The sequence below is a fragment of the Cricetulus griseus genome, chromosome 7 (assembly GCF_003668045.3).
Source record: "Cricetulus griseus strain 17A/GY chromosome 7, alternate assembly CriGri-PICRH-1.0, whole genome shotgun sequence".
NCBI lineage: Eukaryota > Metazoa > Chordata > Mammalia > Rodentia > Cricetidae > Cricetulus > Cricetulus griseus.
The window spans coordinates 118,330,991-118,451,374 of NC_048600.1; the positions used below are offsets into that span (position 1 = coordinate 118,330,991).

At 45.8% G+C, this 120,384-nt stretch overlaps 1 protein-coding gene across 1 annotated transcript; it reads right to left on the reverse strand.

Moving 5' to 3' along the window:
* Nucleotides 1-6,155: 6,155 nt before the first annotated feature.
* Nucleotides 6,156-98,642, reverse strand: Marchf10 (membrane associated ring-CH-type finger 10). Its single transcript, XM_035448276.1, is given in 15 exon segments — nt 6,156-6,552; nt 9,723-9,765; nt 16,191-16,304; nt 26,954-27,063; nt 30,134-30,300; nt 35,196-36,540; nt 43,123-43,269; nt 45,049-45,052; nt 45,346-45,423; nt 45,426-45,444; nt 53,833-54,005; nt 75,904-76,020; nt 90,569-90,675; nt 96,202-96,278; nt 98,391-98,642. Coding segments are annotated over 13 exon segments (2,463 nt in total). The 5' UTR covers nt 90,659-90,675; nt 96,202-96,278; nt 98,391-98,642; the 3' UTR covers nt 6,156-6,496.
* Between the last annotated feature and the right edge of the window lie 21,742 nt (nt 98,643-120,384).

A 120,384-nucleotide genomic window follows, 5' to 3' on the forward strand; every position in this document is an offset into this window, starting at 1 on the left:
AGCCAAACTCAGGCCTCTATGCTTGCACAGCAAGCACTTCCTGACGAGACCCCGCCCCCCCAACATGTTAGTTTTTCTCTTTTTTCCTCTGGTGACTGGGGTCTTGCCACAGCCCACACTGACAGCGTCTTAGGCCCTCAGGCTCCTGAGCAAGCAGGTTCTCAGCCTCCATGCTGGTGGCCCTGTCTGCCCAGTGGCGAGTTAGGCAATGTCCTATAGTTCTCCGAAAGGTCAGGAAGAAGGCTCTGGGCCTGGCCACTTGCCCTCTGGCTCCTGGACAGGTCTGGTTTTGGAGCATGTGACAGAGCCTCCTATCACCTGGCGGGGTTCAGTTCAATAAACTCGAAGCACCTCATCTATGTGCCAGGCTCTTTGCTAAGCCTGCTGAGTGGCAGATGTCCCGAGACCTGTCCTAGGCTTGGGTGAAGGGCATTGTCTACCAGGCACAGAGCCCAGCCTTCACTTGAAGGCCTGAACTGGCCCAGCTTTGGCCACCTGCACATTCAGTGACAGCTCAATGAATCCATGAATGAACAGGAAGGCGGGGCAGCTCTCCAGAGAACAACATTCCTCCAACCTCCTATCACGTCAGAGATGGCCTCCTCCCAGGTACCCTGGCAGAGCTGGACTGGCCCAGTGGGCAGCTCTCTGAGGCCGCAGGGGTGAGGAGCCAGCCAGGCTCACCACATGGCTATCCTGGATCAGAGCTGCCCAAACCTGGCCAAGCTGCCTAGAGCAGTAGGGCAGCAGTCTCTGGCAGACACAAGGTAAAGAACCAGCATTGTGGAGGAGACCAGTAAGGAAGACATTCAGGTAGGAAGGGAGAGGGTCAAGGAATTGCTGGGCGGTCCAGCATGAGGTGGTGCCCAGACATCCCTGCAGGCCTGAGTTTCCTCAGAGGGTGCTGCCAAGGGGCAGTCTTTTGCTCTGTCCCATCAGAAGCAGTTCCATCGAGAGGGAGGGGGCTGATCTTAACCCTTCCCAGTGTGGAAAGCAAGCAGTTACCAGCACAAGAAAGAGGAGTGAGTAACTGGCAGGCTGTTTATGTTCCAAGTGGCACCAGGGTTCAACGCCATGTATTCAGAGGAGCCAAATACTGGTGGAAGATTTCAAATTTAGCCTTTTCTGGGGATCCCAGTCAGTGACACTGCTCTAGTCCCATCCATGTTGTCTTGTCACTTCCAGACCCCTGTGAGGTCTGTGGGGGTGTCTAGGGGTGCACCTGGCCTTCTGCTACTGTGGGGTGTCTAGGGGTGCAGTGGGGGTGCACCTGGCCTTCTGCTACTGTGGGGTGTCTAGGGGTGCAGTGGGGGTGCACCTGGCCTTCTGCTACTGTGGGGTGTCTAGGGGTGCAGTGGGGGTGCTCCTGGCCTTCTGCTACTGTGGGGTGTCTAGGGGTGCAGTGGGGGTGCACCTGGCCTTCTGCTACTGTGGGGTGTCTAGGGGTGCAGTGGGGGTGCACCTGGCCTTCTGCTACTGTGGGGTGTCTAGGGGTGCAGTGGGGGTGCACCTGGCCTTCTGCTACTGTGGGGTGTCTAGGGGTGCAGTGGGGGTGCTCCTGGCCTTCTGTTACTGTGGGGTGTCTAGGGGTGCAGTGGGGGTGCACCTGGCCTTCTGCTACTGTGCTTCCCTGTTCATTTCTGCAGATTTGCACTGACTGTCCTTCCCTCCCTGGCATCTGGGGAACATGCATGGTGCCCTCCATGGTTAGGACAACAAAATATTAAGCACAACCTTCTCTTGCTATTCCAGGCCTTGCTGCTGCTATCTACCTCCAAGGATGTCCAAGTCCCTTGTAGAAGACATGTTACATAAATAGTATTCCATATAGTGTTCCATAGTTTCCATTCCCTCATATGCACTAAATAAGTGCTAGTATATGTGCTCCCCTGATCAACAGCCTCCTCCTCCATCTTGGTTCCCTCTCCTGGACTCCACATCCACCAAACGTTCTTTCTGATCCCTCTCCACTCTTCCAGGACCTTTCTTCTTCTTTCTAATGTTTATGGGTATTTTGCCTGTACATATGTTGTCTACCACATGCATGCTTGATGCCCATGGAGGCCAGAAGAGAACATTGGATCCCCTGGAACTGAGTTACAGACAGTTGTGAGCCACCATGTGGTTGATGGGAATTGAACCCTGGGTCCACTGGAAGAGCAGCCAGTGTTCTTCATTGCTGAGCCGTCTCTTCAGCCTTTCTTCCAGGGGCTTTTTCCTGCATCCTTTGCCTCTGGAGCTCTGCATTCCCTGACTGGAGCTGCTTAAGGATGCTACCTTTTCTGTTTGCAGCAGATCACAGGCATCAGACATTATGAACTTCAGAGCGGTACTTGAGCTCCTGAAGGTAAGTTTCCTCCAGGCAACATGGGGTTAATAATACAGGCTGACTGAGGATTACAGAGAGACCTCAAGGGTTTATTTATCCCCAGGTCAGTTCACAAGAAGTGTTCTATAAGTGGAACCCACAGGCTCACATTGCCTTGATGTGACTTTTTGTATGTGAACTTTTGTCCCAGCAAGTCTGGGCTCCATGCCTCTCCAGCCCCTCCCCTGGGCTCTGTTGCCACCATATCCAGCTTATGCAACTGAGTTTTATAAAATTATTTATTTATTTATTTATTTATTTAAGTTTTTCGAGACAGGATTTCTCTGTGTAGTTTTGGAGCCTGGCCTGGAACTTACTCTGTAGACCAGGCTGGCCTCGATCCGCCTGCCTCTGCCTCCTGAGTGTTGGGATTAAAGGCATGCGCCACTGTTATGGTGTTCCCGCCCGGTTCCACAGCCGCCTCAGAGCCTCCAAATAACACACGAGACACTATATTAATTATAATGCCATTGGCCAATGTCTAGGGCTTCTTATTGGCTAGCTCTAACCCATTTCTATCAATGTAAGTATTTCCATGTGGTCCTATCTTAACAGAAAAAAAAGTCAGGGTCTCTTACTCCATTGCGGTCACATCTCCTTCTGCCTACGTTTCCCAGAATCATCCTCTCCTAGACCCGCCTACCATGCTGCCTTATTGGCCACAGTATTTTATTCATCAACCAATAAGATAAACATATACAGAAGACCATTCCCCATCACGTCACTACTACCTGGCTAGCTTTATAATTTTAAAAATGTGTGTTTATTAAATATGATGGGTAGTTTGTCTGTATATACGCCAGTGTACCACATGCATGCCGGGTTCCCACAGAGGCCAGCAGAATCTGGAAGAGAATAGCAGATGCCTGGGACTGGAGTCACAGATGGTTGTAAGACACCATGTTGGTGCTGGGAATTGAATTTGGGTCCTCTGGGCAAGCAGTTAGCACTCTTAATCACTGAGCCATCTCTCTAGGCCCTATATAACTTATTTTTAGGCATCTTGTCCCCTCCTCCATGATTTTCAGTACCAGTTCTTGGACAAATCTTCACTCAATTTTAAAATGCAGTTACAAAACAAAGGCCCATTTTTCCATGTTTGAACCTAAGCACTTGCAGCTTTGAGTTTTATTTAGACCATGGAGCTACAGTCCACTTCGGTTGTCTAAGATCTACTAACGAGCAAAGATGTTCACCTTTATCTCTGGTCTTGGGTCTTGGCAGCTTGGCTGAACCCATTATTTCCAGGAGTTGTATCACTTTGTTTAAATGGAACATGTCAGAGGAATGGGTCAAGATTTAGGTAGCCCAGACTAGTTTCATTCCCAGGCTCAAGTGTCTTATCCTGAGCCTGCAGGAAAGAGCCAGGCTGGGAACCAGGGGCTGTCGTGGGGTCTTGAAGGCAAGAAGGAATTTGTTTGGTCTAAATTTTGTTTATATATGATAACACCACAATGAACCCATTGTTAGCTAGTGTCCTCGTGCTGTGAAGAGACACCATGACCATGGCAACTCTTATAAAGGAAAACATGTAATTGGGGCTGGCTTACAGTTCGGAGGTTTAGTCCATTATTGTCATGGAGGAACATGGCAGCATGCAGGCAGACATGGTGCTGGAGAAGACGCTGAGAGTTCTACATCTTGATCCGCAGGCAGCAGGAGACTGTGTACCACACTGGGCATAGTTTAAGCATATGAGACCTCAATGCCTCCACAGTGACACACTTCCTTTAACAAGGCCACATCCACTCCAAGAAGGCCACACCTCCTAATAGTGCTACTCCCTATGGGCCAAACATTCAAACACATGGGGGCCACACCTATTCAAATTACCACACTGATCATTCAAATAAATATTTTTCTAAATATTATTTATTTAGAGCTGGAGAATTGGCTCAGCAGTTAAAAGAGCAATTGTTGCTTTTGCAGAGGACCAGGGTTTGAATCTCAGCATCGACATGGAGGCCCACAACCATCTGTCATTCCAGTCCCAAGGGTTTGGATGCCTTGTTCTGACCTCAGCAGGCACCAGACACTTGTGGTGCATAATAAATGAATGCAGGTGAAACACTAGTAGTGTATGTGTGTGTATGTATATATATTTATGTGTGTATGTGTATGTATATATATGTGTGTATGTATATATATGTGTTTGTGTATGTATATATATTTATGTGTGTATGTATGTGTATGTGTGTATATGTGTATATATATATTTGTGTGTGTATGTATATATATGTGTGTGTGTATGTATGTGTATATGTGTGTATGTGTGTGTATGTGTGTATATGTATATATATATATGTGTGTGTATGTATATATATATGTGTGTGTGTATATATATGTATGTGTGTGTATATGTATGTATGTGTGTATGTATATATATGTGTATGTGTGTGTATGTATATATATATGTGTGCATATATGTATATATATTTAAAATAAATCTAAATAATTAAAAATAAATGGGCCAGGAGGTGGTGGTGCCTTTAAACCCAGAACTTGGGAGGCAGAGGCAGGTGTATCTCTGTGAGTTCAAGGCCGGCCTGGTCTGTTTACAAAGCAAGTTCCAGGACAGTCTCCAAAGTGACACAGAGAAACCCTGTCTTGAAAAAACAAAATGAATAAATTAATAAATGATGGGTTCATTATGGTGCTATCACACACATGCACATATATGTATTTATACTTTTTGTTCGTATTTCCAGACTGTCTGCTCCTGTCTGTCCCTGGTTTTTGACAGGGTCTTACATAGCCCAGGCTGACCTCAAACTATGTAACTAAGGATGACTTTGGCCTTCTGGTCCTCCTGCCCCGCCTCTTGACTGTTGGGATCACAGACAAGCATAAGCACACATCATTTATGTGGTGCAGACAATGAACCCAGTGGTTTATGCATGCAAGGCAAGTGCTCTACCAACTGAGCTATATCCCCAATTCTTGTCTCTCCATTTTACCTTTCTCTTTTTCCTCCTTCTTTTTGTACCCTGTCTCCTATTATTTAGGGATGTGTAAGTACCATCCCTAAATATGGGATGGCAGGGCTATGCAGGCTGTCATACTCCCATACTGCAATCATACAGTTCAATGAATTTGATCAAATCTGTCATTCTGTGACTGGCGTCACGTAACCATCTATGACACCTTCCTCACCTCCAGTCCTGCTTCTTTTTTTGTTTCCCAGAGTTCACAGGTCTGCTTTCTGCCTTTTCCTGAAATTCCATACAAATGTTATCACAGACTATCAAGTCTTTAGAATGTGGTTTCTTTCACTTAGCCCACATCTTTGGATGCTATTTTCTCCTTTTCACCATCTTTTGAAAGCCTATTCTTGTCTCTGTTTTTCTCTCTAGATTTCTGAGACTAGGTCTTGCTATATAGCCCAAGCTGGCCTCCGATTTATAATCCTTCTGCCCCAGTGCTGAGGCTGCAAGAGTCTACCACAGGCTGGTGATCTCTTCTCTTCCTTCATGCCCTCCACCACCATACACAATTTCCCCACCACCCATCTCTCATTTTTTTTTTAATCACCCTAAGTCTCAGCGGTCTTTGATTCCTTAGATGCAATGAGGAGAAAAATCACGGAGTACACGCCCACAACTGATCCTAAATGGCACCCAGCTCGCCCCAGCCCATGGGAACCTGAGATGTGTCAGACTCTGGGGGTGGGCAGCAATTAGACATGAAATGGGGTGGGAGTGGGGCTGTAGCTCAAGACTGGCAGCCTGGAAGGGAAATAAACACAAAACAAAATGGGAGAATAAAGTCAGTTTACTGAATGCATGGCTCCACTCCACTCAGGGTGGGCTGAGGCCTGAACAAAGGCCCTCAGCAGTGGGAGCCCAGGCTGCTGGGCTGCCAGAGTTGCTGGGTCCACTTGGGCTGCTGGGCTGAGGGGCTGCAGCAGGAAAGCCCACCCGGGACTCGGCTGTGTTGGCTGGGATGAGGTTGGTCCCCGTGGCTGCCCATGGATGCTCAAGCCAGACCCCTGAACGGAGTGGCACAGGTGAGAATGGTAACTGTGAACACATTGGCTTCAGTTTCAGTAAAGAGGAGGGAAGAAGGGAAGCACGGGGGCGGAGGAAGGCCATCTGGGTGGAGAGGGCTCTGCTGCACTCCTCGACCTCACTAGATGACCCGGCCCGGGTAGACACTGCTTTCATTACCATCTCCCGACTCGGAACCTAGAAAGCAAGACAACCTCTCAGGCTCTGGGGCCATAGCAGACTTCAGGATCTGCCACACGGAGCCTGGCACCTTTTTTCTCCCACCCTGGCCCCAGTGGCCAGACACACACACACACACACACACACACACACACACACACACACACACGGAAATGGACTCTGGGACAGTATGGGGGAACAGACACTTTTTTCTGGGGCTGGAGAATAGTTTATAGCTGGTAGAGCCTTTGCCTTCTCTCAGGATGAGGTTCCCAAGTTAACTATTGCCTAACATGATTGGGGGTGTGGGGGTGTGATGGCAAGGAGCAGGGCAGGTTGGCATTGGAAACCTGAAAGCAAATGGAACAGAAGAAGCGTTCCCTTATTCTTAAGGAGACTCTTCTTCTAGATGCTTCTTTTTGTCTTGGTTTGAGGAAATAATCCCAGGTTAAGTAGAAACACTTGAAGATATGCAAGGAACAGGAACAATGATACCTTGCCATTCATACCCGACTCGCTTGTCACTGCTTCTGGTCTCAAGGAAGCCCCAGCTACCCTGAGTGTCCCAGCTTCCTCAGCCACGCTGTCTGAGTTGGCTTGTCTGTGTTCTTTCTGCGCATCACCTGCCTGTGCATCAGCAGGTGATCCGATCTCTTCCTGGCCTTAGTCTTGGCTACAGTCATGGTCATTTGTGCCAGCTGGGAAGCAGCTGGCGGAGAAGCTGTGTCAGGAGCCCTGTCTGTAACAGGTTGGCTCACACGTCTAAGAATCCACCCGAGATGCCCTCACCTCGGGTGGGGTCTTTGGTTCAGGGAAAGGTACCCAGTAAGAAGGCTGGCGTGGGTACCACAGGGCCACAAGGCAGCTGGCACCCTTTGTGCCCTGATGTTTTGTCTTTTCCCTCTGTGTTTACCTGGACTTAACTGGGGTGGCAGGTCACAGCTGTTACTCGGTGCTGGCAGGCCATATTAACCAAATGCTGCCAACCAGGTGAGTCATACCAGGCTGTGGGGGCCAAAGAAGAAGAGTATGGCCAAGGGGGAGGGCTGGCCTCCTCTGGCTCTGCTTCTGTGCCTGACTTTTGTCTTGATAGCGGCTTTGGCACAGAGACAGGGTAATAAGGGCTGCCAGTGGTCAATCATTGAGGAGAGTGTGTTGGTCCCTTTGTCCTGGGCTCTGCACAGCCTGTTGACTCTCCCACCCTCACCCCACCCCCAACCCCCCACCCCAGTATCTGGGGAGTGTACAGGGCTAGGGGCAGGTAGAAGGAACCTGGCCTGTATTTCCAGGAAAGAACCGCCAGCCCTACAGCCTGCCTGTGAAAGGTCGATTCTGGAGATAGGCCAGCTCCCAACTGAGAGAGCAAATGAATGGCAGACAATCAGAGGGACCATCTGCATGGGAGCACGGGAGAGAGAAGCAAATCCCTTTCCTTCTGGGTCGAGACTTATTTTTGTTGGTGGTGGTTGAGACAAACGCCCAGGACCTCGCTATACAATGTAGGCTGGCTTAGAACTCGCAGCAGTCTGCATGGGCCACCACGCCGGACGATATTCCTTTCCAAACATCCCCTAGGGAGAGCAGCCTCCTATGATGCAGGTTTAGAAGCCAAGGCTGTTGCTCTTCCGGTCCTGATGCAGTGCACCGACCCTGGGTCTGGGGGAACCCTCCCCGGCTGCAGGACTCAGCGGTCGCAAGAGGCACTAGGGGGCGCCCCTGCCCAGCTCAACCCTCACGGACGCGCCCGGCCTCGCAGGTTCCGAACGCGGTAGCGCTGCGGGCGCCTCCGAGGCGGGGCGGGGCCCCGGACCACAGGACCCTCTGCAGGTCTCCCAGCTGGGGACCGAGCCCTGCTGCTTGTCTCGTCCCTGTAGGAGCGAGGTCCTCGCCGAGGCCACGCTGATAACCCGTGCGTAGAAGCCTGGCCGAGGTGCGGTCCCCGGGAGGCGGTGTGCGCGGGCGGCGACACAAAGGTCTTTTAGACACCGCACCGCCGCCTTCCCTGCTGCACCCAGGCGGCAAGCCGGAGACTGGGAACGACTGCGCCAGCAGTCCTGGGGCTTCGCTCTAGGGGGCTCCAGGCCGTCGGGCAGGCTGGCTTGGACCCCACAATCGCGCGGGGAACGGGGCTCCAGGAGCTCCTTCCTTTTGTATAGAGAAGAAAGGGCCTTTCCCATCCCTGAGCACGGAGAGCCTGGCTCCCTAGGACTGCGTGCCCTGAATAGCAAGCTGGCTTCTCAGGGGTTGCAGTCCGGGCCCCACCCTGGGGAGCTCTGGACTGGTGCACTGTCTCTTCTGGCCAGGTATTTATTTGTCGGGGGCTGGGCAAGGGGCCCACAAAGCATCCCCGCAATGGGCTGCATCAACCCTGTCTGTGGGTTGTGCGTGAAAGACACATTCCAGAGCCCCACCTCATCGCTGGAGTGGAGTCCGTGGGAGGGCCCAGGAATCTGTATTTAGGGTAAATTATTGATGCCAGCGTGGGAGTCACTCTCCTAAGCTTTCAGGGCAGGGCAGGCTGTTGCAAAATTTCTCCTCCAAGAACCCAGGGGGACCCAGTTGTCACATCCCTCTATTTCCTGCGACACTTATTCTCTCTGTGGATAGAGTCTGCCTCAGCGCCTGTCTGCTTGAATTAGGCTCATTTTCTCCAGGGCCAATTTCTATAGAATGAGGAACCTGACTGAAGGAGGTTGGAGACCTGTTGGCTTTGTTCAGCCTCCAAATCCAACACTTGATGGTGTTCAATGGAATCAAAATCCATTCAAAACACTTGCTTGTCAAAGGAACGTCCTCTCTGGTAATGGCTAACCAGCTGCTTTTAGGATCTGGGAAGGAAAATCCCAGACAGGATCCTCAGGATCCTGGCAGGAAACAAAAACAAAAACAAAACAACAAAACCTCATCAAGTGCTGAAAGCCAGAGGATGCTATGGAGGAACACACAGCTTCCTCCTAGCTGACCCTTTCCCTTGGTTTCAGGATGAATTAAAATTCTTATCTGCTCCACATCCAGCCTTCCTGATTGATTGTTAGCAAAGGCTACAGTTTCCCAAGCTTTGTGGGGTTATTTTTGCCTCTGGGTGGGGATCATGACTTCCTTCCACAGTATTAGGTTCTACACAGGGACAGAAATGACTTAGCAGACACCCTTAAAGGGGGCAGGATAGGATGGACCCCCAAACCTACTTTCATTTTCTTCCGGTCTGGGTTGTGGGTAATTTCTTGACAACTATGAGAGAGAAGACAATGAGACATGAATTGTTTACAAATGCAATTGTGAACAGATGTATAACTCCCTGGCCTCAGAATGTCCTAGGACTGACTCCCTGCATCTCACCAAGGTGCTCATCAGGGCTGGTGGATCTCATTGGTGGATCTCAGCTTGTCCCAAGGACAGCACAGTGATAACCCGGGTCACCTTTGCTGTTTCGGGGCTTCTATATTTGGCAGTGTGAACAGACTGGCTTCCTTTTAGCAATTGATCTGAATAGCAGAATCCCTTTCTGATGGGCCTGGCACAATTTACAGGCTATGGGGAGGAGGGCTGTGCTAATGGGCCACTTGCCTCAACACTGGCTTTTAAGCAGTATTTTATACAGTAAACTTGTATTCTCTGCCTGGCAGGAAGCTGCCGACCCATCCAGGCCCTGGGCTCTCTTTGTTCTGACTTTATGGCATTTTTTGCCACAATAAGAAACACTGTGTACTCCATGGGGGCCCATTGTGCCAGGCTGCAAGGATGTGGGCCCTGTTGTATTAGGTCTGGTGCTACCCCCCCCCCCCCCCGCCCCAGAAGAACAGGGACTTTGTGACAGGCTGGGGACAAAACAAGGGTTGCTGGACACTGTTACTGGGCAACTCCCTGGCCTGGGTGGTGGCAGTGCTTGTCTGCAGGCTCTTTTCTATGCCCAAGGGAGGGCCAAGGGAGAGATGGGATTTTATCTAGAGTAGCAGTCCTGGTTACCTGTGAATTACACATTAGGACTGTGCTAACCTCTGCTGCCACATGCTCTGGGCCACTGAGGCAACCTCACCCTGCCACGAGATTCTGGGTCAAGTGCTGATGTCTATCAGCCCTCACACTAAGAATCCCTGTCCTGGTGAGCAGAGATCAACGGCTCAAACCTGGGCTTCCCATGTTTTGGGTAGATTTGACCCCTTGTGTCAAGAGCTTCTGGTTTTATAGGAATAGTATAAATGGGGATGGTCCATTGAGACAGGAAGAGACCTGTGGTGCCCTACCTGCCACCTAAGCCGGCCACTGTGCTCCCTGACTTCTGCCACTAGCCTGGCATTTTGCCTATTAACAGCACACCTGGGGCAGAGGATGAAGAAGGGCATTCTCTCCTGAAGACACCAATAATCAGAGACAAGAATCAGACCAGGAGGCAGGTCATGAAGAGGGTTCTGGGGGAGCTGATGATAGAGCATCCCATGTGGGTGTGAAAGGGAAATGTGTGAAAAGGGGGATCCATTTAATGTCTCCACCCAGGCTAGATTGTGCCCATCAGACTAGAGGGTGAGCTAGGCAGCATCAGCCAGTGGGCCCAGGAGATGCTCCCCCCGTAAGCACCTGATGTGAGGGAAGGAAGCTTGCTGCTGGGCACCTTCATAGAATAACTTCAGTGCTTCCTTCAACTGGACCACTACACCACACACACACACACACACACACACACACACACACACACACACACACACACACACACGGGTGATTTATCATCCATGCTCCATGCTGGACTCTTATCTCTTTATGCCGCTGTAACAGCCATCCATCTGTTTTCTTCCAACCTACTCTCCAGGTGTCTACTGCACTTATTACTCAGAATGTCCTTGTTTGTCATCCCCAGGCTGGAAACTATCCAGTAGCATTCAGAGCCACACCCCAGCGCCCCGCTTTTACCTCAGACTCATTTCCTGCCAGGCCCTGCCATGAACCTTCTTGACAGTCTGAGTGTGCAGGGTTTTACACATCTCCATGATGCTATGTCTTCTTCTGTGTGGAATATACTTACCCACCCACCCACCCACCCCAGTCCATCTGCCACACTCTTCAAGATTCCGTCTAAGCATCATCTTCTTTTCTGATCAGCTGAGAAAAGCCATAATGATACTAACATTGTTAAAGCACCAAGGACTGAGGGCAAAGTGCAAACCCCCTGCTGGATCAGAGGCCAGGCTTCTCCAGCAGCACCGCTGGAGCTCTGCCCTGGAGAAGTGTGTAGAAGGAAAGAACGACAGCCCTCATTTCATCTCCCCATTCTGCTCTTCCTCCAGCTCAGTTTTCTATCACAACACAAATAGGGTTGGGATCCCCTTGGTCACACGTGTGTTCTCAATTTATTTAAAGATTTGTTTTATTTTTTAATAGTGTGTGTGTGTGTGTGTGTGTGTGTGTGCGCGCGCACACACACACACACACACACACACAAATGCAGGTGCCCTTGGAAACTAGAAGAGGGTTCAGAAGTTACAGGGGGCCGTGAGCCACCCAAAGTGGATACTGGTAACCAAACATAGTTCTCTTCAAGAGTAGTACTCTGTCTTGATGGCTGAGCCATCTCTTGAGCCCCACAAGTTCTCTCAGTAGATACTGAGCCCATTATAGGCAGCAGTTGTCTTCATCATCTCTGTGTTCCCAGGATATTACTTAAAACCCAGCACATAGTAGGTACGCAGGATAAATGAGTATACCTTGAATTCTCTCTACAAATTTGCACTGTCCCTTTCTCTAAAACAACACTCAAGATTTGCTAACTGAAAGAAAAAGATTGTGATTCAGGAATTCCTTGGACATCGAAGCCTGACTGAGCATCATTTTTTATGTACCAGACATTTTCCAGGCACTGGAGAACTGTGGGTCCATGCCCAAGTTAATAAAGAATGACCACAGTTACTCAACCCCCTCACATGCATGGACACGCACACCACCGTTTTCATTTGATAACCACTGTCCCTGGAATCCATAGTGCCCAGTGCCTGGTCTGCAGTCAAACATGACAACCCTGTGTCTAAATGAGAGACAGGTCCAGAAGGCCCTGTTTTATCTTCAAACAACATAGAAACTCAATGAGTCTGTCAATGGTCTGTTGCTGGGACCATTGGAAATCCAGCAAGCCCCAACTAGGGAAGATGTGGTATTTATTTCATGGCCTCTGTGTGCTCTCTGGACCTGGGGCTCTCCTCCTCATATACTGTTCTCCAGTTATTACTAGTATAATTTTGGTTTTATAAATATGTGAATCTTGTCTCTCAACTTAACCCTAAGTTCCTCACAGAAAGGGGACATCATGGTGTCACATCAAGTCATATAGTCACGTTCTTGGACGGCGTCTCCTCTGTGAAAGGTAACTTCCATTGTCAGCTTGATTGCATTAAGAAGCCCATAGGGAGTTAAGGAGGACACACCGTGGGTGTGTCTGTGAGGATAAGTGAGGGAGGAAGACCCGCCCTGAATGGGAGTGGAGCCATCCATGGGCTGTTGTCGAGGACTAGATAAGGAAGAATAAAAGGAGAAGCCAGGCATTGTGACACACACCTTTACTCCCAGAACTTGGGGAAGGAGAGGCAGACAAATCTGTGAGGTCAAAAGCCAGCCGGGTAGGGCTACATACTAGGTCCCAGGCCAGCTGGGGTACACAGAAAGTTCTGGTCTAGTAAAAAAAAAAAAAAAAAAAAAAAAAAAAAAAAAAAAAAGTCAACTGAGGAAGCCAGTTGAGTGCCAGCCTCCATCTGCATGCTTTCCGGTCTGCTGAGCTGTGAGCGGGCTTCCTCATGATCCTGCCATCACAGATAAGCTGGTCTCACCACCACACTTTCCCTGCTATGGTGATGTATGTTCCCTCAAACTGTGAGCCAAAATAAATCCTTCCTTCAGTCATTGAATTTTTTTTTATGTGTTTTATCGCAACAGCAAGAAAGTAATCACCTGACCACCTCAGCCCCTGGTACAGCACAGTGCATGCTGGAGTGAGGGAATGACAGCTGCCACCACGCAGAGTGTTTATCCCAATGTCTCTTTCTGAGACATAAGCAAGAAGTCTGATGTGAATGGTTTCTCACATGCTTCTGGCAAAGGATTGAGGACTCTGTTCCAAGTCAAGTGCTACCCTCGGGTTCTGGGAATCCTGAGACAAAATTGGGAAGAGGTGGATTTGAGACTATCTACCGGCCTCCAGCTTTCATGTAGATGTTTCTTTTTTTTTAAAAAAAAACATAAAAAAAAAACCTTTTGAATTATGTATATGTGTGTGTCTGGGTGTGGGTATGTGCATGTGAGTGCAGTAACTACCAAGGCCAGGAGAGGGCGCAGATATCCTAGATAATGGAGTTACAGGCTGTTGTGAGCCCCCTGATGATAGTGTTGGGAATGGAGTTCAGGTCATCTGCAAGAGCAGGAGGAACTCTTAACCGCTGAGCCATCTCTGCAGCCCACGTGGGAGCCTCTTTACTGGCTATTTATAGCCTGTTACTGCTGTGAGCTTGGAGTGGGTGAGGTGTGCTTCAGGGTTTCCCGAGTTATATGTGAGCTGGTGGTGGGAAGAGGGTGTTGCTTGTCCCTTCTATCCTTCTGCTCTGGTTCCCAGCATGCCTCTGGCACAGCTCATTCCTTTTCCAGAACAGACCTGCCAGGAGGCCAGGAGTTTCCTGAGAGGCAATGCTGTAGGGCCTTGGTTCCCATCCATGGGACTGTCCGGTCTGTCTTCTCTCTTGAGTTTGCTTTGTAGCCCCGCTGGCTGAGGAGGCTGCTTGTGTTTGCTGGATGACAACACCAGGGCCATCTGTAACCCACATCAACCCTGATGCTTTGAAGTTCAATGTGTAATAAAAAGTTCATTAGAAGATGCAGGGTCATGAAAATGACGTTACAGAAATATTAACAAAGGACCATTTCCTGCTTCTGGTATGCTTCCCTTTTTTTTTTTTTATTTCTGTGAAGAATTTATGTCACCATTTAAACCATGGGGAAATTAAGGAAAGGGCCTCCTGGGCCACAGAGAGGTTGACATTCCTCAGGAGATAGGTTGGCAGAAACCCAGCCTGTTGTCTTCATTGAACACTCAGGGAATAGGGGAAGAATTTAGCCAGAAAAAAAATGAGTAGAAATAGTCTATAATTCCTGTGATCAGAGGTTTGAATTCCTCACTTTCTCTTTTTGAGACAGGGCCCCACATCCGAGGCCAGCCTTGAATTTGCTATGTTCCTGAGGGTGACCTTGAATTTCTGATCCTCCTGCCTCTGTCTCCCAAATGCTGGCATGTGTCACTAGTCCTAGCTCGTGTGGTGCTGGAGATCAAACTCATTGCTTCATGCATGCTACACAAGCACTCGGTCAACGGAACTGTTTCCCCAGCCTTCAAATCCAGCGTGGGTTTTTGCTGTTTGGTTGTTTTTGTTTTTTTGTTTTTTTTGAAATAGGGCTTTACCATGTAGACCAGGCTAGCCTCAAACTCAGAGTTCCATCTGCCTCTGCCTCCTGAGCGTGGGGACTAAGGGCGTGTACCGTCTCACCTGGCCCCACGTGCATCCAGCGCTTAGAATAGAAGTTGTAGTGTAATGAGTGTTGTGACTGACTATCCTCCAGCCTCCAGGCAGTGATGGTGTTGGAGATGTCTGCAGTCCACTTGAGAGGAGGAAAGCCGAGAAGGGAGAGGAAGAGAAGGAGAAAGAAGGAAGCAAAGAGAAGGAGGGGTTCAGGGCTGGGATGGCAGATCTCTGACATTGCCTCTAGCGCTACCAGTGGCTTGTCCACTGCCGCACTGGCTCACCCTCCGGTCATGCCCCGACAGGAGCAGGGGGCAAGAGCAAGGCCTCCAGGGGTGTCCTGCAAGTCCCAACGCTAGAGGTACGATCAGCCCCTGGCATGACTGGGCAACTTCCCTTTCCTCACAGACTTCTTGTCTCATGTGGCCATAGGAAGCCATTAGATGAAGTCGGAAGTTCCCTAGGGCTCAAGGCGCTGAGACTTCAGAGACCCGCTAATTGTTGACCTTGCTAAGTGGCAGGGCCAAGCTTCTCACTTCATCCATGTTATTCTTGCTGGCCCCACCTCCTTATTAAAGAACAGCCATACCGTATATACATGGTCATTTGCCAAACGGAACCACTATCAACACCTTTGCTTCCTGGCAGCCTTAGGAACACACACACACACACACACACACACACACACACACACACACACACACACACACAGAGGCATACTGTACCCAGGTCCAAAACACAACAGGCAGAGCTGACATCTCAGACTGTGGCTCCTCACTAGCTCTCAGGTGTGGAGTGCCCTGTTTTTGCACAGATTCTCTTTGCTTGAGCAGACTGCACATCCTCACAGAACATACCCAACAACAGCATTCTTGTACACCTCCGTGTTGCAGGGTAGGTCTCCCTAGAGGCTCCTTCACTTACATGGCCACTGTCGACCACTTAATTACTATTTGTATTTGACAGTAAGCAATTATGTGATTATACCTGCCTTCAGCCAGAGGTCACTGCACAGACACTTAGCAGCTACTAAATCTTAGACCTAACCATGACAGTCCTGGACATTGTCAAGTGACCCTGAGGACTTCAGGAGATTGCATGGCTAAGAAATGGCATCACATGGTGTTCCGGGCTGTGCTGCCCTGGGGCTCCTCCTGGAGCTGCACTTACCCTCTCTCTGGAAGCCCGCCTGTAGTTGAGTGTCATGAGTTCTGCGAACCTCTGTTCATACAGGTGAAGCAGCAACACCAGATACAAGCCGGAGTTCATCAGCTCACTCTGTGCCTGCATGTGGAAGAGAAAGCCCGGAAGTTCATTCCACAAAATATTCATAGACTCAGCCACAGCATGGAAGTGAGAAAGGAGAGGGAGCCCAAGTCCAGGGAAAGGCCTGCTTGGGGACAAAACAGGAGGGGGTAGGGGTGAAGGAGGCAGCCCAGGGCAGGCGAAGGAGCACAGCCACCCTCCTGCAGTTCTCTGCTACCCAGGGGAGGAGGCTCTGAGAAAGTTCCATTTGCCAGGCTGAATCCCATCCCTCAGACATTTGAGAGGGTTCACTGAAGCCAGTGCTGTGGGGTGCACAGGGCAGAATGGCTCAGAGCTCGCTGGTGGGATCACCTCCTGTCAGGAGAGAGCTCACAGACACAAGTCTGTTGAGGGCAAGAGAGGCTGGCTGAATGCCACAGGGGAGGAAGATGGTTATGACCCCTTCCAGGGTCATAACCTGGCATGGCAGGTTGGGGGAGGGTGTTAATTACAGAAGTGGGAGAGAGAGAGAGAGAGAGAGAGAGAGAGAGAGAGAGAGAGAGAGAGAGAGAGAGAGAGAGAGCGCCGAGGGCAAATTTTCTCCTGGCTGATTTTGGCAGGTGTTTGTTTTGCATTTTGAAAGACGGATACATGTATACAATGTATTTTGCTCATGTCCATTCCCCACTCTCCTCCTCCCAGACCCTTCCCAGACCCTTCCCAATACCCATTTCCCAACTTTTATGTCCTTTTCTTATTTCTTATTTATCTTTTATAACCCACCGAGTCTTTAGTTTCTTGGTTGTGCTACGCAGCCCTTCTCGAGTCATCCCTCCCAAGAGCACTAGTAAGGACTCCCCTCTGCAAGGGGAGAGGGAGACACCCATCTATCTCCCACCAAATCCCATGGGTGGTGGTGTTCCAGGATGGGTCAGCCTGTGCTCAGGGAGCCACCCAGACCCTGGGTACTAAAACCCGTCAGGGGTCAGGACCCTTCACAGCATCCTTGGGAGGGAGGGGTCAGAACTGTTGACAAGTGTCCAGGTTAACCCATCAAGGTGACAGGACGGCCACCTGGGGCAGTTCATCTTCTTCCTGCAGCCGCAGATGCGCTCTCTCCCCGGCCATCCCCCTGTTCCCAGTTGATCAAGGGCAGCTCAGGAAGTTGGCACAGAACCCAAGTCTCCAGGGACCCAGTGGCCTCCAGGAAAGGCTGGCTCAGAAGCTGAGCAAGGATCGGCATGCCCTTCCTTGTGTATTTGGCCATCTCCGGTTCTCGGTGTGACAAATGGCCTCAAGGTCACTGTGCAAGGCCTCTGTACTGTACTGTCTTTCAAGACTGAAACTCATTGTCCAAAGCACTTAAGACTCCTATTTTTAGCCTGAGAGAGAGAGAGAGAGAGAGAGAGAGAGAGAGAGAGAGAGAGAGAGAGAGCGCTCTTCTGACCTTGACCCAAAGCAGGTATCTCCCCCTCCCTATATTTTCTGTTTTATACATCTTCCATTCCATGTCTGCAACCCCACTGACTCTTTTCAGGACTATCTCCAGAGCCACCTCCTCCAGGAAGCCTTTCTAGTGTGTGCTCCTCCACCCCAGCCAAGTCACCTTACCCCTCTGTCTGCTAGAGGTTTTTCTCTCTTTGCTGGGGGAGTGGGGGAGACGGCTTTCAGGGCAGACGCTCTGGCAAGATATGGCAAAGCAACCAGCTAGAAAATGGCCTGGAGCGATTGGGTTTGTCAAAGCATTTGGGGGAAAATCATTTACTTTTTATGGCTCAATGAGGCCTGGAGGCATGCAGATGGGAAAACACCCACTAATGTTTTCTGCAGATAATTTGAAAAGTCACTTGTAGTAGATCATGCCTCTTCTCTGTTCCGTGGGAGGGAACCTGGCATGTGAGCCATAAATATCCTTCACATAATGAGCCGCTGACCAATCAAAGAGGCACGTTGGCAGGTGACTGGGAGCCAGCCTTTCTGTCCACTGCAAGATTTGCTCACCGAGTCCCAGGGAACTACATTTTGGAGAGTTATTTACTGGTGCCATTCTTGACCCACTCCTCTCTTGACCCAATGACATCTCACTCTGCCTCTCACGTGGAGTTTCCCTTGTCACCAGTCTGAAAGGACTGGGGGCTGCAAGATGGGGCTTCGACACTAGCAGGTGAGGGCGTGGGGCGCTATGGACAGGAGCTCTGAGAGCTTCTCTGCCTACTAGCCATTTCCCTTTTCCCCCTAGCTCCTATCTATTGATGTCTTTAAAATGAACTAATGAACTAATGAAACAGAATAATAATAAATAATAAAATGAAATAATGTACACATGTGTATGCATGTGTGTGCATTATGTGTCTGTCTGTGTGCGCCTGAGCGCATGTCATGGCACACATATGGAGGTCAGAGAAAAACCGTGGAATCAGTTCTCTCTTCTCACCTTTGTGTGTTTCCGGAGGCGGAACTGGGTAGCTTGGCTCGAGAGACAAACACCTTTACTAGGTGAGGCACGCAGGCTGCCCTTCCTTTGCTTTACAGCCCTCGTGGTCAAGAGATTCGCTCCGATGGCGAGTGTGGGCATCTATATAACGCAGCGCAGAAGCTGGCGCCCGGCTGGTGTTTCATGAAACCTTCAGCGTGTTCCAGAGAAGCCAGCCCCTGGGTCTAAAGGCGATTAGGTGTGTGCACGTGTCCAAGGACATCTGTCCTTGGCTGAGATGAAGCAAGGTCAAGCCTGAGCTACAGAGAAATGACCGCCAGAGGCCACGGAGACCCTACTGTGTGCCAGAGCAAACATGGGCAGGGGCACATCTCCGGGAGGCCGTGGGTGGGGTTCTGAAAGTACTGCAGACAAGATGGGCAGCCCTGGGCCATCTGACACTGTGACTTTAGGTAAACAATTTTAACTGTGCGGTGCCAGGGCGACTCCAATTCATAAAAGGGGACAGGTAACCTCTGTTCTGCCTGTTTCCTGCAGGCGTTATGTAAATTGAGCTAACACAGGTGGCCTTGATATTTTGCAAAACAAATACATCCCGCAGGAGGCAGGAACTAAAAGTGGGGTTTCATGAATACTGTGCCTGAGGTCTGTGGACAGCCCTTTTGCACCTGGACTCCTGGTGTCTGGCCCAGTGCCTCCCGCCCAGTGTGTATTCAGTAAACATGTACACAGGTGAAATAAGAATAAAACCTGGGCTTTTCCATGGCCCTTGTTCTGAGCCTCCAATGTCATGCTCTTGCTCACTTAAGTCCCTCATTGGAAGGCAGTTGTGTTGGTCTTGGGTACTCTTCATATATCCCAGCACTGTGTGGGGCATACAGTAGATGCTCAATAAAAGCACTGAAAGTTAACTCTTTTTATTATGGAGACTTCCCCACAATTGAAAACAAATGACACCTGTCTCCATCCCAGGCCAATGAAACTTCTGGAATGGCACCCGGGAATCAGTATTTGAACAAGAAGAAAGACTTGCAACTAAAGATTACAGGCTGTCATCTGGGGTGGTAAACCATGGGAGCTTTTTGCATGATTTTGCTGTTGTTTATGTGAGACAGAGTCTGTGTAGCCCATGCTGGTTTCAAACCTGCTATGTAGCTATCAAAATGTTTGCAGAAAAAGGTCTGGATACAGGCTAATGACATAAGAGTCAAACTGAGTCCCTTCTAAGGGAGACATTTGGGTTAACAATGGTGTTATAGTTTTAAAATTATGTGTTTTGCAATTGTGGTTATTAGTTTGTTTTGGATCATGTTATAAGGGAGGGCAGCTTTAGGTTATAATGGTAATGCTGGGACAATTCATGTAATAAATATTTATTGACTACTTATTTTATAATAATAAACATTATTGACTGCTTCTAGATCAGAACCATGCATTATGATACAAACCAAGGCACAATTACAAACCACATATGCAATTTGAAAAATTTTAGCAGCCTTGTGAAAGTGTTAAGAATCAGTGAAATTAATATGAACAAGGTATTTTCTTAACCTAGTATATCTAAAACATTATTTCAATGTGTAATAATTATAGCTATATGTTGCTTAAGCACAGGGACACATTCTGAGAAGTGTGTTGCTAGGCAATTTCATTGTGTGACCATCAGAGTGCACTTACATAAACCTACATGGCATACCATGCTAAACACGGAGGCCTCATGGAATGCAGCATGCACACATGCAAATCTAGTGTTTGCTGAAAGGGCATTAAGCAGCCTGGGGACTATAATCCAAAATTATCAACGTGCCATTGATTGATTGATTGATTTACTCATTAGAGTATGCATGGGAGAGTGTGTACCATGTCTCACAGCTCACAGGAGGAGGGCAGAGACAACTTTAGGAAGTCAGTTCTCTCCTTCCCCACGTGGCTCCTGGGGATGGAGCTTAGATTGCCAGGCTTGTACTGCAAGCACCTTTACCTAGTGAGACATCTCACTGGCCCCAGAGTTATGATTTTTATTTGTTTGTTTTGTTTTTGTATTAATTCTTTAATAAAGTCTACATTTTGCTCCCAGTTTTGAAGAATTTTACAGGGTATAGATCTCTAGGCTGGCTGGATTTTTAAGTATTTCATTCCACTCTCATGTGGTTCCTGAGGTGTTGGTGTAAGGCTTATCTTTGCTTTTTAAAATTTTAGAAATGATTTATCTATTTTTATTTTACATATTGCTTAATTAGGGCTTCTGTTGTTGTGAAGAGACACCAAGACAACAAGACAACTCTTATAAAGGAAGACATTTAATTGCTCTGTAAGTAAGGCTTTTTCCCTATTAAAATCCCTTGTATTTCTACCTGGCTCCGTATTGGTAATTTCCCACATTATCTGGTGTCAGTGAGCAGGATGACCCCATGCCCCAAGGTTCCCAGAGAAAGAGGGAAACCGGCTGCCACAGCCTGCCCTGTCGGGCCGCTGAGAGGCATCGGAGCAGCTTCCATATGCTCGCGCCGTCCAGGTGCTCTTGGGGTTTAGATTCGGCACTTCTGAGATGATAAAGACAGATCCAAATAAAGAAAAACCTCTAAAGGTTTACACTGCATTTAAAAATGTATGTAGGCTTGTGGGGAAAAAAAAAAGTAACAGGAAGAAATAGAGAAGGCGGGGCATTGGTGGCGCACACCTTTGGTCCCAGCACTCGGGAGGTGGAGGCAGGCAGATCTCTACAGAGAAAACCTATCTCAGAAAAAAAGAAACAAAAGGAAGTAAAAGTAGAATAGTAAAAAAGCCACCTAGAGATGAAAAATACACAGAGAATCTGGATACTATATGCCATGTTGTTGTCTTTAAATTGTTTGATTGCCGAGGAAAGATTTACCGCTGCTAAAATACATTTGATTATAAATGCTGCTAAATTAATCCAACTTATACATTTTAAAAATGCTTTGACTTCAAAATTTAAGTCTAAGGACAGGCTACTTGGAAAAAGAATTTCTGCTTGTGTTTCCACAGAAAGTAAAAAGCTATGGATTCCTTCCAGACTAATATGGTTTGATCAAGCAAGACCCCCTGAAGCTGAGATGATGCAGCCTTACAGACTACAAAAACAAGGACTTGGTCAGGTTTCTATGTTTTCAATCATGATCCTATGACATGAACATCGCCCCCAATCATCAGGAAGCAGTTTAGAAGGAACGACGCCCAAATTCCCAAATATTGTTTATAAATGTTTGTTTTCATTTAAATGGAATTGTTATAAATGATAATGAGCATAGTCAATCTCTTTTTAAAGAAAAAAAGGGAATAGGATATAGGAATGAATACTTTGCATTGGTATGGATTTTCATTTATTGATACAACTTTAAGGTCAATTTTGTGATATGTATATGTCTCCTCTCATTTAGGTATTGTGTTTATACAGATCTTTTAAAATGATATGCATAGTTAAATACAGATTATATAGTCACCTATAATAGTCAGAACTTATAATTAGGTTAGTTAGGTTTTCTAGATATACAGAGATGTATTTGAGATGGTTAGGTATTCTTCAAACCTTTCAAAGACCTACAGAAATATGGCATTTAAATGGTTTAGGGTTTTTCTTGGCAGTGAGACACAACTGCTCCTGGCACACCAGTTACCTCAGAAAGGAGGATGGGCATCGAAGAAAATCGTTATGGAGTTTGCTTTCAACATGGCAAGATTAGCCATTTGGGCAAGAAACTGCTCTTGCCTGGACTGTTTGTTGCTGTATAAACTAGACGTGCAGGACCCACAAGAAAATGACTGCTGAACTTACAAAACAAGACAGTACTAAAGGGTTCCTATGGAGAAGTGTGCCAGACACACTGTGGCCTATGGGCTGAAGATGGATGCCCTAACGTTACAGAGGAACTTGAGTGACTGTCCAGGTAACGAGATGTGTCTGTCAATTCTAGAGTATATTATCCTTCTGTGGTCTTTGACAGAGTTGAAGACAGATAGTTATGGTTATAGTTTTCTTCAGTTATTATAAAAGATAAATTATCCTTTTTATTTAGACAGAAAAGAGGAGATGATGGGGGAAGTGCTTCTGTGTATGTGTTTGTCTTACTGGATGATAAATAAAATACTGTTTGGCCAATGAGACAGCAAGTTAGACAGGACTAAGAGTCAAAGAGGATTCTGGGAAATGTAGTAGAGAAGTGGTGATCCAGGTAGGAAGTGACATAGCAAGGAGACTCATATTTAAGCAAGGAGAAACAGGAAGTGTCCCTTTTCCCCTCTGCTCTTCCTCCAGCAGTGCAATGTGATCCACCAGCAAGAGAGGGTGTCAGCAGAATGCATCCTCTTTAAGATAAGTCTTATAAAATATATAGATTTATGATAATTAAGACTGAGATAACAGATGAGAATCCTAGTCATTGGCCAAGCAGCATTTGTACCTAATACAAGTCTCTCTGTGCATTAATTAGGGCCCTAACTCAGGCGGGCGGCTGGCGTAAAGCGCACAGGTGGCGGTGGGGCTCAACGACTTTTGGCGGAAAGATTTATCGTAACAGGGTGGCTTATAATTTCAGAATTCTAATCCATTATCATCATGGTGGGACATGGCACTGTACAGGCAGACATGGTGCTGGAGCTGAGAGTCCCACATCTTGACTCACTGGCAACAGGAAGTGGTCTGAGACACTGGGTGTGGCTTGAGCATATTGAGATCTCAAAGCCCACCTTCACAGTGACACTTCCTCCAACAAGGCCATACTTACTCCAACAAGGCCACATCTCCTAATAGTGCCACTTCTGTGGGCCATTTTCTTTCAAACCACAACAATGTGCATTGGTATTTTGCCTGCATATATGTCTGGTGTGAGAGTGTTGGATCTCCTGGAGCTGGAGTTACAGACAGTGGTAAACTGCCATGTTGCTGCTGGGAATTGAACCCAGATCCTCTGGAAGAGCAGCCAGTGCTCTTGACCAATGAGCCATCTCTCCAGCCTCTGCTTTAAAAAATTTTAAAGATAGGTTTATGTGTATGAGTGTTTTGCCTACATGTATATATGTATAGTACATACATGAAGTGCCCATGGTAGCCTGAAGAGTGAGTCTGATCCCCTGGAGCCAGAGTTGCAGAAAACTGGGAGCAGTCGTGTGGGTGCTGGGAACCGAGCCTGGGTCCTCTGCCCCAAGGGCTCTTCTGTGAGACCAAATCTCCCTTGTTGTGGCATAGGTGTTAGAGCGCTGGTCCCCAGGGTCACACTGTTGGGAGGTGAAGCCTTCAGGAGGTCCTCAGGCCACTCTGTTCAAGCTCTTGAAGGAGAATACCGAGTTCCAGAGCTGCCTTCTTTCTTCCTCTGCTTCTGGGCTCCAAAGAGAGCAGTTTGCTCTCTCACACTTTTGCAGAATGCTGCTTTCACCCAAAAGTAATGGGACTTGCTCAACCTTAGACCTCAACCTCCAGAGCCAGGAGCCAAAGCAAAGCTCCAGGTATTTCATTATAGGGATGAAACCTGATTAGCACACCCACCATGAAGTAAGAAGGTGGAAGCCTTATCTGGGGAGCGGGCCACAGCATGAGCAAGAGGCGAGGGAGAAAGGATGGGTCAGGGTACACAGGAGTCTCTACTACTTCCATGGCCAGCACAGCGACTCGCCTAGGAGGACAAGAAGGCAGTTTGGTTCACGACAACTCAGTAGTTGGTATTGTTTCAAACTTCTGGAGTCTGACCCCCAGTAGTTTATTTTGTAGGCATATTTAATCACAGCACATGTTGGTGAAACATTTTCTGGTGATGATTAACTCAGTCCAGTATGACTCAAAGTACACATAAATCTCCTTGAGGAACAAAGTAAGCTAAATACAGATCAGCCATGACTATATCGAAACTCTTCGTAAAGTCCATAAAAATGGGCTCTATAGATTAAGAAAACCAAGCTTCCCATAAGGGTCTGGGAAGGGTCTGGTGCAGAAAAAAAAATCTCTAGTCACACAGACAGCATAAAGGTCACCAGGCTAGAAAATATGTCTGCCCCAGCCAGGCATTGCATTCCTTCCCTTAGGGAACAACCCTGTGTGCCAACATTCCAGGTTCCCCTAGTGCTCATCACAAGGACAAAGACCTCTGTGACTCCTACAACAGTATGTGTGAATGTGACCAAAGAGCAGTCATACAAGTATGAAAATGCCATAATAAAGCCCATTGCTTCTGTTTGAATTTTTTAATTTTACGTGTATGAGTGTCTGTGTGCCACACGCACGCCTGGTATCTGCAGGGACCGGAAGAGGAGGTCAGATCTCCTGGGACTGGAAGTTACAGAAGGTTGTGAGTTGCTCTTGGGTGCTGGGAACCAAACCTGGGTTCTCTTCAAGATCAGCCAGTGCTCTAGCTCTTGAGCCGTCTCTCCAGCCTTCAGTTGTTTTTTATGCTAAGTGGAAACACCAATAACTTTAAAACCCACAAAAAAGCTCTTTGGGAGGGAAGAGGGTTAAATAAGGACACCAAGATGAAGACCCGTGATTGCATCCTGGCGGACTTACAAGAAGGAGGGAGATCTGAACACACTCACACACACACAGACACACACACACACAGACACACACAGAGACACACACACAGACAGACACACACGCACGCACGCACACTACCTGTCCCCTCCTTTTCATGTGATGCCATACCCTGCTTCAGGAATCTGCCAGCAAGCATATCATCACCAGATATAAGCCTTTGAACCTAAGAACACGATCTACACAGTAATCTTTCTTTGTGTGTTTGTGTGTGTTCAGTGTAGTCAGCCACTGCTCCTGTAGCTCTAAAGCCTGTTTTCTTAATGAAGCTGTCCAGTCTCACACATTTTGCTATAGTATTGACAAATAGATTAAGTGTCTTAGTTATAGTTTCTATTACTGTGATGAAACACTGTGACCAAAAAAGCAAGTTGGGAAGAAAAGTGTTTATTTGACTTATATGTTCGTTTTGCTGTTCATCACTGAAGAAAGTCATGACAGGAACTCAAACAGGATAGGAACCTGGAGGCTGAAGCCAATACCGAGGCCATGGATGGGACATGCTCACTGACTTGCTCTGATGGCTTGCTCAGGCTGCTTTCTTCTGGAACTCAGGATCACCACCCTGGGCTGTGCCCTCCCCTATTAATCACTAAATTAAGAAAATGTCCTACAGCTGGATCTTACAGAGGCATTCACTCAATCGAGATTCCCTCCTTTCAGATGACTCTAGCTTGTGTCAAGCTGACATAAAACTAGCCAGGACAAGAAGTACAAATTCAATATAAAATGTGATTATTTTACTTGCTTTTTTGGCACCAAGCATTTGATTTAGTGAGTATTTATCATATACAATATATATTGATTAGAACTAGCCACTTTCTCATTAGTCACAGGTGGCTTGTGGCTTCTCTATTGGAGACTGTAGTTCTAAATAGAAGATTGTTTGCCTGAGAATTAAGTGATTAACTTTGCCTTGGGCATAAATCACCTTCCACCTGAGGTTAATTAACTTTTTCACATTCTCAGCAATGTAATCCGAATGCCCCAGGAGAGTTGTCTCCACTTATCCCACCCCCCAGCTCCCTGTGGGTTGTAATGCACACATAAGCATTTACTTCATGCTTATTAGCAGGTCTTCATTACCCAGAATACTCTATATTTAAGTTGGGGACCATTTCCCCCAAGATCTTGACTTTATTTTCTGTTGTTGTTATTAAATTACTGCAGCAAATTTGGACATGGGGCTTACCCATCCTTTCTTGCTGTTTGCAAGGGTTCAGTTGGCTACCCCAACCTCTCCTTTTTGTCCCTAATAGCATGTGGATGTCAATCCCGATGGCTGAGACTTCTCAGTTTTCCAGTGTTCCAATTTCAATTTAGTGAGCCAAAGGAGTGAGCCAAATAGACTCAAATCCATATCACACTTGGGCTTTTTACAATCTTTAGACCAAGGAGCTTAAGTTGCTTTCTGCTCAAACATCTAATCTATTTTTTTAATTTATTAATGATTGGTTTATTTAATTTTTGTGTATGTGTGTGTGTGTGTGTGTGTGTGTGTGTGTGTGTGTGTGCCTGGTGCCAACACATGCCAGAAGGGAGCATTGGGTCCCCTGGAACCGAAATTACAAATAGTTGTGGACCGCCATATGGGTACTGGGAATCAAACCCAGATCCTCTTGAAGAGCAGCAAGTGCTTTTAATCATCCAGCCATCTCTTTAGATCATATGCCTGCTCTAGAACATGGAGAAGGTGGCAGCAATATGTCTTACCCGGGATTGCTGGTGCTTGTGGTAGAATTCAGTCATGTTGAAGTCATCTAGGTCTATCAGAAGGCCTTGTTTACACATCTCACAGGTCTTCACAGTACCCAGATCTGCTCCTGGAATCAAGAGTAAGAATCATATGTAAGAGAGTATAATTCGGAAGCTCTCTCTTTCTCTTTCTCTCTCTCTCTCTCTCTCTCTCTCTCTCTCTCTCTCTCCACACACACACTTTTTTAAATATTTATACATTTTATGTATATGAGTCTTCATGCACACCAGAAGAAGGAATCAGACCATTACAGATGGTGTGAGCCACCATGTGGTTGCTGGGAATTGAACTCAGGACCTCTGGAAAAGCTGTCAAGTGCTCTTAACCAATGAGTTATCTCTCCATTCCTCCTCCTCCCACTTTTATATTATATGCAACTTTATATGCAACTCTGAGTCTGTGCTGGCACTCTGGACAGGAGATATTTTGAAACTGAACTTGTGTGTGTTAGGAATTCTAAGCTTCAGTGATTTTCCTAGTCAATCATCTTCTGGAGAAAATGACCTTGAATCTGAGCTCTGAAGATCTTTTTCCCTTTGTGGTCATTTATTATTTGAGCTTCAGGCATGTGAAATCTCCATAACTTTTAAATAACATGTCTTGCTTCTATCTAAATATGTAAACATAATGCTTCTTAGAATTGGAATTGCTACCCGGAAAGGAAGCCTCTCTAACACAGGCCTTTGCAGGAGGAGTGACTTTTGGACTTATGGTCTCCCCGATCCCTTGCAGACCAAACAGTTCTGCAATAAATAAATTAGTACCAAGCCCACAGAAGATGTTATCCTCAGCCAATGGCTTTGCTCCCACCCGAGGCAAGGGAGTAAGGACCCAGGTGTGGGTTCTAGGTACAGCAGTATCTGGGTTAGACTCATTTGGGAGAAGGAGTAGAAGACTCCCCGTGCCGCTGTCCTTATGAAAATGTGACCAGCACTTGCTCTGCTTGTGCCCAGTTCGCTCTGTTTCCCCAAGGCCAAAACAAAAGCTGCAGAACCATGGCTGTTCCATGGTAAGCCCCCCCCCCCCCGACCACCACACACATAGCTGCAGCATTTAGTTAACGTTTCTTACTAGGAAACATATCAGTTACCTGCACCTATTTAATGATCAGAATTTTGCAGGCTTATACCCCAATTCTAGCTTTCTACGGTGGATATAAAGAAATAGTAAATCACAGAGAACAGTTCTTTTCCCCTTTCTGCATTTTTGTTTGCTTGCACCTTCTCTCCTCCCTCTCTCTCTCTCTCTCTCTCTCTCTCTCTCTCTCCCTCTTCCTTTCTTCCCTATTTTTGCACCATCAGCAATGCTATTGGTGGCTGGGCATCCATGAGTCCTCCAGTCTAATCCTGTTGAATATATCCAAAAGCATCAAAACAGCATCATGTTTATCTTGGTTTTTTTTTTTTTTTTTTTTTGGCCTGTGCTAAATGTTTAATTGGCTTGAATTTCTAGTAAGAGAAAGCCTTTGCATGACTGTTGTAGAATTTGTTCCTCTAAGCAACACAGCCACATGGTCATCAGATTAACTGTGCCTGCTTGCAAGGGTCCATCACAATAGACAGGGCCTGAGGTCCATTGACAAGGAGGTAGTGGCGAGGAGAGTCACTGGGCTTTCGGGGACTCCTCCCAACCATTTGTGGTTCTGCCCTAACTGCAAGTGGTTTGAGGGTCTAAGAGGTCCTAGAGTATACAGGTTGGGGGAAGTGACTTGAAGAAGGGTTCCACTGATGTGGCTATGGGTGAAGACTTGCCGGTGCAGCTGCTTTGGGGCCACCCACGATTCTGCCAATAACCCCTCATTTACACTCTGTGAGTAAGCACAATGAACCCATTGGTTCTCCAGGTTAAACGGTGGTGGACTCATACTTTGGTTTGTCATCGGGACCTTATGGAGAAGCAGACCTTGTTTACATCTCTCCAGGGAAGGAGTAGCCACAGCGAAGGCAGAGTCATCCATCAGCAGTCAGTCTCCCAAACACCCCCCTCCCCCATTTGTATTGAGTTCTTTGCTTGTAGATACTGATTTAAGGGTTTGGGGATTGATTCTGTATTTCTTTCAGGAGGGAAAAATCCACCCATAGAAACAGAGTGCCGGTTAATATGATTACCCTGATTACATGGTGAGGGCATACGGCCATAACCCGTGGGGGAAGAATGAAGCTCTAGATCTGAAACTTAGCCAGAGACAAGGATGTGGAAGAGGGGAGACCAGGATCTGGTGAGGAGTACCAATTCCAGGGAGGGTAGTCTGCAAGACACGGCGGCCATTTTCTACCTGACCACTGAGATGGAGCCCCTTTCAGGTAACGCCCCCCAGCCTAGGTAGTCTAGCTCCTCCCTCATCTTGTGCAAGGCATCTTTACCTCCCATGGGTCTGTATTTAGGTTGTCACTTCCTGGGAGAATTGAGAGGGGGCTTCACACCCAGCTCTGAGATCAGTCTGACAAAACTGCCACATGCAAGGCCCTTTAGCATAGATCTAGAAAATCAGAATGACACTCTACTGACCCCTCTGGCAAACAGGCAGCTTTGCTTGAGCTCTTTTAAAAAGAGATTTTATTTATGAGGATGTGTATGCACACACGTGTGAGTAACTACAGAGGCCAGAAGGGGGCGCCAGATCCCCCCGGAGCTGGAGTTACAGGTGGTTATTAGCTGCCTGAGGTGGGTGTTAGGAAATGAACTTGGGTTCTCCGGAAGAGTAACAAGTGCTCTTAGCCACCGAGTCACCTCCCCAGCCCCCTCCTCCAAATGAAGTAGACTTCTGTGTGTGTTTGTATGTGTATGGGGGGGGGGTCTTTCGTGCTACTAACTGGACAGGGCTACAGTATGCTTGCTGAGGGTCTACTGGCCACCCACGTCCTCTTCTTTCCTCCTTGGAGGTGAGTTTATCATCTTGTCCACCAGGCCTCAAGTGGGAGGAGAATTTGTTTCCAAGATTCTCTCAGATTTAAACACACACACACACACACACACCATATCCATTTACCCTCCCATCACAGCATTTAGAAACAAGAATCCTGGGCTTGGCCGGATTTCCCTGACAGCAAGCAGCTGACAAGGCTCCCAGGCCCACACTGGCATCTCGGATAAATTATATGCCGCAGCACGCTTGCCTCGCTTCCTTCCCCACCTACCTGATGTTATTTTCACTTTCAGCCACTTTTTCAGGCACTCTTGGTGAACGAACTGCAGGCTTCCCACACAGCCACAAGGCTCCAGGAGCGGGTTGGTTGGGGAACCCCCGGCTATCTGACAGATGCGACACAAGTCTCCCTCCTCCTCGGAGTCCTCCTCCAGGAGACTAAACAGAAAACAAGCCTCGTGACCAGGAGTCCCCACATTTGTTGTTGCTATAAATGCCGTTTCCCAAGGTACTCATGGGAGAAGGGGGAAGGAATATGCCTGTCTGCCGGGGTTCTAACCCAGCGAGGGCTTCTCCAGATGGAGTTACTGATCATTGATGCACACTTTCATATATTAGGCTCCTGTGCAGTCCCTGATAAGTGTGAGCTCTGTGGGAGGGACCAATCAAGAAATGGGTAGCAAGACGGGGCATGTAACTCGGTGGTCAAGTGTCTGTCTAGCACGTGGGAGGTCATGGCTCCAATTCCCATCCGTACAAAATGGTGGTGGTGGGGGTGAGGGATTAGGCCAAGAGAGCCCTTCTCTCTGCCTTAGTCACCCTGAGGAAGCTGGCTATGTAAGCTGGTAAACTCACAGGAGTCATAGTCAGAGCTCCTGGGTTCAAAGTTTGCCTCCAAAGCTTTAGAGTTATGTTTGCAAATGCAAACTAGAAAAAAAGAAAAAGAAAAAGAAAAAGAAAAAGAAAAAAAAAAACAATGTCAATCTCTATGCCAACCTTTCAACCTCCCTAACACTTAGAACCCTAATACAGTTCCTCATGTTGTGTTGACTTCCCAACCATAAAATTATTTCATTGCTACTTCATAACTGTAATTTGCTACTGTTATGAATCTTAATATAAATATCTGATATACAACCCTAAAGGGGTTGTGACCCCCAGGTTGAGAACTGTTGCACTATGCTATATAAAATAAGAATATAAAAATACTAGAAGAAAATAATTATGAACATTTGGGTGGTCTTTGTGTGGTAAGGTAGCAAATGCAAGTCCTGTAGATATCCCAGGGTTTGATTGTGTGTGTGTGTGTGTGTGTGTGTGTGTGTGTGTGTGTGTGTGTGTGTGTGTGCACGTGCCCATGTGTGAGCACATGTGTGCATGTGGAGGCCAGAGGTTGATGTTGGGTGTCTTCTTCTATTGCTCCCCCCGCCCCCCAGACAGGGTCTCACTGTGTATCTTGGCTGGCCTGGAACTTGCTACATAAACCAGTTGGGTGTTAACACACTCACAGAGATTGGCCTGTGTCTACCTCCTGAGTGCTGGGATTAGATACATGTGCTGCCATGCTGTGCTATCCCACTTTAATTTTTAAGGCAGGATCTCTCACTGAACGTGGAGCTCACCGATTGGCTAGACTGGCTGGCCAGCAGGTCCCAGGGAGTCTCCTGTCTCAGCATGGATTTTTACGTGGATGCTAGGCATCCAACCTCAGGCCCTCACAAGACCACAGCAAGCACTCCACCAACTAAGCTGTCTCCCCAGCACCTAGAACTTTCTCAAAAAGTGATTTTATAATGCACATTATAAATCTTAGGCATGTGTGTTCCCTTTGATCAAGAGGTGTGTGTTTCTAGACACTATTATAGGTAAAGCAAGTGGGGTTATGCTCTGAAAGGAGATTCATCAAAAGGCAATAAACATTTAATATAAAACCAGCCACCCTTTAAAAATTGATACAATACTGTAAGATTTAAAACAGCATTAAAAACATAGGGTTTGAAAGGAGAGGAATGAAAATGTTGTTCCTAGTCTAAATTATTTTCTATACAGAAAACCAAAACAATCTACAAAGTACTGGACACAGTAAGAGAGTTTAACAAAACACTGAGAAAATAAAAATTATAGTCAATTGCATTTCTATACATGAGGCACAAAGAGTTAGAATTGAAAATATCATTTCAATAGCAAACAATAGCAAACAAAAGAACTAGAGATGAATCGAAGGGCTTTTGTACAGAAAAGGACAGACTGCATAAAGACGCAGAGGAGAGAGATGCCGAGCAAACCAAGAGCCAGTGTTTCAGCACATCAGCATTGCTGAGACAGCACACAGATTCCGTGTATTCCAATCAAAGAGCCCCAGCAAGCAGACCCTCACGTGTGCAGTCAAGGACTCTACAGAACCCGAGGGGTGGCTGTCCACTGTCCTTTATCACAGCCTCCAAATGCTGCAGACATTAGGATGTTATAACACCAGGTTAGGGAAAGACAGACAAGACTAAGAGGACAGAAGAGACCCGTCACACCACTGGGTGTGCTTAGCATCTGTGGAGCTGGGACAATCTGCCAGTCTACACCAGAAGGACAACTACTTAGTGTAGGGAGGAAGATCCCCACAAATGCCCAGCATTTGGGAGGCAGAGGCAAACAGATAGTTTATGAGTTTGCCGTCAGCCTGATCTACAGAATGAGTTTCAGGCCAGCCAGGACTGCGTATCCAGATGCTATCTCAAAATAAAAAACAAACAAATCTTCATTTACAAACATTTCCTAAAATGGACATTTTTGAAAAGATAAATATTAAGATCTTTTATATACAGAAAGAAAGAGCACTTGAGAAAACAAACACTCCGTGATGTCAGCTGTTTAATGCAGAGGTCCATGTCTACAAGCACTTGCATTTAAAAAAAAAAAAAAAAACTGTTTTGAATCTAAAGACATTATGTTGGGATGGTTGGAGTCCAGACATCTGACAAGTAAGTCTGAAGTTGTCAGGGTTGGTAAAGATGGGTGAGTGTGAGGTCTCTTGGCCTTAACCATGGATCATCTTCTTGTAGCTTGTGTTACTATGAAAAGAAAAGAAACCGACAGCTAGAAACTCTTACTTAGCAGAGTAGGTATGGAGCCCCCTGCAATCCCAGCACTTGAGAGGCAGAGATGGGGACTTTGGGGGAAAGTTGTGGTAGCTAGATTAGCAGGAACTGGAGGGCTCTGATTTAGTGAGAGAACCTGCCTCAACAAATAAAGTGGACAACTGAAGAAGACACCTGATGTCAAGTGCAGGCCTTTACATGGTCACACACAGAGGCAGGCACACGAGTGCACACACATATAGGATACGAACACATGGCACACACTGATGAATAAAGGTTGGAGCGTGCGCCAAAAGATGAACTGTAATCCGTGATAGTAAAGTCTCTTTATTTAAGAAAACACCAGGGCAAAACGCAGGCCAGAGCAAGGTTACAAGAACCCAGCAAGGGCGGCCAGAAAGAGATAGGGTCCCCACGTGCCGCCCTTAAGAAGCTCCCTTACGTCACCCCGGCTTTCCTTCACCACACCCTTATGGGCGAGTTCCGGGTCCACCTGGTACCTGTCCCAGGACTATTGGGTGGGGCTAGGGTGTCTCCCTACAACACACATGTTCACACACAGGCATGCATGCACACATGTGTGCATACATACATATGAAACAAAGAAAAGCAAGCTTTTCTTTCTGAAGAGGAGTATATACAATCTGTTTTATTTTCCTCTTCTTTTTCCAATTTTTTTTTTTTTTTTCGAGACGGGGCTTCTCTGTATTGTTTTGGAGGCTATCTTGGAACTCCCTCTGTAGACCGGGCTGGCCTTGAACTCACATAGATCTGCCTGCCTCTGCCTCTTAAATGCTGGGATTAAAGGCATGTGCCACCAAAGCCCAGCACTCTTTTTCCATTCTTAATTCATTGTGGTGAAATTTTCCTGCTTGCAAATAGACATCGATAGGGTAATTAATGGCCTGGAGGAGCCATACCAACGTGTCCAAAGAGGGCTCATGTTCCAGGAATCAATTTCCAGATCCTTAAGCCAAGATTTGGGCCCAGTAAACACCTATCATAAAAGAGATGGCAGAATTCTGACAGTGTTTAATGAAGGCTTTAAAAAGTATGCAGTTTCATAGCTGTGAAATATCCCAAACTTACCTCAGGAGAAACGAAAGATAAAAGAAAAGGGCAACTCAAAAAAAGATCTTTTTTTTTTCTCATGCAATAGAGAGAGAGAAAGAGAGAGAGAGAGAGAGAGAGAGAGAGAGAGAGAGAGCGAACACACTTAAAATGGAGGCAGCCCCACCCTTCAGAGAACTGGGGTAACTATGGTAACTGTTTGGGAACAGTCTTTTGGTTTGGAAGGTTTAAATTCTAGAACTATTGGTTGGATTTGCAGTAGTCTCAGGAGGGAGAGCTGTGAACTTCAAGAGCTGAATGGTTCCTTCTCTGGGGAGTTAGCAACCTTTTCTAAAAAAAAAAAAAAAAAAAAAAAGTCCTAGCTAATTGGCAGGGAGAAGAGAAGCAGAGAGAACCCTGTGTTACCAGGTGTCCTTGTGTCCCTGGAAATTTGCCCTTCTATTTTTTCCCTTATATTTCTTAAAAACACAAAAAACATTTACTCTGTGCCTCTGTGTGTGTGTGTAACAGTGTAAATGTGGAGGTCGGAGGGCAATTTGGCAGAGTAAGTTCTCTCCTTCCACTATGGGGAACTGGGGATGAACTCAGCTCTAGGGCTGTCTATGGTGCCGTGTGGCCTGAACTTGCCCTTCTTCTTTTTTCCTTTCTTTTTCTCTTCTTTTTTTCTTTTTTCCTCTTCTCTCTCTCCTCTGTCTCTCTTCTCTCTCTCCTCCCTCTCCTCTCTCTTCTCTCTCTCCTCTTTCCCCCCTTCTCTCTCTCTGTCTCTTTGAGACAGGGTTTCTGTGTAACAGTCCTGGCTGTCAGACTTTACTCTGGAGACCAGGCTAGCCTTGAACTCACAGAGATCCACCTGCCTCTGCCACCTGGGTGCTAGGATTAATGGCATGAAGTTGCCATCACCCGGGTGTCCTTCTTCTAGAATGCAAGGAAAAAGATACTTTGGAGGATATACGGATAAAACTGAGTAGGATTGCCAAATTCCTCTTTGTACATATACATCTTTTAAGGGTAATCAAATGGGACAATTTTCTCCAAATGAGCCATCTCATTAACATGTCAAGGAAGAACAAGTCTCTGATGTAAAGTTCCCACATTCCTCTAATGAAAGCAAAGGTTATCTCAGCTCAGAGTTGGGGGTGAGATAGGAAGTGTGTGGTTATAAGTCCTTACCTTTCTTGCAATTTCCTCAGTTTCTCAGGGTCTGCCTTTATTTCTGTGGCCCCCTTTTCATCAGTGACACTGTCCTCGTGAACATTTTGATTTGGAAAATCAGACACTGCAAAGAAAGTAAAAGGTATGCTTTCTGGCAGGGACCCAGGCATGTAGAAATGGCCTTGTAAATGTCGCCTTGTAGAAGAGCTGGGAGAATTCCTCAAGGTCTCACTGCTTTGAGGATTTGAACGATCTTCGGCCAACAGTGGAGACTCCCGAGCTTGGCTCGGAGTTGAAGCCATCGTCTCTTCTCCTGGGATGTCATCAGTGTGGTTTTGTGCAGTAGCCAGCGGATTCCTATTTCTGATCGGTGAGAGTGGCCGGCGTACATTGAACCTTAGGTTTTCCTCCATGTCTGAACTAGGGACTAGAATAGATGACATGGACAAGCTTGCTGGAATGTCATCTATCAGAGCAGAATGCAGCAGTGACCCATGAGTGCTAAAAGGCGTACTCATTGATGATCTTGGAGCTAAGGGTCTCCCAGAAAGTAAGCAGTCAAATGAATTCCTAGAACCACGTAGGTAACTTTGCCAGTCTCTCTCATGATGATGAGCTTCAGGCCTGACTTCCATAGGACAGTCACTGGATCCATCTTCGGCACGGTCTCGGATGACATTGTTAGATGTGGCGTCCCCCGAAAGAGCAGTCTTCTCACCTTCTTGGTCTCCACTGGGGTTCTCTTTAGCCAACTCCCCACGTAGCCTGCTATCCTCAAGTGTCCTTTGCTCAGCAGAAGGCTGCTTTGATGCTGGCTCTGTGGCGCTGCTTTTTCCTGGAGATCCAGGGTTGGCCTCACTCCATCTTACAAAACTTCCTCGGAGATTTTCAGCGTTTTCCTCAACATTTCTATTTGGAGTGGCTGGTGTCCCAAGAAATCGGCTTCTCTTATGTCTGGGAGGAGAACGCATTCCAACCAGCAGAAGCTCCTCTTCCATGCGGGTTTCCTCTTCCGTGTCATAGTTTTCTTGTTCACTGTTTAATGACAGCGCAGAGTAAAAATCTTCATCGTGGAACCTAAATGGTGTCCTTCTTGGTCCTACCACAGTGGAGGGTAGGAGTGGAGGCCCCAGAGTCTCACTCAGCACTTGAGGACCGTTCGTTGGCTGGAAGGCCTGCGAGAGGGCAGCGTGGGGCTCATTCTGGGGACGAACACTTGGGTCTCCTTTTCTCTGTCTCTCAAGGGGCTTCCCAGCTGTTCTCATGAGCTCTGAGGATGAGGCTAAGTTTCTCCTCTCCCGAGCTGGCCTCTTCAGCTTAGTCTCATTTGCACACATCAGGCTTTCTGGTTGGGCAATTGGATCTGTGTTGGGAAGAGACAAATTCTATTAAAGGTACCCACAGGAGAAAGCAAGCCCCTCTCTGCCAAGCATGAGAGTCTACTAAAGGCAGTGATACCAGGTAAATCCCCAGAGAGAGCAGCCAAAGGGCAGGAGGCACCAGAAGCCTGGGAGGAAAACCTCATGGTGAGTTTTTCTTTACTGCCTTTGGGTTCTCCTTTCAGAGGCTCACACATTCGGCACTCACACCTGTGACTTCACATGTTTGGGTTCACATCTGTGGCATTCACACCTGTGAGTTTGCCTGTGTGGGGGTTACATTTGTGGCAGTCACACCTGAGATCATGTGCGTGGGTTCACATTTGTGGCACTCAGAATGTGGTTCAGAAGAAAGGGTAACCATGAAGCCACAGATTTTTTTCTGAAGGATCTTCAGGAAGACTGGCCCAGCTTCAGGCCAGCTCAGCCAGGGCAGCTAACCTTCTCTTGTATTTATCAAAAAGGAAAACCAGTAGTGTGGGAGTGACTTACATAAGCCCCACTGGTCCTTTCTCACCCAAACTGATCCCATAAATGACATTCCCATTTCACATACAGCTTTTGAAAAACTCAAAGAAAGTACAGTTTCATTTTGTCTAGGTACATGATGATTGTGACCAAGTTCACTGTTTAGTGTAGAGAAAAGTTATACATCTCCCAAGAAATTATTATCTCTACTTTGCCATTGGCTTCTATAACATCTGGCTGCCACAGAATCCCTGCCTCTGGATTCCAAGGTGTGAGCAGATGGAGAGAGAAGGGACTGGGAAAGTGTCCAGTGAGTCGGTTTCTATAGGTTAGATGACTTAGGCATACTTAACTTTGTGGGGCTGAGGAGGTGGTCCTGTCTGTGGCTAGGGCTTGCGTTCCTTGCCACTATCCTGGGCAATGCCCTAAAAACCTTCCCTGGGCTTTGCAAATTCCTCACAGGAAACAAGGACCAATGAGACCTATTGGGATGCACACATGTGGCTGAGGGTTTTTCACCCCATGGAGGTAAAAAATTGAAAGTGCCTCTATGATTCCACTTCTTCTTACTCCCCGCAGACATGGCTAACCCTGAGCCCACCTCCCTCTCTGCTCTTCTGCAGATCTGATGGTGCTCTACTCTTCTTAACCCTTTGTTTCCCTGTTGAGTTGACAGGATGCCCTGGGGTCCCAAAGGTTCTTGATAGCAGTTCTGCTGGGGGAAATGCAAGTCCGCTGAGCAGCCAGCTTGGCTGAGGCCAAGTCAATACTGCCTTTAATTGAGGTGCCTTGCAGGGGAGCCACAGCTCGCCTCTCAAATGTCCTGATACTCTGTAAGCTTCTTTTATTGTTAGCTGCCTGGGACACTCAGCGACACAGTGAGAATCTTTACTCATCAGCTCTTCCAGAAATCGGTTAAACTGTCCTACTGGGCCCCTCGTGGGGTTTATAAACCCCAGCAAGAGATGTGTCAACAATTCAAGGACACTTTGAGCATTTGGCTATGTTTGAACAGAAGCAGAGCTTGGAGGCCCAATCTGCTGGGCACTGGGCTGATCCATGTTTGGGGAACTAATGCCATCTATGATACAGCCAACTGAATTCTGGCATGTGTGTGTGTGTGTGTGTGTGTGTGTATGTGTGCACACGCACGTGCGTGCCTGCGCATAAACACTCAAATGGAGGCCAGAGGACAACTTTATATGCTGTCCATACTTTCTTTCTTTTCTTTTTTTTGGGGCAGAGTCTCTCACTTGGCCTGAAGTTCACCAGGTAGGTTAGGTGAGCTCTAGGGATCTGTCTATCCCAGCCATGGGATTAAAAGTATGTACTACAACCCCCACCACACCACACATGTTCTTGGGATTGAATTCAGAATAATTGCAAGACACTTTCCAATGGACACACCCCACACCTTTTTCTTTTCTTTTCTTCTTTTCTTTCCTTTCCTTTCTTTCTTTCTCTTCTTTATTTATTTTTTTGGGGGGTTTCAAGACAGGGTTTCTCTATGTAGTGTAGGGAGACACCTAGCCCCGCCCAATAGTCCTGGGACAGGTGCCAGGTGAACCTGGGACTAGCCCATAAGGGTGTGGTGAAGGAAAGCTTCTTAAGGGCTGCACGTGGAGACCCTGGCCCCTTCTTTCTGGCCGCGCTAGCTGGGTTCCTGTGACCTCGCTCTGGCCTGTGTTTTGCCCTGGTGCTTTCTTGAATAAAGAAATCTTACCATCACGGACTAATTAATCTTTGAGCGCACGCTGCACACAATAATCTTCAATGTAGCTTTCGGGACTGTCCTGGAACTAACTCTTGTAGACCAGGCTGGTCTTGAACTCACAGAGACCCGCCTGCCTTTGCCTCCCAAGTGCTGGCACCTGTTTCTTAAAGAAGAAAAGTGATGCAAAGTCGAAGTGTAGGATCTGATTGATCACTTCATATTTTGAATTTGAGAAGGACCTCCAAAATTAGCAAACAATGCTGTCCCCAAGCCGCTGCCTCTCTCTGAACATGCCCATCTTCTGTGAGATGACAAGGAGAGGCCCCGGAGCAAAGAGACGATTTAGCTCAGCCTTCGGAGGGGGGAGATCAGAGAATCAGCTGGGTGGCTGGAAACTCACAGGAATCCTGAGATCATTTCATGGAAGCTGCTGAGCTGTCATGGTGTGACACAGGTCCCTGGGGCAGAAGTCTCAGCTATGTGCTGCGCTGAAGGTTCTGAGGCTTCAACAGACAATTCCTGCTTGTCACCACAATTTCCTTCATCTTTGATATTCAACCAGAGCTGCAGTAAGCGTGTGCATGTGTGTGCATATGTGTGCATTTTCCCTAAAGGTGTGCCATTCTATATTTATGCTATTCTCACCCGTGTGTGTGTGTGTGTGTGTGTGTGTGTGTGTGTGTGTGTGTGTGTATCTGTATACATCAAAGAGGGAGCACACTTCATTAGCTGTGGGCTGAGTATGACAGGGATGTGCGATTCATAGCGGGGGCCTCAGCCTTCTAGCTGCTGGATGCTTCTCTGAGGCCCTGCCTTGGCCCCAGCTGTGGACTGAGTGTCCTGCTGCCTCCAGAAGGTGTAGGCTCATTGAAGTGAGACCGGAGGAAGTGTCTGTCTGGCCTAGGACTCTGCCTTTGCTCTTAAACTTCCCTGTGAGCATCACCAGTGCTGCCCTGAATTCTAGCAATATACTTTTCTCACCCCACCCCCATTTTTGGTTATAAATGTGGTCCATGACCATTGGAGAAAATTCAGGAACTATAGAAGATGAAATGGTCCAAGGCTCCCATAACCAAAAGCCCGGTGGACGTAACTCAGGTGCTGGACTTCAGAGGTGAGCTACAAACTCAAAACCCCCAGGTTATCTCCACCCTGTAGTAGCACTGTGGCTCAGAGTCTGGAAGTTGAGTAAAGTACTTGAGGTAGAAACGTGTGCTGTGGTTTACCACAGACCTCAACACTCATTTTGTATTTCTCTTCCATACCCACACCAGCTTCCTGAAGACGTGAACTTGTAACACTCATCCGGAGGCATTGTAAAAAAAAGCAAAGGTGGCTCATTACAGTACATCAAGTGTCTGTTCTACTTTCCTTAAATATCTTTTTGTTGTCAGTTTTCAAGAATACTATCATAATTACAGTGTAAGGGTACACTGTATGAATACGCCATAAATGTCTTCAACTTTTCTTTTCCTGCTGGGTGTTTATCCATATGCTGATGTGTGTATGTACATATATGTACATATATGTGTATATATAAATTTGTGGTAATATATGCATCTATCTATCTATCTATCTATCTATCTATCTATCTATCTATCTATCTGTGCTTATGTGTGTGTGCACACACACACCTGTGCATGAGTGTGCATGTGTGTGTGGAGGCCAGGCCTGAAATTGGGTGTCTTCCTCAATTGGCTCTCAGCCTTATTTATTAAAAGCAGGGTCTGTGGTGGTTTGAATGAGAATGGCCTCTATTTGAATGTTTGGTTCCCAGTTGGTGGACTGTTTAGCAAGAATTAGGAGGTGTGGCCTTGTTGGAGAAAGTGTATCACTCCAGGCACAGTCCGTCCTGTCCCCCGACCGTGCCCCCCCCCCCCCCCGCTCCCGCCCCTTGAGAGCTTGTGGATAAAACGAAAGCTCTCAGCTACTGCTCCATCCAGCCCCATGCCTGCCTGCCTGTCTGCTGCCATGCTCCTCGACATGATGGTCATGGACTCACCCTCTGAAACGGTAAGCGAGCCCCTGAAGCGAGCCCCTGAGTAAATGCTTTCTTTTATCCATGGAGCCATCTCTTCAGCACCTCAGTGGTTTCTTTTAGAAGTTGTCTTGGTCATGGTGTCTCATCACAGCAAAAGAACAGTACCTGGGACCTCATTGTAGCTGGACTAGGTGGCCAGCGTGCTCCAGGGACCTGCCTATTTTTGCCATCCCCCCACCCCTACCCCGTCCCCGTCCCCAGCACTGAGATCATAGATAGACATCACTACACCTAGATTTTTACATGGGTTGAGGGATAAAACTCAGGTCTTCATGTTTGCAAAACAAGCACTTTACCGCATACCACACACATGTATGCACATATGCACAGACATTTTTTTTCTTGTTTTGAGGTTTTGTAGCACAGATCACACTGTGGTGAAAATAGCCTTGCTCTCTAACCTTGAAAAACATGTCTTCTTTCTATTTAGATTGACGATGGTGGAATTGGCAGTTTGGAAGGTATGAACTTGCCAGAGGCTTTTGACACTTGTTGCCAAGTTCCTTTGCGGACAGTCTGTTCTACACTGCCCCGAAGTTAGGACAGGAAAACATCTCTATCATAGTGGGGCCACCAGTCATCTCTGTTACCAGCATCTGGCACAACGGTGCCCAGGAAGGCTTTAGTATTACTTCCCTGCCAGTATCAACTATTATTCTAGAACCTCAGCCAATCTGGTAGGCTGAATTTAACCCACAGGTGAATTTGCATTTATTGAGGATGCATTTAAAATATGTTTATTAGTGGACTCATGTGAAATTGTCCTTTATGTCTCTCCCCCTTTCCATTATGTGTTCACATGGGAATTTTTTTGTTTTGTTGTTTTTCGAGACAGGGTTTCTCTGTGTAGCTTTGGAGCCTGTCCTGGAACTAGCTCTTACAGACCAGGCTGGTCTCGAATTCACAAAGATCTGCCTGCCTCTTCCTCCCAAATGCTGGGATTAAAGGCATACGCCACCACCACCTGGTCACTTGGGAATTTTTTTAAAACTTGGTTTCTCAGAGCTTCTGTGTATTACCTTGGTCACACTTGTCCAAACCTCTCCCCAAGATGGTTCAAGTCATTGGCTCATACTCTAGTCTATATAAGAACATGAGAAAAGGAACTAAGGGGACACTATAATTGGGGTATGATAAGGAGCCCCACTATAATAGAAAGCTGGGAAAAAAATCCCCTGTGGATCCCCACATAAAAGATGACATACCCTGGGTAGAGATGGAGGCCTATGCAAACTCTATGCCTCATGCATGGAGAACCCCATGTTTCATATCGTATCTTAAGGTTCATTGACATTGGCAATGACCACTGGAGAGAAGGCAGGTAGAGCTAGTGATCATTGTGTGCCTTCTATATGAGCCTACTGTGTGTAACACTTGTCTCTGTTTTATTTCATGTAGTCATTGTAACAATGCAGTAAAATAGGCTTCTTCACCTTTATTTCAAGATGAGAAGGCTGCAGTTTGGAGGGGCTATGTAACCACCCAGGACCCCACTGCTCTGAGGCTTATGCCCTCCCCTTCCCTCCTGGAGGCACTCTGTCAATGGGCCCCTGAGGATGCATCGCCATTGCAGGTTCAGCTGTACCCCAGCTGCCCCTAATAGCAAGCATCCGCAGGTTCCTCTGTAAGTGTTCATCACCATGTTTAAAAACATGTCTCATTTAAGTAGGAAGGTTGCTGTACTCGGTCAATATCAAGGGGTGACGCCCATGGTTTCTCTCACGGAGGCTGGCGCTGCTGCAGGAGAGGGTGGCAGGGTCAGCTGACGGCACCATGTGGGCCTTTGATGCCAGCTCAGGCCTGCACCTCGGAGAGGAAGGCCCCACTAAGTGACTGCTTTGAAATGAAGCCGGCTTTCATTCTGAAGCTATTTCTCTCATATTAAAAGATCGTGCTGGTGTGGGTGCCCTGGATCACAAGTGGAAAGCTCCCCGAGGGCGGTGATCAGTCTGCCACCCATGGATGTCGGTCTTCCTCTTCTGATGGATGTGTGGGCACTATAGCTGGGAGGTGGGGGGAGGGGGACGGACCTCCCCAGAATTGCAGGCTGGGTCTGCACCTCCCCCCAGCCCAGAGCTTACTCAAAATCATGCAGTCATTCTCATGGTGTAATGGGAGAAAGGAGTAAAAGATCAACTCCACCCACTCCTCTTCCCACCAGACTCCTGGAGAAAATAAATGTGTGGTTAAATAGTTTGCTGTTTGAACCTTCCAAGGGCTTCATTGAAAAGACAACTCTCCATTTCCTAAAGTCAAAGATGGTTGAAAAGTCAACAGTAATCCACAAGGAACTAGCACATGTCAATCCTCCCTGAGGACCGAGGTGGCAGCCACCATCCTTACCTGCTCCCAGGAGTGCCTTTGCTGACAGCTGTGGTTTCTGTCTGCTTCTCTCTCCAGATGCTCTTGGGCTGTGCATTTCCGGGCTCACTGTCAGTCTCCCCAGGTTTGGCCTCCTCTTCCTTGATAAAATCTTTGGTGCCTGTGCCACTGAAAGGTGCAAAAGCTTTTCAATAACTATATATATATATTATGAAAACACTTTCTGTATAAAAATATATCATCAAAGAAGGTAGAAGGTGATATGTGTGTGGGGGTTGTGAGGGCAGAGATTTAAAAGCATTGAGCCAATTAGGTCAGGGGAGAGAGGGGCTTGAAATCTAGTTTGATCGCTTTGTAGCCATGAAAGCTTGGGCACATCTCTCCAACCCCAGTCTCCTACCCATAATAAGGAAATAGTATGACTACTTCACAAGGCTGCACAAGCACCTCGATTCCTGCAGCAGGTGTGGGGTGGGATGGGGGTGCAAGGGATCCTTTACCATTAGAAAAAAAAAACAAACAAAAAACTCGTGTGTATGTGTCTTTGTGGCACCGTGGAGGCTAAAGAAGATGTCAGATTCCCTGGCGCTGGTGTTACAGGTGTTTGTGAGCCACTTGGTGTGGCTGCTGGGAATCAAACTTGTGTCCTCTGGGAGATCACCAAGTGTTCTTAAAGCTGAGCCATCTCTCCGGCTCCTCTTTCCTTTTACTCTAGTTATATTTCCCTATCTATAGGAGACACTGTTGCTGCTGCTGCTGCTGAGAAGGCTCTTGGGGCACACTGGGTTATGCCTCCCCCAGAACTCATTACTGTTTGAATCTTGACATATTTTGTACCTGTGTACCTCCAACCACTGGCTATATATTAGCATCAAACATGGCCTGGGAAAGGTCCGAAGCACCTGGGAACGCCTACCTTTTTCCTTGTGTCTGCCCACCCACCTCCCTGGAAGACACTGACCACAGTGCACCAAGTTCCCAGTGAACGTTTTCTCCTAATTCTCATTTGGAATCAGGCTTCTGATTGGCACGAATGGCACCGAGTTTCTTCACAAGTATTCGGTCAGCATCAGCGCAAGCGGATGTGGGGAGAGTTTCTTATTTTCCAAGCATCTCTACAAGTTCTTGGTTTCACACAGCCGTTAAATCAACATCTATGCTACACCCCCAAGAGAATTGTCCTGGCTCATCCCCCTTTTGAAGATTCAGACATTTCACAGCAGTCAGCATAGGGGTGAGGCTGGGATGAACCCCTGCCTGGTGTGTGTGAGCCCAGGCTTTCTTGGCACATGAAGAAAACTGGATTTACGTTCCTGAGTATAGTCTGTGGTTATGTGAATAGTTTCCACCCAGACTCAGGGAGGCACGAAAGTTCTCCCTGGCATCCCGTGTAAGGCAATGTACTCCAGTGAGCAGGCCAACTGATTTCTTTCTGCCTGGCCTCAGGAAGAGGTGACAGTGGGTTCTGGGCTTTGAGACAGAAGCCCGTGCCCCTTGGGGAACTCACTAGAAGAAGAGAGCTGATGGAGGCATAGGTCAGCTTAGGGCAAACAGCTGCTGTGGCTGTAGCCAGAGAAGAGTAGAAGCTCTCTAGAAATGAGAGTGTATCCCTTGAAGAGTGTGGGTTGCAGGGGGAGCTGCTGAGACATGATTTCTCTAAGAGGGAAGCAGGGGAGGATGGCGCAAGGGAGAATCAGCCGCCTGAGGTGGGGTTTCTCAGCACCCAGAGGTGTGCTGGTTGAAGCCAGAGGATTCTCAGTCACCAGAGGCCTCGTCCCTCTTCTCAGCCTTTGGAGACCACCTCCCAGCTAATAGAGGCAGGAGTTGCAGTTTTTAAAAGTTTGTTTAAAACTATTTATTGGTGTGTGTGTGTGTGTGTGTGTGTGTGTGTGTGTGTGTGTGTAGAGGGCACGTAGAGGTCAGAGGATGACTTCATGCAATCAGCACTCTCCTTCCACCTATACCTGGGTTCTGGGTATTGAACTCAGATTGTCAGGCTCCAATGGCAAGTGTTTTACCCACTGAGCCATCTCACCAGACCAGACACTGGCTGTGTTCTTACACACTGAGGAAGAGACAAAACAGAAAGAAGGGGCAGGCCCGGGACTCAGGCCAAGTCCAGTAAGTTAGGACTTGGTCCAAAGGTGCTGGAGAGATTTCATTTTGATTGTCAGCAGAAGAGTCAGCCCAGGAGGCAGAATGTCACACAGCCCTGACAGCCGCTCTGGCTCCACCCACATCGACATGAGGAGAGAGCCTGCCTTCCACAGGGCCTTTCCTCCCCAGCCAGCACCACCCTAATGATCCTTCAAGGTTTGGTTTTATGACCACCAAGTGCTTTGACTCCAGAGCCCTTATACATCCTGGACTTTAATCATCTCTAATATTTAAATATTGCAAACTTTCTTCTTTTTTTTTTCTCTTTCAGTAGACTGTAAATTCCTTAAGGACACCGGTCTCTCAGCTGCGTGTTGCACACCGCTGTCCAAGACCAATGATAATTGCCTGGAATGATTGGCAGGGCTTAAAGGAGATGACTCAGCCCAAACTATGGGGAACTTTAAAATTAGAATTAATTTTTAAATTGGAACACTCATTTGATCTAGAAGTTACTTTTGATGTTCAGAAAGCTGCTTTCTTTATTCAACGCATCAGGTTGCTTAAACGGTTTCCCAAGCTATTACTATTTTTCCTCAGATCCTCAGCAAACTAAAGTAATGAAGCTTAATGTCTGGGGCTGGAGAGATGGCTCAGTGGTTAAGGGCACTGACTGCTCTTCCAGAGGGCCCAGGTCTGGCTTCCAGTACTTCCCCCACCCGGACCGTGTCAAGGAACCTCACAACCTTGTGTAACTCCAGTTCCAGGGAATCAAAACCCTCTTCCAACCCTTGTGGGTCCCTGCACACACATGGTGTGAGTAAGCTCTGACATACATGCACACACACAAGTGCACACATGCACACACACAGACTGAACAGCTAGAGGTTGTTTTCCCAGGCCCAGTGGTGGAAAACCCACCTGTCAGTAGAGCTAGTACCCACCCAACCCCTTTGGCAACTTGAACCTCTTTTGCTGCAGCTGCAAAGTGGGGTTATTCTTCTCTTGTTAGGTCACTGTAACATTTAGCAATGATATACGCATGTGGGATGACTGAGTATCTGGAGCCCATCAGCTATTAACCTGGCAGATGCTTCATTCATAGAGCATATAGTACTGCCAAGAGTGGTAAACTGGAAGTCACTTCCACAACAACACTGAAACTCATTGTTGCGGAGCTTTCACTGATTCAGCCGCTCTCGTTCCTGTGTGACTCTGGTTGATTCTTTCCCACAAGCCTTCTTTTAAAAAAATAAGAATCCAAAAGGCAAATAGCAACTCCTTTTATTATAATTTGCTCAACAAATACCTCTGCGTCTCGGCTACATGATAATTTGAGGGTTCACAAGGATGAGTGAGACGTCTTGGTCATGCCTTTCATGGCTATGCTCTGAAATGGCTACACCTTGGACCTCTGCCTTGCAGTGCCCTTGCGACTCAGAAGAGACCACACTCACGGGAGATGTTTTGTCTGCCACACGTGTACTTACAGTCACAAGGGAGGTGACCTCAGTGACACAGTTTATGTCCAGATGCTATGCAGACTGCATTCTTACGTCTTTCATCTGTTTGAACAGACTTCTGGGACCTTTCTATGATGCTCCTTACTATGGCATGGTGCATATATTAATCATGAATGAAAACTAGTCCACAGCTCTACAGGGAGACAGGCCCTTCACCTGACAGCAAAGAGGAGAGTCTGTTTCCCAGGAAACTCCATATCTTGTCTGCCAGTGAATTTGGGGAAGCACGTAGTTTATTCTGGACAGCATATAGCCCATGCCTTCTTCCAATATCTAAGCATGCAGGAGCCCAGAAACCAAACAGCTCTTTTGATAAAAGGCATCTGCTTCTGTTCTTTTGCCACTGCCAGGGAACTGTCATTGCTAACAGTTCATAATTCTATCAGGAAAGGTTAAAAAAAAGTAGAAGTCTCATAGTTATACAAGATCCTGACAACTGAGAATCAAGCCCACTCAACTGTCAATGTCAAGTCCGTGCATATTATAACTGACCAGTTCCTCATGTCACCTGCTATACACAGACACAGTGCTTGACAGGCACAAAGAAAATGCAAACAGGGAGGAAAATATATCCCTGAACCTCCCTCTCTCCTCAATACCATCCTGACTGCTCTCTCTGGTGCCTGAGAGAGGCCAAGGTTATACCATGAGATGTCTCTTGGGAAAGCTTCTTGTTCCCTTTGGATCACGGGAAGAATTACAGCTTTGCTGCAAGAGCCAATGATGCCTGGGTTTAATAGGCAGCTTTCTATACAGCATAAATAATAGGTCACGTCTATTTGCCTGTTTGAGTGTGCTACGAGTGTATGTTGTCTCACACACCCAGAGGAGATCTTAATTAAAGCCTAATTATGTACCATAAATATGTTTTATTTTGGAGGTGGGATTTTTTTTTTCGATTTTAGGAAATGCAAAGCCTAATAAGTAGGCAGGAAAGGGAACTGTAAATACCAACTGTGCCCTTTAATTTGTCCCTCCTCAGCATGGTCCTGGCTGGATTTCTCCATTTCAGAGTGTATGCTTTCAGAATCACCGGCCTGGTGTCACCCTCTCGGGGTAGCCTTGGCCAAAGGTATCTATCGCCAGACTCAGAAGAGCCGGCTGGGTTTGTGATGGTGATGTCCCAAAGAGTGTCCGACACAAGAGTTCAGAAATCAGAGGCATCTCCAGAGAGGATGGGATTTTATTGGTCATACACTCCTTTATCACTAGTGGATGTTCATCTCAAGGGACGTGTAAGCGCTGTCTCCTCTTCCTGCTCCCTGTACACCACACCTCCTGGTGTTGCTCTGGCCCTGCTCCTGTTCACTTGCTTTCTGCTCTCCCCTTCTCCCTGACTCTTCTGTGCTGTGTGCCTTGCCAGGGGTGACTTACCACACGAGGTAAATTTTACTGGGCCTTCTGGGGCCAGGTAGGCACAGCACAGGGGTCTCAGCTGGAGTCGGTTGGGAGACAGGGAAATAGCAGAGGGATGCTGGAGACCCAGGCAAGGGACGTGGTGGGGATGACGATGGGCTGGTATAGGTGGGAAAGACGACAGGAGGAAGGGAAGGAGAAGGGCTCCGGGCCCTTGGGGAGGCAGGTGGAACTAGTGGCAGGAGGAGGCAGCAGTAATTGGTATTGGGCTGCAGGGTGGGGGAGAAAGCAAAGACGGAGCAGTAAGGGGAATATTCAACACAGAACAGGGGGTGCTCGCTGCTGTCACCTGCACAAAAGAAAAAGAGCAATCAGGAAGCAGCATTCACGGGAAAAGGACATTTAAAAAATCTGTGAATGAATAAAAACTCCAAAAAAGGGTTCTTTGGGGGTGGGAGTGATGTGTCTGGGTGTCATAGGTGCAAGTGGACCTGGCCTCTGCCCAGGAGGCATCTTGCTCAGGTTTGAGTCATACAGGAGTGACCCACTCAAAGTGGCATCACCTTCAAACCATTCTCCAGGCAATCATCTCATGCAGCCCTGGCAGATGTAGGGAAGTGCTTCCCAGGCAAGCTCCTCAGAACGTCCTGAGGCAGCCATGTGGAAGCTACGGCTGTGTTCTTATCTCCCACAGCCAACCTAACGAGCTGTTCTGGCAGCAACAGATGGTGGTCTGCAGGGTCTCCCTTCCAGTGAGTTCTCTCCCCTGGTTCTCCAGCTGCCCCCCTGGTAGGAGGCTATGGTCATGCCCCAACCTGGCCTTTCTGCTGCAGAGGGTTAGCTGGGGAAAGGAGAAAGAAGCAGAGAGACCCTGTGGTGGGCTTACGGGGACAGAGGAGAACCAAGAGCATGGGGGAGGGGGGGTGGGGCGGCAGGTGGACCAGAGAGGTGTTAGAGGGAAATTAATGACTTGTTGATTAACCTTCCACTTTAACTGCCAACCTCCCTGGAGGCAGAGTGTGTATGCCGGATGGAGTCAGCATTCTGAGTGACACCCTCATGCCTGCTACCAGCAGCTAGGTCACCTTCAACTGATGGCTTACATTCTCTGAACATGTTTCCTCATCTACAGTATGAGGCAGGTGATTTCTACTGTCTGTACCCTGGCTCCTCCCTAGGGCAGCTCTGTGAACACTGTGCCACCGAACTGTCTTAGAAATACAGTCTCAGCTCACCCAAATCTGTGGAATCGGAAGCTAAGTTTTAGCATTTGGTAAGCAAGCCTGGGGGAAGGATGCCTAAGCCACTGTCCTGAGTCTCCTCTGTGTACACTGCTCAGGACAGTACTGAGGTCCCCCCCCCATTCAAATGCTTCTAGGGTTTGGATTGGAGCCCCGTAAAGGCCTGGGTGTTGATAGTTTAGGGCTTAGGATGGTGCTACTGGGAGGCAGAGCTTGTGGGAGGTTCCTAGGTCATTGGAAGTATGTTCTCAAAGGGAGATGGTGGGACCTGGGTCCCTTCCTCTTTTGTTTCCTGACCATGTCCCAAAATCTGCTCCTGCTGTGATTTGTGACTTCGTTGAAGGCCCTAGAGCAGGTCCATATAATCTTGGGCTGGAACCTCTATGAGCCAAAAATGAATTTTGTAAACTTAAAAAAAAGAAAACCAAAACTGTTTACTCTGTGCGTGTGTGTGTGTGTGTGTGTGTGTGTGTGTATGTATACGCACGCATGTGCGCTTGTGTGCATAGGTCAGACGACACCTCGGAGGAATCAGTTTTCTCCTCCCACCGTCTGGGTCCTTGGGATTGAACTCAGGTCGTCAGGCTTGGTGCAAGTTCTCTTACCCCACTGAGCTGTCTCACAGCCCCATGAGTAAGTACTGTATAGGTCAGCTACCTCAGGTATTTCTTTATAATGATGTGAAGCTAACAGTGAGGCACCTCCCCAGTGAACAAGAGCCAGACAGCTCTGTGAAGTAAGGCAGCTACAAGCAGTTCTGATTCAAACTGAATGATGCAAACTAACCATCTGATAGGGAACATCACCTGCAGTGGAGCCTCAGTCCGGTGGGGGCTCAAGAGCGCCCTGCTCAGAGGATCCACGTACACACTGTCTAACCCTGAAGGTCTCCTGGAGCAGTTTGGAACTCTCACATTTTCCTCTGTGTGGAGTTGTCATCTAGTCTTCCTTTAACTGTCCTCTGTCACCCCTGTGCTTGCAGCTTCAGTCACCACTTGCTTCCTAAGGTCCTTGGGGTCCTACTAGCACTGGGCAGTGTTCTCATTAGACCTGGACACCCAGAGGCTTCCTGGCCTTTCCACCTAGTCGCCCAACATCTCCCTGAGGTGTAGCTAGCACCCAGGGACTTAACTCTCCTCTCTACTTGCTAAAGTAAGTAGGCAATACTGCAACTCCACCTAACAGATGAGGATGCCGAGTTCCAGCTTAACGTTTGTAAGACTCTCAAGCCAAGCTGGCATTCTGAGCCATGACGTCATATAATCAGCAATAATGGACTGAAAATTATGATGCTCTCTATAAAGCCAGGAGGATTCACTTATATTGTTTTCGTTTTTTTCTGGCTGGGATGGGCAGCTTGGAAAGTCTCCGGGCGTCAGCTGGACTTGCCGAGAAACCCATTAACCATGGCCTTTCTGAGAAAATCTTCAAGAGCATTTACTTGCAAGGCAAATGATGAAGATTTAGAATTTGCCCTGAGATTCCTCTTCCACGCTGCTCTTTAAATAAACATTTCCTAATCCAAAAGCAACCACAGCTATTTCAGACTTTTATCTTTTAAAACCTGAATTCACTGCTTTCGCTGAGTTTTACAAGAACAAGCCTTCGAGATAAGTCCTGATAAGGCCACGGGGACCTCGCTCCTCCTACGAATCCGAGTCTGGTAATGACTACACATCGAACTTAATAAGAAACGAGGAGCATTTGCGAACACTTGGCTTTGTTGTAAAGGGCAAGATTTTGGAAGCGGGCTCCCAGGACTGCATCCAGATCCATTTTCCTGGAACATAACTAGAGGAGGCTCTGCCTAGGCGCCAGGTGAAAACAGAGCAGGCAACGGTTCAGTGGCGGCCTAAGGCCTGGCCCTGGGATAGAGAGTGATACAGGAGTCCAGGCGCCATAACCCCCTTGTCACAGTGACCTTTGGATGCCTTTGTATGTCCTGGGAAGGAGACACAACTCCTTTCCAAGCCAGGCTGGGCTGAGAAAGGTCTTGGGAGCAAACAGGTCTTGGAAGCCCCACAGTGTCCCCATGGTCCCTGCACCCTGTGCTTCCTGGGTCTGCTGATTGCTCTGTGTCTGATGGAGTTCCAAGCTGTTATGCAACCCTGCCAGGCTCATATCCATTCTACACCAGAGTTCACCTTGAAGGACTGTTGACTCTGTTGCATGGCAGACCCAGCTGTCTTGACACACGGCCTAAACTTTCCATGTCTTGTTAGAGAAAATGAGTATCTCTGGCTTGGGGAACAATGTCTGATTAGCTGACTTTTCCTATTGGTGATTTTGCTGTGGAAGTCCAGAATGTGGTAAAAGTGTATGCGAGAGATTAGTGTTTTTCTTTTAGACTTATCTATTTTTATATGTATGAGTGTTTCGCCCATATGCACACCATGCGCAAGCCTGGTGCCTAAAGAGGCCAGTAGAGGGCGTTGGAGCTCCTGGAACCCCACTTATGGATGATTGTGAGCCACAGTGTAGGTGCTGGCTTCGAACCGGGGTCCTCTGCAAGAGTAGCAGGTGCTTTTAACCACTGAGCCACCTCTCCAGCCCCGTGAGAGTGTTTTGAGCATACACCTCTAATTTCTGTGAAGAAAATAAATGTGTACAGGGAGGAGAGGGCAAACTGTAGGGACAGAAAAGGAAGTTTTTGAATCTGTACTCCTTACCATAGACTCTCCTGGGCTAGATAATAGAATGCCACAACCTATTGAGTGGCCTGCGCTGCTTGAGAGATGAGCACATACCTATCACTGAGTCTTTACACTTTTATCCAGCAGACAGATTCCCATTTTATCACCGGTCCCTCCATTTTACAGGTGACAAAATCGAGGAACAGAGAAATTCCTTGCCAAAAGATACATAGTTTCTAAGAAATGGGGCCCGGGTGAGCATCCAAGAGTTTGGTCTCCAAAGCATGGTCCCATAAGTAGCAGTCACCACCATCCGGAGAGTGCTGGCTTGGGCAGCCAGTCCTGTCCTGCTCCTAACTCTATGGGTCTTGAGTGCTGCCTGGAACATAACAGGATGATAAAGATAGTGGCTGGAAAATGTGTTTTGCTCCAAGTCACATCTCCTGTGTGGTGAGAAAGTTATCCTGTTGCCAACATGGGACTCTTGTCTAAACCTTGGTGCTCTTTAGCCTGATAATTCTTCAAGTTTGATGGTTTGTAGACTGGAAAGTGAATTCATTCTCTGTTTGTCAGTGTGTTGTGAGTTGCACATGGAGCTTGCTCAGTCTAAAAAAAATCTGTATTATTAATCGGACAAACCAAATCCAGAGTGGACCTCAAAGGTTCATTTTAATGACTTTTCTCCACAGATGACAAAGCATCAGCTGCCATGTTCCAGTGAGAAGGCTAAATGTTACACTGAATGGAGTTGCATGATTTGAGCTTACCCTCAGAGTATAGAGATCAAAATCCAATCTTAATTCATATTTGTGGAGTGACCTCAGGTGTTCTATTCTGGCCTTAGGATAGTTGAATTAAAAGCCTAATTCCTACTAGAAATCTTTAAAATGAGGAATTTAACTTGGACACACACACACACACACACACACACACACACACACACACACACACACACCTGCCTCCCACCCCCACCACCATTATGAAATAAGGAGCAGAAGTTGGCGCTTTGCCCAAGAGGACAACACTTTAGAAAGTCAATTTGGTCTTGACTTCATTAAAGCAAGAAAATGTGGGTGGTTAATCTGAGTGAAAGATGCCATTTCCCACAAATGTATTGGATTTAAGCAGACCGGTGGTTGCATGACAGCAGCCATTGAGGATTAGGAAGAAACTGCGATGGGATTGTAATGAACCACGTGACATTTGCTATTTCCCAGTTCTTCAGCAGTTAGTTTGGCCCTTTTCCCAGGAGGCAGGCCTTTCTGCCTAGTTACCCCAATGTATGTGTGGTTCCCAGAGGACACAATTTTGTCCCACAGATGTTGGTGTTGATGGGACAGGACGAGCCTGAGGCAGTCTAATCTTTGGGTTGATTTTAGCTTCTATGAGTCTCTCTTGCCCCAAGAAGACTGTCTGAGCTTCAAAGACAGCCTGAGAGTGAGTTATTTACCAAACCACACAAAAAGGGGATTCATCAAGTTTTCTTTCTCCCTGAGAGGGCATCCCCAGGACTGGAGGACTTTATTACTCTCGGGCTGTAAATTATGTCACTCAGATGCTTCTGAAAGCTCCCCTTGGCTTAGTCATAAAACTTGATACCTGGGGCCAAAGCCTTTATCCACCCCCCTACCCCCTTCACCCCCATTCTCCACCACCCTAGAACTGTGACAAAGATGAAAAGGCAGCATTTGTAAGCAGTGGCACAGGAAGTGGAGAAATGGGCCTGAAGATATGGGCACCTATTCTACTGCAAGATTAATTTTGCCATTTGCTCAGGTTCATTGGCCTCCCAAGACCTAAACCACTTAGGATTAGAGAATCCCACCTGCTTGTCGTGATCGTTAAGACTAGGATGTTACATGTGGATTTCAATAAGGAAGCCACTCACCTGAGGAGGGTTTGCTGGGGCTCACTTTATCTGGCTTCTTTGGTGTCATAGTACTTTTGTGTTTCTGCTTGACTGGTGTTTGATCAATGGCTGGAAGTCTGGGCTCACACTTACATATCTTGGTAGATGTTCGTGGTTCACTTAAAGAATCCTCCTCACTGGAACTCTGTGGAAAATGGAAGATGTGTGAATCTCAGAGGCTGGGTCAAGCACCTTTGCTAAGCACAGAAACAGGAGAGGCAGATGCATTGGGCCCTCCAGGACAGCTCAGACAAATCTTGTGTTTGTCGCTCAGCTCCATCTATGGTCGGGGAGATTTTGATGGATTGGGAAGAGCAGCTTCGACATAACAGCAACATATTGAAGAGACTGCATTTCTGAGTCTGTTCTTGGGGCGTATTATGACAAGAATATGTTTCTGACCCTTAAGTAATTTGATGACCCATAAATAGTTTGTGCTTAAAGCTATATATTAAAGGAGGTGCTTTTAAATCCGTGCTTTTAACTTGTTTGCTATTTGAGATTTGAACTGTTTTGAGGATGGATGAAGGAAAATGTTCCTTATGCTAATTCATGTGTTTGACAATGAAAAGAAAATTTAGATCGTGTAGCTTGGATTTATTGAATCAGATTGGAGTTTCAATATTCCAAATTATTGCACAAGACGGATGAATCTAAGAAGTCCCCTCTGTCTTCTAAAAACAAGTCATTATAAACCCACACAAGGACAAGTCATAATTCCTGTAGTGTCAAAACATCTCAGCCTAGGAGTACAGATGCAATAAAAATTATCCAAGCATTCAACAGTTTTACACTTTGCCACACTTATTGCCATCAAAGAAATGATGCAAACACTATAAATGACAGTCAAGACCCTGGCCTCCAAGGGTGATTTAAGTACAGCCTTGTGGCTTCAGGTCCTGGCACCAGCAAGCTTTTCGAGGGCCATCCCTTCTTCTACAAGCACAATCCAAAGGGTTTTTTCTCACCTTTGGGTCTCAGGAGGTTCTCCTGCATGGCGCGTTAGTCCAGCACTAGAAACTCCTGTGAAAATTCGACCCTTCTCAGGATGCAATGCCAAATTAACGCCCCTGGAACTGCCCTAGCTGCTGCACTTCCTGCTCATCTTGCTCCTCGTTCTTGATGACAGTTGTGGCATTTTCACCTCGCCGGCTCCTGACTCAGGAAAATATGCTGAATAGCTTTGAATTATTGGGTGCAATGTAAGACAAATGGAACTCTGAAGAAAAAAAAAATCCCCGCTTGTCAGACTTCCGGGCAGAAGTCTACATATCCACAGGTGGACAGATCATTATTTTCCATGAGAATAAATCTTGTTTTTAAATTTAGGTTTTGTATATAGCTTTCAAACAAATAATTATTGTTACTCCATCCATTTTCCGAAAACAGACCACCCTCAGATAAAGGGACAGGCAGAGGAGACATAGTGAGTCTCTGTTCTCCCATTCAATTCTGTGACTTAATAGAAATCTTGGGAAATGATTCTGAAATGTCAAAGATGGATCATGAGGTCATTTCTGAGCATGAGATGAGCTCTCTATTCTCAGCAAAGTGGGTGTTTGGCAAACTTTAATTCTGATGCTGGAGACTGTCATTATGATTGGGTGATGGAAGCCAGACTCATGGATTTGGATTCCCTAAAGAGTACCAGGCAGCCTGGGACAGACTTTCTTCCCCAAACTGCCTGTGAGCTGACAAGTCCACTCACACAAGGCCTCGTACTTTAGACCATATTTTCCAGCCTGCAGCAAAGGAACAGTGTGGCTCAATCTAAGACTTCTGGATCTGCCCCTGTCACTCCCAGCCAGGCTGGAACTCCTTGCTTGCCCCAGGCAGTTGGGAGGATATGGTAAAGGGCTCTTTATTGGGTAGCTGTTTGTCCCTCCTCTACCCATTTACTATGTGTCTGTTCTTTAGTAGCCCTGAAGCTGAGACAGTTTGACCACGTAACCTGTCAAGCAGGACTGTGCTCCTGGGGGCTAAGTACATCCTTCTCTGGTTTCTGGTCCCATGCCCTTTTACTGCCAGGTGGGCTTTGTTCTTCAGAGTTCAGAAACTGCCCCCTAGAAGGGGGTGTTTCTCGTTGATTGGAAATAGAAGGTACAACATGGGGCCTGAGATACTCACGGTGCACTAACAGACCTTTTCCTCTTGTCTCACTGAGCAATCTCAAACTTGTCCCTTCTGCATTTAAATTTACTTTTTAAATCTTTTGGTCTTTGGTAATGTCCCTTCAGACCCTTAGCCATTCTCACCTGGCTCCTCTCATGAAAACCCACTGGGCATCCATCATGTAGGCCAGAGAGAGTGTGAGAGACTGTAGGGACTCATTCTGGCACTAACGTGTGGCATTTAAAACTCTGGGGCTCCTGGGCAGTGGACCTGGTTCTTAGGGCCAGTAACCGTTTGACTCAGGGCAAGTTTTCCTTAGTTTGTTGGTTAGTATTATTTTCCCATTCCTTGGATTTCCTCATCTGTGAACAACAGTATCTACATTTGGTGGTTTCCTGATGATCAAGTGAGACAAGACAGGCATGCACACTTATCATGACACTGCACTCACATCCCACAGTGTCCTGTGTCAGCTTTCAGGCTTTGTCAATCACTTTCCCACACTTTCGGAATTAGCTAACTCCTGGACATCTGCTACCACAGTGAAACCAAAGCCGAGGGCCCCATGAAAGTAATCCTATTGGACGGATGCCTCCCAATCCAGAGTGTGTGGACAGAGAGGGGCAGGGTCAGTTCCTATGCGGCACTCTGGTATCTTCCACAGACCATAGAATGTATGGCAGTCATATGATAGTCATGCTAGCCAGCTGAGACTTATCCGGTCTTAAGAAATTATGGCCAAAGTTCTAATGGCAAATATTTAACAATATCTGGAGATTATCAAATCAACACTAACGTTTTTTTTAATGTTAGGTGGAGTTCAGATCTGTCTTTTCCTGTTATAATTTTGAAATTCATAGTTTCCATTTCTTCTCCGTATGTTCCTAAGTTGAAATTGTCACATGACAGTGGAGGCAGCAGCCCACTGCTGTATTATTCTGGAAGCAGAAAACCAGCTCTGCCTTTCCAAGTCAAAAGCCCAAAACACTGCAACAAAAACCCAGCCTGTGTGGGTATAAAACAAACAAACAAAGACTATAACAAAACCCCGCCTATGTGACTGTATAACAAACAAACAAAGACTATAACAAAAACCAAGATGTGTTCTCAGAAAAGTTGTGCTAATTCAAATTTATTGCCAAGATTACCTTTTTTTCTGAAGTATTATTAACTGTGGACTTAAGGTTTTCCAAGAACTCCCTAGTTTGCTCTTTTATCGTCACACATAATAAAGTAGATTGTAGAAGATTACAGAGCAGTGATTCTCAACCTGTGAGTTGCAACCCCTTGGAGTCACACATTAGGTATCTTGCATGTCATATATTTACAGTATGATTCAAAGCAGTAGCAAAAATACAGTTATGAAGTAACAATGAAAATAATTTTATGGTTGGGGTCACCACAACATGAGGAACTGTATTAAAGGGTTGCAGCATTAGGAAGTTTGAGAACCACTGGTCCAGAGAAAGGCTCTCAATGGGACTTATTTAATTAGGAAAGGTTAGTGCCAGGCAATGGGGAACAACTTAGTAACTGTTTTTAAAATTTCCCCTAGTTTTCTCTCCTCTCTCCTCTCTCTCTCTCTCTCTCTCCCGCACCAATCTCTACTGTGTCAGAAGATCCACTTAGATCAGCACATGACAAAATCTGGCTTGGTGTGAATCCATCAGCCCTCTTCCCTCCACTACAGGAGGGATGAGGGGGTGGACAAGTGAAAACCAATTTCCTGGGTCTTGGAAAGGAGCCATCAGGCAAGAGTTGGAAAATAACGTCAAGGCTTTTCTGTCCCTGACTACTTGAGTCTATGCATCTTCAAATCACCTGTTTGTTGTCACCTTACTTCACGTCCAATAATACTAGGTACAGGTTTTTAGTCTCTCTTGCATTCTGGGGGAAATGCCTTCCCATTCTTCACCTGTCCTGGTGTCTCCACCTTCCAGGAGCTCTGACTTGAAACCTTCAAAATGTTGCCAAGTTAGAACTAGGGGTGGAGCTCAGTGGTAGAGCTGCTTGGCCAGAACACCCCCAGGCCCAGCATGGGGGAGAGGGAGGAAAGGGAGAGGAAGAGGGAGAGGGAGAGGGAGAGGGAGAGGGAGAGGGAGGAGAGGGAGAGGGAGAGGGAGAGAGGAGGAGGGAGGAGAGAGAGAGAGAGAGAGAGAGAGAGAGAGAGAGAGAGAGAGAGAGAGAGAGAGAGACTGTGTGTCTCTTATGTTGGGAATAAATTCAGTATCAGGAGATTATGAAAAGCTGCCGTCAAGGCAATGAACCTTGACAGTCAACAGGGACAACACATGAAAGTTGACCAGGAGACTGTGTGCACAAATGAGTGTCTTCAGAGAGCTTGTCCCCAAGGTCTGCATAAAATTGTGCCTCATGCATAAAAAGCCATGTCTGGGAATTGAGGGTCGCTTTGTATAAACAGATTTATGGATGGGATGTAGACATTTGCATACAAGTAAATAAAAACATGCTCTATGCTGGATGTTGTTACCATAGGAGGCAGGCTGAACTTTATCTTGTGCAGAGAAAAAAAAAAAGTGTAAGACCACTAAGTATTTCCTGTGCATTCAGGACATTTTGAGGTCATTACTTGAAATGACCACTACTACCATCCTCACCATCCTCACCATCACCACTACCACCACCATCATGACCATCACCACCACCATCACCACCACCATCACCACCATCACCACCATCACCACCATGACCATCACCACCATCACCACCATCACCACCATCACCACCATGACCATCACCACCATCACCACCATGACCATCATCACCACCATCACCACCACCAACACCACCATCACTACCAACACCATTGCCATCGCCATCGCCATCACCATCACCACTACCACTGTCACGTCACCGTCACCGTCACCACCATCACCACCACCACCACTGAGGTGGGTGGTGGGTGTGCTGCCACGGCTTGAAAGTGGAGACAGACTTTGTGGTATCACTTTGTTCCTTCCACTGTAGATTCCAGGAACAGAACTCAGATTTTCCAAGCATTTGTGCAAGTGCTTTTACCCACTGAGCCATCTCCTTATCATTCAATATTCTGGTTTTGAATAGTTTCAAATTGGCCAGACTTCAAGGCACTTTATCCATGAACACTTCAGAGTGCACTTCCTGTTAAAATACATTTTCAACTAAGCCACAACACTACTTCTCTGACCTAAAAAAAAAAATAGTTCCATAATATTATGGAATATACAAAGCATATTCAAACCTACATGTGCCCATGCTGTCTTCTCAGCTACTTGTTGGGACTGATGGTTCAACCTGCATGGCAAGTTATGTGTCTCTAGTCCCTTAGTGTAGAGTATTCTTCGACCTCTTTTGGTTTTTCACAGTTTGACCATTTTGAAGAGATACAGCCAGCTGCCTCACACAGTGTCTTCTGGATGTTTTCTCATAACCAACCACAAGTTCCATCTTTTGAGGTATAAATATTTACAGGTGATGTGATGTCCTTCTTTGTAATGCAAGGCCAGCACTCACATCGTTAGGTTGTCCACACACGGCCAACCCTGCTTGATGTCTAGTGAGAGCTGGACTACGGGAACTCTCCAAGGGAAAGGAAGGCCAATGTTTCCTGCTTTGTAGTTAGTGGTGGACGGTGGAATGATTCTTTGATGCTTGTTGAATAGCCTAGCATGTTTATAAACCTTATCTCTCCAATGATTTTAACCCCTTTTAATGTGCTTTGCCCAAAGTTATACTTACATTAAGGTTGCAAAATGATTTCATAATTTTATATTTCTTTTCCAATTATTAGTTACCTTTCTTTTTCTTAAAAAAAAAAAAAAAGTATTTTCTAGGGGCTGGGGAGACAGATCAGTTGACCAAGAGCTTGCTTGCTATGTAGACATGAAGACTTGAATTCAAATTCAAATTGGATTGAAATCCCAGCACCCACATAAAAAAGCTATGCATGATAGTATGTTGTATAAGAACTGAGGCTGGGGGGCAGAGACAAGTGGCTCTCCAGAGTTTGCTGACTAACCAGCCTATGCAATCAATAATTCCAGGTACAACGAGAAACCTTGACTCTAAAAATAATGGCAGGAAGCTGTTGAAGATACCTGACACTGACTTCTGGTCTCCAACCTCCCCCACATCCCCAAACACACATACAAGGTGCTCTCTTAATCAATCACGTGTGTTAAACAAGCATGAGGACCTGAATTCAGATCCCCTGCACCTTGTAAAAAGCCAGGCATGGCACATGCTGGGGAGCTGGAGATAGGGTGATCCCTGGGGTGTGCTGGCTATCTAGTTTAGCACATCTTTGAACTCCAGGTTCACTGAAAGACTCAAAGATAAGGCGGAGAAACAATTAAGGAAGGCAGTTGCTCTGGCCTCTGGCCTCCACATGCATGGGCATACATGTGCACATGCACACATACTCTTCTTGTTCTCATGTCTGTTTGCTTACTTAAAATGTGGTCTTTATGTTTCATTCAATTGTATCAAAATTTTGGTGCTTACATTTGTATCTAAAATGGGAAGTGAGGCAGCAAGATGACTCTTTGGGTAAGGGCACTAACCCTGATGACCTGAGGCCCACATGGTGGAAGGAGGGAACCAACTCCCCAGAGATCTCCTTTGACCTCCTCATGTGTGCTTTGGCACACCCCCAACCACAAAATAAAAAATAAATAAATAAAATTTAAAATGGTGAGAATCCACTGAAGCTCTGATTTTACAGTCTTTGACATGCTCTGTTGTTTTTCTAGTACAATAAAACATTATAGTTGGACCTTAAATGAAAAAAAAGAAATAAAAGGAAGGACATGATTGCTCCTAGGAATGGTTTACTGTAGATACGGAGAATACAGGAAGAGACAGATATTCTGGGAGAGTCTAGAGTGAGCATGGCCAGACTGGGCTGGGCTATGTGAGGAGAGATGGGGAGGGAAGGCAAGAGAGAGCCGCTGGCCAATAAGAGCGGCCGAGGCCAAGAGACAGGTGTAGCCAAAATGGATGAGTTATAGGGGCTCCAGAGGGGCGGGGGGGAGGGGGGAGGGAAAACCCAGAGAGCTCAGGGTAAGGGGTTGGGGTATGCCAATTACTGGAGGACCCTGTAACAGGTAGGGACTGAGGGATGCTGGGAGAACCTGGTGGCTGGAGTCAGCTTTGATATGTTAATAGACATCTCAGCCTATTTTGTTTTGGGTTTGAGGCCTAACAACAGACTTTCCCTACCTTTGCTATTTCTCAAGAGACACTGATCCTTTTTGTCTGAGAATGCTATTTAAACTTTTGGTGTTTTTGAGACAGGGCTCCATGTATCCCTGGCTGGTCACAACTCCTAATTTTGCCTCTACATCCCAAGTGCCATAATCACGGGCCTCCCCTGTGATACCTGGCTTGAGACAGCTATTAGAAAGAGATAGGTGTTTTCACACTTGGGAGACTGAGGCAGAGGATCAAAAATTCAAAACCAGCCTTGGCAACGTGATGAGCCTGTGTCAAAAGAGGTAAAGGATAAAAGAGAAGAAAAGTGGGAGGGTGAAGGACCATGTGTAATCCATTGCTGCTGGAGTGACATGGTTTGTGAGTCCTTTCTTTGGAAGAAATGTATATCTTTTAAAATCATGAATTCATAGCAATATTAACCCCATAGGTTTTCTTTTATATTTCTATCTTGCCTTTTTAAAATCTTTGCTCTTTAATTATATTACAATGTTGATGCATTTGCTTCACCCTGCAATAAACATGAAATGTTTCAAAGATTATGATACAAATCTGACTCTAAGAATAAATCTGCAAGATAAAACTTATGGATTCTCTTTGGTTCTTTGTCTTGAGAATCTATTGCTCCATGTGTGAATGTCATAAATCCTTTGTTGGCCTCATTGAGCGTGTCCAACTTTTCCTAAGAGAAACAGCGCTGTGATGAGCATTTGAGAAGCTTTTTAGTTATCCTCAAAGTGGGAATTTATCTCACTAGATTAAAAGCAGCACAAAGATTTTAAGAATCTTTTTGTTCCTAAATCATCCTGGAGAAACACTGCAGCAATTTATATTTAAAGATGGATATGAAACTGCACTTTCTGTATAACTTTTATAACCATCTTTAAAAGTAACAAAACTTTTTCATTTGGGGATAAGTTTTTAATTTTAATCTGTGACTTTTATGTAATTTTACTATTGTCACACCGGTTCATTTATCTAATTTATTTCAAATATATACTTGACCCATTTTCTTTTTTAGGTTTTATTTTACATTTCATTTATATATTTATTTTGTTTACATGTGATGGGGGTGAGACCATGGCACTCTTGTGGAAGTCAGAGGTCACCTTACAGGACCGGATTCTGGGGATCAAACTCAGAAAGTGCCTTTGGCCACTGAGCCATCTCAATGAGCAGGCTCATTGTCTATCTATTTCAAAATAGGATCTGAGATGACCAAAAAGATGGAATTCAGAGAAAACAGTAATTTATTGGTTGTGGTAGCACACACTTGTAATCCAAGTATTAGGCTGAGGCAGGAGGATTGAGAGTTACATAGTAAGACCCTTGCTCAAAAAATTCAAAAACAACTCCAAATATAGATTTAAAAGATGGAGGGGCTGGAGAGATGGCTCTGCGATTAGGAACATTGGCTGCTCTTCCAGAGGTCCTGAGTTCAATTCTCAGAAACCACATGGTGGCTCACAGTCATCTATAATGGGATCTGATATTCTCTTCTGGCATGTAGGTTCTATATGTAGGTAGAGCACCATATACATAAAATAAATCTTTTTAAAAGATAGAACAAGCCAAGTGCTCTCTGATGACAACAGAGGGGTGTCCCCTAGGGCAAGGGCTGTCTAGGAAGGAGCCTAAGGGAATGGTTACTGGGTGGCAGAAACTCAGTGGGGGTCTAGGTGACACAGATCTATGAATTTGTCAGGACTCCAAAAATTATATAATTCACTGTAAATGGTTTTCAACCTCTATAAAACTAGAAACAAAACAACAAAAACCCTGAATAAATACAAAACTCAACTCTAGATTTGTTCAAGTTTATGCGTGCAGCTTTCTGACCTTGGAGACAGCTAGAGTTTATCAACATGCTGGATGGACCAGCCGGTGGATGGATGGCAGGAGGCCAATGCTTCTCAGCCTTCCTATTGCTATGACCTTTTCATAAAATTATTTTTGTTGCTACTTCTTAACTATGATTTTTGCAACTGTTATGAATGTAAATACCTGATGGTCCTAGGTGACCCCTGTGAAAGGTCGTTTGACCCCCAAAGAGGTCATGACACACAGGTTGAGACTGCTACACTAGGTGCCTCACTTCCCTTTCCCGTTGCTGTGGTTAAAAAAAACTCTGACGAAAGCCCAGTTGGTGGTGGCGCACACCTTTAATCCCAGCACTCAGGAGGCAGAGGCGGGCGGATCTCTGCGTTCAAGGCCAGCCTGGTCTCCAGAGAAAGTTCCAGGGCAGGAAGGACTACACAGAGAAACCCTGTCTTGAAAAACAAAAGTAGATTGTATGATCAAACTATTGTTAAGGATTTAGGGCATCGATTCTCAACCTGTGGATGGTGACCTCTTTGTGGGTTGCGTATCAGATATCTTGCTTATCAGATATTTATACTGTGATTCATTACAGTTATGAAGTAATAATGCAAATAATTTTAGGGTTGGGGGTCACCACAACATGAGGAATTGTATTAAAGTGTCTCACCATCTTAGGAAGTTGAGAACCACCGGCCTAGAGGGATGATTCAGGGGTGTTCACTTTGGAAACATAAGAAGTTTGAGTTCCATCCCAGAATCCATGTGGGAGGAGCAGTCAGGTTTCAGCTGAGGGCCGGGTAGACGGTGTGACAAGGCAAGAGGGCTGAGGGCATGAGGCCAGTGTGGGCCAGGGCCAGGGCAGCAAATAGCTCCAGGTTTTAGAGGGCTGCGTTGGTTTCATAACAAAGTTTGGTCCCCATTTTAAACAGAATCGGCTTCAGTAGGCATGCAGATACTGTTACTGATTTCCATGCCTTATTAATGTATGGAAAATGGGATTTGGGGGCAGGTGCAAGAGGAGGGTGGGTTAGGAAGCCACCGATGTAACTTTGTCATAGAGCAGCTATACAGATGGATCAGAACAATATCCAGTCCAGGTGCGGTGGCACACATCTGGAATCCCAGTTCTGGGGGGGCGGGGTAGGAGGATAAGAAATTTGAAGATAGTTTGGGCCATAGAAACCAAACCACCTCCACCACCACCAAAACTATACTAGGGCAGTAAGATGTGAGGGACTGACATGAACTGAATTTAGCACAGCGAAGACACTGTCAAACTCTGATTACACTACACTGAAAGGAGAGGAAAGGACCAAGCTGGGGGCTTTAGCTTGGGGCCTGCGATCAGCATTGGGTATCTTGTTCAGGTATCTAAGTAGAGGAAGTGAGAAAGCAGTGGGGTATTAAATCTGGGGCTCAAAAGTGAGGCTTGAGCCAGAAGTGTAGATTTGGGAGTCACCAGTAGTAACCCCTCAATTTGGGCAGTTAAAATGTTCCTGAGATGACTTTAAGTAGCACACAAAGAGGACAAGTCTTGGTGAGGCATAAACTTGGATAGGGACAAGTGGATTTTATCTTTATGATAAAATCCCACTCATCTCCACCTGAAATCCAAGCTGTGTTCATCTAGGGCTGCAGGCACCCAGCCACAGTAGTATTAGCAGGACCTGTGATTCCTGTCACCAACGAAAATCAAAGACACTTTTACATCTCAGGAAATTTGCTGCAGATGTCTCAAAATACCCTTTATGCCTATGGCTTGTTATTTAATGTGTCAATATGGAAGGCGCACACACTACTGAATCACAATTTTCTAAAAATATTTTCACGACTATTTCGATAAAGGTGGTTTCCTTTGAAAGCCTGTATCTTATTTTATCTATGTGAAAGCAATTCTGAGACGGGATCTATGGAGCTCACCATGTGGCCCTAGCGGTTTGTGGTGCAAACACAAGCTAAGAACAACCCCCTTCTTCCCCCAACCCCAGGTAGAGTGAGGTTAGATTCCTCCAGGCCTTAAGGAATCCCAAGACTAAGGAACAGGGTGGAGGAGGATGAGAAAGATAAAGGGCTCCAAAACTGGGGAGGAAGCCAGGCGAGGGTGACTTTGTAGACGTCTGGGAGGCAGTGTGGCCAGCACCACACAAAGCCAGCTGCCACACTGGAAAGACAGAAAGGGATCCGCTCCATGGAGAGATGAGGAAGTCACTTAACAAAGCGCATTTCTGTGTGTGGAACGGTGTGTGTGTGGAAACCAGATTGGAATGGTTGAGGAGTGAGGAGGAGGTGGGGAAGTGGAGTCAGGCTGGGTAAATAATTCTCTGGGGAACTTGGGGTGTGAAGGAGAAGAACTAAGTGGAGGGGAGTGTGGGGTGGGGGGGCTGGTCTCTCCTTTTAGATTATGATTAGATGCTGAGGGGAAAGCCCTCTCAGAGCTGTCTAATGCGAGCAGGGAAGGGGTAGACTGAGGGAGCTGGGGAGGAAGACGGCAGGGGTGCAGGGGTGCAGGGGTGCAGGGTGCAGGGGTGGGAGGGTGGGGGGAAGCATCGTAAACACAGGTGGGAATAAGGTGTGAGGTAGGAGAGAGGGTGGGATGAGACCTGGGGAGATGGTTAGAGGGAAGAGAGAGCTGAGCAGAGACACTGGGGCAGCTTCGAGAAAAGCCTGGAGGTTGCTGGATGGGAGCCCATGCAAAGTGGGGTGACATTTCCTTTAGCAGTATTAGTGGCCTGGGCGTGGCTCAGAGACCACAAATGGACAGGATTTCATGACAGGTGTGAGAAAGACAAAAAGACAAGGACCTTACAAAGAAATCTGGGCTTCTGAGGAAGGGAAGGTCAGTTCAGAGTGTGGTGGCCTGAATTTGAGCAGGGCCCCCAAGAGGTTGAGGAAATGCCACAGCAGAAGTGAGGCCTACAGAGCAATGATCACTTGTGACTTAGGAATATAATCCTTTGGGGTGACAATAACATGTGGGAAGTGTACTTGGGATGGGTGTGGTGTGTGTGTGTGTGTGTGTGTGTGTGTGTGTGTGTGTGTGTGAGAGAGAGAGAGAGAGAGAGAGAGAGAGAGAGAGAGAGAGAATGAAAGGTACTTGAGACACATTAGGGACTGGGAAGCCAGGGTGTAGCTGGGTTATCTAAGTGGATGCTGACGTCATTAGATAATGTGTCTGGAGAGCAGGACGGGAAGGCAGAGGATAGGCTGCCGGCCAGTGCCTCACTGAATAGGGAAGTGTGATCAGGGGACCAATAGGGATGGTGAGGGGAGAAGATGGTGGAATCAAACTGCACAGGCCAACAAAATGCAGGAGCCTTGCTCTGGGAGCAGCAGTGGTGGGGGAGGGAGCCTCTCCTTCCTGGTTCTGAGAGGGTGCTGTTGAAGCGATACAGACAGCGCCCCCTGCAGGACAGTCTTGCAGGTGCAGTGTCAGGTAGGAGGCCATCTTCCTTCCTAAAATGGGTAAGGAAGCTCATGGGATGTCTGTTTCCTGTAACCCGACAGCTAGCGCATCACCTCTGTTTCCACCTCCTCATGGCGAGATCTGACGTAAAACCTGAAATTCTCATTCTCTGAGAAGCTTTCTCCTTGCTTTTGTTTCATCCATTCAAGCATTTATCGTCCCATTATGTAGCTTAGGTTGACCGTGAACTCACAGTCCTCATCTTGCCTGCTGAGCACAGGGACTGCGGGCATGTGCCAGCACAGCCAACTCCCCTTGATTTTTCTGTCAGACAGACACTGTCTCGAACTGCAGATTTTTGCAGGATGTCTTAGTTTAAGCACACTGAGGACGACCTGAGGGAAGAGTGTGGTTTATTCGTTACCCTGAACTCCGGGCACCTAACCTACTGTGCAGTATAGAAGCAGTTTGTAATTTCTGCATTTTAGCTTATTATTCTAAAATTTAAATTTGTTTTATTTTTAATTGACAAATAATTGTATTTTAATTTTTTAATGAATGAAACATTATGGAAGCAAAATGAAAGGCTATTTTGGGATGAAATGCTATGTTATAAAATTTATGTAATGCAGGCACCATCTGAATACTAGTCTCTTGCAACTGAAAAAATTTAAGATTTTGATAGCTTAGTTTTAATTGGTTTCTAACAAGTTTTTTTTGTTATTGTTTCAGGAATGAATTGGAACCATTTTTAAAAAGCGGGTGATTTTAGTGAAACAAAGTACAGTGAGATGCAAGTATTACAAGCAGGGAAGGAAGCCGGGCGTTGGTGGTGCACGCCTTTAATCCCAGCACTCGGGAGGCAGAGGCAGGCGGATCTCTGTGAGTTTGAGGCCAGCCTGGTCTACAGAGTGAGTGCCAGGATAGGCTCCAAAGCTACACAGAGAAACCCTGTCTCGAAAAACCAAAAAACAAACAAACAGGGAAGGAAAGACGTTTTATTGTAATCTCCTCTGCAGTTTCGGAGCTGCTAAGTCCAAACAACACAGAGAACTGTTTGGGTCAGAGGCCACCAGTTGCCGGTACCAACAATTTCCCTGAGCTGGGATCACTATTGGAGTTGGTATTAAGCTGGCCTCATGGAAGGATGAGGCTGGCTTGCTTATCTTCTGAGAGAGGCAGGACAACTTTGTGGAAGCATCACAATTTAAGCTGACAGTTGCCCCATTTTAATGTCATGTTCTATTTTTAAATCACCTGGTGGAACTCCAACAAAACGCACAAGTAAAGATGAACGATGCCCTGCCGGCTTGCCTAGTCATACAGTGTCATCTATTCACTCCCACATGGCTGCTGTAGGAGACCTTCAGCTCTCAGGTTTGCATGAAGAAAGGGACAAGTGTCTAACCTAAGCCCAGAAGGATCATCCAGTTCAGCCTGGTGGGTTTCCAAAGTCCAAATAAACCCTGAGGAGTCACTTGGGGACTTTTCTGAGGTTTCTCCACCCTCTAAGGCCTGCAGCCGGCTGTTCCTGTGGCTGTAGGCTGACCTACTGGTAGCAAGGCAATTTACCCAGTGTTGTAATAAAGCTACATGGTCCTTTGCAAGTGGTATGCCAGGAAAAGAACAGGAGATTGGCAGCCTCACTCTTCTGTCACTCATTTCAAACCAGTCCAAGTGAACTGAGGGTCCATATTCTGGCCGTTATAGCTGCATGCCTCTGACATTAGTATGTGGTTATTTCTAGCATGTCGGCCATCAAATGAGCCCTAGCCATTGAAAATGCATCGTCAACAGTGTCTTCTCTTTCTTGGACTAGATCAGTGGCTCTCAACCTCCTAATGCTGTGACCCTTTAATACAGTTCCCCATGTTGTGGTAACCCCCAATCATAAAATTTTTATTGCTACTTCATAACTAACTTTTGCCTCTGATATGAATCGCAATGTAAATATGTTCCCTGACAGTGTTAGGTGACCCCTATGAAAGGGTTGTTCCACCCCCAAGGGGTCTAAGGGAAGGAGACCTTACCCAATGGGGTGCTCTGAGAATTCATAAGAGTAAGAGCAGTCGCTGGATCTCCTGAAAAACCTAGGGGGCTTTCCCCAGATGGGGGTGCCCCCAAGAGTTGATGAAGAGCTGTCTCTACAGGTCAGGCCAAAAAGCACCTTCCTAAACAATCCCAAAGACAGTGGGGAAAGACAGGAGGATTTTAAATTAATGACTGTTGGAGAGATGGCTCAGAGGATAAGAGCACTGACTGCTCTTCCAGAGGTCCTGAGTTCAGTTCCCAGCAACCACATGGTGGCTCACAACCATTTGTAATGAGATCTGGTGCCCTCTTCTAACCGGCAAGAACAGTTATATATTAAAATTTAAAATAATAATAATAATAATAATAATAATAATAATAATAATAATAAAGATTGTTATCCCATTTGCTTCCAGAGGGGTTACTCTTACGGTAGCCTGTTAGATTGACTGGGAAGGGGGAGGTAAAGATAAGATGACCAGGGAATCCATTACTACAATAATCCAGACAGACAGACAGAAAGATAGGGCCCAGCAAGGGAAAATCCGTGGGCAATTCTAGAGATGAGACAAGACTTTAGTGTCTGTAAGTGTGAGTAGGAGGGACTAGAAGAGGAGGAGGAGTCTAACACAACTTCCAGAATTCTGGCCTGAGTACAAATAGAAACACAGGAAGAGGAACCAGCCTGAGGGGAGATGATGCATTCAGCCTTGTGAGACTGAGGGACTTGAGGGGCACTCGGGTGAACAAATCCATGGCCAAGATGGTAAACAAACTCAGAGGAAAATTCCCACATGATCCATGCTGGTCAGAGTGTGGGATGCACACTAGCTCTCCATGACGCACTCTTTGGGGGAAGTGGGGGCTGGCTGCAGAGGCTATGCTGTGCTCAGAGGCAGAGCCACTGCGTGCCCAGGTGCATTTCCAGGGTGCAGTGATCTGTGCGAGAGTTAAAAGGGAAGCGGAGACAAACACCATACCAGGTGTGAGAGATGACTCACAGCCTCCTTGGGTGGGGCCCTTCGGCAGTGTGTGTGTGTGTGTGTGTGTGTGTGTGTGTGTGTGTGTGTGTGTTTGAGCAAACCAGAGGTCCACATTAGGTACCATGTCCAATTGGCTTTCCACATTAGGTACCATATTCAATTGGCTTTCCATCTTATTCATGTCAATGGAATGTCTCGCCATCTAGCTCCAACTGGGCTGGAACTGCCTATACAGACCAGGCTGACCTGGAACTCACAGAGATCCACCTGCCTCTGCTTCCTGAGTGCTGGGATTAAAGGGGTGTGTCATCATGGGGGGCGGAGCATCCACCTTATACGTAGAGACAGGGTTTCACAGTCTGTACATCACCAATTAGCTATACTGGCTGGTTAGGGAGCAATGGGAGAGCCACTCTTCCCACAGACCTGTGCAATCATGCCCGGTTTTTACTTGGGTGCTTGGGGTCCGAGTGCTGATTGGAGTGTTTGCCTAGCTGGCCCTGAGCCAGCCTCAACAGGTTACTTGAGGAGGCTTTGTTTTTTAATCTCCAGAGTCTGTGTGGATTCTCATAGACAAAACGATTACTGTGTTTATGTTGAGTAACAGCCTTCCTTCGGAGACTTGCTTTGCCTGCCAGGAGGTTTGGGTGACCTCACTGGAGTAAACATCACAGTGGTGAGCAGGCCTGGGCCATGACCAGCTGCTTCTTGGTAGCAGGCAAACTGCCTATGCCATAGTTTTGGGTCTTTGAGACCCGCAATCTGAATATTTAGTTGCTCGGCTGCTGAGAGTTGAAGGATGATAACCCCATTCCTATCAGCAAAGTGAAGGGTGCTCTTGAAAAGCTGGGCTGAATCCTATCTTTCTTCCTTATTTGTGCATGTGTGTGTGAGTGTTGAGTGTGCGCGTGTATATACCATGGATATACAGGTGCCCACAGATCAGGGAGTTGGAATTACAGGTGGTTGTGAGAAACCTAATGCAGATGCTGGGAACAGAATACTGGTGCTCTGGAAGAGACTTAATCACAGAGCTATCTCTCCAGCCTCTCCATCTTCCTTCTTAGTGTAGGATACACACAGACTGCTTGTCTTCAGTCCTAGAGGCTAGTACCTTTAGAACAGTGTCCCTTCCAGCATCCAGAAGATGAGGAAGGCTTATGTTGAGTCTCTTCATACAAGCTTGTTGCCTGTCCCCTGCCCACCCCCACCCTACACCCTCTCTTTATCCTAGGCTAATCAATTATTCCCCTCATCTTCTATGGGGACATCAGGTCATGTCTATTTTCTGTTAAGATTGCAGAGAATAAATATCTTGGTGTCTGTGGCAGTTTGAATGTAATTGTCTCCCATAAGCTCATAGAGAATGACATGTTGGGAGGAATGGCCTTGTTGAAGTAGGTTTGGCTTTGTTGGAGGAAGTGTGTTACTGTGGGGGTAGACTTTGAGGTCTCCTATGCTCAAGATACCACTCAGTGTTGCATTTCCTGTTGCCAGCACAAGATGTAGAACCTTCAGTCACTTCTCCAGCACGTGTCTGCCTGCACACTGCTGTGTCCTGTCACAATGATAATGAACTGAACCTCTGAACTGTAAATCACACCATTAAATGTTTTCCTTTGTAAGAGTTGCAGTGGTCATGGTGTCTCTTTACAGCAATAGAAACCCCAACTAAGACAGTGCCCCCATCAATCCCAGCCATGGTGAGGGGTTGGGAAGATAAATGCTACCATCTTCTCCCAAGGACACTGCTTTATACTTACCCAGCTCCTAACTGGGTATGTAGAGCTACCGTCTATTTCTCTGGTAAATTCTAATTGGATGAAACAGTTCACCATGTTGTCCTCCAACCCTCTAGAATGGTTTATGATAGGTGGCTACATTAAGTTGGCTTTTAAAAACATGGCCTGGCTTGGGGCAGAGGCAAAGGAAAATGTCCAAGAAGCCCCAGAACCTGTTTCTTCATTGTTACCTGTTGGGGCATCACTTGCGGTAGAATTGGCCAACAGTTTATAGACATGATTTAATGTTAGCTTATCACTTAGAAAGTTCCCTCATTCTCACGGTGAACTTGCAAGATAAGCATAACACAGTAAGTGTCCCCTTGGAGAAATGAAACATTTTGCCTAAACTCACAAGGTGACAAAGGTCAGAGTGGTCTTCAGTTATGTTTTCCATGTTGGCAAGCCACAAACCTAGACATACCATACTAAAGATCATCTCAGTAATGGGCTTGATAGAGATTGCTGCATTTGGGGCTCAAACACAACCTTTACAGCCCTAAGAAAGCCTCTGGCTACAGAGAGAAGGTATGCAGAGGAGCAGTCACTGGGTTAACTGTGTGTTTGGAGGAGATCTGTGGACCTCGAGTCAGGTGTCTGGAAATGATAGCTTGACACCAGAGCTATTACTTGATGGTTTGTTCCAAGCTCATCAGAATTGTGACAATTGGATTCTGGGTTAAGAAATGAACAAGTGATGAAAATTGCAATACAAGTGTCAAAATTTGGTCGGGGCATGCTTCAAAGAATGACAGAACGTTGGAAAAATTTCCATGAATTCAGCAATTGACATTCACACTAGCCACTCAATTCAGAGGACAAACCTGACCTCACAAGCAGATGTAAAACATTACCCAGAGTTCTAGGTCTGGGAGGGAGATGACGTGGCGCACCTCCCCCAACCCTGGGAGGGGCTGTTTGGTTTACAGTATCTCACTTGTCTGTTATCTCTTTCCAGCCCTTTTCTGATAGACCAAGGATGCTTTGCCAGGTGTGACATTCAATACACAGAGCTTTGGAAATTGCATCTGTGTGGCCTGGTTCTTCTCTGGGAAATGCCAACTTTCTTCTTTCTTCTTAGAGCCTCTGAGAGAATAGGTCCAGCACCCCCTAGCATTGTGCACCCTTTAGAAGGAGATTTATTTGCTAAGTCATGCATTCCCTCAGGGTCTGGAGATACTGGGGGCAGGCCAAGGTGTTAACAACTGGACTTCTGTAGAAATCTGAGGAAGGGCTCAAACTTGATAGGGAAATATCCAAACTAATGCATGAGCCTGATGGCTAAAAGGTTTTTCTTGCATCTGTTTTGAGTCTCCTAAGGGACCTTGGGCTTTTTTTTTTTTTTTTTTTTTTTTTTTTTGTACCAAACTCATGTATTGAGCCAAGTGGAGTGGACATACAAGCACACACACACACACTGTGCATTCAGTATTCTGGTGTTTCATCATGTCAAACATCCCAGTATCCCCGGTGTCTCAAATGAAGAACTGTGGACAATTAAGATTCTGCCTCTTTTCGAAATGAGAAGGTGGGACCTTGGAGATACTATACCAGTAAGACTCAAGCCTTCAGGATAATATTTGAAGAATCAAATTTGATTTGCAAGTATCGTTTCATAGGCATGGTGGCAAAATGCAACATGAAAACCCCTGTTCTTGTCATTGTCTCCCTTCTCCCCCTGTTTCTCCTCCTCCTTTTTCTTGACACAGATCTCACCATGTAGCCTTGGCTGGCCTGAAACTTGCTCTGTACACCAACCAGGCCTCCATCTCAGAGATCCGTTTATGTTAAAGGCATGAGCATCATGCCTGGCCTCTGGGTTTTTGTCTTCTAACAGAAATGGTCAATTTTACGCAATGTCTATTGTTACTTTGTGTTAGGTACAAGTAGATATAAAATCGAGCTAGAAAATCAGATGCAAGTAATCTATGATCACAGGAGCTATTCACATAATTACTTTTAAATGGACAGCCATGTCCTTGTTTGGAGGGCTGGTACAACCATGCTTGAAAGGCTGGTTTTTACAGTGGTTTTTACAGTGGGAAGAAAAACCTATAGGAGTGTGCCAGCAGCTTGTCCTATAGTGCTGCAGGCAGAGAGGAGCATCAGACACACCCAGAATGCTCCAGAGGCATGTGCTATTCCGGCTGTGAAAGCATGGCTGTGACCTGGTTTGTGAACCTCTGCCTAGAAACAGCGGGACCAGGTGTCCATTTGTTCCAGAATCCCAGTCTAGGAATTGCTATGTGCTGCTGTCTGACTTAGAATTATATCATATTTTTTGTTATCTGTCCTTGTTTCTTTCTTTTTTTTTCATTCTAAGTGTAAAAATGCCAGAATTTACCTTAGTGCTAAAAATAAATTGTTCTAGCCAAACAAGCTTTAATTTTTGGCTTAATTTCAGTCCCCTGGATCAGCAGCAGCAGGTCTTATATTTAGTCCTTGGCCATCAGGAAGAGACCTAGGTGAAACATTCAGGCAGCTGCCAGTGTGGTGAGACGGTTCTCTTTCACCTTCAGACTCCAGGTGGGATAGTTTATCGTGTGCTTTTATACCCCTTAATAGGGAGTATATATCTCTCCCAGAGAAACAGCTACGTCCATAAGCATCAATCACTGATGTTTTTAAGGTGTCCTTTGAACATTAAATAACCACTGTGTGAACATCGTAGATTAAAGAAGAAATCAAGAGCTTGATTGATATCAGGTATCCAAGATCTGTCTCAGAGATCCACGCTACTGAAAGGAAAGAGACAGTCCCTCCTCGGGAGCCTGTTTCAGCCATAAAATATTAAATAAGAATTCATAAGGGGCATTCTATTCACCTTAAATCAATTCGCCTTGCTAACAGCCAGGGTTGGATGCAGCCTGTGGTCTTTAGCTCTTACACAGAACAAGTGAAATTCTTAGTCAGAGAGGATCTTAAACATGAAACACGGAGGGAGGGAGAGCCCAGCAGTGGAGATCGGCTCTGCGGTCAGCACATATTGGCTGGAATGCCCACCCCACTGCAAACTGCCTGTGAAACTGCAGTTAAGGCTCCTTAGGACTACTTGAAGCAAGTTGTCATCTGTAATGTTGCCAAGGTGTGTGTGTGTGTGTGTGTGTGTGTGTGTGTGTGTGTGTGTGTGTGTGTATACACACTCGTGGGCTCATAGAAAATACTGGTTAGTGTTTTGTCAACTCGATACAAGCTAGAATCATCTGGCAAGCGGGAACTTCAATTGAGAAAATGCCTCCATCAAATGGTCTGTGAGTGTATGTGGGGACATTTTCTTGATTAATGACTGATGTGTGAGGGCCAGACCATTGTGGGCAGTGCCACCCTGGGAAGGTGGTCCTGGATGGTATAAGAAAAAAAAAGCAGAATGAGCTATGTAGAGAACAAGGCAGTGAGCAGCATCCTTTCATGGTCTCTGTTCTAGTTCTAACCCTGACTTCTCCTCATGATGGACTGTAAAATGAAATAAACCCTTTCCTTCTCAGGCTGCTTTTGCTCATGGTGTTATCACATCAATAAAAAGTAAACTGGAGTGGTGTGGGATGCTGTTAGCTCCGACTGGCCTCAAACTCCCGACCCTCCTGCCTCTTAAGTGCTGGGATTATGGGCATGGGCCACCATGCCCTGTCTATAATATCTTAGTATGTAGACACCAAGCCAAGTGTGATGGCATATTCCTATAATCCTAGCATTTGTGAGGTAAAGGCAGGGTGATCAAGAGTGCCTTGGCTACATAGCCAGTTCAAGGCTACCCACATCAGACCCTTTCTCAAAACAAAACAGCAGATAGATAGATTATAGATAGACATATATGTATCTATGAGATTGAGATGAGTTAATATACATATAGTACAGTGTTTGCAATGGTATAAACAATCAAATAATGGCTATTGTGAACATTATCATATTGCTATAATACTATATTGTTCTTAACTATTTGTTACCAAGTTACACAAAAATATTTAAACAATTGCCAGTTACTATAGAAGTTGTTATCATTGCATTTTACTCTGCTCCTGAATTTGAATTAAAATCAGAGACAACAGTGCCAAGGATCAGATCAGAAGCCACAAACATGGTGCCTCCAACTCTAGCATCAACGCACATCTTACAGACCATGAGTGTCAGGTCCTTCACTACCAGGGACAACAGTGAGGCCCAGCAAGGAAGGCCATTGCTTGGGTGTGACCGGTGGTGGTGGTGTTCAGGAGAGGAGCACCTGGCTCAAGTATCTCTTGCCTTGCCCTTTAGGATTTGCAACAGGCTTCTATCTTACTCATTTTTGTGCTTACATGTGTTCATGTGTGTGTGCATGCATGTGGTGGCCAGTTGTCCAGACATCAGAGGTGTACTTTAGGCATCACACACCCAGGTTTTCTCTTTTTTCTTTTTCTTTTTTCTTTTCTTTTGAGACAGGTCTCCCTTTGGCTTGGGGTTTTCCAAATTCTGGCAGGCTATCTGACCAGTGAGCTCCAGGAATCCTTTTTTGATCACCCCAGCTCTGGATTCCCAAGTGCCACACTTGGCTTTTTCTTTTTCTTTTTTTTTTAATGTGGGTTCTGGAAATGAACTCAGTTTCTCATGTTTGTGAAGCAAGCACTTTACCAACCAATAGTGCCAATACATTCCTCCTGGCTTTTTTCTAACAGATACATGTATGTGTGCACATGTGCGGAAGCAAAAGACTTAAATTCTCCATACCTGTTTGGACGATGACCCACTTGGAAACCGGGATCTGTCACCTGTGTCTTTCCCCCATAGCTGATCCTGTTTCTTGTCATTTGTGTCTTTTTTGTAATCCTGTCGTTTCAAACAAGCCTAGAGGACACACAACAGAGATGAGAAAACGATGTTTTTCTCTTAGGTCTGTGACTAGTTTTAGCAATTTCAGGCTTACTACCAACTTGAGAGGCACAAGGAGAATGATATTTATCTCCAGCTGTTCATAAAATACCTGTCACCAGGGTCAAAGACCAGGCGTCACTCTCTCCTCCCTTTGCCCAAAATCCCAGATCAAAACCATCAATCACTGCTTTAATAAATACAAACAATAAACATACTGTGGAACATTTTGTGAAGAGTAGTTTTTCTCTTTCTTTTTAAAAATCTTTTATTTATGTCTATATGCACAAATCCATGTGAGTGGTGAACGTATGTGCGCGTGCCCTAGGAGGCCAGAAGACACCCTAAGATCTTTTGAGCCCGGGTCACAGGCATTTGTGAGCCACCCTGTGTGGTTGGGGAAGCTGAACTCTGATGCTCATGGCTGAGAAGCAAGTGTTCTTGACTGCCCAGCCATCTCTCTAGCACATAGAATAGTTGCCTTTTTAGGAAGGTTGTACCCAAAATGTTATATCAACTTCTTCCAGCCTTATTTCCCTCCGTGGCACCCCCTCTTATCACCTCTTGGGTTGATCTACTCCTGGGTCATTTGTTACAGAAGACTTTTCATACATCTGCTACATGCTATTCTCTCTGCTTGGAAGAGTTTCCCTGCGTGCCCTGGGCTCAGCCTGCTGATCACTAAGGTCCAGCCTGTGTGGCATCACCTCTTTGCCTGTCTGTCTATTTCTCTCTGGGCTGAGACAATTGCTAATGAGGCAGTGGACAGTAGCATGCCCTCATCTGCAGTTTCAACAGTTACCCAGAGTCATCTCTGGTGCACAAACATGAAGTGGAAGATTCCAAGAATAAATAATTCATAAGTTCTGAATCTTGCACCATTCTGAATAATGTGATAAAATCTCACTCCATCCCACTCTTTCCTGCCCTGGACATGAATTATCTTTGTCCAGCATATATGCACTCTGCAAGCTTCACTCCTATTACTCACTTTGTAGCTGTTCACCATGTGTCAGCTCTTCTGTGGCATATCAAAACACTGTTGCTGAAGCCATCCTCATGTTATTTAATGATGGCCTCCAAGGGCAAGAGCAATGATGCTGGCAACTACGTTACAGTGTATCATCAGAACTTCGGTTTTCATGATTAGACAGCACTGCTAATCTTTTACTGTGTCTAATGAGGGAGGAGGCAAGGGTTTTATTCTGCTTATAATTCCTGGTTCCAGTCCATTAGAAAGGGAAAATGCAGGTAGGAGCTCACAGTTAGATAACCAGTTAAGAGCAGAGAGAATCAACACACTTGTGCCTGCCTGCTTCTGCTCAGCTTTCTTCACTCTCACATAGGGCCCAGCCCATGCCATGGAGCCACCCAGATTTAATGTGGCTTGTCCTTCCTCAGTTAATAATCAGGACACTCCACAGCCCTGCCCACCACCTTCCTCGGGTGAGGTCCCTTCTCAGGTGATTTTAGGTTGTGATAAGTTGACATTTTAAACTACTGGGGGGTGTGGTCTTGGAGGGGTACTAAAGAGGGGGACTGCTATGTACATAGTAACACAAAGCTAACTCATGTAGTTTGAATTGTATAATTTTCCTATTTCACTGTAATCAGTTTTGTTTTACAGCTCATTTGCCCAGCTGGCCAGTAAGAATTTGAAGAGTAAGGACCATTTCTCACCTTTTGAGTTTCTAACATCTTGAATTGCATTTGTTTATCAGTTTTAAAGTTGGCATACAAGAGAATGGATTTCAGCATGACATTTTCATACATGCATAGCACTGTACTTTGCTCATATTTGCCTTATTACTCTTCTGTCATTCCCTTCACACACACACACACACACACACACACACACACACACACACACACACACCACATAAAATTAAATAGTTTAGTACAACAATAATATTTCTAATATTTTTGAGAACTTCATACTTAGTACTGGATATCATCACTTACACCTGCTTCCTCCTCACTCCAATTCCACCAAAGTCCCTCCCACCCCTTCTCAAATTAACACAACTACCTCTTCTGCTATAATTTATATATGTATACCCATATATATGTATATATCCTACTGAGTACATTTAGTGCTGTTTGTGTTTAGTGCTGATGGGTTCTCCCTCCCTCACAGACACTGACTGACTGTAGTTCCTCATCTAGGGATGAAGTCTTGTGATGCTTTCCTCATCCATGTTGCCATGTCAACTAGTATGGTCACTGTGCAGGTCTTGTATTTGCGTATCTTAATTTAAATTCTGTAGATGAGAGGAAACATATCGTATCTGAGTCTGACTTGAATCATATTTTTGCTTCAGAAATTATCAGTCCCTAAATGCAAAGTAATAAAAATAAAATAACTACTTCCCATCACCATTTTTCTTTAAAAAATTAAAATAAAATCTATTGCCAAACACTTTCCCTTTACTAGAACTGAAGCAACCCAAGGACACCAGGGATTTCAACTGATATTTTAAATACCCCCCCCCCAAAAAAAAGGCACCAAAGCACTTGGAACATTTCTATACTCAGAGACCTTCACTCATCTGTGACCTACCAGGGTCAAATTATTGACTAAGAAATCTGGTGTAAAGACATCGTTGTTATTAAAGTCGACCTACCATTTCCCCACTTCTGGGCTGGGTTGAGAAAAAGAAGATTTCTTTTGCATTTCCTCTCCACTTCCAATAGAAAAAGCATTTCCTTTTTTAAAGGCTGTGGGATTCAGAGTTTCCTGCCTGGGAGGTCAGGCTACAAGGTTAACAATAGAAATGACCTGACTGTGGTAAAACGGGTGCTGCCTGGAATCCCCCTGGGAAGAATTAGTTACACTGAGCCTCCAAAATGAATTGCAAGTGAAGGGCCCCCTACCCCAGCTCACCAGCTGGTCACCTGTAGCGGGACTGACTCCTGGATTCCAAGTCCCACCAGGCTTGGAAAGGGAGAACACTCCAGAATGACTGTTTTGGTTTTTACTACTGTCCCTCCGTCCATCTTTTATTTTGAACAACTCTGTCACATTAAATCATTGGAATGCTCACTGGGAAGTGCTGCCAGGATCCTTATGTAGCATAGTGTAAGCAAGAAAACCCAAAGAAGGGGCTGGAGAGAATGCTCTGGGGATAGGAAGAGTTCCCAGCACCTGTGCCAGGTGGTTCAGAGCTGCTCCAGGGAATCTGACCACCTCTCCTAACCCTTGAAAGGAAAGCAGGCACACACAAACACACACACACACACACACACACACACACACACACACACACACACACACACGAGAGAGAGAGAGAGAGACAGAGACAGAGACAGAGAGAGACAGAGAGAGAAGGAGAGAGAGAGACAGAGAGAGAGGAAAAGAGACAGAGACAGAGAAACCCAAAGAATAGTAGACAGTACCTATCAAAAAATAAGCCAACCAGGGCTGGAGAGATGGCTCAGCGGTTAAGAGCACTGGCTGCTCTTCCAGAAGTCCTGAGTTCAGTTCCCAGCAACCACATGGTGGCTCACAAACATCTGTAATGCGACCTGGTGCCCTCTTCTGGCCTGGGCAGAACACTGTATACTAAATGAATATTTAAAAAGGTGTGTACCACCACTGCCCAGTTATATTTCTTTTGCCCGGCGTTGGTGGCACACACCTTTAATCCCAGAACTTGGGAGGCAGAGGCAGGCAGATCTCTGTGAATTGAAGGCCAGCTTGGTCTATAGAGCGAGTGCCAGGATAGGCTCCAAAGCTACACAGAGAAACCCTGTCTTGGAAAACAAAAACAAAAACAAAACAAAACAAACAAAAGCCAAGAAACTCCAGTAAATATGAGCTGCTTTTTAAAAAAGCATTAAAATACATATTTTAAAAAGATTTATTTATTATGTGAACAGTGTTCTGCATGCATGTATGCTTGCACACCAGAAAAGGGCAGCAATTTCATTACAGATGGTTGTGAGCCACTATGAGGTTTCTGGGAATTGAACTCAGGACCTCAGAGCTCAGTGCTCTTAACCTCTGAGCCATCTCTCCAGACCCTCCCCCATTAAAATGTGTGTGTGTGTGTGTGTGTGTGTATGTATGTATGTATGTATGTATGTATGTATGTATGTATGTATGTATGCATGTATTTTTAGGAAGTACCATGACACATTTGTGGAGGTCACAGGCAACTTGGACAAGTCTGTTCTCTCCTTCCACTGTGTGGCTTCCAGGGCTCAAACTCAGGTTGCCACACTTGATAGCAAGGACTTTACCACTTAAGCCAGTCCTGTCCCCGAGCTGTTTGGGTGCGCCCTTCCCACAGTGACTTCCAATCAGACCACCTGCTGTTGTGGGGACTGTCGGCAAGGAAGTCTGTGTCCCAAAGCCACAGGTCTAAGTGATGCCCGCCACTGACATGGACCTGTATTTAGGTCATCCCTGCAGATCAGAAGAAGCCAGCACAACAGACAGAGGCAGGACCAAGGCAGAGTTTAAACAGAATTCTTGTAGGCTGGGTGGTTTTATTTATTTGAAATTATCTTCAAAAATGCATGTGACTATGACTTTATTTCTTTTCTTTTTGTTTGTTTTGTTTTTTGAGACAAGGCTTCTCTGTGTAGCCCTGGCTGTTCTGGAACTCACTCTGTACCAGGCTGGCCTTGAACTCACGAAGATTCATCTGCCTCTACCTCCTGAGTGCTGGTGTTAAAGGCAGGCGCTACCATGCCCGGCTTTTGATATTTCTTTATTAAAAGGAGACGATGGATAGATTTTATTTATTTACTTACTTATTTTTATTTATTTATTTATTTGTGATGCTGAAAACTATTTTTCTCTGGTTTCCTTTCTCTCAGATTAGTGGGTGGGAAGATAAACCATGGCAGGGCAGATACTTAATGATTTTCAACCTGAGAAGGCTGAGCAATCTTTGTGCATATCAAGCAGCATTCCTCTCAGAGTTACAGATTTGCTGTGAAGGAACACAGAAACTCAACAACCATAAGTCCAGTCCTAGAAGACTCAAAGACTTGGCATCTCCACCCCAGGATGCCTTTTCTTCCCATTTGTGAATGTGAATGGTTTGTTTGTCTGGTTCTTGATGGTGATGGTCCTGTGGGTGGGGGGAGGGGGATCCTAAAGTGACCAGCTGGCTGGAGAAGGTAGAGAAATTCCAGGGCAAGGAGGAGAAATCCAATTCAATTGCCTGTCCTTCTGGACTTCTCAATTAGTTCTCTTGTGTCCCACCAGCCAGGATTAAATGGCTGTGAGTCCGGGATGTGTGGTCAGACAGACTGTCAGAGGGCAGCCTTGAAGTGAAAGGTGGCAGGTGACTTCTATGTCTTCCTTCTCTTCCCCTTTGGTGGCGTCCCTGTTCCCCTACCACTTGGCCCTCTGATGACAGCACAGGCAGCCAGGCTGCGACTGTGGGATCCAATCACAGAATGTGCCTGTGGGGGGTGGCGTGGGTTTTGTGACTCACTGTAACTCAATCCTGGTAAACAAACCCAACCCCAGCTCTGCCACTTTCTAGCAGAGACCTTGGGCCGGCTGAATCCATGAATTGCCACTCCCCTCAGCTGTGAGGGAGGTATGGCCCTGTGTCACGAGGTTGCCAGGGGAACAGGGGCTTCTCTCAGGATCTTAGCTGTGACTGGCCTGTGGGAAGGAAGGGTTCAATGTCCCCTGGCCATCACCTCCATCAAGCGTTCGTTTTCCATCCCACTTCCTGGTTTACTTATTTCTAAACTCAGTCTTTGCCGAAGCATGTGACTGATCTTGGTCACAGAATAAAGAGTCCTCCTGTGTGGGGCTCAGGCACACTCATACCCTGAAGGAGAAGTCTTGTCTCTCAACCCACAGAACCCAGTCAGCTGAGGGCCTTCTGTGCCTTGCCATTCTGGGGCACACTGTACACCACTTTGTCTTTAACATTACAGCTGTCCGGGCCCATAGTTAGGCTTAGAGATTCTTTATTATCTGTCATCATCTGGGCTCCTGATGACCTAAGTGTCATATGAGCAATTTCCAGTTCTGCTATAAAAACAACTATCATAAAAATAGCCCAAATTAAAAAAAATGAATATAGCAAGCAAGTCTTTCTTTGTACCACCAGCTCCCAAATAATGACAAGGAGGAGACTTACTAATTATGAATGCTAGGCCTTAGCTTAGGTTTGTCCTACTAGCTCTTATAACTTAAATTAACCCATTTATATTCATAGATGTTCTATCATGTAGCATTACCTCTCTTCTATCTTGCACCTCCTGGTTCTTCTTTGTGTCTCCTGGCATCTCCTGTGAGTCTATATTCTTCCTGGAAATCCCACCTATCCCTCCTGACTAGCTATTGGCCGTTCAGGTTTTTATTATACTACATCTTCACACAGTGTAGAAACATTCCACACCAAATGAATATGGCCATTACTATTTTATTTACTTTTGTTTGTTTGTTTTTTGACACAAGGTCTTCTGTAGCCCAGGCTGGCTTTGAACTAGCTATGTAGCCCCGAATAAGCTTGACGATACCACAACTGGCTTTATACAGTGTTGGGAACGAACCCAGGGCTTCATGCATCCTAGCTGGGTTGTTTTTTTGTTTGTTTGTTTGTTTGCTTGCTTGCTTGTTTTTCAACTTGACACAAGCTAGAGTCACCTGTCAAGAGGGAGCCTCAAGTGAGAAACTGATTCCATCAGATTGGCTTCTGGGCAGGTCTGTGGCATTTTCTTGATTGATGGTTTCTGAGGGAGGGGCTCTGCCCATCACTGGTAGTGCTACCCCTGGGCTGGTGGTCCTGGATGACTGCCATGACTGCAAGCCATGGAAAGTGATCTGGTAAGCAGCGTTCTTCTGTGGTCTCTGCTTCGGTTTCTGCCCTGGCTTCCCCATAAGGGACTATAAGCTGTAATCGAAAACAACAAGTCCACTCCTCTCCTAGTCGCTTCTGGACTTGGTGCTTATCAGAGCAATAGAAAGCTACCTAAAAGACTAGGCAACCATTCCACAGACTGGACTGCACCCCCATCCTCACATCCCAATAATGGCACCTGTATGGCTGCTGTTACTCTACCCTGTCAGCACCGAGAGGTAGGAGTTGGCACTGCCTGTACTCTGCTCTTGTTCTTACATACATAATGCAGAGTTGGAGTTTAATGATCATTGGTGATATTATTAAAGTTTACTTAAAAAACTTGGCATGAGGGGCTGGAAAGATCGCTCAGAGGCTGCTCTTCCAGAGGTCCTGAGTTCAACTCCAGCAACCACATGGTGGCTCAAAACTATCTATAATGAGACCTGGTGCTTTCTTCTGATGTATAGACATACATGCAGGCAAAACACTGTATACATAATAAATAAATCTTAAAAAAAAAAAAAAACAAACTTGGCCTGATAGCTCCCTCACTGGCTGAGAACACTAGAGTAGCAAACCTCAAAGCTGGCTTGTAATCTCAGCTACCTGAGAAGTCGAGGCAGGAGGATGGTAAACTCAAGGCCTTAGGGGCTAGAGTGAGTTCAAGCACAGCCTGGGTAACTTAGTAAGACAGTGTAGATATATTAGGAGGCTGGGAATAGAGCTCTGTGTATGCCTGTCCAGGGCAAGGACCCAGGTTCAATCCCCAGCACTGAAAAATAAATGAATAAATAAGACTCCTCTCCCAGTTGAGAATCTGATGGGGAATGGTCTTCTGTATATGTTTATCTTATTGGTTGATGAATAAAACACTGTTGGCCAATAGGGCAGCAAGATAGATGGGACTAGGAGATGAGGAGGATTCTGGGAAACGTAGGCAGAGTCAGTCACCATGTAGGACACGAGACGAGTAACAGGTCCGGACTCTTTCTCCGGTAAGATAAGACCACGTGGAAATACTTAGATTAATAGAAATGGGTTAATAATTAAGACAGCTAGCCAATAAGAAGTCCAAGTCAATGGCCAATAGTATTATAATTAATGTTTTGTGTGTTCATTTGGTGCTGACGCGGCAGTGGGCCCAGGCTGGTGGGAAGAAGTTCCGTAACAAGATTCCCTTATCTGAAATGCGCTGGGACCAGATGTGTTTCGGATTTTGTTTTTTGTTTTTTTTTCAGATATTAAGATATTTTTGTATATCACACAAGGAGATCTCTGGCAGATGAATCCCAAATATAAACACAAAATCCATGGACCATAAGCCCATACTTGGAGGGTATTTTATGTAACATTTTAAGTAATTTTGTGCATGAAACATTTTCCTGGTGTGGCTGTATATTGGTGCTCAAAACCCTTCAGTCTTGAGTATTTGAGATTTGGGATTTGGGGTTAGGGCTGCTCGACCTGTATCTCTCCCCTCCTGTGCACTGCCACCTGGTATAAAAGCCACCATCATGTCCTTCAACACATTTATATCGTCATGTTTAGTTGTTTGATCTGCACTTGAAAGAATCGAGATGAGTAAGTGACATGAAATGAAACCAATTTGAACACATTTGAGAGATTGTAGAAAATTGTTCCGAAATGCCAAGTGTAATCTTCCCTTCAAGCTTCCAGTGGGCATTAATGGCCAAGGCTAAATTCTGCCTCCAGTTACATAAATACATTTGGGGAGGGAGGGTAAGAGGTGAGGGAGGGAGAGGAACAAGAGGAGAGAGAGAAAGGGAGACAGAGAGAGACGGGGGGGTGTAAAGAAATATGAACACCCTGGAAGGACCAGAGCCAAATTCTAAGATAGAATATAATTATATGCTAGCTACCAGATGCTGAAATAGCATGTAATATGCCAAATGGATGTTTATTTCCTCTTTTTTCTTAAAAGGCCCCACCCACAACTAAGGGTGGGTTTAGCCTCCTCTTAGAGCCAGCCCACAGACCTGTAAAGGCACTGTTCATTTGGTGCATACCAACCTTCAGTGTATTTTAGGACAGAGCCGGAATAACCCAACTCTAGAAAAAAAAACGAGGAGGTTCCTAAGGGCTTCAATTTGAGCCAGTTCATTAAAGCCAAGTCAAGCGTGGGAAGGAACGTGTGGCGAGTGTATATGATTTGGGAGTTGCATGTAGTGATTAGGTCTTACACTCCTCGTATATCCTGCAATGGGAAATCCCAGGTGTCCTAAGCAGATGGCTGTGCTAAGGGAGAACGCTCGGATTCCCACAGGGTGTAATGGGCCAAACCCACAGCAGGCACATCTAACCTCTTGACAGTGTAACATGCTGTCACTGCAAAGTTCACATGCAAGAACCATGCCACCAAGTCACAAAATAAAATCATGAAAATCATCTCACAATGTTTAACTAAGCATATAGATTTGTGTTGCACTGCTTCCATAGCTACAGTCAGTCGCACAAGATGGGTTGGACACACCACTTAAGGTATCAGTATCTATCCACCCTCAGTAACAGTATCTAACCACCCTCAGTAATACTTTGGCTGTATGGGACTAAGTTGGTGAACACCCACTTGATCCATGAAATTGACTCTTTTCTAAGACAGAGTCTTTTGACCAGCCCAGGGAAACCCTGAACTCATGATCCTCCTTCCTTTGCTTCTCAAATGTTGAAATTATTGAGGTATACCTCCATGCCCAGCTGCAAGTGATTTTTAAGCCATAACTATAAAGTCTTTCGAGAATAAGGCAAAGGACAGATTAATATCATTTAAAAACGATAGTTGCAAGGCTATCGTGGCAGCATACACCTTTAGTCCAGCACTCAGCAGACAGAGGTAGGTGGATCTCTGTGAGTTTGAGGCTAGCCTACTCTATGTAGTGAGTTCCAGGCCAGCCATGACTACCTAGTGAGACCCTGTCTAAAAGAAAAAGACATTGCTGTTCCCTGTGAGGTTGTTACTGTGGGTCTATGTTTACCTATCTACAGCACTCTGTATCTGAAGGTAGCCATATTTTATTTCATGCAGCCCCACTGATGAGTGGTTTTGAAAAGAGTCAGTAATGACGCATTTGGTTCTAGGAAGAGCCACAGGCTAGCTGGCCTATATCTGACAAGTCGGTGGTGCAGGAAGCTATCATTGCTTTCAGAAACTACAGTGTTTGGTTCAGTATAGACAGGGAGGCTCACTCCTTAGCCTTAAGGGGCTATGGAGAGAGTGACACACATGACAGCTGCTGTGCAATCTCCAGCCAGAGGTATTAAAAGGGTGCTGAGAAGCTGGGGTGAGGGAAATGTTCTATAGATGGATGGTGGTTATGGCTGCAAATCTACCTTAAATCATTGACAGTATACGTAAAACAGGTTAAACTTCATGCTATGTAAATTGCTACTCAGTAATTTCTTAAAAACAAATAAAAGCTGAACCCGGATACTTTGTGAGTCCAAAGATTGTCTTTAGTTCTAAATTAAAACTGTGATCTTTACTATCTTTGTAGAGAGACTGCAGTAAAAGCAAGGCAGGGATGGGGGCAGGAGTTGGAGCAGGGGTTAAGCAGTAGTTCCTGCTAAGGTTAGTCTTGCTTAGGTCCCTAGGTCTGGAGTCTGACTTTTCAGGAAGCTGCTGAAGGTCTTCAAGTATTCCAGTGACATAGGCTGATGCTCAGCTTAGAATGAGACAAAAGGCAGGAAGATGACAAAATCAGATATGACAAGGAGATCATCTAAACATTAAAGGATACTGTGGTAGTCTTGGGTGGAAATTATGGTACTTGGAACCATGATGGTGGCCACAGGATAAAGGGTGGCACAGGTTCATGTGCCCTTAGGTGAGCCTGGCAGAGTATGGCAGCCAAAGCTTTGTGGATAAGAGAGTCAGGGAAGGGTTGATCAGAGGAGGGGTGGTAGAGGGACAGACATGTGACGCCCATCTATGGACATGCTGGATTAGTGATGCCTGGGTGGCACCCAGATGAAAATAACCAATAAGCAAGCACACCCATGATTCTGGCATTCTACGAGACTGGTTACGAGTCATTTATATGAAGTAGTGGTTAAAAATAGGAAGAGCCAACAAGAGGGTCTTGTATATCAGAAGGGGGGACGCTGAGGATGGGACCTTGCTGACTCAGCAATGAAGGACAGAGAGAAGAGGAGAAAGTAGGAAAAAAGATGGAGATTAACATGAGTGAGACAGTATGCCAGGAGACCGTGACAGGAGAGAGGACAAGACAAACAGTCTTCAGGAAACAGACTAGGAAGGCGGCTCAGAAGTGGTAAGGAGAAGGAAGTGCAGATTTAAAAACAAACACAGAACCAAGAAGGAAGTGGAGACAGAAATGAGGCTGTCTAAGATGTTTGAGACAGACAGGAGGAAGCCAGGGAGGCTGTTAAAAGGAGCAAGGCTTTGTGCTTTGGTCCTTAGGGCGGGAACTTCAGGGTATTTGTAGACTGAGCCAGTAAGAACAGAAAGCTGGGCTGAGGGTACAGTTCAGTTAGTAGAGGGCTTGCTTCTCATGCAGGAGGCCTTGGATCCTGTCTCCAGTACAACAACAAATAGATAAGCCAATACATAGAATATAAATGCATACACAAGTAAATAAAATAGAGAGGGCAGAGAGGGAGAGGAGAGAGAGAGAGAGAGAGAGAGAGAGAGAGAGACAGAGAGAGAGAGACACAGAGAGAGAGACAGAGAGAGAGAGACAGAGAGAGAGAGAGAGAAAGGGGCATCAAAATACAGACAGCAGACTCTCATGGATGGCAGAGGCTGGACTGAGCCAAGGTCTCAGCTGGTCACTAGCAGGACAGTGGTCACTTTGCCCTCTGAGATTGGGGGTCTGGAAGGCTGTGGAGACTAGGATGCAGGGGAGGCAGTTGAGAGAGCTCCCTTGCTGCTGGCTTGGGTCTTTGTTTGAAAGGAAATTGGAAGTGTGGAGTCAGATGTAAAGACTGGAAAACTTTTAAGATTATAACTGTAAATGTGTTGGAGGGAGTCATTCTTTTCTGTCTGCTGATGCTCGTCTCCATCCATCACCTGCTCTGCTTCCAGCTCCTGGGTTGGACCACTTTTTGCCACCTGCATGCCTAAGAACTTAGTCCAGCTCGCCATATCGTCTTTCTTAAATGTCCATCATACTTTCAAAATCGTTTGCTTTTTCTCTCACCCCTTCTAGCCCTTTCCCCTCACAGAAGTCAAAGCGATCTAAAAAGAGAAAAAAAAAATCTAAGCCAGATGTCTCCTCCCTCCAAAAGTCTCCAGTAATTCTCACTGTGGTGAGAGTCACATGTATGACATGTCCGGCTTTCCCCTGTAAGAGCCAGCTGGATCCGGATCTGCAGAGCGCCTCCACCTCCTCATGTTAGACACTTTCCCTTGGCTCTCGAGGAGCTTGCCCCTCCTCCATTATTATGCTGGGTTCTTTTGTTTGTTTGGTTTGCTTGTTTTTTTTTTTTTTTTTTCATATATTGATCAGCAGCTGTTTCAGTCAGTTTTCCATGACTGTAAGGAATATTTGAGGTAAATCAGCTTAAAGACAGGGAAGATTTGTTTTGGCTCCCAGCTTTACAAGTTCCATTATGACAGACACTTCGATGGAATGGCCCTGTTGCCTTGGGCCTGGGGTGTTACAGCAGCATCCACTCACCTCATAGTGGCCAAGAAGTGAAAAGACAGAAGGGGCTGGGTTCCCCTAGTTCCCTATCGCAGCACACCTCCAAAAACCTAAGACCTTTCGTTAGGACCCACCCCTTAAAGGTTCTACCATCTCCTAGTGCCAAATGGTTCCTAGGGAACCAAACCTCTGACACGTGGGATATGAGGAAACATTCTAGAGCCACACCGGAGTGGTAACTAAAACAACTTTACACTGTGAGCACACTTTCTATTCCTAAACTTAGAATAAGAATGCTGGAAGAAGCTGGGCATTGGTGGCACATGTCTTTAATTCCAGCACTCTGGAGGCAGAGGCAGGAGGATCGCTGTGAGTTCGAGACCAGCCTGGCCGACAAGAGCTAGTTCCAGGACAGCCTCCAAAGCCACAGAGAACCCTGTCTCAAAAAACAAAAAGAAAAAAAGAAAAAAAAATGCTGGAAGAGCAGGGACCTTGTTCAACACAAAGCAGGCACGTAATGGATTAAACATTGGTTAAATCACCAAATAAAACACAACTGGCAATATTGAAAGCCTATGTGATCTTAGAAAATAAAACTAAACGGATCCAGGATGATACATGATCGCATGATCTGATTTTCTTCACCAAGGATGGTTGATAACAAGACAGTCCCCTTATCCACTCATTGTAGAAACAGAATTTAACAAGTATTTCCCCGTGCCAGCAGGTGGTGGGGGCATCTCTGTGAAAAGTGGATGATTCCCTGAGTAACCTGTGCGAGGGTTGACATTCTTACTCAATTGCTGGAAGTCTCCTCCCCTTTGTAGTCCTCTTGGGTGTGGATTGGCAACTGTGGAAAGAAACTGCCGATCCTTTCCAACCCCAGAACAGGGTGGCCCTGTTCAGGTGAAGTCAGGCTACTGAGCCGGGTCTGGTTTCCTTGGTGACCCACGAGGCTCAGTTCTATCTGAAATTGCTAAGGAGGAGGAGAACCTGATGGCTGAGCTGTGTTTTCTTAGGGAGGGACTGCTTTCTGAGATTCATGGAAGCTGGGGATGTGTCTCCTTGATTGGTGAGGGCTGCTTCACACAGGGGGGAGCTGAGTGACATCTCCTAAAGGCTCTAAGAACACCACAACCGAGTCCAGTGAGTCTGTCCTATGCCAGCCCCAGGTAATTGCATCATGACCCCTCAGGCTCCCCGTCAGTTTTGTTTTTGCATGTAAACACTGTAGCCAGGGAGACCAGAAGTTTGCTTGTTGTAGAGTGTGTTAACCACCTTTCTTCTGGCACCCATGACAACAGAAGGGCATGCTATTTTGTAAATGGTAGGGCAACTTAGTTAACCCCTTAAGGTCTTTTTGCTTCTCAGTTAGCTAAATATGAACCTTAATATCGCTTATTGCCAAAGGTTGGGGGTAAACACTGCGTTAAATAGGTGTGTGGGTGTGTGAATGTGTGCATGGTATATGTGTGCACAGGTGCCCACACCCAGGCACATGTGGGGGCCAGTGGAAGATGTTGGGTGTCCTGCTGTATCACTCTTTATCTTACTCCTTTGAGATAGGTTCTCTCACAATCTGGAGCTAGGCTGGTGGCCAGCCAGCAGACAGACCCCAGTGATCCCCTGTCTCTGCTCTGCAGAGCGCTGGGGTTACAGATACACATGACCATGCTTAGCTTGTTGTGTGGTTGCAGGGGCCTCAAACTCAGGTCCTTATGTTGATGCAGCAAATGCTCTTATCCACTGAGCCATAGCCCCATGGCCCCTTGCACTAAATATTTTCTCAAGTCCTCATGTTTATTCAGCAACGTTTCACTGCCTGAGCCATGTCCCAGCCCCTATACTTGGGTTTTTAAAAGGCCCCCTAACATTGCAGCATGGGGGATAGCGTGGGGTGAAATATGAAAATTGGGAACACCACTGGGAGAAAAATGCTTATTTCACTTCTGTTATGTGTTCTGACAGTGTTATGAAGTTGGCACCAGTCATTTTATAGGTGAGTGGCAGACTGGGGTGGGCTTCCACCGACGCTGCCTTAAAATTCTATTCCCCAAAGGCCACCCTGGCTCCGGCAATTACCTGATATTCCGAGTCCACCTTATGCTGCATGTCCCGCAGATATTGAACATCACTGACAAACTTCTGCCTGTCCCTTGTTTCATGCAACATGGTTCTTAGCTCCCGACCTACGAGAGAGAGAGAGAAATAAGCATACTGTGACAGATGTTTTTGTGATTCACCATATTTGGATTTATTTGAGTATAATTGCATATGTTCTTTTATTAATCTATTCCCCCATTGAAAGGCACATTTTTTTTTTTGTATTTGTGTCCAAGTTCTTCTAGCCTTTTCTGTTCTAGCCATAAATAATGCAGTCACATTCATCAACTGGCTTAAGGGAGCTTATCCTGGTTATTCACAGGGACTTAGGTTGACCGACACCTGATTGGGGAGCGGTTCTACTACATGGCAGAGATGAAAACAAGAACCCAGACAGATTTGCAGTCTTGGTTGCTTAAATTCACATGTGTGACTATTGTCCTTAATCCAACCCAGATACGACCAGCTGCTGGGTAGAGCAGATACGGTCCCCACCTTTGTGTTGCTGACAGCCTAGGGTAGAAAACCAAAACTAGACAATCTAACTCTGCCAGAGTACGGATATGGGCTCTTTGAAAGAATGGTATTGTGGAAGGGCAGTGTCTGGCTGGAAGGGGTCAGCCTGAGACCCTGGGTTTGATAAATCATGAATTAGAGGATAGCAGGTGCCTCAGGGCATGAAGGAGGATGAGGAACAAAGTGAGGGCGGAGCATCTGGGGCAGATGGTGGGGACCAGAATGATGGGGGGCTGGCAGAGACCAGCTCATATGGGGCCTTGCAGGTCATAATGATAAGTCACATGGAGTTATTGATAGGTTCTAGCCCAGGGAAGAAATGCTACATGGCACGTGTACATGTGTGTGTGCATGGGTGTGCACACATAAGCGAGAGCTTGACACCAGTGCACATGTAAGCCAGAGCTTGACATCAGTTGCTATTTCTCCCCAATCATGCTTCACTATTTTTTTTTTTTTTTTGAGACAGGGTCTCTCATTGAGCCTAGAGCTCACTGATTGTGCAAGAACAGCTGACCAGAAAGTCTCAGGGATCCTCCTGTCTCTGCTTGTCCAGGTTTTTAAATGGGTGAGGGTGACACAGTCCTGAACTCATCTTAATGCTTACTCTAGCGACATTTATATTTCACTGACTGAGCCATCTCCCAATCCTTTACATTTGTGGATTTTTTTTGCTTTGTTTATTTTGTTTCTCTCTCTCTCTCTCTTTTCTTTTTGGTTTTTCAAGACAGTGTTTCTCTGTGTAGCTTTGGAGCTTATCCTGGAACTGGCTCTGTAGACCAGGCTGGCCTTGAACTCACAGAGATCTGCCTGCCTCTGCCTCCCGAGTGCTAGGATTAAAGGCGACCAATGCCTGGCTTTACATTTGTGTTTTTAAAAGGCTCTTAAACTTGTAGTATGGAGATGGGGTGGGGTAAAACTCGGAGTTGTGACCACGGCTGGGACATGAGCTTGGGCAGCAAATGTGTGAGGTGAGGACGAGGAGGACAAAGGTGGTGGAGAGAGGCAGCGCTCCCATGGACCAGCCTATATTCACTCATTTCACAACAAAATGCTGCAAGGCAGACACCAGAGTTTCTGATATAGAAAACCTAACTACACCTCAAGAACGTTTAGCGGAAAAGGAGGCATTTTGACCATCTGGAGACACACAGCCAAGAAACAGCTAGGGTTTTCCTCAGTTACTCCTTTCTTCGGTAGGGCTTCTATTGCTGTAACAAAACACCACGACCATAAAGCAAGTTGGTGAGGAAAGGGTTAATTCAGTTTACACTTCCATATCCATGTCCATAGATGAAGGAAATCAGGACAGGAACTCAAACCAGGACAAAATCCTGGACGCAGGAGCTGCTGACTACTGGCTTGCTCCACAAGGCTTGCTCACCTGCTTTCTTTTTTGCTGTTGTCGTTGGTTTGTTTGTTTTTCTAGACACAGTTTCTCTGTGTAACAGTCGAGGCCATCCTGGAACTTGCTCTGTAGACCAGGCTGACTTTGAACTCAGAGATCCGCCTGTCTCTGCCTCTCCAGTACTGGGATCAAAGGCATGTGCTAACACACCTGGCTAGCTTCAGTCTGCTTTCTTAAAGAACCCAGAATCACCAGCCAAGGGATGGCACCACCCACCATGGGCTGGGCTCTCCTTCATTGATTACTAATTGAGACAATGCCTTTCAGCTGGATCTCATGGAGGCATTTCCTCAACTGAGGCTCCTTTCTCTCTACTTGTGTCAAGGTGACACACAAAACCAACCAGTACAACTGACCCCTTGCTAATGTGACACACAAACACATCACTATTAAGCCACACCCCTTCCTTTCTTATTCATCCCCAAGATCTAAACATAACTTTACAAGTCCCACAGTCTTTACAAATTCAAATAATTAAAATTTCAGTCCCTTAAAAATAGCCAATATCGCTGGGCGTTGGTGGCACATGCCTTTAAATCCCAGCACTCGGGAGGCAGAGGCAGGTGGATCTCTGTGAGTTTGAGGTGAGCCTGGTCTCCAGAGCAAGTGCCAGGATAGGCTCCAAAGCTACACAAAGAAATCCGGTCTCTCTCTCTCTCTCTCTCTCTCTCTCTCTCTCTCTCTCTCTCTCTCTCTCTAAAAATCCAAAGTCTTTCAAAATTCAAAGTCTCTCAACTGTGAGTTCCAGTAAAATACTTTCTTACTGCAAGAGGGAGAAAAATTCAGGGCACAAACAATTCAAAGCAAAACAAGATTCCAACACCCCAGTGTCTGAGTTCTACTCGATCTTCTGGACTCCTCCAAGGGCTTGGGTCTCTTCTCCAGCTCTGTCCTCTGCAGCACACACGGCTGTCTTCTAGGCTCCAACTGGCTCCACTCCACTGCTGCTGCTGTTCTTGGTGGTCATCCCATGGTCCTGGCATCTCCAAAACACTGGGGTCTTCTGCTGCGCCTGGGCTGCACTTTCACCAATAGCCTATCATAGATAGGCTCTCTTTATGGTGCCAAACCTCAACTTTGCATGACCCCTTCAGTCCTGTGCCTTCAACTGCCACTGAGGCTGCACCAGTGGCCTCTCCTGGCCTCTTCAGTGCCAAGCCTCAGCTGTTCTCCATGACCCTTTCATGCCTTCAAAACCAGTACCACCTGGGTGACTCTTACATATTACCAAGTCCAGCAGCCAGCACAAGGTACAACCCTGGCTGCCCCTGGAACACAGCTTCTCTGTACTCTCAGGAAACATTTCCAGACGATTTCGCCTCAATGATGCTGCTCTGTCTGTCTGTCTGTCTGTTTCTCTTTTTGCAAGACAGCATTTCTCTGTGTAGTCCTGGCTTGCCTGGAACTCACTCTGTAGATCAGGCTGGCTTCAAACTCACAGAGGTTCACCTTGCCTCTGTCTCCTGCGTGCTGGGATTAAAGGCGTGCGCCACCATCACCAGGCTGCAGGTCTCTTCTTAGTCACTGCTGATTTCTTAGCTCCATGTAACCAGCATCAAGTATCATAGTAAAGCAAGATTTCACTTTAGTAGTGCTGGTATTTTGTTAATCACCACTGATTCTTCAGCCTCAGCTACCCAGAAGCATAGGCTCTTAATAACAAATGGCCCAATAGAGTCTTATCTTCCCTGTGAAGTCTCACAGGCCAGGCCTCCATTCTCTGCATTGCTCTTAACATTCTTATCTTCCTAACTCCCATGAAATATCCCACAGAGCTCTTAACACTCAATGGCTCTTCTAACCAGAGTTTCAAAGTCCTTCCACAATCCTCCTAAAAACAGGGTCAGGTCTGTCACAGCAATACTGTACCACACTGGTACCATTTCTGTCCTAGGGTTTCTATTGCTGTGATGAAACACCATGACCATAAAGCAAGTTGTGGAGGAAAGGGTTTATTCCACGTATACCTCCACATTGCCTTTCATCACTGAAGAAAGTCAGGGCAGGAACTCAAACAAGGCAGGATCCTGGAAGCAGGATCTAATGCAGAGGCCATGCAAGGGTGCTGCGTACTGGCTTGCTTCTGGCTTGCGCAACCTGCTTTCTTATACAACCCAGGACACAAGGATGGCACCACCCACCATGGGCTGGGCCCTCCCCGACTGATCACTATTCGAAAAAATGCCTTACAGCTGGATCTCATGGAGGCATTTCCTCACCCGAGGCTCCTTCCTCTCTGCTTGAGTCAAGTTGATACCCCAAACCAGACAGTATACCTCCTATCCAATGCTTTGCCTGCCTGGCATCAGGAAGGGTAGCTTTGTGGGACAAGAATGTGGAGTTTGAAGTGAAATACTGTAGATACTTCAAACTCCACTTTCTTGTCTCATGCTGCAAATGGAGATGTCAAGCCAGCAGTTAGAGATGCGAGGCTCTGAGCTGATTGGACGGGTAAAGATTTGGCCACTGCTGGCATATTGATAACAAATGAATTGAAACAAAATGGGTACTGAACAGAGAAAATGGACATGGGACAAAACCATTAACAAATAAAATGTAAGGAAGAGGCAGTTGAAAAGGAGTTCAGTGAAGGACCACAGCGGCATTAGAAAGCTCAGAGGGCATGGCTCCATAGAGGCTGATGAGGTGCTTCCAGGAAGAGACTGTTAATACCCCTAGCAGGAGCAGTTACTGGACCAAATGGAACTGAAGTTCCATTGTGTTACTGTATAAACAGGTGGTAAAGACATGACTTGACTTCAAGAAATCAGGCTTTGGTTGGTGTGGTCTAATTTATGACCACAATATTATAGCTTACAAAGTTATAAAATAGCACTGTTTGCACTGAGACTGCCAGATCTCATCAACAGATCATTGAAGGCCCCACAATTCATTTCAACTCATAGATTGCTATATATATTCTTAATGACTACTGTGGGCTCTTAGCTGCTCCAAACAGCAGGGGGACAGTCACCAACCAAACCCTCAGGTGTGAGCTCTCGCTTTCCTTCCCTCCTCTGCTTTATTCAGTGTATATAGAGACAATCATCTTGTCCCTGACTCACGGTGACTGAGTGTCTGGTCTGGGAGTTATGGAATCTTGCAAAGTTTATCATCTACCCTGAGCAGCAAGGAGAGCTTCCTGGTACCTGGGGGGACTGTTTTCTCTCAAAATAGACAGTGGGTCTTTGGAGAGTTGGGGTCTGAAACTACAATATATAGTTCTATAGTTTGTGAAACACCTAAGTAGTACCATGCTTCTCCCCTCTCCTAACTATCCACAAATTCTCCATATGATAAGAATCAAGTTGACACATCAACCTTTGACCTATAAGACCAACTTGACCTAGTTCTTTTGAATGCTTCAGGGCAGTTTGGACTTGATATCACTTGGCCCAGGATGGTTGGGTGAGCACTTTCCCATCATGCACTTGCACAGGCATATGTCTCTACCCTCATTACCTCTTTCTTCTTCATATATTCATCGGCAACTGTGTTAGTCAGTTTTCCTCGACTGTAACAAATACCCAAGGCAAGTCAGCATAAAGATAAGACTCTGTGTATGTGTGTGTGTGTGTTTGTGTGTGTGTGTGTGTGTGTGTGTGTGACACAGAGAGAGAGATTTTCATCAGACATTTATGGACCACATTTAAAAATGTCACTTTTAACTTTTCATATAAATTTGTACCTGCATCAAGTTGCTCCTGCTCCCCCCTTTTCAGAAAATGGTGGGGTTAAAAACAGAAAGATGGACCCCTGCTGCTCCTGTTGGGAAGAGAAGCCTGTCTGAATATTAATCAGGCAGGGCACACCAGGATTCACAACCAGACTATGTCAATGGGCAGGAAAGAGCACAGCCTACAGCCCAGTGGCATGAAACATTGTAGGTGCAAAGTCAACACAGCAAAGCCAGCTAATCTATCATGGCTTCAGGGTGGTATAATTTAAAGGAAGTCAATAGGGCCTGAAATAACCGGGCCGGAAGAGGTAGGAACCAATACCACTGGAAGACTTGCTAGGTACTTCTTGACTTCATAATCGGCTACAAAACAAAGGACTTTGCCCGAAAGCAACCCTCCCGCACCCACCCTAAGCTCCCAGGTACCCTAATATTTGAAGCACCAAAGTGCCACATGTAGTTCCTTATTTAACTATATCAGGACTTTATGAGATGTAACAATCTGTCTCCTTGGTGTCTGTGTCTGTCTGGACAGATACCAAGGAAACAGTTCATTATCTCAGGTTAGGGAAATATTCTCCACATGAACTTGAATTTTAGACTGCACTGCAAGTTTAAAAAACTGACCAGAGTGAACAAGAAATAGAAATAACTAGATGGAAATAAATCCACAAGAGATAATGCTTAATTCTCAGAGTCCCATTTTGTGGGCCTACTCAACTAGATGGCCATTTGAAGTCAAGGGTGTTTTGTTTTTGTTTTTGTTTTTCTGAGATATAGGCAGTACTTCGTGGGATTGATTGGATAATAAGACATGGGCAAATTTCGGTTCTAAAATAGCATTCTGTGCTATCTTCTGTTCTCACCTTTGAACGGCTTTTCTTTCTGAAATCCATGCATGGTCATGCATGCGTCTGTTATGAGCCTCTGGTGGGAAAGTGCTGGACTGAGTTTATGATTTATAAATCAGTGTAAGAAGCCATGTTAAGGAGATTGAAAGGGCCAGGGATAAGAGATGTATAAGAGGAGAAGAGGAAGTGAGTGGTTCTGCCAGGCCTCAAAATTCTACACATCTGTGAAATTTCAGTGGGGAATATTCTAAGAACTCTATGACATATAAATTCCTCACTGATGTAAATTTCCAGGGAATTCAGGGTGAGGTGCCCTGACTAAGAACAACAGGGTTTGATGGCAGAATATGCTTCTTTCCGTTCTCTAAACGGATCATACATGTGATATATAAATTACGTATAAATGCCTATGTACATGCTATCTCCTTTCCTATGTCCATAATTGTCATAAAAAAAAAAACCTGGATCTGAAAGAAGTGCTTTAAGCTAGCTTACCATTTTCTCACTGTACTCTGAGTGAAAAATCACTAAAACGATACTGTGTTGGTTTTGGCAAATAAGCAGAATGTAAATTTAACCTCTCTAGAATGAAGCTTCATTTGAAACAAAATTTAAGTAGCTGTGTCGCTGCCTGACAATCAGGTTTATAAATTCCTCCTTTCCCGAGATTGGGTGCTTGGAAGAAGGATTTGAGAAAACTTCAATTCAACCTTTTCCACAATGAATTAATTTGTAATGACAAGGATTACAGGATTTGTTTCCATTTTAACTTGGGAGAAAAAAAATCTTACAGAGAGTTTAAAAAAAATCTCACTTTATAAACTTGTACTGAGAATAAGTTTAGTGACTAGGCCCATTTTATACTTCAGAGGTTGAGGCTTGAGGCAGCGTGGGGGGCCCTGACTCTTCCCATTTAGTTTAGAAAATGCAGGACCGGTGCGCGAGAGACTTAGCTAACAAATACTGACCATTAAGCCCAGAGGAAAGACTGTTAACTGGAATAGCGGAAAGGAACAGCGCCAAGTTTGACAAGCCATTGGGTTCTAACGTTAATAATACCACCGTCTTTTCAAACTCAAAGCTATTTCCTGGACTTGTAGACCAATGGCATATACAAGAGAAGGTACATAGCTGTGTGACGGGGCTGCCAGTGTGAAGAAAAAAAAAAATGACCACACGCCTCTTAAATCTATTCCTTTGAGGCAGAAACAAACTGGAGCTGGGGTCAGCTAGAGGAAGAGAGAGGCTGGCCACCACGCTCCAGGCCTGATTTCCCTCCAGAATCTTTTAAGTTTAGAAGGAAAAGTTGATCCTCAGTCCTGGGAGGGCTGGGGCGTCGCCCGTTACCTTGGGGATCAGCACTTTTGCCCCTTGCCAGGGACTAAAGGGGCGGCGGGGCAGAGCGGGTGGGCAGGCCCACAGCAGAGGAACCGCCCATCAATTGTGCGTGGGGCGGGTCCTAGGCTCCTCTTCCTCCCCCACGGCTCACGTCTTCCCTCCTTCTTGCGGCCCCTCTTCCTTCTCCTCCCGGAGGCAGCTGTCCGCCGCGGCCGCCGGCCTTTCTCGGGGCGGAGACGGCGGGGGCGGCTGCCTAGCGTCTTCCCGTTTCCTTGGCAACCGGCCTCCTTCCTCGCGCGGGGCCTCTGCCGCTAGCCGCGAGCGTAGATCGTGGGGGCGGGGCGGGGCTGCGGCCCCGGGGGTCCTGAGTCCACATGTGGGCGGACCCCGCTGGTTGCCGTGGGAACGAGAAGGGATGCAGTTGGGAAAGGAAAGCAGTGATGGCGGCTGGCTTAGAAGAGGCTTGCCGATTTTTTTTGTCTGTGTTCACGCCCAGATGCGGTGCTGTTTCTTATAAGAAAAAGAATGGAGAGTGGGAGAGGAGAAAAATTCAGTTGAATGAAATATTAAAGGCCGTACATGGAGAGGAGAAAAGATACTGCATTTCTTGAGATGGTTGATACACAGGGATCTTCAAGTAAAATGTTCCAATCCTACATAAGAGAAGAAATAAACGATTAAGGGAGGCTCTCATCCGCTTCAGAATGGAGACCAGAAGCCGGCTTCTTAGTCAGCAGTGGTCATTACTGGCTTCATTATCCCTGGGCTGGGTTTATTTCTTTCTGAGGTCCAAATAGGTAACCTTGGCTCTTCTGTCTCTTTTGTATATTTAGGTACTCAGTAACTTGTTGGCTGATGTCACTTAAAGGCATTTTAGACTGGGTGGAGCACAAATAAGATAGACAATAGAAATTCTTGCAGCTTTTACCGGTGTCACAGAGTCTCCCTATATCTGGGGTCCAGGTGTCTCCGATGCAGCCCCCACATTCAGGCAGTGGCTGCTCCTTAGCAGTATGGCATCATTTCTTTCTGTTCTTATCATCACCACCCCTAATTTGGGACTCCCTGGTCTCTGAACTGGATTCACGTATGGACCTTGCAACAGCACTGAGAGCCCCTGTCGGCCACTCCCAAGCTGCGGCCTCTTCCCTGTCACATTAGCAGCGTAGGTCCAAATGCCTTCAGTCACCAACAAGATGCTCCCAGAGGCTCCTCGCTGTCTGAGAACTGAGCACCAGACTCACGTTCCCCAGGACTAGCTTTCTTGTTTTTTGCCCTTGAGTCACCCCTTGCCAGATGGGGCTCTATTACACGCTGAATCCTTCTCTTCGTCTTCACAATTTCTAAGACACATCTTGAGCAGCACAGAGTCTAGACAAAATATGCTTTGGGGGAAGTCTTTGTTTTGGGTTTTCTCATCTGACCTTCACTGCCTTCCCTTCCCATCCATATTCTATCTTTTTTAAAAAGATGTCTGTTACACTGTATTTTTATTGGATGTGTGAAGGGGCAAACAAGCCACACTGCAGGCACGTGGGAGGTCAGAGGACAGTTCGCTGGGATCTGTTCTCTCCCTCTTTGTGAGTCCCGGTGACCACACCCAGGTTGCCAAGTTTGGTGGCAGGTACTTTTTTTATCTGCTGAGCCATCTTGCAACACCACTTTCTATTCTTCTTCTCAGCTGGCTATCAAATATTCTCTCTTAAGCTATTAACTGTAGGGACATACCATGGAACCTCTCTCCGAGGTCTTTGCCTTTCAGTGGGATATATATGACTAAGGATGCCAAGTTTGAGGCTCTTTATCTATATCTGCAGATATAGCTCAGAACCTACCTGGCATGTACAAGGTTCTGGGTTTTCTCCCTAGCACCACATAAAATGGGCATGATGACACACACCTGGAATCCCAGTACTTAGAGGAAATGGAGGCACAAGACCAGTGAAACCTTCTCACCCTGTGTGTATGTGTGTGTGTGGTGGGGGATTGAATCTCTTAGTAGTAAAATGATAGTTAGGGAACTTGGGGACTTACCTCAAAAATGAGAACTGTAATGGTAATTAGTGATAATTATTATAACTGATTACTGATTAACATAGAAGCACATTGAAGCCTAAGTGAGATAGTTGAACAGGAATGACACAGTCAAGGACACCTGACAGGGAACAGATTCAGAGCTCAGAAGCAAGACTCCCATTCTCAACAACTTGATGTTGCCCACTAGCAAAAACAAAAACAAAAACAAAAAAACAGCAACAACAAAAAGCCATATTGGCACATCTTAGATGTGGGTGTTTGATCTTCTATTTTAGGAGCTATAGAAAAAAAATACTTTGTGCTTCAAAAGATGGTTGTAGGGTTTAAATGAGAGGAGACAAAAACATCAATTGGTAGGTTTGTTTTCCAAGGCATATTTTACTATTATAACACAAACTAGTCTAAACTATAAGTACTTTAAAGTTTTAAAATAACAAGGCTTGGAGAAGTCACTCATTTTGGTTGGAAACTTTCCTACATTTCAAGTCCTCTTGTTACTTTGTGCTTTTCAGGATGTTGTCATTGATGCATAGCCCAGGCTATCTCTAAACTCATGATCATCCTACCTCTGCTTCCCCAATGCTGGGGTTACAGGCACCAACATGTCTGCTCCCTTCTATCGTGGTTTTTGAAAGTTCAGCCCCATGAAAAGAAAATGCTATGCCCTTGAAAGAAAGTGACATTGCCAAAGGTCAGTTCATAAAAAAAACTACAAAGCAATTCCAACGTCAGTGTTTCATGAGTGAACTTAACCTTGACATGTAAATTACAAAGCCAATCCTTTCCAGCAATAAAAAGCGAAGTGCTACCAACGAGAAACGTGAAAGCCAAGAAGAGAAAATCATTTCCGCTGAAGGAAGCACCCTATTCTCCATTATTTTTTGTATGATATACCTGGTAAGTGATGAGTAAAGAAGAAAAAGGCTTAAGTAGGCATGGGTTGAGATGACTTGTTTTTGCAAATAAATCTCAAGAAATTCTTTAAATGTTCTGCAAAGGGCAACTGCAAGTATAATGTTTCAGGTGAAGCCTATGAAGTTTTAAAAGCAACAGCATAAAAGTATTTAATCGGGTGCAAAATGTAAGCTGTTGGAAGGGGAGTGACTCCTCTAAGGCTCAGGGTCCCCATGGATACTTGGCCCAGGCACTCAATGGTGTTGAAGTAGCCAACCCTAACACACACACACACACACACACAGAGAGAGAGAGAGAGAGAGAGAGAGAGAGAGACAGAGAGAGAGAGACAGAGAGAGAGAGACAGACAGAGAGACAGAGAGAGAGAGATTGACTAATTAGGTCCTTGTCAGCGTACAATCAGAAGCTCCTACAGGCCACAGACCTTTGTGCCAAGTGGCCTCCCTTGCAACAGCTTAGACAGGGTCATTTTGCCTTGAGCCTCCCATGACTAATGAGTTCCTGTTCTCATCAGATGAGGTCATTGTGTTGGTGTTGCCTTCATTCATGACTGGCATGAACTATGCCTGTTTGTTTGTAAAAAAAAAAAAAAAAAAAAAAAAAAAAAAAAAAAAAAAACCTCTATCCTGGGTGTGGTGATGCACCCTTATAATCCTAGCACTCTGGGGGTGGAAGCAGGAAGATTGTGAGATTCATGGCCAGCCTGGGCTACACAATGAAACTCTGTCTCAAAAAACAAGCAAACAGGGGCCTGCAGAGACGGTTCAATGGTCCTCTTTCAGAGAACCTCAGATCGGTTCCAGATACTCATGTGAAGTAGCTCACAGATATAGCTCCAGCTTTGGGGATCTGACACTGTCTTCTACACCCATATACACCTGGCATGCATACACACAGATACATATAAATGAAAAAATTCATTACAATTACAAAACAAAGAAAAATGTCTTTAAGAGAGGCTTTCCCCGGGAAGGGGCTGTGGGCATGTTTGGCTTCTAGAATTCCTTGGGAATTTATCTGATTAATTTAAAAATCTTTTCTACACTTAGATTTGTTATTTTGTGTGTGGTGGGGAGCACGTGCCATGGTGCCTGTGTGGAGACTGGAGGACAACTTGGGGGAGTTGGTTCTCTTTTTCCATCACATGGGTCCCAGGGATTAAACTTTGGTCATCAAGTTTGGTGGCTTTGCCGGACCATCTTACCAGTCCCTGAACAATTTTTAGAACTAAACAATGACTAAGAACGTTGTGGGATGTTGTAATATTCTGCTATGTTTAACATATAGCATTGTTTCATTAGATAGGTGCCATTGTGGCAATTTGTTAATGTTGCCCATTAGAAGTAGACATATTAATGTCTTTTAAAATGATTAAAGGGGGGGGGGAGGAATGGAGGGACAGCTCAGTTGGTAAATTGCCTTCTGTACAAGCATGAGGACCTGAGTTAGGATCTCTAGTATTCATGTGCGAAACTAGGCTTGGTCATATGTATGTGTAACCAACATGATTGGAAGGTGGGGGTGGTAGGGTGTGGAGACAAATAGATTCCCCAGAACTCACTGGCCAGCCAGTCTAGCCAACCTCTGAACTCTGGGTTCAGTGAGACACCCTCTCTTGAAAGATAAGGTGGTAGAGTGATCAAGGAAGATACAGGATCCACCTCAGGCCTTGGTGCTTCTGAGCACACACATGCATACACTACACACATACACAAACACACGAGTAGAATGCTTCGTAGGTCGTTGAAGATTCAGGATTTATTCTTGGTTTTATAGGATCAGGAGTGCATGTGGGTGGGGGGGGCTACAAACTACAAGGGTGGCAGGGTAATGATCTGAGGGGGGCAAGAAGGAAGTCAGCTGCAACACGACTTAGTACCTGTGTGGGTTCAAACTTCTAGAGCCCAACCCTGGGAAGTTTATTAGAAAATAAACTACAGTTTTGAGAAAAAAAGGTTCCTGGTAACAATGACATCAACCCCATGTGCACAACAAAGTTTAAGTTGTAACTACATCAAAACTCTTTCGAAAAGTACATGTGACCTCTTCCATAAAGACCGGTTCTATGGCTTAAGTGCCTAGGGGAGGATCAGGTGCGGTCTCAGAGCTCACCAAGCTACAAAGTATGTGTGGCATCTCCCCTAAAGATGGGTCTGTGGGCTGAGAGACAATACTCAAAATAAAAGAGGAAGAGTCTGGAATAAATATAATAGTCTTCGGTGTTCAGATGTAGGGGCTTTGAGGCTTCACATATGCTCAAGCCATGCTCAGTATCCAAGACCACTTCCTGTTATCAAGATGTAGAATTCTCAGCTACCTCATCAGCACCATGTTTGCCTGCATGCTGCCATGTTTCCCACCATGAAGATAATGGACTAGACCTCTGCAACTATAAGCCAGCCCCAGTTAAATGTTTCTTTTATAAGAGCAGCCATGGACATGGCTTCATAGCAATAGAAACCTTAACTAAGATACCAGGCTATTAACCACATCCACTCCCAGGCTCTGGTTGGAAAAGCAGGTACCCATCCCTTCTGCTGAAGAGACAAGCCTGCACATTTAACATTCCTGTTTTGCCTAGTGCTTATCTGTGAGCACAAGGACCTCATGCCCTCTACATATGTGTGTATATGTGTGGGCACACACACACACACACACACACACACACGCACACACATATATTCACTCGTGTGTGCGTGTGTGTGTGTGTGTGTGTGTGTGTGTGTGTGTGTGTGTGTCTGTGTGTGTGTGTGTGCGAATGTCTGAGAATAACTTCAGGTATTGTTCCTGAGGTGCCATCCACATTGGCCTAGAACTTTGCCAAGTAGGTAAGGCTAGCTGGATAGCAAGCTCCAGGGATTCACCAGTCTACTCCCATCTCACCATCACGGGAAGACAAGCATGGACCACTGTGCTGTGCTTTTCAATATGGGGGTCTGGAGATCTGAACTAGCACTTCATTGACAGAGCCATCTTCTCAGCCCCAGGGATCCATTTTTGTTAACTCAGAATCAATCACTTTATGAACTGATTCTCAGTAATTTTGCTATCAACTAGCTTATCCCCCCCCCCCGCCCCAGAGTGAAGCTGGTGGCTGACCCTTGTTAGGCGCGCAGGGCACTGTCTCCTGTAGAAAGGCATCTCCCAGGAGACTGAATTAAGGATCAGAAGGCTTGATGCACAAGGACCTCATGCCCTCTACATATGTGTGTATATGTGTGGGCACACACACACACACACACACACACACACACACGAGTGAATTAGGTTTAAGGGAATTGTGCCGTGATTTACCCATCAGCATGAGGAGACTTTGAAGTATGACCTTCCTGCTATCCAGGGACATCTCCATTCGATGTTCTGATCTGGTTGATTCCCCTCAGAGCTTCTGGAGACTTTACAACACCAGTTTTAATTAGGTCCCCTCTTGCTCAGCTTCATAGGGCCATTCCTTTTTCATTTATTCTACTAGCAGCATAGTATGACTTCGAGAAGACTTGGGTTAAATTCCAGTAGTGGCATTTGCTGTGTGACAACAAACAGCTTCTTATCACTTTTTAGACCTCAAGTTCCCCATAGTTAGAACGAGAATAATCGTTCTAACTAACTAATATCCAGTCTCCCCAACAGCACACTGAGAGAATGGATGAGATAATGAAGGCAGAGTTTCTCCAAAGCAGTTACTGCTCAACACATGGTGCCAACCACCCTGATTAAATGTGTGCATTTCATTCTCTTTGGAGTCTGAGGACACCCAAAAGTACATCATCGCCACAACTTCAAAGAAGGTCTTCAAAAGCATATTATGTCTTTAAAACATTACTATTATCTTTGTGGCTAATTTTTAGGCTGCATTTCAGAGACCCTGTTTATTATGACCTCACCTCTAATGGTGAGGGTGCAGCGGTCCATGAGCCATATGAAATTCAGTAATGCCGGTTGGGTTTTCAAAGGTCAGATGTTCCAGATCCAATTCTTCTGTGGAATAAAGTAGACTCTGTTAGAGATTGGCAGACGCCCTACAATTAATTTCTTAACAAAGCATGTCCTTTAGGGCGAGCTCTTAGAATTTTCCTCCTTTGGAATCATATCGGGTGTGTCATACTGTTTTACCAAGAGGGAACAAATTCATTAGAGGGTTCAGATCCCTCCCCCCCACCCCCGTGCTGAAATGTTTCTCAGAAGTTTCATCAAGCTTTTATTGCTTTATCTATTTTGGAAGATTTGGAGTATTCAGAACCTTTCATTATGGCAATTAATGCCTCTAATGTAAGATTGGATGTGATTATAAGAACTCTGAGAGAATAATTACTTTTTTTTTTTCATTTCTGAAAAATGGTTACCAAAGGATTTGACTTCTGTCCAGAAGGAGTATCTGATTTGTTTGGACTTTGGATAAACTCAGGCTATCCGTGTTTAGCCAAGAGTGCAAGTTGTGGGCTGATCCACAATCTCAACCCCTGACTGTGTAAGGCTCAGCCTTTCCTTCAGAAGCTAAGACAGCATCAGGAATCCCACACGGGGAACAACAGTGTAGCTCAGCAGGACAGGACTTGCCTAGTATGTGTAAGGTCCTGGGTTTCATCTCCAGAACTGTGGGTGCTGGGGAGAAAAGAAAGAATACCACATGAGCATTAAGTGCGTTTCTGGACAAACAGTACTCAGGCCAAACCAAACAATCAAAAGAAACCCTTGTCAAAAAGACAGGAAAACAAGCGACAAGTATGTCTTGGGCTTTGGTGAACTATACTATGGCATTTTATTCTGGCAAAAGTGCAGAGCAAGTGAGAAAGACAGAGCTGCAAAAAGCAGGCAGGACAGAGAAACAGGTTGGGTAGCCTTCTTTCTAAGCGTCTGTCTTGAAATGTTCACTTCATGAAGCTTTGGCTCTGTGGCATGTCCTCCACTCTTGGATGGAGTGGGGACCAAACACATCAATGAATATTCATCCCTGACATAAAACATCTCTAACATTTGCCCTCTTGTCTTTTTATTATCATCATTGTTATTTCATGATTTATGTGCATGTATATATGTGATACGTAGTCGTGTGTGAGTATAAGACGCCCATGCCATGATGGCTAGTGTGTGGAGGTCAAAGGACAACCTCAGGTATTGGTCCCCCACTTTCCATCTTGTCTGAAACAGGGGCTTTTTGTTGTTTGCTTCTAGTACACCAGACCAGCTGGCCTAAGTTTCCCAGCATTCCCTTATCTCTCCTCCTATCTCACTTTTGAAGCAATGGGATTATAGATGTGCATTGCTGTGTCTGGATTTACATGGGTTCTGAAGAGTCAGGCTCAAGTCCTCATGCTCACCCAGCATGTGATTTTACCCACTGAACCACTGCTCCCCAGCCAGACATCTTTCTGTTTCTGTGATGTGACAGATGACACCAGATGAGTCACTCAAATCCCTTTCTTTAATGCAATGCCTCTGTCCCACCTGAGCACAGCTGTTCTCTTCCCCTTACCTGGGCTTAGGGTGTTTTCAGGCCCCACAAATGTCTGCCGGGTACAGGTGGGAACTAGACCTGGAGCAGGCGGGAGCAGGAGGAAACATGCTAAAGATGGATTATCGGAGTCTGCCGCCGTTGCTCAAAGCTGCGGATACCAAATGCGCTTGTTTAATTGGCAAACAATTATTGAATGGCTATAAGTGTCAAAGACAATTTATGCCTAGACAAATCAATAAATACCAACAGGTGGTAAATAGTATTCATTAATAGGGTGCAGTGACAGGGAATATTGGGAGTCGGAATTTGTACTGCCTGGTTGAAGATGGTCTCGCTGGGTGAGTCCTAAAGGAAGAGGAGGACTCCAGGGGTGGAGATAATCAGATTGTGAAAGCCTTCAGGCAAAAGGAAGTTTAGGGAGCAAGGGAACAAAGGGAAGCCATGCAGCTGGAGGACCACTGAGAGGGAAAAGTGGTAAGGGCTCTGAGAGAGGAGGTTGCATTTAATTCTAAGTACCACAGAAAACCACAGGAGAGGTTTGGGTTTGTTTATTTTGCTTATTTTTTCTTTAAAATGTTACATTTTATTTGTTTAGTGTGTGTGTGTGTGTGTGTGTGTGTGTGTGTGTGTGTGTGTGTGCGCGCTCTCAGGCACGCACACAGAAATACGTGTGTCACAGTGTCTAGGTGTGAAGTCAGAGGACAACTTTCGGGAGTTGGTTCTCTACCATGTGGGACCCAGGGCTCGAACTCAGGTCATCAGGCTTGGGATAGGCCTTCCACACACTAGGAACGCACTCCATCACTGAGTTGCAATCGTGGCTCTTCACGCAATGTTTATTTTTCTTCCCTTTCCCATGCTAAGATTTTTAATTGTGTTCCTCAGCATCTGAATGCATGCATTTGTGCTCACCTGCGTGCATTTCATGTGGAATGACCTTTTGTTTAGGTCTACAAGGAAGTTCATCACCAGAGATGGCAGTTATGATCTTGTGACTCGTAGTCCTGTCTTTAAGGAAACTTAAAATAGTCATTCACGAAAAAATGCGTGTCACGTGACACAAGAAAAGCCAACCAAGAATAAATCAGTAGATACTTCTTCTAGCTCCAGGACATGGACACACAACCTCATATCCTGCATTGTGGCTACTATATCCTGAGTTTTCCTCCCAGCTTCTCCTTCCTGTGCATTTCCTTGTCATGTGTGTGTGTGTGTGTGTGTGTAGGCCAGACGCCATTGGGTTTCTTGCTCAGTTACTCACTACCAGATATTATTTTACAAACTATTTTTTTGGAGACAGACTCTCATGTGTTCCAGGTAGGTGAGGATGCCATTGAACTTCAGATCCTTTAGCCACCATCTCCCAAATTCTGGGATCACAGGCACTCAGTACCAGACTTGGTTTATGGTATGCTGGCGATTGCACTCAGGCTTCCCACACACCAGGCAAGCATTTCGCTGCTGAGTCACTTTGTTTTCTGGTATCTCACTGAACCTCAAGTTTACTGATTCAGATTAGCCAATGAGCCCCAGGTGTCTTCCTGTGTCACATCCCCAGGGCTGGGATTACAGATACACATTGCCTGCCTAGGTATTTGTTTGTTTGTTTGTTTGTTTTTACAGGGTTGCTGGGGATCAGAACTCAGGTCCTCATGCTTGCACAGCAAGCACTTTATTTCCTAAGCTGTCGCTCCAAGCCTCCATGTCCTTTCCTTTCTAGGGTGCTGTGGTGATTTCCCCTTCTTTTCTCCTCCACCACCTCCTCATGCCTGTCTCCCCCTTCTTTTCTGCCTTTCTCATCACAAGTCAGTGTTACTTGCCAAACCACAGATCTTAGATTTCTCTTTCCCAAACAAATTTCTTGGCTGGTTTTGAAGACTTTTATAATTGGTTTTCTCCTTCCACCGAAAGAGGTTTCTTTAGCCTCTTCTCCATTCTACCCTCCCTCCTCAGTCTAACCCCCAGGTCAGGGGCTTAATAGCATCTGGAAAAGCAGTCTTCCTCCAGCTCTGTGACAGAGAGGCCCCAGGGTTAACTTCCGTGAGTGAGGTAACCCCGGGTGAGTGACGAGCATCCTCTGCACAGGGAAGACAGGTCTTGAAAACCAGACAGAACTGAAGGTATCACCGCACAGCATCTCCTCTGTGCTCACTGCACCCTCTGAGTCAGGATAATGAGAGAGCATTCTTAAAACATGACTTAACCACGCTCTATCCTCAAACAAATTCCTGGATGTGTGTGGAGCACACTCTCCCAGCAAGCCTGAGCACAGGCGTGTGGGGCGGGCTTGTCAACTAACTGCCCTCACAAAACCACCTCCCAGCTGCTTAGTCTTCGTCAAAACAGTGTTTTCAAAACAGCCAGTCAATGTGTCCAGCAGCCATACTGTGGGGCCTCTCCTAGCTGTATTTTCATGCTTTCAATATTGTGGTCTCTGGGTTTCTGCCATGAGGTTTTTTTTGGGTGGGTTGGGAGTGGGGGGTATTGGGTCCTTTGACTTCATACTTTAAGAAGTTTTGGAAAAATTCTTGTCAGACAGGGAAAAAAAACCAAGAAATAGTACTAATTTCCAGAATAAAGCAATGGAGAGTCACACATAACTGTAGTCTGTCCTTTATTCCATCTATATCCCCGTGTGTGTGCGTGTGTGTGTGTGTGTGTGTGTGTGTGTGTGTGTGTGTGTGTGTGTAACACAAATGGCTTATCTGTGTGGTTTTTAAGAAATTAATCTAATTGAAAAATGATTAAATTACAGAGAAAGGAAAAAGCTTTTGGTTGGCATCATACGGGTCAGAGGCCACCGCTAATGCAATATTTCATCTATTGACTCATTGCTATTCTTTCATTGACGTGATTTCATTTCTCAAACAGCTCTTATCGTGGCAGAGACTTGCAGTCAGTACACTGCACAGAAGCCTCATAATCATTCCAATGTGTTTACTGAGAAATTCTAAAAGCAATTAAGCCATTTAAAATGTATGTGTGGGGTGTGTGTATGTGGTGTGTGTGTGTGGTGTGTGTGTGTGTGTGGTGTGTATGGTGTATGTGTGTATGGTGTATGTGTGTATGTGGTGTGTGTGATGTGTGTGTATGTGATGTGTGTGTGTGAATGTGGTGTGTGTGGTATGTATGGTGTGTGAGTATGTGTGTGTGTGTGTGTGTGGTGTGTGTGTGTATGTGGTGTGTATGGTGTATGTGTGTATGTGGTGTATGTGTATGTGTGTGTGTGTGGTATGTGTGTATGTGGTATGTGTGTGTGTGTGTGGTGTGTGTATGTGGTGTGTGTGGTGTGTTATGGTCTGTGTTTATGTGTGTGTGTGTGTGTGTGTGTGTGTATGTGGTGTGTATGTGTGTATGTAGAGATTTTCCACTCAGAGATTTTCTACAAATGCCCAGAAAAGTGGACACTAGGACAAGTGTTAAATTGAGACTCTGCAGTGCCCTTCGTGCATTTCAAAGAGCTTCGTGTGGACTAATGGTAAGCTTCTTCATACCCGTTGAATATAGCATTGTCTCTCTTTAATTCACTGAAGCAGCCAGAGGACAAAGAATCTCCCTGTATTCCTTATCCAAGGCCGCACAACTGTTGCTGGAACCCTGAGCTTTCTGATTGCCAGGCACACATTTGCAGCATTATCTCCAATGCTGGGAAACACTGACAGGTCATTTTGTTAAAAAAAAATTGTGATAACCCCCTGATTGTGGCAGAAGTTTTGCTTTTTCTTTATTTTAAAGGAAAACAAGTTATCCAAATGATCTTTTTCACAGAGACCCCTGGTTTAAGGTTTGTAAAACAGTGAAGCAGGCACACAAGCACACAGGCAAGGGCAGAGGCAATGTTCTGGCAGCATCTAAATGGGTAAGTGTGTACACTGGTGGTAATTCCTTCACGTCTCCACACGCCCTGTACCTCCTCTCCTTCATTCTTCTTTAAAATACATCTGGAGTTTGACGCAGAAGTTTGTAACTTCTTCACTTGTCTGCCATGGTGAGGTGACATTCTTTTGGTACCCTCAAATATACAGGGAAGGCCTATGGGTGTAGCACTTGAGGGCCAAGTGCTAGGCCTCCCAGGGGACTAGCATGTGGCCTTTGTGCTTGTTGGGGAGGAAGATAGATAAACAAGTCCTGGAGTCAGCTCTATAATAGAGGTAAGTGTGGGACTGGGGGAGGAGGGCAGAGGAAGACAGGACCGACAGGAAGGTTCTCACGGTGCAACGGACAGCGGAAGGGCCTCTAAGAATTGCTCCAGGCTGCCACAGTGCCTGCTGGCGGGTAGTTCCCTTCCCATGGAAACATTTCTCAGCGGTGCCAGACGCTTGGCTAGACCTCGAGCTGGGTGGCGTTAGGCTTCACCTCTGCCAGCCTTTGCGCCCATTTCCTTCTTCTCACATGTTCCTTCCCCTCCCTGTCTGGAGGAAGCCTCCAAACATTTTTATCAAAAGTTGCCTAGAGCAGCCACACGTAGTCAGCCAGTGTTTATTGAATGGAGTTGACCTGAAATTATGTAGTATTTGTAGTAAGAAGAAGGTGACTGATCCGGGTGCACCTGGGGCAGGCGCAAACGTCGAGGGTATCGATAGCTCTTTCGGCTTAGGGAGGAGAGTTCCTGGGAGAGCCGGAGGCTCCTAGCACCCTTGATCTTGGACTGTAGCCTACTTTTTTCTGTGCTTGGAACTGGCCCCATTTCCAGAGAGCTCAGCCCAAGCTGTTCCCTCCCTGCCCTCCATTGTGGCTGTCTGATAAGGCCAGGGTGGGGGCCGCTAACTGCCCAGCTTAAATCTCTGGGCTGGAAATCCCCCGAGGCTGGAGAAACAACTGCTTTGAAGCCTTGGAGAGCACCAGTGACAATGCAGTTGCTAGAAGACACAATTAGATGCTGTCGACTCCAAAGGCATCCTCTAATTTAGCTCTTTGTTCAGCATTTGTGTGTTCCTATTTAGGGACAGGAATGGCGAAGTGAGGCTGCAAAAGCATGTGGGAAGTGTGAAAACAGGTAGATGTACTGAAATCACACTCCCGGATGGCGCAAAGAAGGGAGAAATGGCACACCAGCCCTCACAGTTGTCCCTGAGATTGCTGTGTGGTCTCCTCGGGTCTTGGCTCCGCCCCACTTTGAATATGCAAGAGTGTCTATGCACATTAAGTGTAGTCATCCCTCCAAAGTCCTACACTCTGGATGGTTTAACTAATTTTCCACAAATGGAAATTATATATATGGTGGGTCTATGTGGGTCTGTGTTTGTGCATATGTATGTATGTATGTATGTATGTATGTATGTATGTATGTGTATAACACACACACACACACACACACACACTTTTTTGAGACAAAGTGTCATATAACCCAGGCTGGCCTTGAACTTGCTTTGTAGCTGAAGGTGATCTTGAACTTCTAATCCTTCTCTCATTCTAGTGCTGGTATTATCATCGTGTGCCACCGTGCTGGGTTTCTGCAGTTCTGGCAATCAAGCCCAGGGCCTCCTATTTATTGGGCAAGCACTCCACCAACTGAGCTACATCCAGCCCCAGATGGGAAACATTTTTTTTTTTTTGATGTGTCTTTACTGAACATGTAGACAGTTTTCTTGTAATTATTCCTTAAACGACACAACTTCGAGGCTATTTCTCCATCACTAGGTACCATATGAATGCTACAGATGATTTAAAGTATATGGAAGGAAACAAGTAAGACATGGTGGTGCATGCCTATAATTCAGCGCTCCAGAGAAAGAGGCTGGAGAAGCACTGTGAGTTCCAGGCCAGCCTGACACACATTGAGAGTTTGAGATCAGTTTGGACTACATAAGAAGAATTTGTTTCAGTCTGAGAAAAATGGTTCCACGGGAAAAGCATTTGCTTGCTGCAACAAGCCTGGCGACCTGAGTTGGGTCCCAGAACCCATGTGTAAAGCTGGCTGGATGCAGTGGTGCACAGGTCTGTAATCCCTCTGTGCCCTACAGGAGATCTATATTTTGATTGTGTTCTGACAAATAAAGCTTGCTTGAGTCAGAGGGCTGAGCTAGCCACTAGCTGACCATAGAGTTTTGGAGGACTGAGGACAGACAGGAGACATGGCTTGAAAAGGCAGGGCTGAGAGAGGATCTCGGCCCTTTTGGTAGGAGGAACAGGAGAGGTAGGAGGCAACCGGAGGCACTCTCCGTTCTCTGACCTTTCATGTTCTTACCCAGATATTTGACTCCTGATTTTTTTTATTGATAAAGATTAATTAGACTAACGATTCAAAGTAGAGACAGGAGAATTGCTGGAAACTTGTGGGTGGGATAGCATGGAGTATGCAGTAGTGGACAACAAGAGAGACTCTGTTAAAAATCATGGTGGCGGGTGAGGACTGATACCCGGTGTTGTCCTCGGCCTCCACGTTGAGTGCTATGCCATGCCCTTTCTGAAAGAGGTGGGGAAGGGGGAGAAATGCTCACCCTTGCTGGCATTCTGGCAGATAAACTATTACCTGGGTGAACAGCTTGTTAGGTTTTTGTTTAAATTAGAAATAAAGAAAAAGAGCAGGAAGAGACACAAGACTATTAGACATTTTAACCAGTTTAGTATAGGCCCGGCAGAGTAGGGAGACTAAAGGAGAGAGGAGAAACAGGGTTAATGGCTGACCACCATGGCCGGTCGCCATAGAGAGCTCGTAGGTGGGAGAAGAGCAGAGAGAAGTGTAGAGAGCGCATAAATGGGCAGGGATCTGTCTTTTAAAGGGTCCGCTGCACCTCGTGCAGACTTAGTTCCCATGGAACCCTGGGCTGACCAGGGTTTTGCCTGAGTGGATTCCGCCAGGTAACAGGCGCAGACCAGCTTAATGCCTGAACCTTTCACCGCTACTTCTCATTTTCTGGCACTTGTTTCAAGCTATGAAGACCACAGAATTGGGGGAAGGGAAGGAATCTCTGTGATCAAATTTAAATCATGCCTTTCCTCTTCTCTGTGTGTTAAGGTCTCTTAGTGAACGTTTGGAAAGTACTGATGCCTGGACCTCCTCTCAAAGAATCAGATACATTGGCCCTAAGTTAGGGTGAGGCAACTTTTTAAGTCTCTCAAGTGACTCTAATGTGTGACCTGGGGGGCTATAAGAGCAGAATGTGATTAGGGAGATGGCTCAGTTGGTAAAATGGTTGCTGTGCAAGAATGAAGACGTATGTTTGAATCCCCATTACCCATGTAAAAAAGCAGGCATGGTGGCATGCGTTTATAATACTGTTACTAGCTAGGGCGGTGGAGACAGGTGGATGCCGGGAGCTCAAGACCCAGCAAGCCTACTTGATTTCAGTGAGATCCTGATTTAAAACATAAAGTGGAAAGTGTCTGAGAAAGACATCTAACAGGTATTTCATGTACACGCACTTGCACACGTGTGTATCACACATACATGTGAATGTGTGCTCGCACACACGCTCGCATACTGAACAGAAACATCCCCAATTTTTACAGTCTGACTTAAGTGACTCATCCTGACCTCCTTTTCTATTCCATCCCTCCTTCAGAGAAACTGTGCGATGAATTCCTCCACCGTGGGCCGTTTCTATCCAGGAACCCTGTGGATACCTGGTACAGAAAGGTGGGCTAGGTGAGGATTAGCTGTGTGTGCCACACGGAGCAGCCTGGCCAGTTCTCCTCTAGTCACTTTGAGAACCATGACAGCTCAAGTATGGCTAGATCTTCTGATCATGCGGACAAGATAGGAATTTGGATTCTTTGGTTGCTTTTGTTTTTCTAAAATATTATGTTGTGTGATTCTTTTTTTTTTTTTTTTTTTTTTTTACAATTTTTAGGAAGAAAACTGAAAGGGCCAAAGAAAGTAGACTCATGAACTACATTTTACCTATGAACCTTCAGAGTATTGCTGAGATAGTCCAAAATTTCTTCATATTCATCACTGAGGGCTGTGTGTGTGTGTGTGTGTGTGTGTGTGTGTGTGTGTGTGTATTCATTTTCCTATGGGTGCATGTATGTGCAAGTGTGTGTAGAGGCCAGAAGCCTTGGGTGTCATTCCTCAAAAGCCACCACCTTTGTTCTTTTGTTTGTTTGTTTTAGACAGGGCCTCTCATTGGCCTGGGGCTCACTGATTAGGCTAATCTGGCTGCCAGCAAGACCTAGGGACTTGGCTGTGTCTGCCTCCTCAACTCTGGGATTAGAAGCCTGTACCACTACACCTGGCTTTTTGTTTCTATTTTCTATTTTATTTTTTAATGTGGGTCCTAGGGATTCAAACCCAGTTCCTTGTGATTAGGTGGCAAGCCCTTACTGACCGCACCATCTCCCCGGCCCTGTCACTGAATTCTGTTGGTTTCTAAGATACTGACCAGATACCATCAGAGTTCTGCCCTAGGCCCTGGGAGGCTGACAGACATGAGTGAGCATCAGTACCAGAAGGGAAACAGCACAGCAACACCTCTGTTCCCCAAAGCTTATCCATTTCCTCACTCCCCACATGATCACGTCTGTAGGGTGCAGCCCCTATGAGGTAACACACATTTTCACAGGGAAGTTAGGATGAAGCCTCACTGCAGTTCCTGAGATGCAGTTTAATTTATTTTTAAGTTCCTTCTGAACATAAAATGAGTCAGATTTACTAACATCGCTGTGGAATAGACACTAGTTTTGCTAAAACACAGCTGTAAAGAAAAAAAAAAACTGTTTTCATACACTGTACAATAAAGCAGAAGTTTCCATTGTGGTTTTGACACAGTCCCTTAGCCAGGGAAATGATAAAGAAATCAAAAGAGGAATTAAATACATTGTTTATTTTAGCAAGGAACGCCCCATATAAGTAAGTACCCAGCACGCCACTGAGAGCCCTTGACTCGAAATAATCTAAGGTATCAATAAATAACAGGTAAAAACTCTTAGTTAACAGCTGGAGTTGATGCCTAATTACCCTTTAATCTGAAATGCATATGTAGCAAGCGTAAACAGCAATCATTCTTGAACCATACTAGAGATACACAATGTATGATATGAGTGTCAGTTTTCTCCCCCTACACACGACCTTGAAGGATGCCACAGTTCTTTTTTTAAATGTAAAGACTCCAAAATTAGAATGTGTGTTGGCAAGACTCTAATTCAGGTATTTCTCTGAGCAGTTCCACTGCCCTCAAATAAGCAGAGGTGGCTAACAGTTTCTGACCAAAATTAAACCATGAATGCCTGAGGGAGGAGGATTAAACAGGAATGAGAGAGATTATATTTTCTTTATCTAAACCCTTCAAGTCATTGGAAAGCTGTCGGGTTTCTATTTTGAGCTGTTCTGCCCACATATCTTGACAACAGAGTTTTTGCATAATTTTGCTCCTCTCTTTTTCTCTATTTGGGTGTATTTATTATTTCGTATGAGGTGATGCAAGGCCGGTTGAGAGGTCCATTTGCATGCCTGTCTGTGTGGGGATGGAGCCTCTCTCCCCGAACTGTTTATAGAACCCTTGTAATATTCAGATCTGTTGGCGGCAGGCCCTCCCGGCATGTACATATACATTCTATTTGCACCTACTCAAGGTTGATAAAGACACTGTAAAAGACGGGTCAAGGATTTATCCTTCCATGGCATTTTGATGCTTTTCAAAGGGAGGTTTTGCTCTTGATCCCCCCCCCCCCCGCCTCTTTCAATTTAATTAAAACAACAACAACAAAAAGCAATGAGTGACAGTTGGCAGATCTGAATTATTCAACTGGAGGGAGTCCAGGGTTTCTGATGCTTGGAGATGGACAAGTAATTACCTCCTGTCTGGGACTATTTTCTACCAGGCTAAGCCCAATGTTTATTGTAAACTATCTGCCATTAAAAGCTGTAATAGCAAGCCTTGTGTTCCCACACCATAAATTTGACTTTGCTGGTTTTTTTTTTATTTACCTCCATATTTTATTATATTTTTTGAAATGTTTCATTTTAAAGGGAGATAACAGAAGAATGAAAATTGAATATATTCCAATTTCATACTTGAAAAAAAAATGCTGAGATGCACCAGAACAGCCTGATGGCCACTTTCTGGTTATTGGCAGCTTCTCTACTTGGTGGATGCAGTTGCTATCAGAAGCTCACTGGATAAATTGTCTAAAAAGGGACCTAAAGATTAAAGTTTAACTGACCACACTGACCTAGAGCAGTGGTTCCCAAACTTGCTGATCTTGGGATCCGTTTATACTCAAAAAACGTTTGCAAGACTCTAAAGGTCTTCTGTTATCATGGATTCTGTATATCCGTGTTTACTGTATAAGGATTCTGTCTGTCTGTGTTTACTGTATAAGAAATTAGGAGCCTAGTGGTACAGGTCAGTGGGTAAAGGGATCACTGTGCAAACACGAAGGCTGGAGTTTGATTTTCAGAATCCACATCAAAAAAGCCAGTCAGGCCCAGTGGGGGTGTGGTGGCACACTCCTGTAACCCCAGCATCAGGGAGGCAGAGGCAGGTAGAGTTCTGTGAGTTCCAGGACAAGCAGAGCTACAGAGTGAGATCCTATCCGGGGGTGGGGAGAGGGGGAGAGGGAGGGGGAGCCAGGCACATGGCATGCACTTATAATCTTAACACCGGGCAAGTGGGTTCCTGAGGCTTAATGGACAGTCAGCCTAGCCTGCTTAGCAAACTCAGGTCCTAGTAGGAGAGTCTATCTCAAAACACAAGGTAGACAGCTCCTGGGGAATGATGCCTGAAGTTGGCCTCTACATGTATGTACACACATATATATGCACCTGCATGCATATAAACATACACACAAACACACACACAGGAGAGAGAGGGGGGGAGGGAGAGTGAGCATACACATAAAGTTAGGCATGGTGGTACACACCTATAATCCCAGCACTCGATGCAAATTTGAGGCCAGCTAGGCTGCATAGTAAGACACTGTCTCAAAACATAGAAAACAGTAGAAATGAAAACAGATATTTCCCAAGTGTTCATTTATTGGTTCCTTTAAATAGTAATAAACCATTGCATGTTAACAACATTGAAAAACAACTGTAGTTTCTGAAACAAATGGTTTCATGCTAGGAGAGAATTGTTTTCGATTTTAACTTAAGAGAAGACAGTCTGATTCTCCTGTCTTCATTTCCATTCAATCTGTTATAATATGTTGCTTTGGTTTAAGTATAGGGAGAAAATTTGCCCCTACAGAGCTGTGTAGTTGGAAAAGATAGTGTTATAAAATCCTTTAAAAACTAACTATAAATAGTCTTTTTGAATTTCCAATCAAAGTTCAACTAGTGGTGGTTTCTTAAAGGTTGGTAGCAAGGTGAAGTCTGAAACGTTATATGGGGACTTACTTTTTTTTCACTATATATATTTACTTGGAGGGCAGGGTGGGGAGTTGGGGGGGCGTGGCATACGTGTGAGGTCAGACTCTCAGGGGTCAGTTCTCTGTTACACCACAGGTCCCAGGAATCGAATGCAGGGCCTTAGATTTGCTGGCAAGTGCCTTTACCCATTGAGACATCTTGACCCTCTCCCTACCATTTGTTTGTGGCCAAGACTGGCCATGAACTCATGATGTAACCTTGGCTGACTGCAGACTCTCCTTACTTCTGAGTGTTGGGAGTGCAGGCATTTCCCAACAATCCAGCTAGACGTCTTTATTGCGGGGCATTTGTTACAACTGATGGACCCATATTAACACAGTATTATCAATTGAAGCCCACCGTTCACCTTAGAGTTCTTTCTTCCTGATGTATAGATCCATGGTGTGATATTTCACTCCAGTTGTCATTTGGATGACATTTCAAGTCACCTGGGAGATGGGCCTCTGGGCATGCCAGCAGGTGATTATTTTAATTAGGTCAGTTGGGGTAGGAAGACCCCACATACACTGTGGGTGAGGAGACTCTCTGGGCTGAGATCATGGACTGCATGAAAAGGAGAAGGTGAGATGAGTGCTAGCATTCCTCAGGGTCTGACTCTTGACTGTGGAGGCAATGTGGCCAGCTGCCTCACACTCCTGTGGCTGTGACTTCCTGCTGTGATGGACTGTACCCTAGAGCAAATTCCCTCTTCCTTCAGTTACTTTGTCAGGGTATAAACTGCCAGCCAGGTGTGGACACACACACACACACACACACACACACACACACACACACACACACACACACACACGCCTAGCACTGTAGGGGACAGAAGACAGGAGACAGTCTAGCTCCAGGTTCAGTGGGAGACCCTGCCTCAAAGGAATAGTGTATTTATTAATGGTTTTGGCCCATTGTTTACATGAGTTATTGTTGAGACTTCTTTGCATATCTGGTGCCTATACTTTATGAGATGTATGTTTTATAAATTTTTTTCCTCTCAGTCTGTGCCTTTGATTTGTTTAAATCAATGGCTCACTCTTATAAGCTTCAAATTGCAAGGTGTTTATTTACATCTTTCATCCATTATTTAATTGCATTATTGTTGAGTTTTAAAGAGTCCCGTGTATACTTGAGGCACTAACACTTTTTAAGACGTGTGTTTTGCAAGTATTTTCTCAGTCTGTGGCTTGTCTTCAATTCACTTATATCAATGGTCTTTCACAGGAATTTCACAGGGGCTTGTACCACGGCTTGATTCACACTAAGGCATCTGCACCTTTACCGATCGCTGTGTGGTATCAGTGCAAACTTAACACATGGGTAAAGACACACCGGATCTTATTATTGTGAAAATGGCTTTAATTTGTGAGCACACACCCAAGATTCATGGAGACCAATAAGAACCACTGTTCTAGGGCAAATAAGGCCACCCTGTTTAGTTCAAACTCTGGTAAGCTTAAATAGAACAAGGAGCCTGAGGTTCCCAAATGTGAAATGCCAGTTTAGTTTTCTACAGAAAGGATTTGCAAAGGACATAAACAATGTCATGCACCAAAGCTGATGTTCTCATTCACTGGGCAGAGTCAATTTTGTTTATACCTTACCCCATGATTCTTGATAGAATGTAAATTTATTTTTCAAGAAATTCAATGTGTTGTGTAAAAGTGTAACAATGTATCAACTAAAGTTTATGAGCCACTAAGGAACACTGGTGGTCAAAACTTGGTAGATGATGCCCAGTAGTGGGCCTCTCTCTCTCTCTCTCTCTCTCTCTCTCTCTCTCTCTCTCTCTCTTACACACACACACACACACACACACACACACACACACACACACCACATACACACAGCACACACATAGACACACAATACAATTTCCCTTTTCTTATTATAAATGCCAATGATACACACAAAACAATTTTAAGAAGGCTCTTGGAGGCGGGTAAAAGAAAAGAGAATGTCTGCGGACCACCAGACTCAAGGGACAATATTACCATATTTCTTGGCTTTTCTCTTTGACTCTCTGACTTGTAATTGAAGAAGCAAGTCACCTGGAAATGCCAACAGAGGTAAAAAAGCCTTATCAAAAGCCTGTTCTCTCTAGCTAAAAGACCAAGAAAAGGGCAGCCTAGGAAGATGGAAAATTTTTGGTAATGCTATAGCCTGAATTATGTCTCCTCAAAGTTTCTTTGTTGAATCTCTGGCCCCCAGTGTGATGCTGTTTGGAGGTGAGGCCTTTGGGAAATAGTTGAGGTTGAGTGAGGTCATGAATGTGAGGTCCTCACTGTGAGATTAGTGGCTTG